At 42.3% G+C, this 133,907-nt stretch overlaps 3 protein-coding genes across 4 annotated transcripts; 1 reads left to right on the forward strand and 2 right to left on the reverse strand.

Moving 5' to 3' along the window:
* The first annotated feature begins 30,329 nt into the window (after positions 1 to 30,329).
* Positions 30,330 to 93,202, forward strand: LOC307259267 (nuclear factor of activated T-cells, cytoplasmic 1-like). 2 transcript variants are annotated; one of them, XM_080039039.1, is made up of 10 exons: positions 30,330 to 30,702; positions 34,009 to 35,119; positions 36,893 to 37,052; positions 45,748 to 45,950; positions 49,559 to 49,731; positions 50,795 to 50,935; positions 60,566 to 60,621; positions 63,206 to 63,338; positions 71,403 to 72,020; positions 91,435 to 93,202. In XM_080039039.1, exons 1-10 carry the CDS (start codon positions 30,582 to 30,584, stop codon positions 91,488 to 91,490), a joined length of 2,772 nt encoding a protein of 923 aa, XP_079895165.1. In that variant the 5' UTR covers positions 30,330 to 30,581; the 3' UTR covers positions 91,491 to 93,202. The 2 variants fall into 2 exon arrangements, with proteins under 2 accessions (XP_079895165.1, XP_079895166.1); XM_080039040.1 differs by lacking the exon at positions 71,403 to 72,020.
* A 7,098-nt stretch (positions 93,203 to 100,300) lies between these two features.
* slc52a3-2b (solute carrier family 52 member 3-2b) lies at positions 100,301 to 106,161 on the reverse strand. Its single transcript, XM_080039281.1, has 4 exons — positions 106,029 to 106,161; positions 102,124 to 103,202; positions 101,794 to 101,917; positions 100,301 to 100,960 (listed from the first exon to the last, which is right to left on the reverse strand). The coding sequence occupies exons 2-4, from the start codon at positions 103,152 to 103,154 to the stop codon at positions 100,748 to 100,750; spliced, it is 1,368 nt and encodes a 455-aa protein (XP_079895407.1). The 5' UTR covers positions 103,155 to 103,202; positions 106,029 to 106,161; the 3' UTR covers positions 100,301 to 100,747.
* Positions 106,162 to 113,537: 7,376 nt separating this feature from the next.
* Positions 113,538 to 124,996, reverse strand: macf1b (microtubule actin crosslinking factor 1b; the record flags this gene model as incomplete). Its single annotated transcript, XM_080038845.1, has 27 exons — positions 113,538 to 113,634; positions 113,769 to 113,884; positions 114,485 to 114,630; positions 115,255 to 115,372; positions 115,606 to 115,680; positions 115,804 to 115,958; positions 116,259 to 116,424; positions 116,525 to 116,697; positions 116,840 to 116,954; positions 117,188 to 117,376; positions 117,634 to 117,777; positions 118,082 to 118,207; positions 118,441 to 118,635; positions 118,962 to 119,121; positions 119,607 to 119,776; positions 119,865 to 119,984; positions 120,475 to 120,681; positions 121,244 to 121,399; positions 121,501 to 121,668; positions 121,787 to 121,915; positions 122,371 to 122,568; positions 123,051 to 123,206; positions 123,427 to 123,591; positions 123,762 to 123,863; positions 124,303 to 124,404; positions 124,493 to 124,615; positions 124,715 to 124,996. The coding sequence occupies 27 exons, from the start codon at positions 124,994 to 124,996 to the stop codon at positions 113,538 to 113,540; spliced, it is 4,053 nt and encodes a 1,350-aa protein (XP_079894971.1).
* Positions 124,997 to 133,907: the final 8,911 nt, after the last annotated feature.

A 133,907-nucleotide genomic window follows, 5' to 3' on the forward strand; every position in this document is an offset into this window, starting at 1 on the left:
AAATATCAGCAATATAAGAGGTCAGCAAAGGTCGATCCGCTAGGAAGATCCCCTGTCATAATTTGTTTAAGGACCTGCATCCAATAGATTTGGGAATTGTCGGTGTGTGTGTGTGTGTGTGTGTGTGTGTGTGTGTGTGTGTGTGTGTGTGTGTGTGTGTATTAGGATGGGGTGGGGGGGTGGGGGTTAAATGCAAACAGTTCGTTATTCGGTGAAGTGAAATGGGCTTTTGTTTAGATCAGTCACAGCCGTAAGAGCTCCCAGTGACACTGCCATATAAACTGGGTTAAAAAATCCTTACTGGAGCAGCGCTTTTGTGATGATTGGTGATGTTTATCTTATTAAATACAGTGGGAATCAATCGTGCAGGCTGAACCACACAGACTGGGTTTTAGTCCAACATTTGAATCACTGCCAGTGGCAAAGGTAAAGAGGTTTTAAATTACGTTTGAAGGCATTATAGTGATGTTGCAGTTCTGTGGTCGTGGACCTTGTGACTAGCAAAGACTGGAGGTCAGAGATTAAAAAATATGATTTTTTTATTTTCCACTTGTTTTCACTCTGTCAGTTCAGTAAATGTGGTGATGTAAACTGAAAACAGAACTGCATCTAAGTGCTTACAGCGCCACAAAATGAAGAATCGTTGTCCAAAGAGAAAGGGTCTAACCTGATAGGCATAGTTTAACAAGCTATAAAAAACAAATACCGAAATTGAAATGAAGATATGTAGATGTACACGCACACACATTGAGTCGGTTATGAGAAACACCAACTACGTATAGATGATGCAGCTTGGACACATCATCAGTGATGAACCCAGGGTCATTGGGTGTTCCGGGGTATCAAGTGAATGAATTCACATATGATTATTAGACAAATGCTTTGCCGCAAAGTTCAGTAAATCAACAGGCATAAAAAAGTGATGTTAATTTGGTTTTAAACATTCCATAATATAGTGTTATATGTCCCTTTTTCACACTATAAAAGAGAATATAGTATAACTGTATCATACGAAAGTGGCACATAGTGTACATTAATAAACACCAAAGAATTATTAACAAGGTGCTACTTTTTCCCTTCGCAATTAGTACACTACCGTGTATCAAACATATATCAGACACATGTTGATGTATATGTTGGAAGGAAGCTTATGTAAATTACAATGCATTTATTTTTTTTAAATAGCTTGATGCTCCTTTGCAAAACTAATTAAAAAAAAGTCTTCTTAAAAGCCTTTTTGTTTATGCCCCTTGTTTCCTGGGAGGACAGCACCAAAGGGCATAAAGAAAACAGCTACTGGGCATAAAGGACAACTCTGAGATGCATATCCCTCAACAGGAGAGCTATAGAAATGTACCTTGCGTTGTTAATTATTTAAAAGGCAGGCGCAGGCTCAGAAGCTTTACCGATAATGCAGATCGGAGATGAGGGCTTGTTGTTTGTTCACTGTTGGGGGGGAAGACACGAGATAAAGATGAACCCACCATGCGTTTCCGAATCACACTATACTGTATTTACTTATACACAGTATACTATTTACTATACTACATACTAAAGCTGGTTTTCATACTGTAAAATGCATTTGGAGGAATTAGGGCATCCGGGTATGTGTGGCATACTTCAATTGACATGCATGTGTTGGGACATCCGTTTCTGGCATAGGCCTACTAAATAGTATGGACGTGTGGGTATTGGAACACAGGGCCAGCCTTGGGATCTGCACTGCCTGTATAGACCTAGTCTCGCGAAGCCAGACCAAACTACAGCAAATAGTATGGTCTGGAAGCACTCTGTTTAGAGCCGTCTATTCGGGTGGGGAAACCGGGGGAAACTGGACTAGCCTGTTTGTATTTGTTTAAACCAATCACAATCATCTAGGGCGGGACTAACCCCGGGAAGCAGCAGCGGTGTCCTGCAAAATAGTGCCGGGGGGGGGACTTATTTTGATGGAACGTCTTCACGTCCAGAGACTGTCAGAGAAATGGCTAAACCCGCAAACGCCACACAAAAACTATTAAAGACAAAAGGAATATACATAGTGTGTTGCTTTCTAACCAGCATGTCAAGACACCATACACTTTAGCCCCCGAGGAGCTCACGGGATAACTTAACCGGAGTTAACTAGCCACGTAGTGTTATCTCTGGTAACATTATCATCGGCGGTTGAGAGGACGGCTACGGCGGTTGAGAAGAATTTTTAGCATTCGAGAACTTATGTCACCACCTCCTATCGCTGTAGTCAGAGCCGTAGTCCGTCTGTTTACAGGCAGAACAGGGTTTTGACGTTGTGAGCGCTACACCAACTGCAGCAAGTAGCCGTAAGAGTTGCTAGGTGATAGTGGAAGCCGTTGGAATCTTTCCCCGTCGCTAAACCACCGCTGCTTAGTCCCTCACCAAAGAAAGGGAACGGCGGATCTTAATCTAGCTGGTTATAAGGTCCGGTGCTCAATTCAAACCCCCACGCTTCATTTTCCAGAGTTTATGAGGGTATTTCTGCCCGGGGGTAGTTGTACAATGAAGTTGGACAGCTAGGCTAGGCTAAGCTAGGCTGAGTCCCGGAGCGCCGCCGCCAATATTATTATCCCGAAGTATAGCCACACTTTATTTCTGTCTACAGTAATGTGACTTCTCACACCCTGTGTGTGTGTGTGTGAGAGCGCTGCACATAAGCACACGGGTTGACTGTGAGCGAATTGTTTCCAAATTTGAGGGGGATCACAATAGGGGAAAGCCAGCAACCGGAAAAGGAGGGGGCTGCGTCAGGGCTGCGTTGCTTTTCGACGCAAGCGAATAGACGCTGGCGGAAGTGGTCATGCCAGACTAGTATAGACCCAAACATCTCCCGTATACAGGGTGTGGTTGATGGATGGGGCCTGCAATTTCCCAAGCTTTCGAATCACCCGCCATAAACACACACACACACACACACACACACACACACACACACACACACACACACACACCCCACCCCTATCGCAGTATACCCAGCTTGGACAGGTGATACAAGTGTATATTTATTTATTTCCTTTAATACTCTTCTTTATCTCCTTCATTGTTAGCTGGGCCCTGTGAGATTGATCAATATTTAATTTTCTTGGTGGAAGGAGTGTGGGTGGGGAGAGGAATCACGGCTAGCACTGACACTCAGGACATCTTCCTCTGTATGCCGGCTACACTCTCACACATCCTCATCCTTCCCCTCATCTTCTAGCCTCATCCCATCTCTCCATCTATTCCCTCTCTTTCACACCTCCTTCCTGTTACTGTGTTAAGCACTGTTTCTCCAATGCCGAACAAAGGTGCCTGTTAGCTTTGATTGCCCCCACTGGTAGAGTAGAGGGAAAACAAAAGGGCTGAGGTTAACCTCTAATGTAATGAATGATCATAAAGGGAGCATGCTGTGTGCCCTCTTGCAGGAAGAAGACCTTGCTATGAACAGGGCCCTTTGCTAACCTTTGACCCCATACGCTCATTTCCCGATGCTCGGATGTGCCCTTTAATGAGCAAGCGAGTCTAATCAATGGATAATTTTTCACTTTGTGGCCCTGGGAGGTCTATAGCCTTATATGAGATGAGTAGGGAAAAAGGCAGTATGTATTTATATATAAAAAAAGATTGTTTAATGTTTGTTATGCGCTGTCCTCATCCACTGTATGTATGGTAGAAATATGAGAAGATGCTTACACGCCAACGTGCTAAAGCCACTTTGCAACTGTCAAAATATAAAGGATGAGCAGCGAGCGACAGAGCAGAAAACGCCGCAGTGCTGTGGTTTTGGAAATGAGAAATGGGAAGGCCCGGGCCCTGCCAATAAAGCCTTGAGACAACTGCTTAGTCAGGTTCAACTAATCATGTCTTTTTCTGTCGATGTATTTGAAACGACGGGAATTGTCGTCATGCGGTGACATAAGCCATTATTGTCTTGACCTCCGATCGAGTCCTGTTTAATTAACCCAGACATTTGATTTAATACCGACTTTTCCCAAATACCCGCTCTTGGTTTTTGGGACATGGGCAGATGTTGCACAGTGGAAAGTATCACTTATCTTCTGTTTGTGTTAAATGGGCTTTAAATGTTTCGATATAAATCAGGGCCGTAGTTCGCTTAAGGCATCAAAGGAGCCAACACGTGTTGAGGAAAGGAAGGGTCGTTTTTTTTTTCCCCCACCAACTTTCAGATGCCATTTTACAGAAGAATGTTAAATGGCCTTCAGTGGATTGAACACATTCTATAGCAGTGACTTAAAAGAAAAAGAAAAAAAGAAAAAAAAACGAAGCATCACCATTTTGCTCGATGCATTATCAGTGCTGCCGTTCGGTAGATGATCATGAAAGGGGAGCTGATAGTTTTGACTGCGGGCCATCCAAGCTCTCTTTCCAGATAGAGGGGGCAGTGCCAACCCCCGGCTCCCATTATACCCCCCACTCCCCACACAAACCTTTTCCCCTTTGCCCCTCTTGGTAATCGCCAACAGAAGGGTTGCAGGAATTTCTCAGCACATGCTGGCGGTTTCTGGCTCGTTTCAAAACCTCTGCTTCCCATTTGAGCCACGAGGAATTTAAATGTTCATACATACAGAAGAGAAAGAAAGTAAAGCACACTCGCCAAAGTTGTTCCCTGTCTCAGAATGTCAGGCTCGCTTTGAAAGTATCCCCCTCTCTTTGAAATCGGGCGATAACATGTTATCAGGAGATACAAAAAATGTGGGGTGTTGGGGCTAGTCTTTTTTTTTGTATTTTTTTATTTTTTACTCTGTGAAGTGGCAGAAGAAGCCAGTTTGAGCTCTGTCTATCTGGTGACACCACAGAGCTGACTAATAGTGTTGTGCAGCATGTGGTCTCCTGGGCTTCAGGGCCAGGTGTTGGTGTTAATGCTGGAGACCTCACAACACCTGTTAGGGGCTAGCTAGCTTCAGCATCCAAACAGACATCTGCGCTGGTTATCCCTGCTTAACCAGCCTGACACACACTCCCACTGACAAAATGTAGTCATGGAGATATTGTTTCAATTGGGAGGCCATACTGTCATTAGAAAACAGTTGTATTCAATCTGGTGGGAAGACCTTGACGTTCTGTCATAATTATTATCACATGGTTTCATTTCCTCTAGCAACGTGACCACTTTATTTCATTTGTGAACGCATGTTCGACCAGACCTCTGTATCTGATCCATATTTTTCTGCTTATTGCCATCGCAGGAACTATTCATATAGGACCATTTGGTAAGCTTTATATAGTTATGTGTCGGTTAACTTTACGCAACTAAAGCTACATACTTGCGGTAGTGAAAAAGCCATGGCCTTGGTTGAGAACGCTATGGGTTAAGTATAAGGGGAAATTGTGGTTGACTATGAGTGGTTGCCTATGATTTGAACAATGTTCTCACATTGTGTCAAAGTCAGTCCCTTTCTGAATGCGCAAATGTGTAGGAATAATGCCAAGATGTAATAATATGCTTCATGTTGTGCCTAATCACATTCAGAGGTTTTGCAATGCTTCTATCGCACCATGATACTTGAGAGATTGTGAGATTCATAGTTTCATTATTTAGGTGACCATGTGAGGATCTTGGTCATTTTAAGTATTTAGTCAAGCCACCCAATGCTGCCAACTTCTAGTTTCACAAGTTGCCTTTTGTCCTATCAATTGGTAGCCATATGTCGAGTGGGCGGGTCTAATATAATATGAACCTGTCAGAGAGCAGACATCAGGGGGAGAAATAAAGGTGGAGAAAAGAGGAAATTGACAGTTGGTAAGTTTTTAAGGTAGCAAGTTTGTTGATACTCTGATTAACAATGAATGAAAAACCCTTTGTCCATCACGTGCGTAGTTTTGTTTAATTTGCATCTGCGTTGCTACGTTAAATACCAAAAGCATTCTTTAACGTAAACGCAATGCAGAGCTATGAGCTCATCAGTGTCTTGATCCAACCATGAACATTCATAGCATAACTTTTATTTTATTTTTTATTTAGTTTTAGTTCATTGACATGCCATTGAGAAAACAATGTAATGACATCGTGGACAGGTGTAATGGAGAACCCCAAAAAAAGCTACTAAAAGCTTTGTGGTGGGTACAGCCAGGCCTGCACACACACACACACACACACACACACACACACACACACACACACACACACACACACACACACACACACACACACACACACACACACACACACACACACACACATTGTCCAAGTTGTCCTCCTCCACACTTCCTCCTGCTTTGAAGTTGCCCTCAATTTGGAGAAACGTACAGAAACAGAGCTAGAGGAAAAACAACGCCACTGGAGACATCATCATCAGAAGATAACAGAGTGACGTTTTGAACTCAGACAGCACTATGCTTTGCCTGACAGACCATGAGAAGAACAGGGGTCGAAAGTGAGAGCAATTTTGAAGGAAAAGAAATCTGACACAGGGGTGAAACACAGTCAACTTACAACCAACCATGCAGAGGTGAGCGGAATTCCCCTGTTGGAGAAAAGGTGTATTAAATCATATTCGGTGCTTGAAAACTTGCCCTTTCCCTGTCTTCCAAGTTGTTCGTATGTGACCCCTCGGCAGCCACACCACAGGCAGCTTTTTACAAGATGTTATGACCTCCTAAACAGTGGCACTTTAAAAGTATATTCCTCCTGTGCTCAGCGGTCCACAGAGGCCAAGTTACATGCCAGGGATTATCAAAGTTAACAGGATTTTAATGGGCCCGGGGAGACTGGTAAAGACCCTACCAGGGCCAGGTAGAGTGCCATTCTCCCCGCTATACACCCCTCGCTCTCGCTCCCTTAATGCAGTCAGGCTGCACATCCAAGCACCGGCTAAATAATAAACAGATGGCCACTACCAAATATAGCCGGCCCCCGGTTCAAACTACAAAGGGACCCTCAAAATGAAATGATAGGGTATTAAAGGGTGAGATACAATTTGCAGGTCAAAATGTAATGGTGACCCCTTTCGCTGTGCAAATTGAAAATTAACCTTTTGTGACACCGAATCATTCACAGCTGATGTTTCGTACATTGCATGGCGGGCGTTTTTTTTTTTTTTTTTTTTTTTTTGCGCCGTGGCAGGAGAAGCTGTAGGGGAGAACTGTCAGAAATAGGCAGGGATGAAGTTGGATTATATTTATGACTGTGAGGTTTTTCTCTTATTTGTCTCCCTTCTTCAAGGGCCATTGCAGCCAAGAAAATCAGGAAAGAGATGGAGCGCTGAGAGCACTGTGCCTTTGAGCTCCGCAGTTGTCCCGGTGTCGCGTTTTATTTCCACCACATATCCATATTTAAATATCTGTTTGGTGGCCAACCAATCATATTTCACCTGTTGTTTTGTGTGCCGTTAGGGTTGTGCAAGATAAATGTCCAGGCGGTGTTGTTTTCGTCACATAATACCACTCATTATTTCATACAATTATGAAATCCTCAAAACAAATGAGTCAAGGTCCAGTGTATTTTTCCTCCAGTGGATTAATACCATTCATACCAATAGAGCGCTGGCCTCTTTAATCCATGGCCCTAAACCAACTCTGCAAGCCCAGGCTTATGATGCTGCTAACCTTGTCATATTCAGCGGCTGTCAGCGAAATGACCACTGCAACCGGGGCCAAAGCGGGTAAAGTGGCCTATTCATTATCCTAATCTCATTAGTTAAGATCTGTTAAGTAGAGAGCGGTTTTAATGCATGCTTTTCCCACCCCCCCCCCCTTTTAATTATTGACCATAAATACATTGGAGTGCATTAGGGTCCTAGGGGCGAAGAGCGGAGCGGCTCCTAATAGATTAGAGGACAAGCACATTATCTAAATGTACATATCTAACTAATCATCCGTATAGGGTCATATGGGTCAAAAGTCATATGAGCGTTTTGACATCAATTGCAGTTTGACATTTGACCCCAGCTGTGGCCCTTACAGAGGGTCCGGTCCCATAAAGGTCTGACACGGTCAACAAAAAAAAAGAAAAAAAAAATACGTCATGATTGCATCAAAGCTCAAGAACACAGCCCCCCCCCCCCAACCTTTCTTTCCCATGATGATTAAGGCTGTAGCATTATTTCTGAATGCTTACAGATTAATTCTAAATTGCTCCATGGTTATTCATGTAACAGATTAAATCATTTGGGGATTAGCTTTCAATAGGTGAATAAGCACTGTGCTGTGCTGTGCTGTACTGTGCTGTACGTCTGTACGTCTTGCCCGTGCGCTGGTGAGCTCATGATGAGGAGATGCAGGGGAGAAAAAGAAGGGAGGAGGAGTTGAAGGTGTATCTCCTCTTTTTCTCCTGCTTCTTTTCTTTTTGTCACTTTCGCTTTCCATCTGTCTCTCGTGCAAGCGTTTTCTCCCTCTCTCTCCCTCTCTTGTTCTGCAGGGCGCGCGCACACACACACACACACACACACACATACTCAGACACACAGTCGCTCTCGGTGATGAGGGAGAGAAGTGCGCAGTTCGCCACACAGAGGGTCTCTTTTACAGTTGTGAGAGGCCATTGTGTAAAACAGGAGCGAAGGGCATGCTCCTTAAAAGTATCATCCCGGCTGAGGCTCATCCTCGCCTTGTCTGCATGCACAAATGTGTGTGTGTGTGTGTGTGTGTGTGTGTGTGTGTGTGTGTGTGTGTGTGTGTGTGTGTGTGTGTGTGTGTGTGTGTGTGTGTGTGTGTGTGTGTGTGTGTGTGTGTGTGTGTGTGTGTGTGTGAGTGATCCTTACACTTTCTGTCTATAAGCACCCACAGGTACATTCAGAATCCTTGGTGTGGATGAAAACATTGAATAAATATCAAATGTTTTCTCATTTTGATATCAAATAGCACAATATAAGCCTGTTTTCCATCTTTAGGTTTTAATAACAATCTTAATTGTATTTAATGAGTTTAGATTTATTTGTTTCAAAATAAGGTCCTTACAACAGATTATCCAGATTGGCCAACTATGCCTGCTTCCGAATGAGGTCATTTATGTTTCTCAGTTTAAATGCTGTCCTGATTCGTTAGTAGTTACTTATGGGAGCCAGTCATGATCAGGTGAAGCTGTGATGCATTCACTGTCTGAAGAAAGATGAGGATAAAAGGATGTACTCAAGGTACAGTGAATGCTAAGATAAAATGATCTGTATTAAATCATACATGCTAAAGAAAAAAACTTTAAAGACAGTAATTCCACAGTGTTTTCTGCAAACACGTCTGAGTCACCACTTGAATGAAACAAAAAATAACATTGTATTTGTCGCTTTTAAGACTTTCCTGCATATAGATTTGTGATAGAGTGTAATTGTAATAATCAATTAAATAAAAATAAAAATAAAAAAAGGACGCCTGTTACCTCAAGCTCTCACCTCTGCCCTTCACGTTACACATTCCTAGGACATAAATGTTGACAAAATATATGTTTTCATTTGGGACATCTTTCTACCTAGACAATGTACTACAAAGGGGAGGGGGGCAATTTTTCTGAAAATGAAACTGATTGGGTCTTAACCCATCACCCGGTCACAGAGCAGCTGTTGAACACAATCGTCCCCTCACCCCATGCCCAGTTAGAGACACACAGAATAACGACCATTGTCTTGTCCAGCAGATATCCGTAACAGCATACAGTGTGTCTGTGTGTAGTAATAAGAGCCTCAGTGTTACTTAGCCTTAATGACTGGCTTTAGCAAAGTCACCACCAGTGTAGTACAGCACATGTATAATGTAATGTAATGTAAGCAATGTGGATTCTGTGCATCTCTGCTCTGGGCTCTTTCACAATAGCACTCCATTTTATGGCCCCATCTGTGGTGTACTTGCATCATGTGTACTGTGGAACAATGCTGTGTAATTTTCACAAATCTTAGTTTAAATAAAAGAAAATCAAAAAAATACAATGATATAACTTTTTCTTTTGCAATGTTTTGACGTGAGGTAAACAGCGGTGTCATACTTCTGCAGTGTTTCCTTATTAACACATTTCCAGTATGTGAGTATTTATAATAGGCCGCTAAAAGGATTATACAATTCCATCATGAATGTGAGTTGGAATCTCTCTCTGGTTGAAATTGCACACTGTGTATGCAGAAATATAACTAGAAAATACAGTAATTACTGTCTTATTTTCTGATCCTAAATACAGTATAGGTGATAGCATTCACAGAGTTTCCCTTTAATCCATTTAATTACTATATATATGACTCCATGTGTGTATATTTAATAACTCCCTTTCAACCTTTGCTTCATAATTACCCGGCTGCTCCATACATTACGGTCTAATTCAACTGAGGCAATCATTGCCTGGCTAACATGTATGGATGGATGTCTGCGAGTGGGCAGGTCATAACAGTCATATTGTATCGGCCATATTAGCGAGTCAATAAGAGCCGAGGGCAGGTTGATTTAATTACACCAGTGGCCTTATTAGACTGCTCTCCCTAAGGGTAAGTACAGACTATATGTCATAATCATAACAATGTTGCAAATTATGAAGCAGTCAAAGTAATATCCGTTTGTGTTTTGTCATCGCTAATCATTCTGGGCGAATTATTGTGTGTTGATGTGTGTTCATGCTGTGCCTGCGGTGTTTGATTGTATTGGGTTTTTGACAAATAATAAAGAAAGGATGAAAAAAAAGACGGGGGTTAACAGGAAAAAAAAACACATTTAAAAAACAAGTATTTTTTTTTTCTTTTCTTCCAATTTCTTTTTTCTCTCTATTAAAAATGAATAGGAAAGCTGTGTTGATTTGTCACGCTGGTATTTTGTGAGAGTAAAATTCAGGCGTGCTTTAAATGACACCCCGGAGCTCAGATATTCATATCTCTTAAAAGCATGCTGGGTAAAAAAAAAATGAAATGAATTTCTCCGCAGTGTTCAAAGACTTAATGAACTATCCCAATCAAAAGCAAACTTGACATTTAGTCATTTTCTTTAAATACATAAATGACAAAAGGTGTGTGTCTGTGTGTTGTCTTTGTATTGAATGAAGGATTACAGCCCCCGCACCTGGCACCTACCACGGAGCAATATAATTAATTTGGAAATGTTATTTGGACATGATTTACATATAAATGTGTTTTTGTATTAAAATAAAGAAATAAGACAAATACACCATTGTGACAAATGACTCCCCTCAAGACTAACATTTAAAATTAAAATGTTAAACATGCTGATTACATTCAAGAACAATTTCTTCTTGACCTTTCGTCAGTCAGAGAGGGTTTGGTCCGCATTTGAAATTGTACACGTTTTCTGTTGTCCTTTTTCCATTATTCACTTTTCATCATATGTAACTACATGACATGAAATGTATGCTTTGTGTGAGTGCTTACAAGGCAATATATGAAGAATACAACACAGTTACACTTCAGTCACAGATGGAAAGTAACAAGAACATTTACACAAGTACTGTACATACTACATACTTACAATTTTGATGTAATGTACTTATGTCCGCCAACTTTATACTTCTACTCCACTGCATGTTGAGGGAAATATTGTCCATTTAAGGCCACTATATTTCTTAAATGTATTAAGTTACTTTTAATTTTGATTTAAATGTAAAAAAAAATAAAATAAAAGACTACACTGGTGCTCTGTGATCTTTGCAAAGCTCTGCTGGGATGAGCTCATCATGCATTAATAAGAATGATACATTCTAAATTGAGATATAATTCAAAGGAGAGCCCTTGAAGTCCTGAAAAAATTCAAATGTCTTGCCGTTGCATACAATAGTATTGTAATGTGCAAATGAATATATTGTGTGTTTAAAGGATTTAAAATGAACATATATTAAGCCTTAAGTATGTTATGTTCTGGTACTTATTGGTCTGATAATGCTCCTTTACTTTTTCACAAGTGGAACTTTTAATGTAAGACTGTAACAGCGTATCGTCACATTTTGGCACTGATCGTAATCCCAGCATGAAACACCAAAGATAATATGCAAAAGTGCAGGGATAACTGAAAACATGTTACAATGTCCTCTGTTCAAACATGATTGTTTTTTTTAATTATAAGTACAAGTAAAGCGATTAGTCTTCGAAGCAATGCCTTGTTATTCTGCAAACACACATATTTTGTTTAAGAAATAAAATCAACAAAGCAGTGATTATGGAAGTGTTTGTCCACATTTTCTATATGGTATTAATCAGTGTTTACATGTAACTCCACCGAGTTAAGTTCCCTGGTTACATGTGTCTGTGAATATTGCCCCTCAACGTCCCACTGTTGCTTATGGAGGCAGATGTGTTGTACGTTATCCACACGGTGGCAGCAGAGTTAAAGACTTGAATGAATGTGCATGTGTTCACATACAATCTGTGTGTGTCCCTATGTGTGTGTGTGCTGGTTGCATTAGGATGTGTACACACCATCACACGTTTGACGGTGCTAATCTGACCCATGCTAATGAATGCTGCCAACGTTGGCTGACACAGAGTGACACCAGGACATGAAAAAGACCCTCTTCTCTCCAAACGCCCTCCATTTCTGGGCCTTTAAATAGCCACACATAGCCTAGCCTGCTGCATGTTTATTATAGTCATGTATCAGACAAGCAGCTGATGGACATGGATGCTCATTACCAGTTAGTGTTGCTTCAGAAGAGACCAATCTGTGCCCCGTTGAGTGTCATCACTCAGAAGCAAGCGGGCCTGACACCGGCATAAGGTGAACTTGAATAGGAAATTGCTGCACATTTTGTTTCACCGAATGAAAAGGCAGCTTTCACAGGCCGAAATGCCCCTGATTAGATCAGTGTGCATGCAGCATAAAAGGTATATTGTGGGGAAGGTGCACTATGTTCCCATGAGGTTTTTTGACTAATAACAATGTCCCTGTCCTTTCTTATTACTCGCCTCCCCAGGTATTTTCTCAGTAGGTTAGGTTACCTTACATCTGCATTAGCACCACACCATCGTTTTATTTTTTCTACATTGAGATACCTGATATTTTGGCAACTGTGCGGTGTGACACACACACACAGGACAGGGCCTGCGAGGCAGACCTTGCTGGCTCTCTCTCTCTCTCTCGCATCCCATGCATGACATCACCACGTCTGCTTTTAATTAAAAGACACCAAAATGGCAGTGCGGGAAATGTGAGCAAAATATTTGAATTTCAATCACTATTACGTTTCAACTTATTTCACACACGCTGCGTCCGTGGAATGTGCCCCAATGCTGCACGTCCAACGGTGGGATCAGTCACTGAGCATTAAGGCCTGAAGGTGGAGCAGAGAGGACAGGGTTGTATGGTTCACCCAGGGAGTGAAAACAATGTAGAACAGTGAGTCTGTACCTGTATATACTTTTATATTAGAGGGCTTATTGTGATGATGATGTGGTCACCTGATGCCTTCTGCAGCCTATACAATGTACCAACAGAGGTATACAAATGTGTTGAGTGCAGAGTGCAGACTAAAACAGAATTGTATCAACATTTGCAGATAAAAATGGTTAACTGGAAAAATATGTTTTCCTATTGACAACACATGTGTGGGGATGCTAATTCCAACTTGATTTACCTTTTAGTGACATTAAAGTGGTGAGATAAAAACCACTGTGCATCCACCAGATGGTGCCAGACTCCATAACGGGCGGCTGTGGTGAAGGGGATAGGGCCGTCGTCAACTGGGTTTCAGGGTCAGTGGTTCAATCCCCCGTATCCCCATCACATGTCCCTGGGCAAGACACTGAACCCTAAATGGCTCCCGTAAGCTTCCACCCTGCGTGGTAGCTGCTGTGTACGCAATATTGTAAAGCGCTTTGGGTCTGTGAAAAAACAGGGAAAAGCGCTATATAAGTGGAGTCCATTTACCATAACTGATTTTCTTTTTTTTACTCCGAATTGATCATCGTGCCCCTTCTACATACAAGATACATATTTAGGCAAACCATGTTGAATTCAACCCTCAAACTTGAAAAAAAAACACATAGTGCTTTAATAATCACATAAGGACTCATAATGAAAATGGGTAGTGCTCATAGTGTAAGCGTGTTCACTACATTGATGGTATGTATTTTTTGTCTTCAGTATTCTAACAGGCCCTTCAAGGCAAGTGAGCCTATATATTCTGTTTTACTTTTAAACTAGTAATTCATGTGAAAAAAAATTATTTTATTTTATGTACATTACATCTAAAAAAGTGTAAACATAGTATTTTTTCTTTTTGCTTTTGTTTGTTTTGCAGATTGTCTCATGTCTATTATGTCTATTATTCCACACAACTTGCAAAGTAAAAGCAACAACAATGCTATACATCATCAAGCCAGCAGGTGGTAGCAACAACCCATGAACTAGCTCGCACCATATGACAGTCCATATTTCAAAGAAAGCAATGCTCTGCAGATACCAGCAACCTGTCACTGATACAGCCTCTGTAATGAAAAGACCAGGGTGCATTAACTCAACGAGCGCTTCATTCCACCCGAAGACTGACAACTTTAATCAGTCATGTTTCGTTTCTGTCAGATATTGGCTCTGTCAGTGATTTATCAGGCCACACAATCGGAATGACAGCTCCTCTAAATTATTAATGTCCCACAATACTCAACGATGGTAAGAATGTTATGGCAGGTAAACTGATGTGTATTAAATAAAATGTACTTATTTCTAAGTATATGTTTTTTAGATATTATATGATTTCCGAAAGATTATGAAGAATAATACAACCATTGAATTGATATACAGATATCTCACATTGGCTAAATCTGTACAAGTTAGAATGGCAAGAGGTGAACAGTTCAAATACAGATACTTTATTTGTAAAGCTACAATAGGTGAACCGGAAAATCACACGGACAACAAGTGTAAAGCGTAAGTCATTTTGTTTTCTTAAATGTACTGAGGTCAAACAGTTGCCATTTGTCAGAGAATGTCTATTACTGATTACTGTATGTATGTATGTTTGTAATTCAATTGTGTGTGTGTGTGTGTGTGTGTGTGTGTGTGTGTGTGTGTGTGTGTGTGCGTGTGTGTGTGTGTGTGTGTGTGTGTGTGTGTGTGTGTGTGTGTGTGTGTGTGTGTGTGTGTGTGTGTGTGTGTGTGTGTGTGTGTGTGAGAGAGAGTGAGGGTGGGTGGGTGGGTGGGTGGGTGACTAAACTAATTTCAATGATGTGTGAAGGATCTAGGACGGGATAAACAAGGTTGTTGAGATGTTGTCCCCTGACACAATTAACCCAATTACTGCAGACTGCATTCGCTATACTGTATGTAGCTCTGTTATGAAGTCTTTCCAGAAGTATTTTTGTCCTAATTTCTAAATACTTTTTTTTTAATTTAGCAAATGAAATATTTTATGATAAACTGACCAAAGTTGATTAAGATCAACTACAAATACGTTTATTACAAACAGGTTCTATATTCAACTCTGACTCCTGCTTGGTCACTCTTGGTGGACTTACAAATCAAAATAGGACCTGCTTATCCAGATGTGAGCACACTAAACCGGGCCAATGAAGGCTTACTTCTTGAAGGCTTTATGTACAGTACGTTTATTTAGAGAGCTTTACATGGACAAAATGCTGCGGTTAAGTTAAAGGAAATGTTTTCCGCTGCCTGGAAGGAATATAATGTACACTTCCAGTCAGCGAGGAAGTGGGCAGCGGTTTTGCCCATTTTGGGAGATTCTAAAGTTTGATCGACATCAACGTCATTGTTAAGTTAAACATATCTCATTTGATCATGGCTTCTCTACCTGTAGATGTTTTCAAAGATTCCTATTTAATTAATTAAAAGTGCATTCAGAAGCTCCACCTAGAATATGTGATGTGTAGGTCTCAGCATATCTACATCTATAGCACATTCTTGTGACGGCACCTGTACCATGACGGTTCTCATCATTCATTAAGTGCTTCTTAGTACAGACAGCTGTATCAAGTGTGACCCAAAATCAAGGATGACTGAAACTGTGCCACATTCGAGAGTACTATTTGGTAAATCCTCTCCCCTTCAATCTTTCTCATTATGATAACATTGACTTATAAAGACTTTGACAGGCAAAATAATACATGCATGGATAAAAGCAAGCAGTGATTGTTGGTCAGTATTACACTTCAGCATTACAGTTCTAAAAAGTGAATGGTTTACGCAGACAAGAAACAAGCTTTTAACGTCGAGTGATCATTTTAAGGTTTGCCAACAGCGGTGGGCCCATGGAGGAGCTCCCCGTTCAAACCACATCATGGAACCATAACCGAGACATAATAACCTATTTGCTCCATGAGTTTCATAACTGTCTGCAAGCCTTTAAAAAAAGAAAAAAGCCACCACCGCAGCTAGTCTGCATTCTGTTCCTAATGCGAAGCTAGGACACAGATCTGGTTCATGTGACGATATGTAAATACTTTCAAGGCTAATTTTCCACCTTAAGGATCTTGGAGATCCGTAAAGCCCACAAGAGAGGACACACACATACACACACACACACACACACACACACACACACACACACACACACACACACACACACACACACACACACACACACGCACACACACACACACACACAAAGTACTAATGTGTTCCAACGGGGGAGCGATCTAGAGCCCCACTGATGCAAAAGTGGGAAATCTCATTCGTCTGGAGGTCTCCTCACTCATGGCCTGGCAACTTTCTGGGAAGTGCGGGAAGCCGAAGCATTGAGTCACACTAGACGATGGGTCAGGGTGGTTTCAGACTGTTGGAATAGAATTATGTCGGAGGGGCCAGTATGGAGTGTGTATTCTCAGCTGGGGTAACAGGGATTCCCTCTGACAAGACCTGTGCTTTATTTTCTTACCGATAGAAAGGGGGGGTCGGGAGGGTGGTTGTGTTAAGGTGACGATGTGTGAAATGATATTGTCCAGATGTATTTATACAAACGGCCACAATTGAAAGAGTGGAGTGAGCCATTATATTTGGCAACAAACCTTTCTTGACATGTGTGCACACATGTGTGACGCCTACATAGCTTGTCTATGTACATACATTCGCCTGTGCACATGTGTGCATTTGTCGGAATGCTTGTGTATTTGTCTTTGGCAACATTGCGGCTCCGGATCTCCTTTTACTGGACGATGATTATGGGCCCAGACGGTTTCCCAGAAGCCATTGGAGTTACGTAGATAGTGGCAAGGTTGTGACACATGGGAGCTGCTGAGTAACACTGCCTCCTGCTGCCAGAGCTGACAAACTAGCAAAGCATGAAGGACTTGAAGTCTTATAGGGGGATTGGGGGGAGGGGGGACTTCATAATCCAGAAAAACCAGCGTGAATGTAGGTTCACTATACAGTCAGAGTCATGCATTACTACAACATATGCCGGTAAATGTGATACCATATGCAGGACTGATTAATCCGCCATAACTCAGGCCAGACTCGGTCAAGCATAGATACCAAACAAATGTGAATAAACTGTACTTCCACACTAATGCTTTGGATAAATTAAACAAGCATCCTACTGTTTAATTAGCCATCACTGTGTACACTCTTAATGACTTCAACTGCAGCCATGCCCTGTTAGAAAACACCAGAGTATGCACAGTGTCACCAGCACTAAGAACGCTCAACTTCTGGCTGTCATTACAATGAAAGACGCCCATCATTGCCAGGCTGGTGGGCACGCAACCCCGCCCTGCCCATTGAACGTCAATGCAGTTGAGGTTAATCATGAATACACTTGCTTGCTTTAACAGGAGATAAGCAGAGTATACAGTGTATTGTCTGGAACGCATGCTGCTGTTCACCTCGGCTCATCCCTGAATGTTTTATTAATTACACAACATCCCCACAAACACGCAAAAATATATATACACACACACACACACACACACACAGCAAGATCCGCATCAGGCTCTTGATTTTCAGACACTGGTCAGTGTTTCACTTTTAGGAAAATAATTAGAGGTACATGATGATTCATCCCATATTGAGTCACTCTGCGAGAAAATATGACAATGTTTTAACTGAAAGTCCTAATTTGTACTGCGGCTAGCAAATATGACTGTAGCATTGGCAGACACCACGAAGAAACAACAAAAAAAGATGAATTCCAGATCCCAACAGTCACTGTAGACAAAATGGCAATTTGTAAATTGAGACTATTACTTATTGAAAATTGTGCTTTCATAATAAACCGTGCAAGTTATCAGCAGGGGTGAGCAGGCCGCCAGTTTTCCTACTTGAGTATGTTTCCTGGAGAGGGGGATCCCTCATTACACGATTATACTATTTGGTTTCAGCGCAGAGGGTCCAAACTGCAGCATCAGGGTATTCTTTCCTGATTGGGATCACTGTCTGAGGTCAGGAACACCGCTGTTGGATTCAAGTGAAAAACACACAGCCAGCTCAGGTTTCCAGAGACTGGGGAGACGCTTAAGGCTGCAGGGTGAAAGGGAATGACTTCAGATGGATCCACAGCGGGGCAACACGCTCTCTCCCCACGGAGCAGCACTTTATTTGGTCTGGTTTCATCTCAAAAGTGTTTTAATGGCATACAATGGACAGAGAGAAGAGGAAAAAAACCATTGGTTTGGTGTGTGTACGAATTTGCTGTAGGAATCCAGCCACTGATGAGTCATTCTGACCTGATGAGTTGTTCATGCAGATGCTCACATTCTAATTTGGACTGCTTTTTCAGTGCATGTGTGGTTGCTGTTAAACCTTGAAAAGGCCTTAAAAAGCAGAACACAGCATATAATGTAAACCGTACCTCCACCAGTGCTCTCAGTGCACAGGTGATGTGAGGGATGTGAAGGTCAAGTCTGGGCCTCAGCAGTGTGTTGTCAAACACTTGAGCACTATGTAGCTTAGTCTTCATGTGACACATTCTCCTAACAGCCGTATCAAAGTCAGATAGGGGTGACTTAAAGGAGTTGGCTTGACTGCTCACACATTGGGATTCATAACATTTTAACAAGGGTTAAACACAGTGTGTGGGCTGTCCCTGTGTGCATGTGTTGAAGGTATGGCACCTGGCATTAGAGGAATCATTAGTTAGAAAGCAGTGTAGCACAATCAAGTCGACTTATAATGAAGGTTACGGTATTGTTATTAAAGGACATGAGTCAATTTGCCAAATAGAAATGCAAAGGCAACAAAGCAATCTGTGAAAACAACATTGACATACTATCACTTAAAGGTGAAGTAAGCAATTTATTTATGTTAATATAAGTGTTAAATCGCTTTTTATTCATACAGTGATCACTTACATAGTGTGCGAGTTTCATAAAGCCGATGTCTCAGTCACCTGCTCTGCATGTAATCGGCAAATAAACTTTTCGGGGATCCCAAAACTGATATCCAATCACAAGAGAGAACGCTACACACCGGCACCCGTCTCACTGCCGGTGCACGCGCAGAACGATAGATGGGTGAATGTTTATGTGCCTACAATGGCGGAGCAGGTAAAAATCCTTCCCAATGTCTGTTTTGATGGTTTGTATCATGTTTTATCACACTTACTTATCTGAGATGATGCTAGATAACTCGCTGCTTGAAGACCGCAATGCATTAATGTGGTGACGTGGGGACGAGGGAGAGGACTGCTAACTGCAGGAAGTTAGCTAATTTGACCATTCCGCTTACTGAACCTTTAATACAGAGATGAGATTGAATGCAGAAGCAAATAGAAAAAGCACATACACAAAAAGAGCACATTCAAAATTAAATTCAGTTCAATATTCACAGTATTTTTTTTAACTCTGTTGGTCTCCACCAACTCTTAAAGGGAAGCAGTGTGTTGTTATTAGGGGTTGTGAATCTGAACAACTGACTGAGCAGATAGGTGTTCCTCAAGGGTCTCCTCTAGGACCACTTATCTTCTCTATTTGTATTAATGATCTGCAACTAGTTTTCTCTGATTGGCCTGTTCAGTTATATGCTGATACTATTATTTATATTTCAAAGCTTCCATCTCACAAATTCAAGTCTTACAATCTGACTGTGACATTTTTCAGTCTTGGTTGTCCACAAACAATTTACTTCTTAATCAATCAAGAACTTTCTCAGATTGGAATAATTTACCCTTAAACCAGTGGCGTGCACAAGGGGGTGCAGAGAGGGAAACTAGCCATTCCATTTTTGTACAATGTGCCCTTGTGCACTTTTTAAAAACTTAATTCAAACCTGTGTATTTAAGTTGTCGACTAATGGAACATCCACACTTGCCTCAAGGTCATACAAGGAGTATTAAGGCGGCTAAAATATGAAGACTTTTTCCCCTTCAATAGGGGTTTTAAGTATGATGGTGCACCCTGATGCACTTCCATGCCCCATTTTTGTAAATACTTTGCTTTCTTATCTCAAATCAGATGTTGTTTGTTTTTTAGTACGACTGCTAACTATCATTTACCATTTACTTTTTTTTAATGTGTCTTTAAAGTTTATTAACTGTCTCACTGTGTTATTGTGTTGCTTTTTGTTGTTTGTCTCTGTTCGGTTGTATCATTGTTTTATCACTAATGTATTTTATTTGTTCAATGTTTCCTATTTGTCCGAGATCCGCCTTGAGAATGAAATGTTGCACATGAAGGGGTCTATCCTCCGATACAATTTTTGAATTAAATTAATTAAAAAAAAGCTGATCTTTAGCTGCATGCTCCACTGTCTTTACTGGCTAGATGCTTACTTTGTATATTTTTAATTTGGTGTTGGGCAGGTAGTGTCTAGTGGGGTTTCCATTGCTTTTTCTTTTAAATTGGTTTTCTGTGATGGGAAACGAGAGCAGAGAGAGTAAACCTAAACATGAAAGTTGAAAGTCTCTGTAACCAAAGCAATAACCTTAAACATGCTAAATGCACCCTTGAGCTAATGAAACCTTAAGAGTTGGGTGATTATTTATGTGGGTAACCATTGATCTATTGTACAATACACATTTCTTTTTCCTTTGGTAATATAAATGTATTGATCGTTGGAGCTTTATGGCAAAGTATGTGCAGTGATGTAAAAGCACATAAAAGCTGGGTATTGGAAAACTGTTGGCAATAATGATGATGATTTTTACAGAATGATGGAAAGCAACTACAACTATCAACAAAATGAATTGTGTTATACAGTTATACATTTTATTTTTTTAAATTCCTTCTTAACCAAACTTGGATCAATTTGATTATGTGTATTACAATGTTATACTGTCGTTTACACATTATCTACATTTGAAAGAGGGGGGCAAGCCAGTGTGCTTTTGCCCATTTCGTTTGCCCATATTTCAAAACACATACATAAAAACTATACAGCATCCCACCCTTAGGCTGACCTCCTAACCTTCCATCCCCCCAGTCACACCAGTAAAAATATTTAAAAAAATCCCTCCCAGCTGGACAGCTGCCAAGGTTTCCTAGCAACTCACACAAACAGGAGGAAACAGCAGAGGGGATCCCACAAGAGGGGCTATGAAAAAGGAAGGCATAGACTGGAGACAGGAAAAGGAGAAATAAAGAGGAAGAAGATGGGGGTTGGTCCTTCAGTTGACCCCCTCCACATACATGTCCAGCAATGTTTATTTGTCCCCAGTCCCCAGTCAGAATGACTATCAGCCAACCTCAGACAACAGTGTGACTTGCCCCAGCACTGTATGCCAGGATCAAGCTATTTTTAAACTTTTTTTTATGACATGTCAATACCACCACCAAGGACGGGTCGCAGAATCCCAGTAACACCGGTGTTAGTGACCTGCTTCAAGCTTCCTATGGGTCTGTACATGAAAGGCCCTGCTGTAAATCTTACCTCTGTAGCAGAATTGAAGGACACATATTGACATCATACTCCACGTCAATCCCTTGTCACACTTTTAGATTCCACAAATGATATCCCTATATTGCTCATGTTAAATTTGAACTCAAGGTGTGAAGAATGCAGCACAATAACTTGATGGATAATGATCCTGTTTCAACTTGTCTCTGCAGAGCTGCTGCTGTATGGGTGCCCTTCTTGTCTGCTATATGACAAAGTGAACCAGGGTGCAAACACACACTGCTCCTCTGACATGTGGAACAACATGTGGAAAGTTCGGAGGAATCCAAAACTACAACTTAATTGGACATCTGTAAGTGTGACAAATTCATTTTAGCATTGCAAAAACCTGTCAAAATTCAAGGAGGAACAGTAGTGAACAGTTTTCAGTAAATGATGGATCCCAACTACGCCGATCCCAATGAAATGCAGGACTTATGCAGAAATGTGTCCAGTAAATCCCACATTAGAATAAAAGGAATTGAGTGATTTACAGTGGTCTTCAAAAAAAAATAAAACATCAATAAAACAAGACAATTCACAATTTGCTGATTACAGCATAAGGATAAACCCAATAAAATGTCACCTCCGCTGTAAGCATTGCTGTGTGTAGATGGCTGGAGTAACTACTTTAGAGAAACCAAAGTTTGGCCTGGACCTGGAGAAAGGTCAACACAATCAATAGGTGTCCTGCTATTGGGATCTGGAAAACACACAGCAAATATTGTAGGTTTTATGAGCAAAGTCTCAGGGTAGAGTCATTTGAAAATTGAAAGGTTGGCTTGATGTGGATCCAGTAAAAGAAAGGTCACAATAGTCATAATAATTGACTGTTATTATTTTTCCATTTTTACTCTTGGGACATGGAGTAAGTTTATGCATCACATGGCATGCCAATCAGGTCAATAATGATGTAGAAATGATGACTTTATTTATTTATATTTTACAGATGTATTTCAACATCTGAACTGAAGTAGGCCTATAGAGGAATGACATGCAGGACATGGCCTGCAGCGATTAATGTAAAAAGTCAAAGTAAAGCCGGCTGCTATCATGCACTATTTTACTGGTTATTAAAGAATACGTCCACCCATATGAGAAGATTGACACTTCCCTTTATCTATGTCTTAGAAAACTCACAAAAGCTATAAAAAGCCTGACAATGTGTGGTTTTATAGGGGGTTTTGCGCCAGTGACTTCCTTCAAGGCAACCAGTGAAGACTCATGGAAGTCACTTCTCTTTTTAACTTTGGTTTATGTGAAGATGACATGATCAAGAGTAACATTATTGTGCTTGTTTTGTATTTGTTTTAACCTTTAGACAGAACCAGACTAGCTGTTTGCCCCTGTTCCCAGTCTTTATGCTAAGCTAACACTCATCCAGCTACATCATCATAATTAATGACCTGAGAGTGGTGCCAGTCTTATATTTTAACTCTCAGCGAGAAAGCAAACAAGTGATCCCTTAACAAATCCCAGATTTATGTCCATGACACAAATTTTGGGAGTTCTTCAGTTTGGTGAATGCTGGACTGATGCACCAAAATAGGCACAAGAAACACTGTAATGCATTATAATGCGGGTTCATCATGTTATTCATTGGTGTATACACTTCCTTCAAGTTAGAAATCCCCTAGCTTAGTCTAATTGTGCAAGCATTTGGAATTCCCTGAGCGGCCTTGTGTTTTTCTTTAAAATGAATACATATTGCTCTGCCGTCATCTTCTAGTTAAATACAATAGCAATGGAAACAATGACTGCCGGTGACAAATCACCTCTCAGCATTTATTCGACAAAATGATTCAAGACGTGGGGATATTGAGCTCTGATTTGTTAGTGACCCTGTCGCATAACCATGGACCCTAGCTGTGCTGGACTATATAAATGTGTCTTAATGTCGAGCAGCCGAGCAGGAGAGCCCTGCAGTAAAAATGGCCTTGGCATATATGCTTGGGATTTAAATCACAGTAATGGACCTGAATGTGACAGTCATAGGCTAGAAAAATGAAACCATCCGCCCTCATAATCCCATAATCGTTATTGGGATTGCAACAAAAACGAAAGGATACACATTTGGGCAGAGGGAAAAATAAACAACAAAGCCTATCATTCTGTTTAGTTTGAAACTGACATTATAGCCCTCTGCAGACGTCTTGCCTGAGTAATTATCTGTCTTAGAGTTGATGTTGGAAAAATTGTCTCATAGGTTGTACGTCTTTGACCTACAGAGACTGTTATTGGCCACAGGTTTTGAATTAGCTACACATGTGGGTAAGATACAGTACCCATGGTGGAGCTCTTATCACATTGCACGCTGTCAGCAAAAGCGGTCGCAGTGAAAACAACACTGACAGGGTGCAGTAATAGTTCATTAGTTAAAAAAACAACATGCAGACATTTCAACCCAGCGGGGCTATATGTAATCTAGACAATAACAAACAGTATTATCCCGCTTTTATGATTTTGTTTTCTCTCATAGTTACTGCTGACTTGTAATCAGTGTTTTTTTAATCTGGATGTATTAATGTTCTACATCGTTTTCATACTGTCTTTTTTGGTGTCTTTTTTCCAATGTTATTGTTTTGTAAAAAGTTACATCGCCTCTTGAATTGATTTGATAATAAAGCACAGTTGAAGGAAATAGGCTCTAAGTGGGTAGCAATAAGATTTAAGTGTTACATTTATCTCACTTATCACACCATACCTCTTAACAATGGCGCCCAGGCACATGTCTAATAAAAGTTATATCTGTAAGTTTAGCATGTAAACAACTATGACAAAGCAGCGGTCTCACACTCATCCTTCCCTATTTTTCTACCAGCACAAAATCTTAGTCAATGGCCGTGTGACGATGACAGCCCGGCTTCAATTGGTTTACAAGCCAGACATGTACGTTTACTTCCCATTCATAAGAGGAATCTCTAAAAAAAAAAAAAGCCCAGTAGCTAAACATACGGCGGTGTCCAGACATGCCTAAGATAGCTCCGAGCAGTTCTCCATTGTGAGCACTTGAAGTATGCAGCGCCACGCGTCTACACACTAACAGAGTATAGAAGGAGAAGTGGTGGGGAAGTGTGCGCTACACTCATGCCAAAAGGATGGATCCAACCGCAACCGCTCACAACTTAACATTAATTAATTGCATACTTCTTCATTTGCTTACAACCACTCATAGTAGACCGTACAATCAAAAGCAATCTCGCCTGCTGTGGCTGCAGTAGCTGCCAGTGATTCTGCAAAGTTAAAACACGGCTGAGTGATAAAATTGTATCAACAGAGTGCACGCAAATGACTGTTTACGGCTATTAAAAGCTGCCTCCTTCAACTGATGGCTCATAGTATAAAAACTAAGAAAATAGATAATGATAGAGTAGGGAACTCAAGATGCCAGTGTGCACATTTCTGCCGGATATGTCAAACATGAATTATACGTTGTAAAAAAGAGAGGATTAAAAGTGCAGTTTTGAGGAAGAGAGTTTTTTTTTTCAACCCTCAGAATGTTATGTATCGCAGAGATGCGCCAAGAGTTAAGGCTATACACATCTCTTGGTTTGCATTGGTTTGCATGCCTTGTTAGTGTCCGTGTCCATATCAATATCTGCCTAGAGCTCTTGTATATGATGGTAGCATTCCTGATGTCTAGGCTAACAAATATGACAAGACTAAGCCCACAGCTTGGAGAGACTTAGATGTGATTATTTATACCTGTCAACTTTTGGTCTGTCTTTTTAAGAGTAAATCTTTTATAGAGAGTTCTAAGAAATGGGTTTTCAGGCCATGCCAAAAAGTAGCCTGACTCCTGGCCCAAACCACTGGTAGTAAACATTATTAAAATCTGGCATTTTAGTATCTGTACTGAAAATCCCACTCTTGTCATTTATTATATCATTACCACTGTTGGCAAAGCGATCCAGTCCATTGGAAGTAATGCAGTGCAGTAAGCAGGAGGAGATATACTGTGTATTGGACACTGCTGATCTCCATATTGGCATATTGTTATGTGCGTGTATAGCTGTGCTTTATGGAATCAGACTTAAGGGGGGGGGGGGAAAAAGAGCAAAACACGAAAGCAACAACTCAATTTGTGTTAATGCGAAAGCAGCATGTGTCTGTTTACAAGACACAGGCAATGATCATTTTCTGTGGACCCACGAGCGCGGAGCAGGCCAATCGTAAATCTGAGCGCGAGGCATAGTGTGGCTCTAATGCTCTTTGCAGACATGTTGTGGCTGCTCAGTACGTGCTATGTAACAGGGCCAAATGTAGTAACACCATAAATTATAATCTTACATTTTCGGGGAGAAATTCTTGCGGATGCTACATGCTTTGCTGAGAAAAAATGTGAAGCCGTTTCTAAGTAATGGACTAAGTCACCAGAAGGCCTAAAGACAAACTTCAAAAGTAGCGCCGTCAAAGAGAATGACATGACATTAAATGATAAGAGACTGGCAATCGTAGCAGGAGAAGCACATCACTGAGTACATTTTATAAAGATGAATCGGAACTGGGAATCTCTTCAACTCTTTTGGGTCCAAATGCAATTTAGAGATAATGTTAAAAGAAAACTTTAATACACAGACATCCCATAAAGAATCTTCTGCAAATTAAAAACATCATGCTTGGATTAGTTGACTTATCCACGCTGACTTTGTAACTAGAAAAATAAAAAGGCATAATACTTTATAGTAAGGGAGTCCAACTTTTTTCTTTTTATTCACTGCTGTTTAGGACACACTTTGGATTTGAGCCTTTTTTAAGTTATGATTTGGCCCTTCCTGCAAGTGCAGAATCGCCAACACTATAAGGTTTACTTTGGCAAGTCCACACATTCTCAATATGGATGTTCTTTACATAAAAATATTACCTCATGTATAGTTAAAAAACGTAGCTAGGATTTGAACCTGAGCCTCAAATCCGACTAAGGGAGACACAGCCAGACTTATTAACTGGGCCTGAGGAAAAGGTAAAGTTACTCTGCATGCGTACAATCATTAAGAGAAGCCTTACACCATCTGGTCTTCGGATTACGCACATCTTTTTTAATGAAGTACAGTCTGTGCTGATGGCAATACTGTCTGTACCATGTGGAGATGGTCTAAAGTGCTCCGACTACTGTTGTTGACAGACACAGTAGCTAATGGTGCTCTACTCAGTAGCACAGAATCCATCAAGATAAGCCTTCAGACTGCCATTGACCCATGCCACACCACAGGAGTTTTTAAAAGTTGTTCAACAGCTAGTGGAAGCCCGTCCCACTGACAGTGCCAATCAGTGGTGCAGCTCCCCATTTTTTTTTTTCCTACCGCCGGTTTGTATCATAATTCATCTCCACAAAGTATGTAATGCTGCTTTTTCATCTTCGGGCTCACACGTGCATATCGGCCAAGCCGCAACTGACGCCAGAGAGCTACTGTAGGCAAAGAAAACACCGCGTACTATTACTTCTCCCCCTGTGCAGTCAGCTTACGCCTGCCCCACAGCCTGCCTGCCTGCCTACCCCCCAAAAAAGGCAGTCTGCTTCTGATTATGTGTGATCATCCCTGAGCTTGCCAGCTACATTTCAAACTCACGGGAGTCATTTTTCTTTTCTCTCCTCCAAATCTGGCCCCCGTTCAAAAGGAATTACATTGTAGCTTGTCTAAGCCATTGTTAATTGCACTCATGGCAGCTACTATAGCACTCAGTGATACCCCTGCTCTACTTGTTATGATATGGAGGTATTTACTCAACGTTGTCAATTTTATAAAAATGTTAACCAACATATTTGCAGTGCTTTAAAATTGCCAAAATGCATACATTAACACAGTAACTCTATTCAGAATCTATTCATTTTAAATATCCCATTAAGTCATCTTAATGTAGCAGATGATTACAAAATTAAAACTTCATTAATCAACCTCACAGTGTCCATTATTCTACCAGATGCTTAAGTGTTTCGTATTAGGAAATCTGTGCAGCCGGCAGCCAAGAATAAGTGGCATTACAGTGCTCAGCAGTGTACATCTGAATGTATACATATGTAATACATGTAAATGATATACCATGTGTTGGCCATATCTAACCATACCTCATGACCCACGACCTTCCCTGTGTTTTCACCTTTCAGTCTCAGTTTATGACAACAAAGCCTATAATGGGAACTATGACTTTGATAGATGGCGATGGGAGTGCAATTAAGGAAACAAGTCGAAAAGTGAACCTCAATATTTTCCCTTAACACAGGCAAAATCATAAAGGCACGGTGCCCACATATCCACTGGGGGCAGACTGGATACCAAACTGTGGAAAAGCGGGGATGAGGAACTCGGTGTGTTTGTGCCGTCAGTGGTTCGGGATACTTATGTTGGGTGAATCTTGTGAAACCGTATTTCCCTCAAACACCAGGAAAACACATTTGCGAATGGAACTTGAGAGCGGTGGAGTTTTGATTCCAATCATGGGGATATGCAGAATGTTTGAAATAATGTTAATGATCATATAATGACAAGATTGCCAGTATCAATGAGGAAGGCCATTATAATCATATCAGGAGGTGTAGCTGCCATCTGATACTTGGTTGTTCATGTAGGGGAACCCCGGCTTCCTCCCCTTCCTCTGTAGGGAAGTCAAGGGTCAGGGAGAGCTGTAGAAAAACACTTGGGGAACATTATATTTATTGCATGTATAGCCTATAATGTGCAGTATTGCAGCCACTGAATTATGGTGAATTTATATAGACAGTATAAGTTAAAAATGATGCTGAAATTATTAATCAGTTTGTTCGTTTTTTAATATATTTTCACGGCTATTTCATCTTGTATGGATATGTTTGATTGATGGATTGATTGATTTTATTCGACCATTTCATATATAAAAACAAGAACAGCACTCTGTTACATTAAAATACATACAAAGCCAGGGATAAAAACACAAAAAAGCCCAAAGGCTTATTTCCATTGTGGTCCCTATACACAAAAACATACACAAAAAGTACACATACATAAAAAAACACACACACAACAATGACCAACACTAAGACAAGCCTAATTATGTCTCAGCCATTTTTTAGGGCCTTTTTTAAATTGCCCAAACTCCCGACCAACTTGAGTGCTCCCGGTAACCTGTTCCAAAGTGCAGCACCAGCATAAAAAAAGGAATCCTTTCCCATGTTAGTCCTCACTCTGGGTGGTACAAAATCAGTGGTGCTACCCCTAGTGGCATGATGCATGTGAACTTCACTTACACGATTAAAATAGTTTCTAAAATATTTGGGAACATCCCCAAACCCTATGTACCATACACAGTTGTATCTGAGCTACACGATCATCTACTTTTAACCAACCCAACCTCTCAAAGTGGGACGATTCAAGATGAGTTCTCATGGGGAGGTCAAAAATAAGCCTAACCAACTCATTGTTGGAAGCTGAAGATAGACAGGAAACATGATGAGTGAGAGGGAATGACATGCACCAAAGGTCACCAGCTGGAATCAGACCGGTGATGTTGCAATTGCCACTCAGCTATACTACAGGTGCTCATCACCACATTTTTTCTTTTTTATCATAGAAAAGTGACAAATAACAATCAACCACATAATTGAATTCATAAAATGTAGCGTCAATACTTTACATTTATATAGTAAACGTGGTAAACTATATTATTCTAATCTGAAGAAGAGATTAGCAGTTTGCCCAACTGACAGCAACAGAATGGCAACTGAGATTCTTCTGGTAAATATATGTTCTTTGTACATACTGTATATAGTCCACACAGGCGGGGGATTTGACATAAAGAATATTGTATAATTCATATTACATCAGGTATAAATATCATATGTGTATGGTTTATTTGAACATTTAGGAACATCTGTGTGACTATCTACTATGAATTATTTTAGAATATAAATGTTATCTTAATCTGACTGAATGTAAGAAGCCTACTAGTTGTAATGAGAAGTTACAGTGACAGTATTGCGCAATTGTGGCACAGGATGATCTAAACGTAATTATGCAAGTAAACTTTGAGGTGGGGTCTCTCTCTCTCTCTCTCTCTCTCTCTCTCTCACACACACACACACAGACACACATACACACACACACACACACACACACACACACACACACACACACACACACACACTTTCTCTCTGTTGCACTCTCTCTTACACAAACACACAGACGGACTAACACACACACCCACACACACTCTCTCTCTCTCGCTCTCTCTCTCTCTCTCTCTCTGTCTCTCTCTCTCTCTCTCTCTCTCTCTCTCTCTCTCTCTCTCTATCTCTCTCTCACAAACACACTCACACACACACACACACACACACACACACACACACACACACACACACACACACACACACACACACACACACACACACACACACACACACACACACACACTCACCTCCCTCACCTCCCTCCACTACCATCGCCGGGATCCCATGGTAGAAGAAGGCATCATCAGGCGGTCCGGGAGGTTGCAGCAGGAGTCGGCCGCGTCATCCCTGGATGGGCGGCGCACACTGACAGGAGGACGGAGGGTGTTTTCCAGCTTTAAAAGCACCGGAGCCGGCCCCTTTGACAAACCGCGCTGCGTCATAGACCTGGGGACACACTCTTGAAAAACCTACATTGGGCTGAAGAGAGCCAAACTCACCTCAGCCACTGCACCCTACAGCAGCCCTACTATACCTGCGCCTCTCGTCTGATACACTAACCCAAGATTACTCCCTGTTCCCTTGGTGCGCTCACTCCACCGCGTTGTGGTTACAAGTTGCACAGTCGTGTTGTTCCACTGCGAAGTATGCGTTTATTTGATGGTGTGTGAAGTGAACTAGCTCTTGCATTATTATCGCCGGAGGTGCTTACTATTACAGTCTCACAGGCGGAGAAAGTTGCGCATCGGCTTGTTGAATGCAGGACACCTTCTGCCTCGGCGTCAATTCCAAGTTCAGCTTCGGAGCAGCAGCCGCAAAGGAGCGAGAACTCCAGTTTCTCACCTCTCTCGCCGCCGAGATGAAGTCTGCAGAAGAAGGTAAACACTGTTTGCTTTAAGTTTGATTTTTAAGTTTGCAACCAGCGTTTACATTTGAACTTGCTGTCAGATCTGTACACATTTTGATTGTAAGATGCTGACACCAGGTGCTTCGGCTCTTACGCATAACTTTAGGTATAGGGAGCGTGTGCACAGCTGTAAAGTTTTGTTCAAACATTTGTTGGGTTGATAGTACAGTATCAGTAAAATACAGTAATCCGATTTTTTTTTAAGATTGACAAAAAATATATAAAAATAAACTTGAAACAAACTTGCCGAGTCTGGCAATTGTTCTTTGATAACAATCATTTGAAAGATGATTACAAATTAAAATAATTTAATTAGGAAAAACATATTTCATAATACATCCTATGGTGTGATAGTGGAAATGTCACCAAATAATTGCCAGACACCTTTTGCATGATCTTTGCTCAGCAAGAGGATCCAATTAGCACTCAATTTAGTATATTGAGTGTCATGCACCCACTTTACATCCACACCATGAGGTGTCTCCAGCTGTCTTTGCAGGTGCTTTTTATTGTGCACAAAGAATGTTGATGGGTTTACCCTGCTGCTGTCACCACCACTTGCTTTGGATAAGAGGTTGAAATAAACTTTAAATAATGTTTTAATCTTGCTTTTTTTCTTTTTTTTAACAAAGTTGTACTAAATAAGGCTATACATTGACAAGATTGTTTATTTTCCAAATGCACAGTTAGGTCATGTGAGGGGTCAACCATAGAACATCAAATTCAGGGGTTTGCCTAAGTATTGTAGAGATAGAGGATGAGTCAGCCTCTGAGAAATATAGATTTTTTTTAGCTCTTTGATTCAGCATATATGGTAGCACAATTTGATTTGCTCCATCATCAGTATTTGATACTCGGTCTTGTTTCAATTCACTTGAGTCTTCCATTGCTGATGTCACTGGCTTCTTGTGATTTTGGGGAACTTAATTTTGTCCTTGAGGTTTCAGATAGACGCGTTGCGGGCTGTATTATTATTCGTTTCAGTCCCTCAGTCCCAAGCCTTATAATTGGTAACAGACGTGTGTGTGTGTGTGTGTGTGTGTGTGTGTGTGTGTGTGTGTGTGTTTGAGTGAGTGAGCGAGAGAGAGAGAGGCAACCGAGATCTGTGCGTTCAGGGATGCCGGGGAAGCTTGCTTGACAAGGAGACGTGCTTAACCACACACAGCTTCAGCAGTACACCGAGGGCTGCCTTATTATCGCATAGACACACTCACACACACACACACACACACACACACACACACACACACACACACACACACACACACACAAACACCCACATACAGTACTCTACTGGTGTTTTGCCATAGCCCACAGTCAGCCATGTGCGATAAGTGGCCCCAGGGTTCTTAGTTCCACAGGCTGCAGATGACTTCTGTGGGCCGATCACCTATCTCTCCCTGAGGTCCCGTCAGTCTGCGCCCCGGCTTGGACCACAATCCCTATGGATAATACCCTTCCGTTCTTTAGTCACGCTGGCTTGGGTTGTGTGTGTTGTGATCGTGATAGCATAATTGAAAAAAGATTGCAGAGGACAGAAAGAGCACGCTATAATCTGGGTGATAGTCAGTGTTTTCTAAATGAACTCTGCGTAGTGCTTACACTCACACAATTGTAAAGGCTGTGCCCCGAGTGCAAGAGTGAGTCATTTATTTTCTTTTTTTTTTTTTGCTTTTGATCACAAATTATGATCTGGTATAATTTTGTTCAGCAGGCGTGACGCATGTGACCCAAGAAAGCCAAGTTTCGAGATCAAGCAGCACACAAGAGTGAAAGTCCCGGTGCGTTTGAGTGGGTGTTACAAGAAGTCAAATAGGTTGCGGCACAGTGCACTGATGGTGCACACATTCAGTAGGAAAAAAAAACAGTTGCGTCTCAAAGCAAAGTCATTCAGGCTTGAAGTAAGGAGGTGTGTCACACCGGGTGGAGTTGGCAGGAGATTATCATCTGTTTGACACTAGAAGAGGGTAAACCAGAGGGAGAAAAGCATCGGGGAAGACTGAGCTCAGGGCATACACGTTTTTTGGGGGGTTTTAACCACTGGTGCAGAGATGAGTTCCCAGCACGAAGAGCAAGAGTTTGATTTCAGTTATCTGTTTGAATACAACCAAGGCATTGAGAACGAGCCACAGAGAGGTAGGTACTCAAGGGCAATGTAGGCCTTATTTTCTCTATTGTGTGTAGTACTGTATGTTGCACTGTGCAAGGGTGTTGCTTTGTACTGTGAAGAAAAATATGGTTTCTAAGTATGTCAAAACTCTGCAAAAGGGTATGCCATTCTTCTGCCAAGTCTTTGTTTTGGATATTTTTTTTCTAAGAAAGAAACATATTTGATTTTTTATTTTTTTTATATGTTTGGATTTTGTGCTAAATGTGGTATATTGAACTTGTCTGATGCACATCACATAATCACCTCTGAAAATAGACTATCATAAACTATTTTTAGACTGCTTCTTGTGCGGTGTGTGACAGATTAATCATTTCATGTGATGCACAGCATTGTGGTGAACACATATAGCGCGCTACATAGGGGAATGCCCTCCACTGGGTTTCAGAATGAACTGTATTCATTCTGTGACCACTTTTACCCTCATTGACTTTATCAATAAAAGGCAGACATGAGTTTTACAACTGTTGACTCAGGAGCCAGCCGCCAGAAGGCTACTGAAGAGGCATACCTTCCAGGCTACATGTGCCTCCATTGAGTTTTTATATCATTGCACTTGTCTGTTCGCTTGTGCCTGCCCTCTTGTATGTGTGTGTGTACCACGGTGCATCTGTGTGTAACGCTGCAGCAAACTCTCTTTGACTTAATCACAAGCTCGGAACCATGCGAGAGTGCTGTCAGTTTTCCACAGGGGAGGGCCTAATTCACTCAGTGAGTGATGCAATCAATCAAATAAAGCATCCATCAGCACTGCTGGAGGAATTCCTGTAGAGTACATATGACAGTAGGGAGTGCCAAATAGATAATAGCGCCTAAGATGAACTGATCAAACAAACAAGAGTGGCTGTGCAACTTGCGACTATAAGGCGCAACCGCACTGTACAGCAACCGCTTTGAAAGGATCGCTAAGCCTCTCCAGATGTTTATAATGACGGGAGGCAGTCATTTGCTGCGAGACATATTGGTAAGATTTGTGTAGAGCTATTGTTCTAAACTGTAATCAGGGTTAATTGCCTCCATAACGTAATGGTTCTGAACCTTTGCCGTGACATTGTGTCATATATCATGCTTCCATATACTTAAAATATACTTCTTCTTTTTTATTCTCAGATGCCTACAGCTACACACCAAATGTCAGCTTGTCCCTTCCACTGGGCATGGGCAACCCCTGCCTGGCCAGCCAGTACCACACCTTACAGGCCAGCCCAATCATCTCAGTTTCCTCTTGCCACCAGACAGGCTACGGCCTTCAAAATGATAACCATGTAGCATCTGGCTATTACCTGCCCCACGGCCTGAGACCAAATGGGGCCCCGGCTCTGGAAAGCCCCCGTATTGAGATCACAGCCTACAGCCACTATCCCGAGGACGAGGTTGAGGAGAGCAACACAGAAGACCACCACATAATCAAACGGGGCGTCAACTCCGTCGTGACCCTGACGCTGCCCAACGCGGACGGCTACCGCGATCCCAGCTGCCTCAGCCCCGCGAGTAGCATTTCCTCACGTAGCTGCAACTCAGACGCTTCCTCTTACGAGTCGGGCTTCTACAACTATGAACACTCCCCACAAAACTCACCGTGGACATCTCCTTGTGTCTCTCCCAGAGGCTCTTCCTTGCTCCTGTCCTGTCCGCATGCCAACGGCCCCGCAACTTCCCCTCACATTTCGCCCTCCACTTCCCCCCAGATAGGAGCCGTTGCTGAGGAAGGCTGGCCGGCTCAACCCCGCGGCTCCAGGCCTAACTCCCCTTCCTGCGGCGGAGGCAGTGTGGGAAACGGGGGTGGAGGTAGCATTGGGAAGAGAAAGTACAGCTTCAATGGCACCACCTACCGGCAGACATCCTGCTCACCCAACCAGTCGCCCACCACCCCGTCCCCACATGGATCCCCCAGAGTGAGCGTCACCGATGAGAGCTGGCTGGCCAACACCAACCAGTACACCAACAATGCCATCGTGGCCGCAATCAATGCTCTCACCACAGATGGAGTGGTGGACATGGGCGAGGGAATCCCGATCAAGACACGGAAGACCATGCTCGACCAATCGCACGCCATGAGTTTGAAGTTGGAGCCGGGTGGAGAGTTGCTGGGTCCCGATGGGGAGCTTCTCCACGAGGACTACCAATCCCGCTTGGGCCTCAAGAAGGAGAGCTACTGCGGGGGCTTCCTGGATGTGCCCCAGCACCCCTACTCCTGGTCCAAACCCAAGCCTTACCTCAGGTGGGTGGAAACTTTACCAAGATACTCAGTGGTACTGTACAAAAGTTAAACACACAATTCCACAAGATGAAACACTTAAGGGTTTAGAATATCATTGAAAAAGTCAATGTAAAACCAACCCAGTAGGATATCCTCTAAATGTCATTGAGAAGACAATGAGGCACAGATAGAATTATGGTTTCATACATTCTGCCTAACGAATACGTAAAATAAATTCAGATTTGAATTGTTTATTTAGTGCATGGACAATATTGTTTAAATTCTGAATCTTCAAAGACCATATCAGAAGGCATAAATCCAAAAGTTGCATGCTCTGCTATTCTAAGAGTTCTCTTTGAAGCTCAAACCCATTCCATAAATCATATCACACTGGAAGAAGTTTCTATAGCAACCCCACATACAAACATAGGAACGCATGTAGACACAACCACATGCACACGCTCACACAATAACACACATGCACTCCACTACACAATACATTTTTGACTTTTGAGAAAGGGAAGCTTTTTAACTTTCAATTGTGTCCCTCGCGTCATTTCTGTTTTGTTCCAAGCCAATAACACACTTTCCTGTCGGAAATCAAGTGTTTGATTAAGATAGTGAGCAACAGGAAGTAATGGTGACAGGCCTGGCTGAAGGGGAAGCAGTCTGTGGGTTAATCAGCCGGCTCGCTGCTCTGGTGTGCTGCGCCATCAGCCCATCTCTTTCTATGGAGCTAGCCCTGATGTCATGCACTGACTGGGCAGATAAAGGCCTTCGGGGGGGAAATCAGTTCGTTTTGGGTCAACAAACAGCCCACAAGTTCCACAGAGATGCCAGAGATTGGTTTCAGTTGAGCCACCCTTTCGGGGTCAGGGGTTTGCGTTTACCAGGCATCCGGCATGGAGAAATATTGTCTTGCACGTGTTTGTTTTGGTTTAGATATCACCACAGTGTTCACATGGGAAGCTCTGACTCTCCGTCTCGAGAACAATGATGTTAAAGGAGACCAGCTGTACACTCTGAGAAAGAGATACCACGGTCCAAGGCAGGGTGTGCTCATGACCTTATTCCATTGTGCGACGATACCGTTTTTAATACTAGTGCTGCCGTGCTTTAGAAGTGCACAGTTATAGAGTTGGAAATGGACAATTATTGCATCAAAGGACAGCCTGATTGCCAGTTAGTGTGATATTTGTTTTTGTGCCCTAGAAACGTCTGTCCTCCCACTGTCAAGTTGCTTAACTCCCTGCGTCTGTTTCCACCTGTCACACTATAACACAAAACACACTGTTCTCTAACCGGGGCACATTTGTCTCTCATTTATTTTTCATAAAAAGGGACGCTAATTATTACCCAGGCCCAAGGAATTACACGTCAATGCATGACCTCAATTGATTAGATTATAGACCATGATGGAATGGAGAAGGATCAAGCCAGTCGGATTACACTAATGAGTCCTAATTTGAGGCAAATTTAGAACTTTTTGATGTAGACTTCCTTGGCATTGATGGAACAGTGAAAATGATGCAACCTTTTAGTTCTTGCATTGGCCAATCAAATAGTAAAAGGTTAAATAATAGAGTTAAATAGAGAGGAAAACCGCCATTCGCCATGTGTTTAATCAATGCAACCTGGAAATGTCAAACACGGCAAAGAGCAATCAGATACAAAGAGTTTAGGACAGAAAGTCGACTGTCGGGAAATAGATGAAAGTTAATTCACTCTAATGTTATATCAATCAGGGGTAGAGTGTGTTCATTTATACTAATACAATATGTTGTGTTATTGCAGCCCATCTATGCCATCTCTTGACTGGCAGCTTCCATCCTGCTCTGGCCCATACAACCTGCAGATCGAGGTGCAGCCAAAGTCCCACCACAGGGCCCACTACGAGACCGAAGGAAGCCGAGGGGCGGTGAAGGCCCTGTCTGGAGGCCACCCTGTAGTACAGGTACGTCACCAGCACTATGAGCCAGCAAATACTTTCTGAATCAGATCTTTTGGATTTACTGTACACATTGCTGTTTACCAGAGACAACGTTAGCTTTGTGTTTTTTTTTTAAACCCTGTAATAATTTGCTGTCATCACAGCACAAGTGGTAACAGGCGGACTAGTGCTTTCTGGTTAACAGTACTTTTGTATAGCAACATCTTACTGCATGGCATTTTCAAATAAACATTTCCTATTAGCGTGTGCAAAACTCTTACTAAAACTAGTTCTGGAGTAAGCATAGTCAGAATGGAGCAGCCTTTAGCCTTTTTCCTGAACTTGTGTTTAAAGTGTTGTAAACATAAATTACAAGTCAATTATTTTACATTCGTAGAATATTGAATGTGTCATTCCATTATCGTTGCAAACTTGTCAAACAACTCAAAATACCCCAAGCCTAACTTTTTCCTCTCTGCAGCCTTTGACGGCAGTGATTCAGTTCAGTGTTAATAACAAACCACTGTCTATGTGTTGCTGTGCTTGTACGCTGTGTTACTAATGTCTCCCGAAGCTGAGAGTCAATATGCTGCAGCGAAAAAGGTCGCCCTGACCAGCAGCAGTGCACGCTGACTCAATTAGTATAGAGCAGGACCATCCCCTCTCTCACTATTGTGCTTGGCCCACACTTAAAGAGCACGTCAGTCTCACCAGCGGCGCAGCACAGAGCTCCTTTCTCTACCACGCTGTCAACACACGGCGCTGACATCTTGGTTTACTCAAGGTGGGGATCAAGCAGTTTGTGAGTGTCCTTAAAGTTTAGGTTCAATGTGCCATGAATGTAGTCTATGAGAAGTAAAAGTGCATTTCAACCTCGCTAATTAAAATGGCATTTGTCGATGATACATTTCGTGACAGACTGTTATCAACAGTTATCAAGTGGTAAATATAGTATATGTGTAAAGCAGCCAAAGCAAACACTTCACCCTTAGAAAAAAAAACATGTTTGGACCAGTACAGTTTCAGGTTGGTGGTCCATCCTCGTCGCATGCAGCACTGTTAGCCTAAAGATGCTGTTAGCGACACAGCTGTTTTGTGAATAGATGTTGTCAGCACATCTTGGTCTGCTCAGTGTCAAGTGCACTTGACAGCTTTTGGCCAACGTGGTGTTATAAACAGGCATGTCAGGCTCCAGGTTTTCTTTGTAAATACAGGTAATTATCATGCCTTCATTACAAACCTCTGTATATCAACATGCGGCTGGTGAATCAACATCTTAACACGAGGCTGACCAGACTCGGCCTGTCATGCGCAGCTGTGGCAGGTGAGACTGCTTTTGATTTAGTTTACCCCGCTCATCTGACTCACTCCTTGGGGCTGGAGTTAAGAGTCACGAGCAAGCCGTTGTGTGTGTGTTGTTGCATACACAGCGTTGTCCAGACTTAGATTAACGACTTGGTTTGTTTATTTCATACCAACTTTGCGCCAACTTCTCCGAGGATGTGTTCAAGTGTCTCTTTGTATGCCGAGCAATTATTAGCGAGCAGTAGTCATGGAGAAAATATGATGACAGCTGCTTTACCGTCATCCCCCCCATCCCCTAACCCCCCCCCCCCCCCCCCCTTCACATAGCTCAAGCTTTAGTCTTACTTTTTTCGGTGAGGAGTGATTTATGCCTCTGATTTGCATGTGCAGCCAATCGGGATATCTTGAGGGTTTCCCGACATGTGCATGGAAACATTGGAAGCATGGCAGACAGAGAAATCTATTAAGGATTACGCAATCCTTAATACATGCTATAATGGAAATATAGAAGAAGAAGAGCATGTTCTGTATCTTCAGGGAGTTGTTTGTTCTTGTTTGGAGTACAGAATCAATCTTTCATAAATCCGTCTCACACTTATCCCTCACTCTATCTTTTTCGTACTGTTGTGTGATACTGTGTTGTTGTAATCTTGGAGGATAGGATCGGATCAGTCCCCATGTGTGCCCCTGTGGAAATGAGTGGCAGGCTCTGGTGGACGGTTGAGGTGCAGTGAAGGAGAATGAGTCGGTAATGACACGGGGACTTGGGTGTAGTGAGCAGGCTAAGGAAGTGTGTGCATTTGTGTGTGTGTGTGTGTGTGTGTGTGTGTGTGTGTCTCAGTGTGTGTGTCTCAGTGTGTGTTTGTGCTAAAGATTGGAGTGAGTCGAGAGAAAAAGAAAAAAAAAGGAGAGAAGGGGCAGAGGGAGTCACCAGGCAGCTGGGGCTCTGCTGCCCCTGGAGATCCTCTGTATCCTGCTGATTAGGGGCCTGGGGTGGCCCTGAGGTTGGATAGCAGTCAGAAACCCAGCACCCATCCGATGCCACTTCCCATTTCCATGCACCGGTGCCTCCCTCACCCTCCCTAGAGGGGCCCGGGGATGTCACTGCTCGTGAACCGTTCATCCCTCAAACATCTCCCCAAACCCCACACCAGTAAAGGGCCTCCCTTAGCTCAAAGCCCATGCAATCATCCATCAGCTATTGTTTTTTTGGATGATCAGACACATGTGCCGTGAGTGATGGTGACATGTGTTGGAAAGACAACGGCGGATTGAAAAACACCGCACAAAGAAAAACACGAAGGGATACAGTGTTCCCAGAGCTGACAGTGTCCCCCCGGAGAGACAGTGACTGACAGATAGTCAAATATGGGATGCTCAACTGCTCATTTACCGATGTTGACTTGTTATTCAATAACAAGCCGAGTTGTTTTTTCTTGACAAATGCCCGGGAACGTTTAGCATCTACAAGGTCTGACATCATTCTAAGCTCAGTGCTATATCCACCACAGAAGCTGGAGATTACGAGGCACGGGTGGGTGGAGAGAAGTGGAGGGGTCTATACACTCTGGTTACACACAGATGAAAACCTTTAGATTATGGGTTACCTCCACTCATTACCCCTCTATTGCTTGGGTCTTAAGGTTTCCTATTGCAATTCTCATTTATTCTGGACTCACACTCAATCTTTTACCTCCCGTGTTCCGCATCAGTAGCCTTTTAACCTCCTTTAGCCCCCGATCGGTCCACTATGTGACCCCCATGAATGCTTTTCCACTTTATTTACTGCAGCAGACCACAGCGCCATTAAGGGGATCTCTACCGGCTCCCCTCTCTCACCACAGCTATGCCAAACGTCTACAGGATGAAAATAAAACCCACAACCTGGTCTACCTTCACTCAGAATACCACTATGACATTGATGGATGGCTTTTTTTTTTCACAGAATAGGAAAAAAAAGGAATTGCGCCGGAAAAGCGTTTTATTTTTTATTTTATTGAGAATGTAGCAACCGACCGAGGACATGACCCGGCTTTGATTTTAAACGTGTGTTCAGTTTGAAGATGTTGCAAAAAGGATTTCAGGTTCAACCTCAGTCAAATAAACACAGACATCCACAAGGCCCCATACAGCAACACCTGTGGCGTATTAAACCTATTGTGCGGCATATGGCTAGATCGTATAGGATAATGACTGGCCTATAGGGCTTTTAACCCTCACTCATATATACACACACACACACACACACACACACACACACACACACACACTCTCGGTCTCTCATTAAGTCTAAAGCAGCAACAGACATGGTGTAATTTCAGCAGGATGTGGCCATCATCCCTATTAACATGTGCGTGACTTAATACCCATCTCCCTTCCTCCGCAACTGTATGTAATGCACATCAAATCTGCCGTATGTTTCCGCCACGACGACATGAAAGACCTTGGCAAGACATGTGCTCGTTTCTTTCGCATGTGCGGTTTCACCTTGAGATCCGGTGCTCGCGGGCTGCGTAATGTCTCGAAGGAGAAAAAGAAAGCCCTGATCCAAAGCACCCTATACTGTATAGCTGCTAATTGCTCATTAAATAGACTGCCGCCTCTTGTTTGATATTCAAAAGGCTCGGTGTACCCTGTAGTGCTGTAAGAACTTAGTCAGGGCTGTTATTCGTTGCCCAAAGGGGTATTTATCCCACTCTTTAAAATTGTGGTTCTCCATTCTGCAGGGCTTCCCTTACACTGGTATTGGGCTACCACTAATTACCGGTTAATAGCAAGTGGAAAAAACAGCGCAAAATGTGTATCATTCTCTCTGGTTTGGGGTGATAACCAGACAGCCCGCAGATTAATGAGGTAAGACACTGGTGGGCAGCCGTGCATATGGCGGACGCAGCAGTTGTCCGTGCATCAGTGTACCCAGACTCACTGTAGTTTTGGATGATATTTCTTATGGCAGCCATGCCTGTGCTGGTAACAAAGTAATTCATTTTTATATGGAATCTGGACCCTCACTGGTCTAGACATGGGCTAGTTGCTTGAAACGATGCCCTCAATGACATACCACTAATGTACTCAGTTCAACAACAAAAAAAACACTTTGAGGGATAGAACTCTGTTTGGTTGCTTGTGAAAAGGAGCGGCTTTTGGAGGCTATATGGGAAACGTAGCAGCACATTAAAGGACTGCGTATGTTGCCTTATGCATTTAATATGAGGCGCTGGAGACATTAGCAGGGCAGGACGGTGGTGGTGGTGGAGTAGAAGTCTGGAAGGAGAGACAACTTGGATGAGTGTACATTTAATTGGGTACAGCAGAGGCTGGCTGTGGGACTGTCAGCACTTGACAGAGAGAGGGAAGCGTGATAATGGGAAAAAGCCTGAATGTGCTGTTGTGTTTTCTCCACCCCTTTCTTCAGCCCCCTCTCCTCTGCTGCTTCCAGACGTATTCTCTCTCCCTCTCTCCTCTCCTCTCCCTAATTCTCTGCGCCACGTGGACTTCTACGAGTCATGACATTTCTCCAGGCGGTGATGAAATCACTGTGGAGGGATAGAAGGCAGCAGCACACTGCAGGGCCTGTAGAGTGTATTTACGCTCCGTTTTCCAGCCAAAACAGACAACTCTAATTTACCGAGTCATTATTAAATATAACATGTTGAAATCCTCTCTTTGAACTTTTGAGGCCAGGTTCAGGCAGCACGGAGAATGCCACTATTGCTCAAGAAATTGAGGGATAAAATGCACTATGAAAAAAATAAGAAGTGTGTGTGTGTGTGTGTTTGTCTGTCTGTCTGTAGAAAACACCCTCTATCATCATTTAATCAACTGAGTGATTGAAGCAGATGAATGTATGAAAAAAAAATAACATATGAGATTGTACCCAAGGGCTTAACTTCCAATTCTAATGATGGATCTGCAATGGTCTACAGGGACTGGGAGATGAATGGTGGAAAGTGGGATGCACACTCCACTCCTCTGCTCTTCTCAGCCCGACACTCCTCCACATCATCACAACCGACCCAGACAATACAGCTGCACACAATTACACAATTAAGCATCAGCTGCCATATCCACAATGTTTTACTTGAGCCTCAGCTATCAGAAAAAAATGGCTCGCGCAACAGTGGTCTGCGGTGGGAGGTGTAAATGGATCTAGCTGACACAGTGGCAGAAGTTGGCACCCTGAAAGAGCTACAAATCAAGCCTCGTTTCAAACTCGGTTTAGATTATCTCAAAATAAATATACAGTACGTGTGCCAGATACAGCTGCAGCTATGGCTAGGGGAAAGCAGCTCATCTGGTCAAAATTAGCCGGTCCAACATCATGGGACTGTATTAGACACAAATACACAGTTGAGTTCACAGGTGTGTGTGTGTGTGTGTGTGTGTGTGTGTGTGTGTGTGTGTGTGTGTGTGTGTGTGTGTGTGTGTGTGTGTGTGTGTGTGTGTGTGTGTGTGTGTGTGTGAAGCCTAAGTCGACGACCCACACTTCAAGTTTATGACCCCCCACCTCCTACACCTCCCCATTTTATTCTCCCTTTGAGAATAAAAAAATAAGAAGTAAGTTGTGCGCTCCGCTTGTGGTGGTGTTGCATTTGAGTGAGCATCGCAGGAGTTTTAGCAGAAGCTAAGAGGAGAGGGTCAGGGAGCACATGTGTTAAAGGGATCTGGGGAGGGCGCCCAGGGGGGACTAGGCTGGCTTCCTTTGCTTCTGGGAAGACCAGCGTCACCACTAGGGCTACCTGACCTCATTAATCACTTCCTCTCCTCCGTGAGGTCACTATACGGCTTGGAGAGTGTGTGTGGACGCCACCGACCGTTGCGCGCCACCGCAGGATGAGTGAAGGGATAAAGACCCCCTCCTCTCTCTCTCTCTTCTTGTGGGCCTCCTCACAGCCACGTGGCGGCTGAGGTAATGGTTGGAGGTCGCCGAGCAATCCAAATGAAAGTCTACTGAGGCAAAAGTGACAGGCGACACGACTTTGTAGTGCGGCTGCCTGCGTTTTATTAAATCATAAGGGGGGGACGTCATGCAATTTAACGCTCCGGTGTTTCAGATTTGTACCTCATGCTCCGACCGTATAGCGCTCTCACACACACAAGTCAATACACAAGTAACTGGTAGCATGTGTGGCTATGGATAATTACCGCTGGTGACACCATAAGTAAAATATAACAAGCAGAGCGGGGTCTGCCGGTGAGATCACCGCAGAGATGAAGTGGTCCCTCGGGACGCCAAGACTTCAAGAAGCTCCTGACCTCGGCCTAACTCACTGATGACTAGCATGTGTGGCTAGCTCACAGGTCAAGACAGCTGCTAGAGACACTACGTGGAGCCCAAGAGAAAAATAGGACGGTTGGAATGGGAGATGAATGACAGCCACTTCGGCTTTACCACTCCCTTACCACCCCCCCTTGATATCTGAATCAAAGAGCGAATGCCAGATTACCACCAGTGCTGAGATTATTGAAACATATGGATACATGCTCTTCTCCAGTGGCTACTCATATTCTATTTTTATTCCACATTATTATAATACTGTAATTGTTAACACATCCTCTGCCTGTCCCAGACCCAAAAGATCAATCAAGTACAGACCAAAGGCATTTAAATGTCATGTTTATTATCAGGCCACCAGTCAACTTTGAATACAATATCCAGACAACTTTATTTTCTTAAATCCAAAAGAGTAGGTGTCCATGACACTGTAGCACTAATTTCCACAGACTTTTGATGGCATGGCTCTTCAGTTGTCCACTAACCCTTCTTCTTCCTCACACCCCCCCATCCCTGACTCCTTTCACAAAAGGTAATTATAAACCCATTAATCAGATTATGTCATAGGTTACATGTGGTCTGCATTTTGTTATATGACTCATTCTGTTAGACAAACAACAAGGCTATTTTATTCCATTTGATGCTACCACTGGAGCTACCATGGAGCTGAAAGGAAATGGGTAGGAAGCGATGCACTAGTGTGTGTTGGGGTAAATTGACCAATTTGTGGGATTTTTCAGATGGCCATGGCTTGGTAGAGCCCTGGTCTTGAGTAAGTGATCTCTCAGAGTAAATGTCACATGTGGTCAAGTCGCCACCTGGGTGGATCCACGGAGGTCCGTTCGATGAAAAGTCAGTCCTCTCTGTTCCAATCGCGAATTTGAACCAGATGCAGTTTTTCTGACTGTTTTTAGATCGGAGAGATTTCGAAGCCCAAACCGACGTATGCCAACGCGACCATATGACCACTTTGCATTGCCAAAAAAGCAGGCATATCCTGGGAGGTCTGAAGTGTAAGACTCAGTTTTCACCAGGAATCCACATTTGGTTAGCAAATTATTCTGGTCAAAAGAAAATCACTCACAAAGTATCATTTGTCTTTCAACACGCTTTTGGAATTTGCAACCCTGCTTGCATTCCCATTTTTCTGAGCCATTACACACTCGGTTAAATCATCAAATAATGTTACTTTAGACACTGTCAGAAAATGATCCAGGGATGCCCAATGTAAACTGACAGTTAATGTTTATGTTTGAAGTGTCGTTGACCCCAAAGTCAACAGTACTTTTCAAACTATGCCTGGCTATGGAGTTTTTCTTCAGTTTTCAAAAAAAATAATTTTATTACTTGAGCAAAAGCAGCTAATGGCGGTCTCCTAGAGGAAGTGCTAGTTGTTTGAAGTGGTGGTTCTGATACAGGAGTCTCTTTCATCACAGCGGGACACAGTCTCCGAGCTTTAATGGAAATCATAATGCATGTTCATAACTGCCCAAAGGCAAAGGGGCTGGATCCCATTTGCATGCCAAGCTCCATGAAGTATTCTTGTTGTCATTAGTCATGAGTAAAACCTTGCAGGATTTGGTAACTATTGACCCATATAGGGACATTTATTGCAATGTCAACGTGCGCTGATATTAAGATAGAAAGACAGATTTCTTGATTTTATTTGGACATTCTGTCAGCTGGTAGTTTGTTGAATGCAAGTGCCTGCAATGGTTTTGATTACATTTAGTACAGTTGTCAAATGTCCAAATTGTTATCTTGGAGATGCAACTTGTATTTATACAGGTACATTAGTATTTGTCCAATCATCAGCTTCATAAACTTCCAGACTCTGTACCCAGGAGGTCCCTGCTCCAGACAGCCTCCCCCCCCACCCCAACACACACTAAAATGTAGAACTAGTTCAATAATGAACAGCTCAGACTACTGTAAAAGTAGTCTCCAAAACAAACAAATCCAACGAGCAGCCCCCTTCTACCACGCTCAAGCTATCATTAAAGGCTCTTTTAACTATCAGTAGCTGATGTGCATTTAATCTCTGTTTCCTAAATGAGGGTCTTGCCTGCCTGGGATGGGAGTCTTAAAAAACATTGTGATGTTTGCCTCTCACCTGGATCCCTTTGTTCTCCCCGCCAGCTTTATGGCTACATGGAAAGCGAGCCGCTCACCCTGCAGCTGTTCATAGGCACCGCAGACGACCGCCTCCTGCGACCACATGCCTTCTACCAGGTCCACCGCATCACTGGCAAGACGGTCTCCACAGCCAGCCATGAAGTCATACAAACCAACACCAAGCTTCTGGAGATCCCTCTGCTGCCCGAAAACAACATGAGAGCCATGTGAGTGCCTTCAGATCCTCAACACGTCCCCTATCCATCTTTTTCTTTCCACATTTTTCTTTTCTTTTCTTTTTTCTCTTAACGGGTAACCCCTACTTTAAAACACCCACAGAAACACACACTGCACTTTCTCTCTCTGCACTTTCCTTTTTGGCTTTGGCTCATACAAACAGAATAGTCGATGAAAGGTACTGTACAGCACCACACTTCTAAGTAGGCCCTGTTAACATTGAGATGTATGCTTTCAGGGCCCAGGAGATGTATGATTTTTCAAGGGCAGGGAAATAAGTACTCAGCGTCGATACGTTTCTGTTCATGTGTGACTTCATTCGGACCAATGCGCGTCGGGACTCTATAAGGCTAGAAGCTTGCGGATATAAAATAAAGGTCCAACCCCCCCTCTCAGGGAAGGCAAATATCATGCACAAATAATATCCTAAAAAAGTAACAACCAATTTAGAGCATTGAAATTGTGAGAGTCCCATTGCACACCAGGTGTTATGTTTCATTATACTTGGCTAATATTTGCCAGCAGGTTTAATGTGTTATAACACCACTTTTCTAACTAAAAGGTCTGCTGGAAGGAATACTGCATCCCAAAATCAGGATTAGAATGTGAGTGTGCTCAATTACTTAGCGCCCTGTAGCCTGCAATGCGCAGGTAAAAACTTTGTACATGCACTCACAAAAAACAAATGGCATTTGTTGTGCAATGTATATAGAAAACCATAATTGACATGTTCAAACTATTTTTATTTGTATTCATATATACACTGATAAACTACACTGATAAATGCATGCCTTTGCCATAACAGACAATATGACTTATCATAGTAGGGAAAACACTGAGAATATTAACAATGGTGCCTTTAAATCAGTTTGACAGTGAGGCAACATGCCCAAAACCAAGATCCTGAAACTCAAGCAAGCTAATTGAAATTCGGCCATCAGTAATATTATAAAAACAAGTCCTTTGTTTTTGCTACTCTGATTTGTCAAATTGTCATTTTTGAGAGGAATATGAACTCCGGTGGTCTGTGAGCTCAATCAGACATTAACAGGCATATTTGACTCTGTGAAAGTCAAAGTGTGGTTAGGACCACATGAAGTACTCCCCCCCTATAGCATAATCTTGGTTTACCTTTTAAAAAAACGTTAGCATCCGTTTGCTAGAGGCTGAGGTAAATCAGCCTTGGCCTCTCTGGTCCTCCCTGCAGACGTTGCAGTAAACCAAGGGGGCTGTGCTCTGCGGTGGATCCAGGCGGGAGCTCCTGTCGTGGGGGCTCCACTCAGACTAGGCAGCAGTGAATGTTTTGGACTGGGGCCCAGAACTTTTGAGTTACAGATAAAAAAAAACACTGTATCTGAAAACAGGTTACATAAGGCTGCTACCTCTCAGCACCGCACCTCAAGTTTATGCCTTCACCGTTTCAAATATTGAAAAATATTGAGTGCATCGCTATTTTATTTGGACTTGAATTAATGTTTGCTCAAACGCAGGAGATTATGGAGATATTTATAGGATTTAAGAGTTTCCTCACTGGGCAGTGTCCTTCTTTTGGTTGGTCACGGATAATTCTAACATTCCTACTACCTTACAATATCATTTCCAACAATACCACAATATCCGTTATATTGTATCATATTCTTGGGCGCCCTTAAGTTGACTTGACTTAATGTGTCCCTTAGGATCAATATGATAGTTTGAGAAATTTTCAAGGGGGAAGTTTTCTCTTCCATACATGCTAGAGGACGAAGAGTGAAGGTATTCCCCTTCTGAGCCGACTGGCTTTTTTTTGAAAGTTCAAAGACAAACCCTTCAACTGTCTCTTTCCACTGAGCTTTTGATAAAGCAGCATCCATCTGCAATTATTTGTGTCCGTGGGTTGCCAACACACTTTCAAAAAGTTTCAATCCGTCTCTCTTTCATAATCTTGGAAAATGCATCTCTTACGCGCAAGGTGGCTTAATTTATGGGAGCAAAAATCCATTCTGCAGAGTATAACATGCCGCACGATCATAAATAACAGCAACTTAATGAGCATGGTAAAGCTTAGAACAGGCTTTTCGACTGTTTTCGCTACAGTTACCATGAAATAGTTGTTTTTTTTAGGTCACATATTGAGCATGCCTTATTGCATTGCTGGCAGGGAAAATTATCGCTTTCATCTAGTCCAAACATATCCTCGCTGAAGATTTTAACTGTCCCACATCTCTGGTTATATAGGCCGTGGAAACTGGCTACCACTCTTCCATGATGTCCATCATCTTGCGGGTTGTTTTCTAAACTTTATGCACATCAGAGCACTCTTGTCATGCAAAGCTGATAAGGAGTGGGTACTCAAATACCGTCAAATATTATTTTTTCGTATTGATTCAAATTGTCCAAACACAAAATCAAGGGGATAAATGGCTCAGCATAAACCCTGACATTTACCATGTTCCAGGATAAGTGCCCAAAAAACCTACCAATGTCAAATAATTGAAATGCCAAACCAAATCCCATTCGTATTCCCTTTACTTTTTTTCATTTCATTTTTTTTTACCAGCCACACTAGTGTTATTTAAATTCATGAAAAAAAAATGAAGGCCTTTTTCCACAAAGAAAAGGGGAAAGAAAGAATCACTCCTTTACCTCCCAAATTGTGAAATTTCATAAATAAAGACGGACAGCTCGGTATAAGGAGCCTAATGCTACACGTGGCAATGATTAACAGAGGTTTTAAAAAAAGCCTAAATGCATGAAGTGTAAGGTTTGAATGGTGTGAAGGAGACTGGACAAGCTCGGTGCACTCAGATAGCAATAAAAATGGCTTTGAGTATACACACACTGCAGCCGATGGGGAGGTTTGGTGCGCTATGCTCGGCCCCGAGGATCCCTCCAGAGGACTGCTAATTCTGCCGTGACCCTTTAAAAGTCTGATGTGAAGTCATTAATGTCCAACTCGGTCTTTGATGACATGCTGGATTAATAACGACACGGTCATGCTCCAGTGAACTTCCAAGTGCATGATCTGCAACACCAATGAGGGACTTCCCTGCTGCGCTTTTTTATTGTGCAAAAACTCTGCTCAATGTCTCAGTTTTTCAAATAGCCGGAGTCAAAGAAATCAGATCCGCTCCCATTCTAGCCTCCATGTCCATTCACTTCTTTGTGTAAACTATTCTGTAGGAAGCATTGCCTGTAATTATACAGTACATTCAATGCAATAACAGGGCAAGCTATAGAGATTCAACTTTTTATGTATATAATGTCATCTACAGACTTACTAAGTCCGATCACTGCTTTGTCACTTGACCCAGTTATTATTTCCTATGAATTTACCATACATTTTATACTATGCGATTTGAGGTTCAAGCCGTGCATCGCTTCTACTCTGTGCCATAGAGAAAATAAATGTAGTTTGGTTCTTTTTGAACTGTCATGACTATATTGTAGCAGAGTGGAGAGGTATGCAATACATAGGCCTATATTTGTAGTGGTGCACATCAATCTAACAATTAATGTGGCACACCCATTTTTTTTTCTCAAGCACACCCAGAGTCTCTCTTCTGGGTCGCTAAGTGCTTTATAACATGGTGTTAAATGGTGTCCCTCTCTCTCTCAGAATTGATTGTGCAGGGATCCTGAAGCTGCGCAACTCGGACATTGAGCTTCGCAAAGGAGAGACGGACATCGGACGTAAAAACACACGTGTGAGACTGGTGTTCCGAGTGCACATCAACCAGCCCAACGGCAGGACAGTGTCCATACAGGCTTCTTCCAACCCCATCGAATGCTGTAAGTTACACACTCCCTAACACACAGAAATATACTCACAAAGATGGAATACCTGTGCTCTCAGCTACTCCACTTAAGCAAACGGTGGCATCTATTGTTGTAATCCAATAAACCACCCTACTGTTTTTATTACCTGCCGGAGCAAATTCACTGCCTCCGTAAACACTAAGCCTTATACTGTATGATCTGAAGCAATTGGCCAAGGCAATAGATGCATTGTACATGATGCCAGTCCCATGTGTTGTCTATCTCAGTACACATTTTATGACTGAATGCACAAGTTATTGTGGTAGGAGTAGGCCATTAGAAAGGGTTCCGCAAAGGTCATTTGCCAGCCACAGTCTTGGCACGGCTGAAGGAGCACATTGAAAGAAATACGCATTTTTTTTTAGTTATTCATGTGTGTGCATAGGTGTGATGTTATTTGCACCGAAGGAAACCAATTAAAGTTAGACGGGGAGAAGGAGTTGGCATCAACGTTTATAGTCAAAAGTGGATGTTAATCCGAATTGGTTCAAGTGTACAGAAAAAGTTTAATTTGTTGTTTGATTTCTGAAGTGTATCTAGTAAGTTTCTATGCTGAAAATTATGTTTCTAAAATTGGATTCTAGATGAAATGCACATGTGATAATAAAGACGTGCCTGGCTACGAATCAGGTCACCCAATCCCATAGGCTAAAGGTGACCAGCGAGACACTTTTATAGAAAGCAGAGACAGGTGGTTGGCCGCAGGCGACTTGATGGAAAATAATGACTAAGAATCTGACTGTGAAAATATTGTTTTTTTATCAGTTGTCTGCCTTTTTTCTTCTTCTCTCAATGTCATTTAAAGAGCAGCAGCTGTGTGCTGGCTCCAAACCCCTCTTAGCTAGGGGTCATGAAATCATCATAATAAAGTTGATAAGCCTGTTTTCCTAACCGAGAACTGCCGTTTTACTGGCGGCGTGCTGGGCTCGTGCTTCCTTGGAGGACGATAGAGATCAGGCAGTAAGAGCTTGACGTGGGCTCAGCTCACACACTATATCTAACTGTTTGTGTGTGTGTATGTGTGTTTTGCTCTCAGCCCAGCGCTCGGCTCAGGAGCTTCCCTTGGTGGAGAAGCAGAGTGTTGATAGTTACCCGGCCTCCGGAGGCAAAATGATGCTCCTGAGTGGCCTCAACTTCCTGCGTGACTCCAAGGTGGTGTTTGTGGAGAAGGCCCAGGGTAAGTCAGTTGTGTTTACTGCCTCTCGATTTCCTCCCTCTTAATACCACAGTCAAACGTCCCTCTCTCTCTCTCTCTCTCTCTCTCTCTCTCTCTCTCTCTCTCTCTCTCTCCCCATCTCTGCCTCCGTCGCGTTTTTTCTCTCTCTCCTCCCCGTCAAAATAGAGCGGCCCGTGCCAGAGAGCCACATGTGGTGCGCATTAGGCCACTATATTTTTAACCGAAGCGTATTTACATTTGCGCAAAAAAGTTTCCATTGCCTGTTTCGCCACAAAGTTAAGGAATGAATCACGTCCAGGGGCATGTGCAAAGTCTCTCTTTTTCTCTCCCCACTTTTCCCCCCCTCTCTCTCTCTCTCTTTCTCGCTGTCCCCTTAACTCCATGACTATCCTTGCCTTTGACATTTAAACATCTAGCTTACTTTTCCGTCCGCTACCGTAGCTCCCTCTCTCTCCAAACCCAGTCTAGCTCTCGCTCACCCAGCCCCTCGGCTCCATGTCACTAAAGCGCGGTTGGTTAAGAGGGTTTTCCTTTTCTCTCGTCCAGATTCTTCAGTGGTGCGTTTCCTCCCTGCGTGGGAGGGAGCCATGGTTAGAAAAAAAAATCACTGCTGATCAAGTTTGCAAAGTGAATGATCATTTCCTTGATTGCACCCACTAAATCTAAGCAAAGGTCAAGCAGACAGAGATACAGTTATACCTCTGACGTCTGTTGAGGAGGATGAGCAACGTGTAAGGGAGGATGGCAGTAATGGTTGTTTCATAGCTCTGATAGTATTATGCAATTGCTGATGGTTTTGGTTTAGAAACCCCTTAATTCTCACAAATAATTCCACATCATCAAAAAGTTGCCTTCCTAGAACAAGGTCACACAGAGGTTAATGCATCAATTGATGAATTAATTAATTAAGTTCTAACTATTCTGGCTTGCATGGGCTTACAACACACAATAATGAAAGTTCAAAATACAGAAAAAAACTAACTCAAAACATGTTCACAATCAGATCCTCAGTCATTGTCCACACCGTTTGAGTATGTTTTATGTATAGAATACATGACCAACAAAAAAAGGACAGCTACTTGCTGGATTCATAGGATTCATATTCTGTAAAAAAAAAATACTTGAACCCATCATCACTGCATCAACAAAGCTCACTAAAACTCGAGTCTCGACATTGGTTGCAAAAAAGACAGACTCCAACCATTGCTCATTCCCCCCTCACTAAAAACAATGTTCTTAAAAAGGACAAAATAACACAAGCTAATTCTCTTCTCTACACTTATGTCACACTACCCCGCCTCACCCTGTGAGAGTAAACTATTTACCTTAGGGGTAAAGGGCTAAAGGCAGAGATGGGGTGAGGGAGGGGAGGCGGGTGAACTTGGTAATATGGGGTCTCCCTGCTTCCTGGCTTGACTTAGTCATGGAGGGGGATCCCCCAGGAGAGGAAAGCCCATACATACACATCCCCTTCACCTCCCAACCCCCCATCCATGCTATTCAACACTCATGACCCCTAATGGGGTAGTATTTCCCCTTTTCTCTCTCTCTTCTCTCTTCTCGCTCCCTCATCCTCCATTCTTCTTACCCTTATCCTGGATACCCGTTAAAGACATTAGCCGGCGTGGTGCTCTGAGCTAGCGGGATCCCCACACTCGCGCCTGCCATCATCATTTCAGCGGTTTGTTTTCCGTCTCTCTGGTGTCGAGAGGGAGGGAGAGAGGGAGAGAGGGAGAGAGGGATGGAAGGAGAGGTTGTCTGTCTAGTACTTAGTCTGCTTTTATGTAAACTTTAATGACCCACCACTTCCAGGGTCTCCTATAAGTCAAAGAGCCCATTACAGACGGACCTACACACACACACACACACACTATGCATATACTGGAAAACACACACACACACACACACACACACACCACCAATGGCAACTATCTGTGAGCAAAAGTACGAGCGTGAAAAAGTACTTATGTCGCAAATATGCTGCAAACTGTCGTCCTTTGACGTTTTAATCAGAGGAATCATGCTGTTTCACGGAGGTTATAGGACGTCAGAATTTCTCGGCTTGTTGATTTAGAAGGAACCGAAGAAAATAAACTGGAGCAAGGAGAAAAAAGAGAGCAATAAAATTCTAATTATATTACAGATTTATTTTATAACTTTGGCTTTTTTATTTTTCCTCTGGAAAAGTTCATGACTAAATACACCCGTGAAATACGCAGCGTTGCACCGCAATAATTACTACTCGCAGACATTCGCAGCCTGCATGCACACACAAGGGGCGCACATACAGCCCGGCTCTTTGTACGGTACCAATCACTGCCTTTTTCTGCCACAGTGGTGACAGCCATTGCTGCCGCTGCCATCAGAGGTCGGGGACGGCTGCTCACTTTTCCAATATTGACTCCAATAAACACCTTCCAGAAAGAAATTCCCCCCGAACCGTAAAGAGCAACAGACGATCTTTGAGTGTCCCAGTCCAAACTTGTGTTAGTAATTATCAGAGTCAGACACACATCACAGAGGCCTATTAGGACAAAAGAGACAGCAATAAATCAAAACTACATGTAATTCTTTAACTGTTTCCATTTGCTCTTAGCACAAACATACACGGTTGTCTGTTTTTAAATTGCCTGCAGACATAAACCCATTACTGAGCTCTTTACTAATGGATGACATCAACATTTGAGATACAGTATAATACCATTGACAGATTTTTCGTTTTAAAAAACATATGCTAGTCGTTGTGAAGTCACTGACACTGATGCTCTGCTGGCACTTTAGTTTACACTCGTTTTAGGGGCCGAGGCCACTTGCATCATCTTAAAAATTACAAGTTTCTAGTAATTTGGGATTCATGAAAAAGCTACAACAGATACATTTGGAAGTACAAGTTATGACAATAGTAAAATAATACAATAAGTCAAAGCTAAACTTATACAACAAATGATTAAGGTTAATAGGAACATCTTCAAAAACCCTATGTATACATGTATGTTTTTCTCAACCGTAATCTGTCTTTGCTCCTCTCTGTGTTGTTTTGATTGTCTCCCTGTGTGTCCCCCCTTGAGACGTCTCCGGTATCAAATGAGCAGAGCCCTTTGCTTTTGGCACTGCGGGAGACCTTAATGTGCCTTGAAAAATAATTACTTCTACTTTTCAAATGCCACGTCCATCCCCACTGCTCCACGTAGTCACCCACAGGATGACTGATGCAAACCCTGTGCGTCCACTGCAGCATGCGCATCATGTGTGTTTGTTGTTGTGTATGCACTGGTGTGTGTGTGTGTGTGTGTGTGTGTGTGTGTGTGTGTGTGTGTGTGTGTGTGTGTGTGTGTGTGTGTGTGTGTGTGTGTGTGTGTGTGTGTGTGTGTGTGTGTGTGTGTGTGTGTGTGTGTGTGTGTGTGTGCACCATCGCTGCTAGCCCGTGGGCCTGTTTGCGTTGTTCTAGGAAGTGTTTTCAGTGAGTCATCCGTGAGGGATTCCCTGTAGAGTGGATGAAACGGAAAAGACAAGACCCTCAGAGGGTTAGCTTAGAGAGAGGAGAGGAAGAGGAGAGGATGAGGGGATTCAGAAAAAGACAGAGCTTCCTTAGAAATCAGAGCGTAAAAGTGTTCATATCCTGCCCCAAAGTTGACTCGTGTTTAGTAATGAATGCCATGTTGGGAGGCCAATTTCTACCGGCTTTCTGCTTTCATGTGTCTTTCATGAATACACTTTATTTATTCCATTAACGGATGAATCAATGCAATGCAACTGCTTTTCCTTCAGTTTTCGCCAGAAATCCGCGCATAGCAGGGAGGGCAAATTAATCAGACTGTAGCTCGATAATGATAGACTGGAGAACCTCAAGTCCAAATAGTTGCTTCTGCTGCAATGTAAACATTCTTCTCGACGGTAATTGTTGTTGACATGTATTTTTAATAGGCCTTGTCATATTATTCTCTCTCTCTCTCTCTCTGTTTTCTCTCTCTCCGCAGTGGAGAGTCATATCCTTCACTCACATAGCAGGGAGGGCAAATTGTGGGCATTGACGGAACTTTCCATCGTCTCCTGCATTGTTGCGCTCGGTTCAAATTTTGACTGTTATTTTATGATGTGTATGTGTTGAGGTGGTGTCAGTATTTTGGTTCGCCCCAAACCGCTGCGCTCTTTTTTTTTTGGCACCGCAGTCGGAGGACATACCTGGCGCACCTATTGCAGTGTGTGTTCTGGCTTGCCCCCGCTTTCCGTGGATGGAACGAGTGCTAGAGGCAGGGAAAATAGACTGAGAGAGAGAGGGAGAGGGAGAGAGAGGGAGAGAGAGAGAGAGAGAGAGAGAGAGGGCCGGGGAAAGCCTACACTCTGACTCAGAGGGGAGGTAAGGGAATTCCCTGGTGAGCTGCGGGATAGTTTTTACATCTGGTGCGATTGGAGCTTTGCCCTGGAGCTTGGCACACACACCACACACCCTGAGCTGCAACGTCTGGTCTCCTCCACCTCTGCTTCAGGCTGGTCCACACTCACAGCCAAGAGCATTTTTAAAACCAGAGCATAGAACCTGTGATATCAGGACGCAACAAGAACCCCCCAGGCTCTTACTCTCGTCATGTGGAAAAACGCCTCAGCGACGGCTGGGCTGAAATATTTCGGATTGCCGTACCTATTGCAATTCGAGGAATGCTAGGTCTAACACACTGCCATCCATTCAAAGGCCTGTTTATAGTTCGTCGAGCACTTCTAGCGTGGGCAAGTCTAAACAGCAGACAGGTCGGTCCATGTATTGTACTTCTAGCGGTGTGTCTAGACTGCCCCTTTGGCTGCAGGCTAGGATAACCTGCATAATTCTTGGCTCAAAGTTATTGGCACCGTGGCAGCGTCAGGTCAACCCTCCACCCTGGCTTCGGGCGGGAGATTAGAGACCTTATGAGTATATCCTGTGTAATTAGGATGATGTTGCGCACCAAAATCAAGCATTACTTATCATAATTGGAGCCCTATCAAAGAGCTGAAGCTTCTTTGCCATCCTCCATAAAACGAAGAATGCAATACTGTAACTAGTGCATGCAGATATTGCGTCAATAGCTAAGAAATGAGAACCATACCATATGGTATTCGAGCAGGAGACGTCACTTGGCTAGCTTAACCTTTATTATACAGATTCTAACGTATAACTGACTCCAACTTATAATAATGCATTTCATCAGATGTGTAGGGATTCATCAGCAACAGGCCAGTGAGACATTTTGGAATGCCTCTGCTTTGGGCGTGTCCATGCATCAAAAGAAACCAGTTGAATCATATCAAAAATCATAACAAAAGGATGTCTAGACTCTCCTGTGGCCTCCACCCTTTATCATAGGGGAGCCAGATGAGTGATTCAAATCTGATAGTCGCATGTATTGATGAAACTTTTTCTTCAGCCTATGTGTCCATTTGTCTGCAGACCATTAAAGGAGGTCCAGTCATCCTGGAGAATGTTTGTTGTCAAAATCACTTTCTGTCAAAATCAATGAATATGTCTTCACAGTCCGCTACCTGTTCGTACTGTGTGAGCACCATAAAAAAATATCCAGTGTTAATACAGCCCATAGGCTCTGTAAACGGGCATGTTGCTAGCTACAGTGGGACCACTCTGTTTACATACCATTTGTTTAAATACCAGTTTACAGTTTACAGAGCCTAGGCTGTATATTAACACCAAAAAAAATTCTCAGCACATACAGGTAGCGTATCGTGAGGAGATATTCACTGATTATGACAAACAGTGATTTTGACATCAAGCGTTTTCCAGAATGGCTGACTCCACTTTTCAAGAAGACCCTGTGCAAATATCAAACACAGCATGGACCTGCCCTCCTCTACACCATGGATTCAGTTTAAGGGTTTACGACGCTCCCTCGGCTGCGATATAATGTGCAACACACCATGGAGAGCATCCAACCCTTTCCATGGGAACACTAATACTACATGCATGTTAAAGTCTGTATGCTGTTTCAGCCATCCCTCCCGCTCTGCAGATCATTTCGGTCTCAATGCCACTCAGCTGGAGTCTTGATAAAAGAGTAAAATCTCACTGCGCCGGCCCGCCACTGTCTTAGGGCCTGCACGCACACTCTCACAGGTCAAGTCGGCTCACGCTTTCCCTGTTATAACACCAATAATAACTCACTTCCTGACTATAAAGCCATCGCACATCTACTGTCAGGTCATAATTTATACGGAAGCCTCACAATCTGAAGCAGATCCACCAGTTCTCCGGTTTCACAAGTCCCGAAACCCCGAGGTCAGGTGCTTCTGAGGGGGAAAGCAGCTGCCCTTCTGGGATCAGTCATGGGTGTGTGTGTGTGTGTGGGAGGGGGTGGTGGTGGGGGGGGGGGGTCATCTTGGGGTTCATATTGGCCTTTTGGCTTTGCTACCTCATTGAACAACAAGGTAATAGCCCTTGAAAATGTGTGTAAAATTGTTGAAGCCTTCCCAATCCAAGAAGAAGCAGCAGCAGCAGTAGCAGCAGAGCAGTATACCAAAAAACGGAAAAATAAAGATTGACATAAGCAAACAGGAAAGAGAAAGAAAAAAAAGAAAAAATCCTGAAATCTCATCTCTGGAAAATAGACATAGTTGCAAACTATGTCTGGGTTGTTTCACAAGACAAACCTCCGCAATTAAGCATGTATGAATCATATTTTCCACACTTAAAAAATACTAACGTGAACTCTCAACGGCCACTGGAAGTTGTTGTGCACTACATAACACTCTATTTTAAGGAGGAAAAATCATATCTGGTTGTAAAAAATAAAAGGGAACGCCACGACCTGTGAGGTTATTGTGAGGACAAAGATGTCATTACTCAGCTATTTGGGGCTTAGTGAAAATTTAAAAAAAAAAAGTTCAGTATTCTTACTTGGATGCAGTATACATAAGGAGGAATATTATTTGCTCAGATCTATAGGTAGGGTCTGCAGCGTATGTTTGTTTTGTGCTGTTTACACAAAGTCTAGTCTCTACCTGTGTGACATTTACTCCATTTTCATTTACCTACACGTGGTATAATTGACTGATGAATGAGTGTGTTGCCCTGGTTGTGTGTGTTGGTGTTGGTCTTTGTGGATCCCATTTGCACCAGTGAGTCATGGATAGAGTAATAGAAAGGTGGTTGCTTTCCCCTTTGAGAGCAAATCCTTGGGAATAAGTGTGCGTTTATATACGTGCATGTGCTTGCATGTGTCTATTATCTGGTTAAATTGGGCTGGATTATAGCAATACTTCTCCAGATGCAGCTCCCTTACCCGCTATTGTTCTCTGCTTCCTCCCTCTTATCATTCAAGTTGAAGGCCAGCACAAAGGTAGAGGATACTGCGGCTGCGTGTGTGTGCAAGTGCATGAGTCTGCATGTGTGTGTGTGTGTGTGTGTGTGTTTTGCGCGTGGGTGGAGGCAGCGAGAAGGAGGAGGTGTTGTCAGGAACAGAAGCATTTTGCAGATGTTGCAGGGAAGGAGGAGTGAATGGAAACTTCTGCGGTTATCAGTCGTACGGCGCTCTCCAAACTCGCGAAAGGTATGCCACATGTGGCCCCAACCCAGCTCACTGTCTCTTATTTAAGATTTGCTAAGTCTGACGGAGTTAATCGCTGACAGGTTCGAAAGGAAACACAGTGACAGAGAGATATAAAAGGTGACAGAGAGGAGAGAGAGAGAGAGAGAAGGAGAGCGATAAATAGAGGAAGAAAAAGTTTTGAAAAACATGTTTACTGGTGGAGGCTTGGGGTTGACGTCTTAGTCTAAGGTTTCCCCTCTTGGAGTGTCTCCCAGAGCGGAGGCGGGCGAGATTCCCTCTTGGTTCCCCTAGACGTAACATGAGCACACGAGCGCTCATCCTCTGTTTGTCTTTGTCTCTCTCTCTCACTTTCTCTGACCTTCTCCCCTTGTCTGTGCTCACTCTTAATTGCCCCGCCGTTTACACGTCACAGCCACTTCACAGCATTGCGTGTGTCTCGTTCTTTTTTGAGCATCTCAATTGGCCTGCCGTATGCACGAGTATCCATGCCTGCCCCATACTATGACACTCCTGCAGACTTCAGCATGCTCCTATTCCCCCGGTCCTCCACATCATCTCCGTTATACAGCACAGCGAAGCACATTTCTCCATATGCAACTCTTATTTCCCCCCTAAAGTTAAAAAAAAAAAAAAAAAAAAAAAAAAAACCTTATCTGATCTGTTCACCGTCTGTTTTTTTCTCTCCTGCCCCGGGTTTTTAATATGGCCATTTTGGAAAAGAGATATCTACTGATGTACACTCCCTGAATAATAAAGCTGACCACCCGCCCCCGCTTTACCACAGCTCACCAATAATTGGCCAACCGTGACTGGGATCCTGCATGATGTGAAAAACATAATGCTTTGGGGTAAAGAATTGAAAAAAAACAAGGCTTTTACATCTTCCAGAGCCGCTAGACTGAATCTGCTATCAGTTATTTGGAAACTGAGTCTGATTATCTTATCTGATGGCTTCCTGTCCCAGAGGCAAAAAGCACTGCAGCGCTCCAGCTGCGACTGTATCGCTGCATCCGTAAAGGCACAGAGGCCGCCTATCCCGCCGCTAACATACAGTAGCAGTGACACGGCTACTAGCCCATGCTATTGCCTCACATGGTGTGCCACCGACACGAAGGCTGTTCTGTGTCACTTCTATTCCTGACAGACCCCTTAATGAGTCATTGGTTCTGTGAAGAAAAAAAAACAATCCTGGGTCGGTGGTGATTGCCCTAGCAGAGCCCAGAGCGTCTGTTTCACTAAGGTGTGGCATGAAATCACAGAGAAAAAAACCCAAAAGAATGTGAGCTGAGCTTCTGCAGGCTCCCCAACAGCTGCGGCAGCTCACATGCTTTTTTTATTGCGTGGCAGCAAAAGGGAAACCTCCTCACTGACCACAACAAGATGGAGATGAGAAGAAAAGGGAGAACAAACAAAAGCAGCTGCTACATTTTAAGAGCAAGGTTAAGAATAGAAGTATCGGAGAAAAAAGTAATCTAATACAGGATAGTGAAATAGTGATAACTTAATCTAGATACTTAATAAGGGAATGGGCCGCCCCTAGTTAGGTATCAAAGGTTAAACTCATTTGTTTTAACATCTATACATTTTCTATAAATTGCATAAAAAGTCTTTGAAGTGAAAAACACTTTTCCATAACCTACATTTTGGCATCTTGATCTAGCATCTTCTCTTTGTTTTGTTTTGCTTTTTTTTTTGGATGAAAAACCTCAACGTTTCACTTTTCAAAGACTTTGAGAAGCAGCAAATGCTCACATCAGTGATGTTGAAAGCAGCAAATGATTGGCATTTTTGATTAATAAATGACAATCAATCAATTATCAATTCATTATAAAATTGTTTAACAGAGAAATAACTAGAATACTAAACAAAATGCTAAAACCCCTCATACCTTCAAACTAAGCACACATCTCTTTTTCTTCATCAGCAAAAGTATCATCTCCAGAGTTCCATTGTGTTTGTTTGATGATGCAGTTCGTAACAAGCCACACAAAAGATAGATATATACATACATACATACATACTCTATTGATCCCGAAGGAAATTCTGAATTTAATATTCTGTCTAAATAGTGTATCTTTATCTTTTTCTTTTTCACTAGATGGGCATCATCTGTGGGAGACAGAAGCCAAAGTTGACAAGGACTCCGTCAAATGTGTAAGTGCACCTTGCCTCGACATCACTCCGTCTTCAGTCTCACCTTCCCTTGACACTTTCTCCTTTCCTCCCTCTGTCTCCTGCTCGTCTGTCCCCATTAATGATGTAATTTTTGCTAATGCATTGCGAGGTGCAACATGATGATTAGCACATGCAATCCTGAATGGAATTTTCACTAAATCTCTGTATACGCTCATGGAGTAAACAGGGGCGTCATAACGCAGTCACACACACACACACACAGACACACACACACACACACACACACACACACACACACACACACAAACATACAGATAACCGGGCGACTGTTGCTCAGTTGGTAGAGTGGGTCGGCCGATGATCAAAGGGTTGGAGGTTCGATCCCCGCCCTGCCACCTGTGTCATAGTTGTTGTGTCCTTGGGCAAGACACTTCACCCACCTTGCCTTGTGTGAATGTCGATAGTTAGCCTGCTATCGGTGTATGAATGTGTGTGTGAATGGTAACGTGGGAAAGGAAAACAGGTCTCCCTTGCAAAAGAGTCTTCGGTCTCAATGGGATTTACCTGTATAAATAATGGTTAAAAAAAATAAAAAAAAATAAGTAATAATGGAAATATAGACACTTACACACAACACAGACACTTACGCCACAGCCCTCCCAGCATAGCCAGACGTTTAGTTCACAGCAAAGTGTTGTGGCGGGGGGAATTGGACTTTAAACACCTCGTCTGTGCCGGGCTCAAGCAGCCAAAGAGTATAATACGACCTGGCTTTCTACCTGCTGCTTTAAATTTCACGAGAGCCTTGATGAGAAAACAAACCGCCTGTTGCACTAATTTTGGCAACGCTCAGTCACACATTGAAATTGTGTTAATATAAAGCAGAGCGGAGAGGGGAATCGCCAGGGGGAGGGTGGGGGGGTAACAGAGTAAATGTTGTTACGTGTCACAGAAAGCATGGTCGTTCTCTGGAGTTCGTTAAAATTTCACTTGAGATTTGTTGGATCTGCTTTCAGTGTACATAGTCAGATACCGGATTTGAGAACAAAACCTGTTATGCTTTATGATAGTATGTTTTCAATCGCAGATGCCTTTCATCAGCGGCGTCTCATCGCCCCCCCCCCTCCCCCCTCCTTCCCCCCTTTATGTTCTAGGCAAAGGTTTAAAATTAACCACGGGCAATCTAAACGCTGCTATACTTGAGGCTGTTTTTCTCCTTGTTGTTGCTGTTATTTCGCTCAGGTAAACGACTTGGGGTTGCATCAGCAGGGTAAATATGGACTCTTGGTGTCTTAATTGGCCTGCAGGGCTGGCTGATGTGCTATGGCTGGAGTCCCAGATGCTGGAAAATTAGCGGCGTGCTAAGGCACAGCCCGGGGGCGGCGAGGTCGATGAAAGACAAATACAGCAGTGTGTTTATTTGTAGCTCCAACAAACAAGTACAGGGAGGGACGGGCCAGCCAGAGAGAGAGAGAGCACTGGCCTTACTCTTGTGTCAGTTGCCTCCAGACTACCTTAAAATTGCACTGGCCTGTACGCCTGACTGTGTTTTTATTGCCATCCGGAGCATGCTAACTTTCATTGGCTAGGAAGGAGAGGGAAAGCCATGTGCACACAAACACAAACACACACACACAAACACACACACACACACACATGCACACACACACACACACACACACACACACTGAACACACTCATTCAGCCACCTGCATGTTTTCTTTATAGACATCTAAAGGGCCAGACCAGGGCTGAGGATGCAGAACTCTCTTATTCAAACACACAAACACACACACACACACACACACACACACCAAGTGAGTGCTTTTCCAGCCTTGTTTCATGGGGACTGGCCAAAATGTCCTCGCAAAGATAATTGTCCTCACAGCGTTGGTCGCCCGCCAAGGTCTCCACAAGTACATAAAGACAAACACTCACCATGACACACACACACACACACACACACACACACACACACACACACACACACACACACACACACACCCCTCAGCTCCATCTATCCACAGTGATTTCAAACAACAACCTGTTTCCTGTAAAAGTGGCCCATTTGCACCCTTTGTGAGAGACAGCCATCACAGGAATTAGACAGAAACGCTCAAAACAAATTATCTCCATGTTTCCTTGTCAGAAAGAAAGCAAGGCATCAAAAGGTCACATCTGACTAGATTTGCAGAGGTTTGGCCTTGGGTAGGGAGGGAGGTGTCGGGCACAGGCGAGCTGCTCCACAGGGAGGCATGGCAGTGCAAACAAATAAGCCGGGCACTTCTCGCCTCTAGTGCTATACGGGGACATAGCTAAAGCCCTGGGGTTTCCTTTCAGACACAAACACGGGCACTGGACCAACCTCATGGGCTCCGCTGCTGCTGCATATACACAGTCCAGCTGAGCTCATTTAGAGCAGCTCCCATAAGCCTCTTGGAACCAGTAACCTCAATTCAGGCCGGACGTTGTAACAAAGATGTACAATTGGACACTGACAAAATCGGAAGCTAAATTATGTCAGTTTTTGGGGGGTATCAGCTACTAACTCAACTCCATATTGTTTTAATATATTGTTGTATGTTTTTTTTTTGTATCTTAGAGTACCATGGTTGTGGAAATCCCGCCGTACAGGAACCACAGAATATCGAGCCCGGTGCACGTGAACTTCTACGTCTGCAACGGCAAGAGGAAGAGGAGCCAGTGCCAGCGCTTCACCTACCTGCCTCCTAACGGTAATCATCACCACTATCTCCCACCTATGTATTAAACGGTCACACTGAGTGACGTGTGTGCTTTGGGCAAGACCCACACTCATCATGCATTCATCACATTGAGTATTTCTGCAGGTCTTGACATCTGTCCACTGTAGTTTACTGCAGCCGTCAACGAGCCATGTGAAATTTGCGGACAGTTTTTTGGGGGTCTGTGTTTTCTTGACGTTACGCCAAACCTGCAGCCTGTGTGTGAGGTGTGTTTATTCTGTAGTGAGAGTGCGTTCTCTAGCGATGAGGTGTACTTGTTGAGTGACAGAGCCTCCGAGCGCTGTTGATGTAGAGAAGTCATTCCCCCCAGCGACCTGACTTTCACACCCCCATCTCACACACACTCACACACTGGCCCTCCCTGGTACACTAACACACTTATGGACTAACAAATACACATCCATGCACATACATAAACGCACACGAATACAAGCACACATGCATCTACCAGGCAGTGTGTTGCCCTGTCATTCATGTTGCAACCTGAACACCTCAGGAATACCTTTCTCTCTCTCTCTCTGTGTGTTCATCGTTTGTCCTTGGCCTCAGTGTTTATAGATGGCTTTCACATTGGAATTTGAGGAATGCATTGCTGAGAGTTTAGAGAAGAGTTCAGTCCTCAATATGACGTTATGTGCTTTTGACTTTCAACAATGGACGCAGGTGAAATAGAAGCTTTTGTTATCACTTTAAACCATGCAGCTAAGAATAATGGTGCATTTGGATAACGTTGACTAAGCATGTTTGTCCTTCTCTCAGACAAACAATGCTTCTCATTTACAGTGCCTGAGTCCATTTGCTGTCGGCTGTTTAGCAGCTTAACTGAAGAAGTCACAAGTTCAGTGCCTTTCTCCAGGCACCTAAACAAAAGTTGCTGAAGGCGGGATTAGTGATGCTCCAACTCCCACGGATATCCCTTCGCACACACTCAGTACGTTGACATGCACAGTTAAGTCAAGCTTCTGTTGTAGCTGGACTATAGGCCATTTAATTGGACTACTGTCCTTGTCCCAGAATACAAACCTGGGAGGAAAATCGATTTATTGACCAAAATATGTCCAACTCTGTTATGGTAGCCCTTTCGTTTAGCTTTCTTGTATTGGACCACCTTTGGTTGACGGCCCAAACAATCAAAACAAACAAGTAAGCCAACGAACAATGATTAGCTAGCTGCAAACTGGTAGCCTACCATGTCCAAAACGCACACATCTGGATGTGGATTTCACCATGCTATTACCGGCTTCTCCATTGGCTTTGCTCCTCTTCTGTTCATCTTGTTCTTCTGTTAGCATTGCATGCTATTCAGCATCCAGGTAAACATGGACTCTTGGTGTCTTAATTGGGCGGGAAACTGTGGAGCTTGTGCAGAGCGCCTATAGGCCAGCCATGGTCCAATTCACTGTATACATGCAGCAGTAGCTCGACTCCCAATCGCATTATCTGTGATGTGTTACCTCGAGTTTGAGTAATTCGAGTAACTCGACTACGATTTCAGTTCGACCAATGTGTTAACTTTTATTTTAAAAGTCCAGTTTCAGTCGGATTAACAACATACAAGTATTTGTTCTAATATCATATACACATAGGCTACTGACTGTCCCAGCTGGTGTAGGGAATTCCAACCAGCAACCTTCCTTTGACAAGACCTGCCTCACCCTTGTGATAACCCGTGCAATGAAAACAAGAGTATCTTGTTTACATTGATCAGCGTATAATGCTTCTAATGCTTCTGGGATAGCATGCTTTGTGTTTTGAGTCCACAGCTGTTAATACGATGTGACATTTAGATTATCAGCAGATGTATTTACAGCCACAGGAGATAAATGATTGGGATTTTTGGACGAGGCTCTGAGAGAAAAGTAGACCATGGCCCTATTTGGAGATGCCTGATTGTGTGATGAATGAGTGCATTATGGGTAACTGGACCAGTGTGGTGATGACAAACTGTGGCCATATATAGCATATCCATTTCATATACTGTACTTCCACAGAGAAGAGGGCGAGAGAAAGAGAAAGAGACATAGAGGCCTATCAGGCAGCGCCGTGCATCTCTTAGTCATTTCACTTAGCATAAACACGGCCCTAATTAAAAGATGACTTGTTGTGTTCTCTCTTTCACTGCCAAGTCAACCACAAGTACAGCGTGGACCACACAAGCAGAGCCAATGTCTTTTCAAAGGAGCATAATTAACTCACAAGTGCCAGAGCCAAAGAGACCTTGATTCACAAGCTATTGTGTTCTACGGTATTTGGAGATTAAGCACACTTTTGCAGACACTCATTAAAACATACACTATAGCATCTTTTTTTTAAACAAAAAAGTGTTGATTTTGCATTCTTTAACCATTTTGTTCTCTTCCTATTCCTTTATTTTCTAAAATCTGTTAATTGTTGTTTTATGTTATTTTGATAATTTGTTTATTACAATAAAAAACTTATTCACAAAACAAACACGCCAAAAAACAGACTTTATACGGGGAAGCAACTTCACAGACAACAAGGTTCCAGCTTGTTATGCATTATGAATGAGATGTGAATGCTGTATTAAAGTATCACATTACGGAGTTTGAGTACCGTAGTTGTTATAATAAAAGTATAAAACATACTGTATATTTGGCAAATATGATTTTTTTTTTCACATTTCTTATTCATGATGCTTACTGGCTAAGTGGCTAATCGGTGCTTACTGACAAATGCTACATAAATAATGCAGTATAAAGAATATAATTATTGTAAACAGACCCTCTGGTGATGATGACTGTAATACATAAATGGTTTCAATACAGCAACAGAGAATGAGGAAATCCTAGAGAAGCTGTTTGCTTTTGAGGGTTTCAGTGTGTGTGTGTGTGTGTGTGTGTGTGTCAACACTGACAGAAGCAGCTAACACTGTGGCCAGGTACTCGGGGTGGGCTGGGGAGGAGGACACCCACACACACACACAAACACACACACATACACACATACACACACACACACACACACTTTCACACAGACTGTTGTCAACACTTTTTTTGAAAGGGGCTCTTCCGGCCCGCTCTCCCACTTCAAGCGCAGTTGTGGTCTCTGACGTTGTTTAGAGAGAACATTTCTTTCACACTCGGGTGTCTGCTCGTCTATAAAAGGGTAAACCCAACCCTTAAAATAGCCCCACTTGTTTGAAACAGCGGAAGGATGAAGCAAACACTCTCCGGGACACAGATGCTCATGAAAACCACCTTTATTTTCCATTCAGGTCATGTGATCACCTTATTATTCTTTGTAAGTGATGCAAATGCAGTTGGCACCTACTGTGGCTGAACACCGATAACTTAATTTAAGCATCTAGTCCCCACCCCATCCCATTTAAAGGCTTTTTATCTTTTGCCAGGCCGTCTCTTTAAATAAGAATTTGTTCTAAATTAACTGCATGGTTAAAAAAAGCTAAAATGAAATAAATACAATTTAAAAATCCCCAAAAATCTGAGAAATTATAAAGTATCAGTTTACTGTTTGTTTCCCTAAGATCAATTCAGACATATTTCAATACAGACTATATTGTTTCTGACATGTAAGCAGATTTTTCTATTTCCTCTCAGCCTGGTGCTGAATCCAACATCAAATTAATGCAAATTATTATCAGATGCAGTCTGTAGTGGAATCAAAGTCATGCTGACAAGCTGACAGACTGAGATAAACTTTTGTGGTTTGAGTAGAGGGATGTTGTAGAGCCGATGAAACATTGGCATAGTAATGCACAGAAGATAGAACAAACCCGAACCATACTTGTGTGTCAGAGGGCACATAGGTCAAGTGTCTTTAGGAGAATAGCAATCTTTCAGTTGGACTTCAGTTAACAAAATAACATGTCTTTAAGATTTCCAGAAACATAAAGGTTTAATCGAAATAACTGATTTTAACAAAGTTATTAAAGTTGGACACATCAAAACCATTTGAGCCTATGAAGTCAATCTTTTTGATGCTGCTCGTGACTTATTGAATATGAGGTAAAGCTGCTTTTGGGCATTGGATCAAGAAGATATTTGTTGTCATGCAAATGGAAGGTTGATACCATCAGCATTTGTGGTTGGCTTGTCATGCCTAAGTTCTCGTCTGTGATGTCAAGATGAACATACTGTACAAACATCTTTGTCTGGCTCCCGGGATGAGCCTCACTTTTCCAAAGTCGACTTCCAATCTTTTTTTTGCGTGAGTAGGGATGTGAAATGTTGCTCTTCAAACGAGAAAGAGTTTTCGGCAACCACATTAAACAACAAACGCCAACAAAAAAGTGCTGGCAATGACCTAAGCTGGAGCTGAAGAACTTCTCGGAACCCCTTTATTTTTACAGGCCGTTTGGAGATTCCTATGAAAGATCAAGTTCTATTCTTAACGCAAATGGGTGCCGGCCTCCGCCCGCCGCATCGGTTTGTGGTTAGGAGTTGGAGGGAGGAAAGTCATGTTCAGTGACACACATAGGAAAAGTTTGACGAACCACACATTGTTCTTTTTTTTTTTTATAAATATTTGCACAGTCATGTTTTTCCCCGAAATTGGACAAAGAGCAGTGTTTCTGTCATGTCTAGAGCTTTGGGCTTTGTCAGACGCACCCACGGTACATTGAGTTTCACAGTACACTGGGTGACCAGATTGCCTACACAGTGGGATGTGGTGCACCAGGTAGCTTTGAACTACCACCTGCTCCTATAAAAATGTCACTGCAGATTCAGGCCATTAGAGAAAGACGAGTCCAGCATTTCTGCAACAAGACAAAGCTTTAGATTGTTTTTCACAGTGGCATGAACATATCATATGCCAGAAAAAAAAAACATTACATTCCATGACATTTAGCAGACACATTTATCCAAAGCGACTTACAAATTGAGGTTCGGGAGCTTTTTTTTTTCCAAGACCCTAAAATGTAGGGTCTTGCCGAAGGAGCCTCACTGGACTTGCCCTACCTTGACTTGGAATCATACCCTGCTTTCCCATACCAACATCAGTGTTTCTTTACCTAATGAGTTATCTTGCTGATTTCAAGCATTCAAAATTAATATCAGAACCTCTTATATCCCTAAATATACCTTGCCTGATGGAAAATTTCAAAATAAAAGTTTGCCTGTCCTTTAAATCAAATACACTTGACATAGGTACACCTCTATTTCCCGATTCCCTTTAGAGGAAACGAGCGCCTAATAAAATACCCCGATCAAACCTGATCACTTTAATACGCGCGGACGGACGGGAAACTGCCAGGGATGGGAGAGAAAAGCATGTGCAGAACATCATCTGTCTGCGGGCCATAACCCACAGGTTTGGGAGGAAATAAAAGCCAGCTGAAGTTGGGACCCGCCTGGTGAATCTGTTTTCTCAGCTCTGGAAAAGGAGACACACAGATGGGTCGGGCTGGAGGGAGACAACTGTTTATATCTGTAGCAGAGGAAGGAGACTTTTGGAAAACTTTAAAGAAAGGCCAGTAGTCCAACGTGATTCGATTTCCCATTTTGCCAGTCTCGCTCATAGTTAAAAAGGCCTACAGGAAAATAATGTTGATAAACGACTTAACTGAGAAGGAAAACCTTAAGCTGCAATAAGCCAGACCACTCATTTTAAAATACACCTGTTTTTTTTTTCCAACCAATGCAGATACAAAGTTTGCCTGCAAAGGGCAACAGCATCCCATCCCTTCTGGATTCACCCTATTTGCCTAAATTGAATTCTCATGTTGGTTATGGTAAAGGCCGGAAATCTTGTGACTTTTTGCATTAGATGTGTTTAATCTTTGAAAGGTCATCCAGAGAAAGAAACAGTCACAAACATTAGACAAGTAGCTCTTTTACCCACATGATCTCCGTTGGTAGAGCATGAGTATACTTTGCTAAGTTCAAACTTAACTTAAACCTCCTACAAGGAACTTTAAACTTTATGAAACAGTAGTATTTTTACTCTGATGATTATAAATGACCTGTAACAGCAAACGAGACCATCAGCGAAAACGCTACTTGTATATAGTTACTATTAATGCCTTTGCAAGGGTCCGATCTCCCGGGAACTGACTATGGATTTATGGCAGTCAAACCGGAACACCCTTTGTTCCCCAAACAGTACTTAATCAAAGTTTAGTTTGCATCGTCATATTACCATTATTAATCTTACAAAGTCACATAATACATTACCTCATGGCAATGCATCTCGTTCACTCGCTTCCTTAACAAATTAATGTGCCTAGGCATTGGTGTTGTAAAACACTACCTCTTTTGTCCAAGGGTGGCGCTAGAGTAAACAAAATCTGAAAGATTTGTGTAGCTACTTTAAGTACGACGTTACAACCATGACATACTTACATTTTTTTTTTTATAATAACATAAACATACATGTTCAGTATGCAATTTTTCATTTACGTTGAAACAGATGTCCTAAGGAAAAAGGCCAAAATGTGTTTCAACAGATAACTTTTAGAACCTTCTCATCACACACTTGGCTCCGTAGCACTATGCCATCCATTGACACCAAACAGAAGGCAGGGAAGTGACTATGGATGTGTTGCACGCCATGTGACTTGCTTGTTACTCCCCAGGCTGTGGTGAAGAGGACCAATGCATCATGGGACCTGACTTACGAGGCTCCCACAGACACCAGGCCCGGTCCCTGGGCTTTGAAAGCAGACAGGGCTGACGTAAATGTGCTCCCTGCTCTGGGTTATCACCGCATCACAGCTCAGCACCCCAGAGGCAGCAGGCGCGATTAATGACTTTTCAAATCCAACTCCCACAATATAATAATAACACATTGGAAGCTGCCTTTTATTCATTTCACATGACACACTTACACACAGTACATTTTATTGACACCCTTTGCTTTTACTCTCACTCATAGGTTTTTTATTGTAAAATAAAGCAAACACACAATTTAGACAGACATCTTATTCATATTGACATCTGTGGGCCTTTGAATAAATGTCACTCGGAGCGAGTTTAGCCAGAAAGTCTTAATGGCTGGCATCAAAAGCTCACCACACCCATTAACACATTTTAACAATGTGTAGAAATAGAAACAGTGTGTCCATTGTGACTCGGAAGGTTTTGCTATGCATCTGGGTATCTTAACACGGCCCTATTAGTTTTGTCCTGGCACAGTCTGTGCATATGGACTTTCATAATAACTCACCAGTGAGCTTTTTGTACATGTGGATCCCTCTCCATCTCCTGATCCAGTGCCATGTAGCTCTGTTTTGAAATATTCAGTAAATAGGCAGTTGTTTTCAATAACTACTCTTGACATGGAACGAATGGCCCGTGAAACCTGTCATTCAGAACCCATCAGGAAACACTGCAGTTGGTCTGCTCTGGATTAGAAATTAGAATGGATGAGGCAGGATGATCAAGTGGGGTCACTGCACTCTCCGGCATTAGCAGAGGCCCGTAGCCCCCGAAACCACAGACACAGCTCTACAACCTCTTAAGGGGCTCGGACGGCCTAATCAAAATCAAATCATCTCCTTTTTTTCACTCTCTCCCTCTATCTGTTCGGTCCTGGGAGAGACAATTACTTCTACAGTGTGGAGGAAACCTAGGTATCCCAGGCTCCTTGAGCAGCAGCAGCAGAAGCAACAGCAGCAGCAGCCCAGTGCTTTTAAAGTAGTCTTTTATTGGATATCAGAGCTGGAGGAGCGTCCAAAGAAAATAGGCCTTATTCATTATTAGAGCCAGCTGTGGCTTTCCACACTGATGACTCATCCACTTTTTCTCCCCCCCCCCCCCCCCCCCCCCCCCTATTCTTTTTGCTTTTTTTCTCGGTGTGGTAGAAGCGGGTGGGAGGCGTGAGGGGTTTTTCTGTTAGAAGGCCTCGGCCAAGTTGACACTGAGCCCATATCCACTGGTAGTTGTTTGTTTGGATTATGGAGGCTATTGCGGCCACATTTGTGCCTTGCTCACTGCTTTGCTCAGCCTGAAAACTTGTGCGCTGGTTTGCGCCACGTGGATTCCCTTGCACGTTTTTTATTTTATTTTATAATATCTTCACCTTTCTTACTACTTTTTTTTTCTTTCTCCCCAGTGCCGATAATAAAGACAGAACCCAATGATGAATACGATTCTCTGGGGACTGCTGCGAGACTGCCCGTGCATTCAAAGCCCTATTACGGCCAGCCCCGGCTCACTTCCGTCATGCCTGTGGCCGATCCTGATGCCTGCCTGGTTGGTGGTAGCTACCCTCCATGCCCACCTCGCCACACTGCCATGCCACCGTCGTCATCCCCCATCAACAGCCCCACCCTGCATGACCTGTCCCCCGTGGCCTACAGCAAGTGCCTGCCCAACAGCCCCACTCATGTGGCACCGCCGGGCATAGCGGTGCCCCCCATCCACCCAGCATCGCCACAAGACCACAGCTCTTCCCCAGGGATGCTCCATTCTCAGGGCAGCCCCAACCACCTCAACAGCCCAGGGCACCACCACGGTTACCACCCTATCTATGCCAACAGCAGCCCCTCATCATCCCCCGTATCCCTACCCTCCACTCCTGGTGCGACAGCCGAGAGCCCTTACGTTCAGGCCTACAGCCCCAGTCAGGCCAGCCCACCCAGTCTCTTACCCGACGATGCCAGCCCCCCTTCGGCGGCCATCACCGTCAAACAGGAGCCCCAGCAACTGGACCAGATGTACCTAGATGATGGTGAGTTACGAGAAACAAGGTTGCACACACGCTGTCTCCAAGTTTCCATTTGATAATCATTTGAATGATGATGAGCTCTCTGCCCATGCCAAAAATGGCTGTTTACGTGGCGCATCACATTTATTTAACACCTTTTAGCTTATCTGCAAGCCCCCACACATGGCCGCACCCGGCCGCACCTCTCAGCATTTCCTGGAGAAATTCATGGCTCCAGATTTGCGTCAGATTTGTTTAATTTTAGACCCGGCAGATTTATTTGCTTTCGGTGTCCGGCTTATGTTGTCCAAGTGGCTGCTTAACTTTCAAACAGTAAATTGCCTTGATGGGATTTTGAAACAATCTGTCAAAACATCAGAGCACTGAGGTCGGCCGGGGTGCAGCAGAACAAAAACAGTGGCACACGCGTGTTCAGCCAAACTGTTGACACAAGGACTAATGAAGGAAGCAAAACAATGGGTAGGGGTTTCCTGAACCGAGCCAATTTTTCCCTCCATCTTTATTGGAGGGATGCCGAGAGGCGGGAGGCTGAGGCTTTTGTTTTCCCTACTTTTCCCCATGGAGTCTGCGCCATGCAGCTGTCGTCATCAGGGGTCACTGGTCTCCCTCTGGCAATGAAACCACTCACACCCAGGGGACCATATGGTCAAGTTCATAGCCTCCTGTGCACATCACACCTTATGTCTCAGGTCACCAACCTGTTATCTGTGTTAGCAGAGGCTCCACTTGTTGTTATGGTATATATTCATAGAACACATGAATGGCATTGTGCCAGTTTGAAACGTTAAAATCCCTCTGTATCCTATTGGAGGTGGGAGAAGAGAAGTCTACATTGAACTCAGGAATTGTGCACCTTCTGTTCAGTAAACTGATGTATCGTGTGTGTGTGTGTGTGTGTGTGTGTGTGTGTGTGTGTGTGTGTGTGTGTGTGTGTGTGTGTGTGTGTGTGTGTGTGTGTGAGAGAGAGAATGTACTGTATGTGTGTGAAGGCGTGAGTGCTTAACTTCATGTGAGAGTGTGTGTGTGCACACTTCACTCAACAGCTCTGGGAGTAGAGGGGGTGATAGGCATGAGGGGACCAGGGGAGTTTTGCCATGGAACTGTAATTGAGTTGAAATGCAGTTGTCAGCATATCTGTCAGTCCTGATGAGTCCCATTAGTCCTCACCTCATAAACAGACAATACAGAGACCGGGGAGATGTCTGTCTGTTATCAGCTCCATAAACTGATTTCCAACTTTTTCGTTTCCTTATTATTTTATCTTCGCACTGCCGGATGATCTGGAAATCTAATTTGAAACAAAGCTGCTCATTTGATATGCATTCTAGCTTTTATTTCAGCTTAAATTAAATAAAGTGAAACTGTAGCTTCATTTATACATTTTGTAATAAGATTGGCACGGGCTCCTTTTACACCAACAGTACGAAGATATCCCAAATGTACACAGCGGTGCGAAGGTGAAATCTTGTAACCTCGTTTCTCCTCCCCACTACTCCATCCACTGTCACTTTAGCAGGCTCAATATTTCTCCAACCGATGGCCAAATGTATTCATCCAGTGATTACAGTTGCATTAGGGACGCACAGGAATGTGTATCGATTGACCAAGGACAGTGAGGCAGCCCCTCTGAAAACCTCAGTGTGCTGCCGTTTTGCATCGCCTAACGTCTGCACCAAGCATCTGTGGTGAGATCCTGGAGTCCTTGTAAGTGTGTGGTGGTAACAGCATACTCCAAAGGCCCCGGCCCTATCCCAAAACCCCTCCGATGAGCCCTAAGCTAAAATAAATAAGATCGGAAGGCGGCTCACAGGGCGCCCTGCTCTCCGTCCACACGCATTACCCACCGTATGTTAGCGAGCTGTATGCGCTCCATTAAAGAGGGAAGACAAGCGGATGACCTCACCACGGCAGCGGTGATTTAACGCCAGCCATGTAGAGTAGCGTTCCTCCCCAGCAATTTGGGTGGTGTGTGTGGGGGGGTGGGGGGGGGTGATTTGAAGTCTGCAGGAGCATAGACTTGATCTTCCCCAAGAGTGGAGCGCCTCCCACGCTCGCACGCTGAGGCCTCCGGCTCTCATCAGGCAGAGGAAATGTGTCTCTCAGGCAGGCCCAGGCCCACGTTTTAACGCAGCTCCTGAGAAATCACTCAACTTATCAGTGGTGAGCTACCGTACCACAAGGAGCTTGGTTAGCATGGAGGGAGACTGAGATGTTAACCCCCCTCTTGCCGGCCATACACAGTCTCCATTGTAATCTGCTAAACCTTTCCCTATGCTGTGATGGAAGCTTACTAACTACAGTCAGGTGAAGTTGTCGGTTTCTGCGATGAGGTTTTACGTGAGGAATCCATATGGAAGTCAGCTCCATGTCGGGGCAGCCATTTTCACTCAATGGCATGTTTGCTGTCACCAACTTCAGTCCCACTTTATGTACCTGGAACAAAAAAAGCAGCAGATCGGCACAGTTTAAAAATTGCAGAATAGGATGAAATAGATGGTTGACTCACTGTCGTGAACAACGCATAGTATACTCAGGCTCATATAAAACCAAAGCGTTCAGACATCTCATTCTTACTCACAGGCCGCTATATGTACTTTACAAGACACATGTTTCTGAGGAAAACGTCAGTGAAATGACATCAGTGTGTATAACAATGTATTTTATCAAAAGCACAGCATGCAGCGTTTACGTTTGCCTTGTTAGCCGGACCAATGAAAGACGTGCTTAAATGACGGCATCACATGTCTGAAGGAACAATTTGTTTTAAGTGTCTCAAGCAAAACCTGAACAATTGTCAATACACACATTACAAAAAACACTTGATTTTTATGCAGCCAGAATTACTCATTGGTAACCCTTCACCTGCACTGCTATTGGTATTTTTGTTGTAGAAATGTGCCTGTGTGTGTGTGTAAAGCAGAAATAATCCTGGCTAGGCGTTTGCCTGTGTGAGGCTGCTGCCGTGTGTCCTCTCTCATTAGCCTCCGCCGTGATGGGTGATATCATGAAATGCAGCCAAACGCGGCAGCACACATTACGCAAATGAACGTGTGCTAATCAGAGGGGCAAGATTTCTACCAGCTGCCTCTCAGGGTAAAACAGAGGGCCCTTATTCCCCCGAAATAAGAAAAACACAGTGGGCAACGCGGCCTCTGACGATTTCTGACATTTGACATATGTGCTCTGATTGCCTCGTGTTTGCAGGGGTAGTTTTTCCTTGTGATTGTTTCCTCCCCAATTCAGTGCTTTCTCCTGCATCTGAAACTACTGGGCTTGTTTTTTCTCAAAACTCAAAACAGAATTGTTCCTCTTTTCCTCCCTTCCCTCCCTCCCTCCCTCCCTCCCTCCCTGCCTCCGGCAAACAAAATAGAGGCATTCTAACCTTCCCGAGGATCTCCGTCCACCGCCGGATTCTTCTGAAGGCAAAACTCGAGGCTTTCCTCATGGAAACTTTTACACATCCTGGCGAGTTGCCCAGACCCCAGGACTCCGCAAAAACCCCTAATGATGATTGAGAGCGCGTCCGCAGCGAGCCGAAAACATGCTGAGTCGCTAACATTGGAGTGTGCGCCGCAAGGCTGGCTTTGGGATTGGAGAGGGGCAGAGAAGAGAGAGAGAGAGAGAGAGAGAGAGAGAGAGAGAGAGAGAGAGAGAGAGAGAGAGAGAGAGAGAGAGATGATTTAAAGGGGGGTAGGGCATTCATTAAAGTGGAGGTTGAAGTGTCTAATGGGACTCGCTAAAGCAGAGCTGCTCCTGTGTGTTTAGACAGTATGTATGTGTGTGTGTGTGTGTGTGTGTGTGTGTGTGTGTGTGTGTGTGTGTGTGTGTGTGTGTGTGTGTGTGTGTGTGTGTGTGTGTGTGTGTGTGTGTGTGTGTGTGTGTGTGTGTGTGTGTCTGTGTGCGTGTGTGCGTGTGTGTGTGTGTGTGTGTGTGCGCATGTGTCTCTTTCAGTCAGTAGACTCAGCGAGATGCGGAAGCACTGTAAGAGCCAGTGACAGCCTATGCTTTCACAACACTCACACCTCTGACCCGCTGGCCTTTTGGGAGCAGGTCAAGCCCCAGCTAATAGCGCACAGAGAGAAAGGCTGTCTTGTGGTTAAGTGCAATGCCAAGAACATAGTCTCCTTCTGGATGTAGCGGTATTGACGGCTGAAAGAAAAAAAGAGTGATGGCTTTTTTATTATTTATGACTGCAGAGAGGATGTGGACTTTAAAACTCTTGTTGTCGTATCTGCGATTTCACATTAGGAATCGTATTTTCGTGGCAGCTCTTGACAAGGTAGGGCACGAGTAAAAGTTTAGGGTCGCTGGATAGGTTTTTACAGTCACAGGAAGGATTTATAGGTGGCTACACTTTACGATTGGCCTTTTTAGAGTTTTTCGACCTCTTAAGCTACGGATCAACAGCTACACTTTTGGGATCAGCGATAGATTGGATTCCATTTCTTCTCATTAGGATCAAAAAAACAGTTTTTACTGTGCAAACTGAGCAGCTGTTCTTATAAGCCATTGCCAGGTATTACATATCTCACCAGAACAGGGAATGTAGGGCTCAGGTGCAAATGTGTAGATCTACTGTGTGTTGATGTAGTTGCGGTAGAGTAGTGTTGTATTATAGCGATCAATCAATTAGCTTAGAAAACTTTACTTAAAGTTATAATGCGTACCTTTTTCATATAAATGAATGGCTGTTACATTCAAGCCCTTGCCAAATGAGTTGACCCAAAGTTGATTAAGATTATAATTTCCACAAAACTCTCCCTGTATTTCTCAGTATCGCGGCATTTCAAAGCAATATAGTGCTTTAAAGACACAAAGAGGAGATACGCCGAAACAGTTTACGCCAATTGTTTGAAACCAGTCATGAAAAGCAGATAACAGTCTGCTTCAACACGACGCTAGTCTGTGAACTGAAGTGCGGGTGAGACAATGAAAGTAAAGTTATGTAAGCCAGAGAATACCATGGCATCATCGCAGGAGAAGAGCAATACCTTTGCACTTGAGTGGAAGTCCTCTGGTTTACCTTATCACCCTCTGTTTCCTCTTACATCCCTTTTATCTCTGTCCCATTGGCGGAACATTAGAGCCTTACGATTCCTGGTTGCGATCAGATTTTTCCCCCTCTTTTTTTTTTGCAACACATATGAAACCCACTCAATTACGGAGGCCATTGTCAAGATTGCTTGCAGTATAGCAAATAATTGGATCTAAGTGCTCACATATGACAGTGGCAATTTGGGTCACAGTGTTGGCGCTTGGATTCTTAGCTCTCCGTAAAACCATCAGAGGATATTATTAGTTTTGATAAGCGCAGCGTAGATGAATCTGTGAGAGTTCAATCCATTCCCTAACACATCGCGCCGGCTTTTATGCATGTGTGTGTGTGTGTGTGTGTGTGTGTGTGTCTGTGTGTGTGTGTGTCTGTGTCTGTGTCTGTGTCTGTGTCTGTGTCTGTGTGTGCGATCCAGACGATCTGGTCTGGCTTCAGTCGCTCCGTCATAATATCCACAGTCACTGAGAAAGAATGTGTCTGCTGAAAAAAACTGCAGTTAAATTATCTAAACAAATTGGGTTTTCTCTTGTGTCTGGGAACTTATAAACACACACACGCATTTAGATTGGAGACTTTGATTCTAATTCTGAATGGATTTACTGTTTATTTTCCCCAAGTGTCAGACATGTGTGCGCAGATATGCTACTGAAGATTTTTTGACTTACTTTCCTTTTCTCTTTCCGAGCTGTGAACAACGTGATCTCTCTATATGGAGTTTGCATGGAATTCAACTATCTGGCATCAATAGCTAAATATACATCAGTGAGTACTCAAGCAGACTCAAGCCATAACGTACATGCTTCCTTCTCCTCTCCCCACACACGTTAGAGTCTATTCATTAAAGCTGTATCCCTTCAGTTGATCAGACGTCATGTACTTCTTATAGTTTCTGCTGACACAGAGGTTTCAGAGAGCGGCTCGGTTTATGTGGCGGCGCATTCCGAGGTTTTAGGAAACACGCGTTGAAAAGCCACCGAGCCACACGGATCACAGCGGGTCAGGACTCAGACAGGGCCTGTGGCTTGGCTCAAATCTTCCCAGTGTACATCTGTGATCCTGGAGCTATACCACCTCACGCCAGACACACTCTCATTACTGTATCATGATATGAGAAATGTCAGTGTGGTTTGACTTACTCTGACAGCATGATCACTGAGAGAGAGAGTCACTTTTCCCCCCTCCACAAGACCTCGAGGTTGTTATCTGTGCCTTGGTGAATGTTGTTTTAAAGCTGTGATTCAAGTTCTCAATTGCCTACTCCCTCGGATAAGTTTTCTAAATTGATAGGTCCACTTACACTATTCTCGGTGTTAGGTTTTCACAAGGCAGGTCTGTGTGAAGGTCCTTGTGGCCAATGCATAACTGGAGTACCTTTTATTGTTCCAGAGGTCACGGCTGGATGGCTGTAACCATGTTGGTTTGTTGGTGATTAAAAGAACATCTCTGCAAACATTACACCACAACTGTAATTTACCATAAAACTCCTGTTTCCTCCGTGGAGATAAGTGATATTGCTGCCGAAAAACACCGCAAAAACGCTGCACATTCACAGAAACCATAACATTTTCATCGAATCTAGGATATTTCCTGCTGGCTTTGAAAAATATGAGCACATGGAAAACTCATCCAGGCCCAGGCCCCATATACTTAACACCAAACACGCACACGTCCATTTCACAGAAAAACACACTTGTCTCTCTATGGGGATGTCAGGGGTCAGGACTTCTGGACTATTGACCCCTGGGGCTTGTGGGGTGTCGTGGTCAAAGACACTTAAAACAGTGAGCTTGAGACGGATGGTTCAAAGATAACATCTTCTAAACCGCACACTATACTTGCCCCTATAGCAGTAGCAGCGTTTCTGGTTGGTATTTAGGAGATGTAAATACCTGCGGCATCAGTAAACAGGAGCAGGTCTCTACTCCAGACCACTTAATAACAGCTCCCCATCTGAAATTTGTTAGCTCAGTGAAATAGAATCCTGTAGCGACGGATGTCAACAGAGAACTCTGATCCAGCCGGGTGGGATGGGGAAAGCCGTTGGGTTATTTTGCAAATCTTGGCAGAGTCGGCCCATTCTTCCATGTGTGGATACCTCAGGAAGAAAAGGGGGAGATATGGGGATGTGGAGAGAGAGAGAGAGAGGAGGGGCATGAACAATGATATGAGAATAAAATAAAAATGCAGATGCGAAGTTTGAAAGAGTGGGCTCTCTTTTTTTAAGTATTAGAAACAGTAGTATTACAGTCCATTGAAACATGGATTTAAACTGCAACTGTCAAAACAATAAGTTAATCTGATATGATTATATCCATGTTGTTCTTAACCCATCTCTTTCCCAAGATGTGCATGTAAAGTTTGCATATTAGGCTTATTTTCAGGTTTAAAATCGGGTTTCTACCAGAAACTGAATTCATGGTGTAATGTCCACCATGACATTTTTTTTTCTCACAGTACCATTGCTGTAGCTCCTCTTTTCAGTCTGAAACCCTCAGGTTAAGAGCTCTTTAAGCCCCGCCTTCCAAAAAGCCCAGTCTGCTCTGATTGGCCCTGAATCCAACTGCTTGGTTTGTATCTGGGGGTGTGCTTATCCCAGGTGGAGGTAGTGCTAAGTTAGGTTGGAAATAGAGTGTGTGGCTTCTTTCTTGATGAAATCTGACTGGGGTTTTTGAACGCAGGTTCTCAGAAAGGTGGAAGTGGACACAAAGAGAGATGGTTGTTTTTATTCATACTCTGGAGTATCTAGAAATATCTGGGGCCCATATTATTGTTGAAGGACTATGAAAGAGTGACTTTGCATTACATGTTACCTCATAGGTCAGAATGTGTATTCTTTCCTAATGTGATATCACTATGTCCTATGGTTATGGGCCTACAATGGAGGGACAGCCATAGGTCATGCCGTTTTATATTTCAGTGTTTCGAAATGTTGGGGTCAGGAGATTCTCATCATGTCCACAAATCCAGGAATATTCAGTGAGCATGGTGAGAAAGCAGGTCAACCGTAGAAATAAAGGAGACGCAGACAGAGACACAGACTGAGGGAAAATCTGAGGTGGAATAAAGTAGCATGCAATCTTGGTGATTTTCCCTGGCAGCCTTTCACACTGCCCCTTTTCTCCACACACACACACACACACACACACACACACACACACAGACGGGCTACTTGCTCCTTTCACAGCTAAAACTATTAAAACCAAAACACTAAAAGTCAAAGAAAGATAAATACTGCCGAAGTTAAAGATCGCATTTTATTCCTCTCCCACCAGTGGCCACTCGCAGTGCAGAGACTTACCAAGCAGTGTGGGTGAATGGGTTTACTTCAGTGGAGGGAATGATCATAACCACTGAACTGTAAGTGTCCTACTGTTGACATGCGACCCATGGCAGTTGTAAACCTCAATGGTTCCCCCGGCACTCCTGATTGTACTCAGCAGAGCTCAATTCCTCTAAAAACAATGTGCTAACAAATAGGGAAATCCTTTCACGCTCAGTAAGCCATTTTTGTATAGTGGGAGGCATTGAGTGATTAAATGGTGGAAGGCTACACAAACCACAAAATGAAGCTCTTTGGCTCAATAAAGGAGCAAGGTGCTGTTGTGCAGTGTTTTGCAAATGTTTATCCATTACGACCTTTCAAATGAACTCAAGGTAATGGTAACCACCCGAAAAATCCACCCACACCCACATCCCTTAAAGCAATATTTGAACATGTAATGCATTGTTTATAAAATACTCTAATGACGTAGAGACACATATACATTGGTATTTATTTATATGAATAATTGCTCACTTTTCAAAAGAGTTTAAAAACCAATTCTTACATGAGCTTAAAAGGTTGGGCAATATTTTGAAACATTGGAAGGATTTGCTAATGTCAATAATCATACATCATTAAATATGATAACAGCCACACTATAGCATGTTATCAAGCAGTCACTGTAACCCCAGTTACCATGCTGAAGTTATGTCATTCTTAGTCAATAATTACAACTCATAAACCCTTTAGTTGAAGCTGGTCCCATTGTTATTATACATTTTAGCATGTCAAGAAAAGACAGTTGGTTCTCCTCATATTGTAAATCAGCCATGTCAAACAGGCATGCAGTTTTAGTTGGAGAGCTCTGCTCCTGAACGCCATGTAAATGAAAACGTCACAAGCGTTTTAATTTAAAATCAGTTAAATTTACAACATTTAACAGTCAAATAGTCGGCTCCCGTTTCTGTTCAGGTATTTCAGTGGCAGGCTCATTCCCAACGCCTCGGCGACTGTTAAACGTGTACGATATGTAACAGCCATGAACAGAACCAGGTGTAAAATGTGCTTCTATGATTTACAGGTGACAGCAAATGTTTCACCTCCTATGCCCTGAAGAGTTAGTCTTCACCTGTGACTGGGACACAGCCTGGGTTTCATCAAATACTATACATCCAAGACCTCCAGATGGATGAAATAGTGTCTGTCTGTGAAAATCAAAGCAAAGTTGAGGGTGTTGGAAAGGACATAAATGGAACACTTTGCCAAAATGGCCTCAGTCTTACCTCCAGACCGGTCTACCTGAATAAGTCCACGATGTGCCCTTAGGCCTCCTCCTGTGTGTCTTTGGATCTCTGTAGGTGTGGAGGACTCTGGGTCAGCAGACAGAGTGTTAATCACACCACACTGTGCTTCAGTACAGAGTCAGAACGCTGGAGCTCAGCGGGGATGTAGAAGTACAGGGAGGCCATTTTCTAGTGCACAGAAGGAGCTTTTGAAGATTTAGTTACCTTTAGCATAACATGCACTGCCTTCCCTTTGACTTTAGCGATAAAACCATGGATAGTATATAAAACCTGAGAACAATCTGTTGTCCAGCTCACCTAGATGCTGCATCAGTGGAAAGCTCTGAAACAATGTAACAAACTAGCCTGTGTTCCAAATTGGATACTTTTTCTTTTTACAATACTACATACTGCAGCTGCCCTTAAGAAGTATGTAGTTTGCATGCAGCATGGATACAATTTGGACATATTTCGTTATTACATTGTGCCCCAAACTTGACCCTTATGTATCAGTCGCGTCGCTTGTTGTCTTCTCTCTACGGCTAAGTTGATGTGATGCAATTTTCCGCTGCACAGAGGATTGTCGGCCATACCAGCCAAAAAAGCATGCTGGTCTGCATACTACAAAATGCGACCTGATTTAGTTGGACATCTGGTTATTTTTGCCATAATGCATTTGAAGTGCATGTAATGGGACATTATAAATCTGTTTCCCCGCATGCTAAATGTATTAGCCGCTGGCTACAATCTTGTGTATTTACATGTTTATGTTCATTAATATGCCTTTGTTCCTGAAATAGAGAAATTGAAATTGAATTGAAATTAAAATATAATGGAAAGATACAGTAGGTATTGGTACATGCATGGTAGGAATGCGATATGCTGTAGTTCTTCTATTTATATTTCAAAAAGGGAGTAAGAAGTGTGTTCCTGGCTGCTCCTCACACCAAAGGGACCAGTTTGGTTACACAAAACTAACCAGACCAGTGACCAACACACCAGTTTTTGGCATCCTTACTGAACAAAGCTGTTGCTAGAGGATGACGACAAAGCAGAAGGGTTAACCAAAGGCCATGATGTGCAGGGAGACAAGCAGACATGCACATTAAAAAACAGGAAGGAGCCTCTCTGAGCCATCTATCCGTGATTGATAGCGAACAATAAAGCTCGCACTGAGGTAAGCCTTTCTGGACACCGAGAATATAAATATAAATAAGAGAAAACAACTCCAAAATTCTGTGCAACGACCGACAAGAAACAGGTGATTTAAAGAAGCGCAATACAAATAGCACAGTCATAAATCGTGTTATATGCAGGTGCACGGCCAAATTCTCACTCAGACGGTTGCGGCCTACTGAAGTATGATTGTTTCAATATGCTCCGATTTTTTTAACTGTGTGCAATTTTCAAAAACCCAGTGAAATCTGGAGCCGTCTGCAATGGGCCTCGGCGGGAGCATACGTTTCTAATTCTAAATCAATCACGTGGAGTTTATCAGATGGCTGAGTTATTTTACCATAAAACCCATTGCTAATGAGCCGATACAAAGAGTTTTAATCTGTCTCCTTTCATATCTCAGTCACAAAGATGTGCGTGTTTGACTCAGTTTGCTGTATTTTAAGCCTTTTGGTGTTTGCTTTATGTGGTTATGCTTCACTAGCTGTGTGAGACGGGGCTTTTGATTTCTCACAGTCTCGAGTCATCCATACACACTTTATGTCAGAAGCTGTTTAGCGTCTCACTTTTATGTTTGCGTTTGATAAACACTGTGATTGTGGAGTACTGATGTAGCACTCTTTTACTGCGGCGAAATAAATACTTTAAACTCAACGCAATCAAACTGAAGCATGTAATCAAAATAACTAAAAGCACCATGTTGCTGCTTTGCTTGCGAGCATCTGCACCGCACTTGTTGACATCGCCCGTCAGTTGCACTGTGTGGGCGGCTTCTGACATCCTTCTCTTTTTCTCTTGAAAAAAGCACACACACTATATGTTAGTGTGCAGGTGCACTCACAGCACTGAAGTGTGATCTTGTAAAATACTTGATCCTTTCACTTCTTTGGGCCAATACAAATCATTCAAATCAAACAATCGGCAGAGGGAACCAAATATGGTCAAACCCACTCATCAATCATGACGCGTAGCCTAAGAAATACATACAGTATATACACAAACATGTATAAACATAGTTTTAAATTTCACTCAATTGTAGAGTTTCACTCGCCAAAAGGTTTGGCAGCCCCTGCATGAGATTTTAACACATTTTCCCAGTTTGACAATTGATAGCATGAAATCAGTCTTAACTAATCAATCACATCACATGCATTTTGTGAAGTAAAAAAAAAGAAATAATATTGACAGTACAGTATGCTGCATGCTGCGTATTCAAAACATTGTCACTAGAGATATTATTTTATTTTGTTGTTGTTTGTAAGGCAGTAGTCTGAAGCGATCAGAGAAGCATGTGATGAGGGCACAGGAGAGCAACTCCAACCATGTAAACACCTCCCCCCTCATCCTCCCCCGGGGAAGGACCTGCAGTGAGCACACACACACACACACACACACACACACACACACACACACACACACACACACACACACACACACACACGCAAACACACGCAAACACACACACACACACACACACACCCACACACACACACACACACACACACACACTCACACCCGCCTGTGGCCTCCTGGGCCCGGGAGGAAATGAGGGTAGGAGGAGGAGAGGGAGGAGAGGGAGGTGGAGAGGGAAGTGGCCGTCTAGCAAAGAGAGACAGAGTGAGGTGAGATAGGGAGAGAGGGCACAGCACACCATGCAAGATCAAAGACAGAGGTTAAACACCGCTGCAGCCAAAATAAGCACATCATCAGTGGTGGTGGTGGTGGTGGTGGGGGCTTTCAGGGAAAAAAAAATGTCCTCTTTTGATTCCCAATTTGGAACTCTGCTGTTTTATTGTTCCTGAGCCCTGGATTACGGCATGTTTCTAACTAGTTTGGCAATCGCGAAGGGGTTTTAAATCTGGACGGACACCTGAATTGTCCTGGGTCAAGTCATTTTACTTTGGCAACTGATGCAGATTCAGCTGACTACAGAGAGCCATAAAGCATGTCCTCTGTAAAAGAAAAAAAAAACTGAGGCTCATCACAGACTCACAGGTGGAGATCAGAAGCCTATAGCTCCACTCTGTCTCTCAACATGAGATCCACAGAGAGAATATGTCATGGTTATGTTTCTCAAGCTCCCTCTCTCTCTCTCTCTCTCTCTCTCTCTCTCTCTCTCTTATCCGACTGAGCCAGGAGCCCTGGTCTAAAAACAGCAGCAGACGTATTGATTCTGTGACATCGGAGTGCTTACTATTTACACCCCATACTTTATTTTGCTCTTTTCTCTTCTGGCTCTCAGAAACACACAATGCCAGACCAGTTTGTTTCGGGCATTTTTTGTAATTGTGTTGATGCTTTCCCCAGTCTTATTGTCCCTTGTGTGTCTCCTAAGTCCCACCTCTCGTCTTCTGATTCTAACCTCCTGTCATGTTCTCTCTAAAGTCAGCTATTTCACTAGACACTGCCTAACCCTACTTAATATTTTTCATCACTCTAATACTTATTCGGGTCCCTTTACAGGTATTAGCATTGACCTTTGCTGTTTACTTATGATTGACTTAGATTCTGTTTTATACTCTTTTCAGGACTATACCAATCTCAAATTTAGATACAGATATAATGATTTTTTTAAACTTGATAAATGTAGTTTGCGGGCACATTTATCCAACCCTGAATAGTAGCTGAAGGCATTCAGTTCATTTTAGCACCAACAACCTTCATCAAATAAGACAGGAGGCCGGGCATGTGTGATGCCAGACAGCCTCCCAGCCAGACTGCGAGCTGATTGGCCGCGTCCCAAGGCACATGCAGTGTTTTCACAGAACCACACAGCTGCTGCGGGACAAAAAATAAAAAATAAAAACTCAGCTCGTGGGGTAAACTCAGCTTTTGTTTGAAAACAAACCCACGCTCTGCGGCCCCTATCTCTTTCACTCCTTTTTTTCTTCTCTCTCTCTCTCTCTCTCTCCACCACCTCCTCTGTCAGTGGTCTGAGGGAGACTGAGTGGTTCCACATGGGAAAGCCCTGGGCTTCACACATCAGGCCGAGCTGCGGGGATGAAGTATGCTGTCTGCACATATCATCACATCATTAGGCCCCAAAGGGATCCCTGCGATGGATTAGGAGCTGTCTACCTGTGAGGCTTTTGGGATGAATTTATGAAGCACTTTATCACGATGAAGCATTAGTGGAACACTTTGTCTCTTTCCATTTGTGTTTATCCGTGGGAAATAATGAGTGTGTCTCCCTCCGTTTGGCTCACTGTCTTTCAGGCTCTCCATCTTCACTTTCTCTTTTACTTTGTCATTGAAGTGTGTGTTCTGACCTCTGACCCCCTCCCCCATTTGAGAAGCTGCTGGTTATCAACGCAAGACAAGTGGCGCTGTCCGAACCTCTCCAATCCAGCCTGCTCTCGTGTGTGTGTGTGTGTGTGTGTGTGTGTGTGTGTGTGTGTGTGTGTGTGTGTGCGTGTGTGTGTGCGTGTGTGTGTGTGTGTGTGTGTGTGTGGGAGGCAGCAAATTGTCCATTAAGTGTTATACTGCTGGGGCCCGAGAGAAGATTTGATAGAGTGGGGGAAACAAAAGTAATATGTAGCAGGAAATTCAATTGTCTCTCTCCAGCAAGTTTGAAGCTTTAGTTCGGCTTCCCCAACCAAATCAATTTCACATGAACGCGGTTCAGATGAGGTTTAGCGCGGAGTGTGTCTCGTATAGCCAGTAGTCTTGCTTTCTTCCCCTCTGTGTGCACTGATTTGATGCCAGTGTTGATATGTGTTTATACGATAGAGCTCCCATGACTCAGACAAGCTTCCTTTTAAATGCTGCCGAGAGTCCGCGCAGTGCCACAATAGAAGGAAGCGACCTCATTTTCTTTTCTCACAAACCTGATGTGCCACTACAAGAGGTACATGTAAGCAAAGGAAACTTCCCCCCCTCTTCATAGCGAGGGTCCTTGACCCGTAGCACATGCTGCAGTGTATTCAAGTAGTGAAAGTGTGAGAAGTTCAGGAAAGGTGGCATCAAGAGACTCCATAGTGAGAACAGAAGTCTGTGGCAGGAAGCCTCCGATACAACCCGGAGTTCAGAGGTGGTGTTTTGGACAGAGTCAGCTGAGGGAAGCCATGGGAAGGTGAAGTCACTCTCTTTGCCCGGTCATTGCCAGTCAAGCCTGCGTTCGGGTCTGAGGCAGATTGAGTTACGACAGCAGTGGACCTCAGGCCTGGAGGCTCTGCGTCTCACCACACCATAGGGCATCCTCTGTTCTCTGAGGAAGCCCGGCTGTTATCCAACCCCACCATGCACAGCCCTCGCTCTCCTCTAACCATTGCTAACTCAATCCCCAGTGCAGGTCAGGTTCTCCCTGAACTCGTACACTCAGAGTGGCCAAATGAAGTCATAACGCCCAAGCTTGGATTACTGAATAAATAGAATGCCAGGATCGTCTTGTTTCTTATGACCTGCTATAGCTTTGTCTAGCATGCAAGTTTTTCCTCTGTGATTATAAGTAGTAATGTACCTTTGCCTGTTTGTGTAAATTGGTGTGTTTCTGTTATATACTGGATATTAAATGACGGCCCACATGTCCAATTGTTGCAGCAAATCATAGAGGTCTGGTGTTGTGCTCACTGATTGGTTTATTGAAACACTTTTGGGCATATTGTCTTTGTGTGCCACAAAATAAGCCAGAAGGAAACAGCAACTCCTAAATAGACATGTTTCTTCGAACAACATAAAAAAACATTGCTGCTTCGAGCTAGCTACCACCTAGCTATAGTGTGTGTGTTTAGACTATAACATGAAGTATTGTAGCCCTACTGGTTACACCTTGCTCGGCTTTTGCTTTTGCAACTACTGTTTTGCCTTGTAATCGTTAAGGTGGAGGGCAAAATTACAGTCACCATGGTTACTTTTCACAGTACAATTCTAGCTCATTGTTGTATACACTTCTGCAGACTGCACCTCATACACTGTGCAGAGTTTTCTCTGTTAAGCCTTTAAAATTGTGCATATGTTTCTCATTCTGGACATCCTGGCTTAGACTGTACCTGCTCAGCAGTACCTGTGACAACATGCCCACACCTACGCAGCCCCCCGTGTTATTTTAAATCTGTGCTATTTTTGGTCTAAAAAGCCTGCTGGGCCTCCTGCTATGGTTGGTCTCAGACAAGCTGTCACAATTGAGCAAATTGTTGCCCACCTGTGCGGTTTGCACAGTTACGTTGATAACTAAAATGGTGCAGTCTTAAAACATGACCTGTACTGTATTGTTTATGCATGCACTACACAGGTGTTAGCTACTCTCTTTCCACCCCTTATAGCAGGTAGAAGCACAGTCGAGAGAGAGGGATTATTTTATCGAGTTAAACATTCATTCAGCCAGCAGTCACATCTGATGATGACTGGGTTTAGCTACAAGCCACTGCCAAGAAACACTGGTAGGCCTTCACAAAGGAGCAGAATTGTTCATTGAACACATTCAACCCAGCTGGCATCACAGTAAAGCACACAGCCATATTCATGTGTCACTCTCACACCAGCCCGAAATAGATCTCCGAGCTGCCCAGCCCATAGTATGAGTCCTGACAGGTCGGCACTGTGGTTTACTGATTGCACTGGCACAAGGGCTAATAAAGGATGTCACTCTGTTTAACTAAGACTAGCAGGGCACGTTTTTCTTTTCTTTTTTTTAGCGGGGTAATATTTGGAGTTCAGTTTTTCCGCTGTTTTTGTTTATTCATGAGGGGGTATCCTCCCAGTTACAGCGTTCCATTATTAACCTGGGCTTCTGAAAAAAGAAAAAATATAATACGTTTCCAATGCTGTTGAGAGGGACGCCTGGCCATGGAGAGTGTGTTCATGAACACATCTGACAATAAAAATTATCGTTAATGTCATTATAATTTTGTGAAATATAACATATATCATGCTTTTTACAATAGATATTAAAGTGCAAGTGTTTTTAAAACACTACAGCTTTAAAAGGCTTACTTTACAGCAGAGATCTTATTATACACCCCTATCTGTCAATATTATACAAAGGGGTTGAATTTGTATAGCCAAATTCCACTCTGAATAAATTGTTCCCCATGCAGCTCGAAATAGATCTTGACTGAAAGAGACCAACCTGATCTTAGTTATTGTATCACGATTAAGGATGTTTTTGTCATAGTCCATCAGAATTGAATTGAATAATATAATTTAAATAAACACAAAACTAAATGCATTTGTAGAACTGTTCAAATATTGCATGTGCACTTTTTAATTCATTCACAGTCATTACCTGTGCATTTGTTACTGTGTGTCATATAGGTTTCCTCAACTCTTCTTTTGAAATTTTCTTCATTTCCCAGAAGTTGTCGCAACTAAAAAGTGACACAAGCCACCCCATTAAACAGGTATAAATAGCAGCTTGGTGTTGTCTTGTGGTGTAACAGTTGGCCACATCCTGTTTCTGAGATTCTCACATCGCAGATAGAGTACATCACCCTAGATGAAAAAACAGGGACCGGTCTTTTACCTTTTTTTTTCTTCTGTGTTCATCACTTGTTTCTGCAGAATGGAACAATATCGGGCATGCCAGTGGAACATATTAGTTGATAAAGAGCAGCAAAATAATACTGCAGTTAAAATGTGGGCGGAGGAGACGTCACTTGTTTTTATACAGTGACTGAAAAGAAGAGAAGAAGCCACTGTTTTGACTCTTCAGTAAAAGAAAGGGTGCATTTGTGGCTTTCTGCCCCAGAGCTGATGGGTTTTCCCTTTCCTACTTTAGAATTCTACCTGGAGCTGTTGTTTTTCTCACCTCGCCTAACAGATAAGAGCAGCGACATTAAAGTTTGATCGTGTAATTGTTACATGTGCTTGCACTTCCTTCATGCCCTGCGATGGCACAGCTAAAAATACCCCCCTGTGCATGTAAATGCTTGTTTAGCTCAGAGTGGAAAAGGGGTTGAAAACAGCCAACAGTGTTGGCACAGGTTGTATTTTTCCAATGGGAGTTCCTCCCGTTTAGGGAGGTGAGTCCCAACCAAACCTGTTATTGTGTGTATTTGTATGTGTGTGTGTGTGTGTGTGTGTGTGTGTGTGTGTGTGTGTGTGTGTGTGTGTGTGTGTGTGTGTGTGTGTGTGTGTGTGTGTGTGGATATGTGGGTCTTTGACTGCATATGGAAAGCAGGGCATGCTATTTTAGGTGTGTGGCCTATATACTTATTTATAAAGTCCAATCTCTGAGATATATTTTGTTTCTTCTGTTTACATATTTATTTATTTTTTGATCCTTTGTAATAAGTGAACATATTGCTGTGGTGTTTCTACACTTTATTTCAGTTCTGCTAGCATCAGTACCATAGTCGCAAAGGATAAAGTAAAACGTGATTTTTTAAATATTTTACCAGCACCATGGACGTTCAATATGGCTTTGTACTGAAGAAAAGTCACATTATTGAAACGGTTTGGGAGTTAAAGGACTTGTTTTTGTCACTGCGTTGTTTTCGTCTTGATCGGTGCCGATGCTGCACCATTCACCCAAATGGTATCTAGTGATAACAACCTGCAGGCCTAAGAGTGGGTGGACTTCCTGTCTTGGCTCCTTGATGGTTTCATCAGACTCTCTTTCTCTCTCTCTCTCTCTCTCTCTCTCTCTCTCTTTCTCTGTGTGTCCACATAAGCCCGCTTTATCACAGCGAGCTCTATAACTGAGGAGCTTCTTGTTTGCGTCCAGCCACAGGGCTCGGGGTCCTCGCCATCTTCACAGTCACTTCCCTCTGTTTTGCCAAAGAACACAGAGCAGATAAAGGCCGGGGACTGATCCAGTGTCTGCCCGACTGTGGGAAAGGCGCGGGCACAGGAACTAGAGGCAGGAAAGACAAGACCATGACTTAAAAAACAGAGATGTGTGTACGGGGCCGATATGGGTTTTACAAGGCTGGCAACAACAGTGATATGTTTGGATTGCAGCTACTGACCTGAAGAATGTTTCAGCGAGTATGCAGTTTATTATTGCCTAATGTGACACTGTATGTCACAGGCTGCGATCACAAGAGTTACATCATACAAGTTAAACTTTCAAGGAAATCTAACACAAAAATGTATCATGTTAGAAAACATGCAAAATATATGTACACAATTTTTAACATATTACTTTGTTTCACCTGTATTCCCAGGGATCATCCCAGATTTCCCATTTAGTTATTTGATTTGTGACATTCATTTAAGAATATCCAGCACACATTCATTGATTGTTATTTTGTAGCGCATATTCCTAAAAAAATAAGAAAAGAAAACATTAAGATGAACCAAATTGATTTAGTGTTGCCTACACTTCCCATAATGCAACTTGATATATTTAATTAGACCCTCCCTGACTGGCAAACTACAACTTATTTCTCTTTTAAGGTCTATTAAAGTCAAGTAGCTTTAGAAAGCATCCATCACATAAGCCATTATACAACTGTTTTCACTTGTGTGTCTTGACCCTTTAGACTGAGTCTAGACCTATCTAGGACCCTGGAGTTGTGGGGTCCAAGGGCAAATCTAGCTTTGGCAGACATTTAAACTGATAGCCTTCCTTTCACAAGTCTTGCTTCTGCAACGCGTGGCCCACCTTTCTTCATTCAACGTAACAGTGTTTTAATCGTCTGAATTGTTATTTGATGCAACAACGTAATAATGATCTTCAACCTCTCTTTTTTCTTCCCACAGTTAACGAGATCATCAGGAACGACCTGTCCAGCATTTCGGTGCACACTCACGCATAGATAGCCCAGCGGTCTTCTGCAACAGCACAGACACTCACTCAAAAGACACCAACAAACAGAGGATGACAAAAACCCCCAAGAGATCTTAAGAGATCCAGATGATGAAGAATACAGTTTTGACCATGGATCCTCAAAGACCCGCTGCAGATTAACATTGACAATCAATAGCAAGCTCCATTTGAGTAAGCAGGAGACACTTGCCTTAAAAGATCTTTAATGGACCAAACAGCTCAATGTGACTGAATTACTTTGTTGACGGACGACAATCTCCTTTTCCAGTGTGATCTGTATGTCAATGCATGGACAAACTAACGGGGCTAATAAGTGTCATGCTTCATCACTTTGGTCCATTTGTTTGTGCAGTCAGTCCGCGACAACCGAATCGGTGCCTTACAGCAGTGATATTGACAGCAAACGGCAGCAGCAGCAGTCACCCAAATGCAAACGGTTCACTTGTAAACCCAAAGTGGAAGTTTTTTATATGACATTTTTGTATCATTTCAATTCTTTGTTTACAGGGAAACAGAATAAAAGGCTGGAATAAAAACAAACTAGGGAGTATGTGAATAGATTAGAATTGTATTTTTTAATTGTATTATTCTTGCTTCCTCGTTATTATTATCTCATTGTTCCTTTATACTGAATGTTATTGTATGATATTATTTTGTATAAACATGTATTTGAAACTGTACTTATGTATGCCTTATACTAAAATCATGTAGTTTGCTATTTAGCTTCTCCATTCTTCTCCCATGATATGATTCATACCATTTCTACTACCCTTCATTATGCTTTTCACCTTAGTGCCTATTTTATTTTTTGAATCATCCTGCCCAAGTCTTCCAGCTTTACCACAAAATCCATTATATAATGATGCACAGACAATCAGAGGAATATATAGTACATATTTTATGACAAGAGTTCCTGGTTGTGGGGCTAATAAAGGCAGGTATCGGAGTTTTTCTTCTCCTCCCAGCTATAAATTAGTATAACAATGGTATGCTTACCTGCTGAATTTAAATGAGAATACTCCTGGGCAATATATATACATATATCTATTTGTCTCTTAACTTCTTGCACTGCAGGTTGGCATGTACATATGCACAGGGATAATCTAAGTATGCCATAGGCTCAATTTTACTGGTAGTCTGGGTGATTCCACTGAGGACTGTTACATACTGCTGGCAATAATTGATCTTGAGTAAACCAAAGGATTTTATCTTTGGTGAAATTATTGTCCAAGTTTCCTCTTTTTCTGTCGGAGTTTTTATAGAAGTGTGGCTCCCTGTACAAAAAAAATCAAAAAACATTATGCACTTTACCATTGAAACAGAGCAGTTTTTCTTGCTTCCAGACCAAATATTGTAGACTAATTTCCATTGTTGTGTCATAAACTACATTGTCTCTACTGCCACACAGCTGTAGTCTCTTCCAAGTCAGCTTTCCTTCGGAAGCATGCACATCATACCAATGTTGGAGATCATTTAGCTGACAGTAGCTTACCATTTAGCTTCCTTATACATTTTTGGACATATAGTATAATAGCATGACTAAACTGTATAAATAAGTTTTCTGTTTTGTGCCTTAGTATCTTCCTTGGCTACAAGATCTTTGCAAATCTATTATGCTTTCCTGTGTAGGCACAAGGTGAAACATATTTTCTCTTTAATATGAAATATTTATGAAAAATAAAATGTGTTTAATTGCATTTAATGTGTTCTCAACAATGAATTAATAAATGGCATAATGGAGACCATATATATCTGAAGTTTTATTTTTTTCTGGTGTCATATTCACATTTTGTGAGACGTTTCATATTGTTTTCAAAGTAAGATTTTGCATCTTTAAAAAATATATATTTTAACTGTTCTGAATTTGATATCAAGCATTTTCAAGCAGCTGAGCAGCTTGAACTTGCTTTGGTAGCCGTACTGTTTGTTGGTCCTCTGCATGATGTGTGTTCTAGTTTTAACTCAACAAACAAACAACCTTATAGTTCTCCTACTTAGAATTTGAAATTTGTGCATCACTTTCTTCCACATGCGTCTGATCAATTAGTGTATTACTGACTTTGTTTTGCCTTCTCAAGTAAAACTAAAGATTAATCATTTTAAAGTATTTTAATAGTTTCAGAAACACAACTAGTTCTATTTATCGGAGATAATATATTTTGTATAACAAAAATATATTGAATCACTTTGTGTTCTTTGACTATTGCCCATATGGCTGTGCTTTAGTTTAACTGAGTTGAATGATTTTTTTCTTGTGTTACAGCTTAACCTTAGTAAACCTTAGACTCTTCAAACCTGTACGTATATAACTAATAAAACTTATTATGGAGACTGTTTGACATTGACAAGCGAATGACAAGAGAAGGGACGTTTTTTCCCCCATTTTCCTTGTTTCTTCTCGGGGAGAATCCAAAATAAATGTCTATCACATTGCTTTAGAAATACATTTTTATATAAATGTATTTTAGTAGAGGTTTTTTTCATTATTCTGTTATAGTTCTAGCTGTTAACAAATAGATGTACAGTAGGTGCTAGGTGTTTAACATTGTATGATGTTCCCTAAGCAACTGCCAACAAAGAGGACACTTAAAATCAATCCAGGTGGTATGAGGTCTCGTCTCCCACCTTTTCTCTCCTATTGAAATACAAACAAACCTTCACTGTGCTTTAGCGGGATTAAACGCAACAAGCTGCTGATGTGCCAAGTACAAGCAGAGGCCTGTGTGTGTTCCGGTGATCATTGTTAATGGTGGTTAGTTATGACTGAAACAGCTCCTCACCATGGGAGCTGTGCCACGCTCCTGTGTACCACCTGCCAGTCCCCCAGACTGTTTCCATCCAGCAAAAAGTTATGAGGCGCCCTATCCCCATAGTGACAGAAGGCAGGCCTAGGCGGTGCTCCCCTGCATGACCGTGGTAGGCCTAAAATAGCCCCACTATTTACAGATGCAGTCACGCCCCTTGTTCCTGGCACCCTGTCCTTCTTACCTTAGTCTTCCTCTGACGGCGCGGTAGCCTACCCTTTGACACAGTGGAGAGATGACTCCCGGCCATAGTTTCCACCGAAGCAGCAGTCAACTATGGGGTCAAACAAAAGCTATGGAATATCCCATGATACGAATACAAATGGAGCTTCCAGACCTATTGACATTGGTTGAAAGACCTGCATCTATTTTTAAATGAATTACATTTTCAAATGAATTAAATGAAGTGTGCGCTGCTAAGCTACGACAGTGTGTAAACGTACCTCAATATGTTGCTTTGCTTCAGGATGCTGGAGTGGTCAATACGCTTCAATAGCACCAAAACCCCACTGTCTTCGCTCAATTCATGTCCATCCAAAGCTAACTGTTTCCCAAAGTTTCTTATATGCTAAGCATAGTTAACTATCGTCTCTCTGTAGCTTCATATTGAACGGACAGTTAAGCGGGTGGTGTAACATTACAACTGTCCCCGGCGTACAAAAAGTGTGACTGAATGCATATTAAGGTTCCACTGATTGATTTACCAAATGATCAAATGCTTAGACTGACAGGCTGTCTTACTGACAGTCATACTGAACCAATGTGAGGCCCAGACTCTGAGCTTGGCATCCCCACAGTAGAGAGGGAACAGCTCAGGCAAGCAAAAGGCAATCTTTGATCGTAATGATTGCAGCGCGTGCCATATTCTCCTCGGGGTCGACATGCACACGGCACCTGGCAGAGGGCACGACTTAGAAGTTTCATTGTTCGGATTTATGGTGTCTTTACGGCCCTGCTTCCTCCCCCCTTTGTATCCCCGCCGAGCCCCTTAATTCGGCCTTTTATACAGTGAGTGCATAGGCACGGTGCTGGAGCTCCTGCCCGCGTCTCTCATCGGCCATCTGTAGGCAGTAAATCCTCAATATACCTCTGTTATGAAGGGCATGTTGAGAGAACCATGGGGGTGGCTTTAAGAGATGCTTTAAGAGATAATTGCTTGACCATACTGGGGGACCTTTGATAGTCTTGTCCCTTAAGCAAGTTTTACATTTGATCTTCTTTGGTCTCTAGGCTCTCTCTCTCTCTCTCTCTCTCTCTCTCTCTCTCTCTCTCTCTCTCTCTCTCTCTCTCTCTCTCCAGAGGCATGCAGTACGCCAGATGACTATAAACAGACCGTCTTATCAATTACCTTTAGGATGATAAAGAAAGAAGACGAGGACCATCTGTGGGAGGATTTTTAGCATTATGTTTACATGTGTTTTTTTAATCTAGGGTGGGGTTTTTCGGGGCACCACAGGTGTGCGCGGACCCCCCTTTTCACGGGACCGTTTCACGTGTGACAGGGCCAGGAAGATGACCCTCTGACATGCTGACACGGTCACATGGTTGCAGAGCTATGCACAGACAAATCACCTTTTTAAAAGACACTTTAAGAGACGCTCCGAAAGACAACCAGATGGGGCCTGGAAAATCTTGTGCCGTCTTTTTTATTCCCCCATCTGCATCCATTCAGCTTGATTCGCTCTCGCTTTTGTGATGCGTGAAATGTTGTGCAAGGATTTTCTTTGCTTTTATTTAAACCGAAGTGGCGGGACAGATGTTTGAGCTCAAGAATATGTGAAAAGTGCGAATTATCTTTTAAGAGTCTGTTTATATGATCGCACCGCGCGAGTACTCAATTCTCCACATCAAAGTCGACGCATCCAACATCCCTTTCTACTTCACTCTGAGAGCTCTATCTCTTCAATGCGAAAAAAAAACACATCCGAAAGACATCCCGAGCTATTGCCCCTCTATTGTTTGCTGTAAATGTTTCGATACATACTGTATGCAAGAATGTTTATGTTAAAGTACATTGTAGCGCACATTAGGGATGTTCTTAATGGGCTACAGTTAAAAGCCCTTTGCTAGTCAAGAGTTCAGGCAGGTGCAGACTCTTACAGTAGATAAAGGAGCCTGGCACTGGAGATGAGTTCACGACAATCACTGTGAGGCTTTTAGACGCCTTCTCCGAGCTCAATCTTCATTTCCCCTGACACTGATTTTGCAATAAGGATCCGGAGAAAAGGGGAATGTCCATCTATTCATTTTAATGATCTCTTATTATTGACTGCTGGCAGGGAGGGGGCGGGCAAAAGGTAATGATTCTTAGTCTTTGCTGGCCAATCACTCCTCTTAAAGGAATAAGACTCTAAATAAGGCCACTAATGGATGCCCAGTGTGACCTTAAGTTGACCCATGTGCGAAACCCATGAGAACTGACTTCCCGACATATTGCTGCTTTAGTTATTTTTTTCTTTCTTTCCTTTTTTACTGAGTTGGTTATGATATTTTCCAAGTGGAAGGTGTAATTGTTAACAAAAGTGTCAAAGGGCAAATTCAATGTGGTCTAAGTATACTACCAAATACCAGTTGTTGTTGTTTACCGTAGCTCACATGCTCTGATGTATATAAATGATCTTATTTTGTGTGCATAGTAAAAGGATAGAAAATTATTTAGCCTTTACTTCAGTATGCAAGTGTGTGTGTATGTGTATGTGTATGTGTGTGTATGTGTGCACCCATCTCAGCCAGTCTTAGCTGTCATCAGACTGTCAAGGTAATGAACGCTACTTTACTGCAGCCTCCAACAGCTCTTTAAGGCCTACTTCACACCGCTGGAGAAATACACTCCGGTATCAGTTGTTTTGCCCGGATGGTCCGCTTGGATGATGGGTGGGCGGGGAAGTTATTAGGCGCATTCATCTCCAAAGCTCCCCAAGCCGTACTATCCTGAAACTGACCACAAGACAACCCATATCATCCTCAAAGATTACCTGTCTCCTGCACTGTATATGAATGTTTTATCATAAAAGCTTTTTCTTTTTTGCTAAGTGCCTCCTTGAGTGTTCGCTCTCAACTTTTGATTACTTTATGTCTTGTTGTGAAGAAGAGAAAAAAAGGCTCCAGCCCATTTGAATATAATGGACTTAACGGGAAAGGTATAGACTCTTTTGCTTCATTGAAAGGATATACTGTATATCGCAGTGGTGTAATCCAACACAGCGGCGGCCTGGTGTGAAAAAAGTTTTCACAAAGTGGTCATTTCAGTGCCGGGGAGTGAGCAGAGTTTGTATCTTGACGTTGTTTTAAAGTGGGCCAAGCAGGTGGAGCGAGTCAAGGGATAAAACAGACATGACACAATCATATAAATATAACCGTATGGCAGGCCTTTGTATAGGATCCATATGTTTCCGTCTGCGAGGAAATATAGGATGTCATGCGTTACTGTGTAAAAAGACTCATTTACAACCCTTAAACGCGGCCCAATTCAACATCTCTATATGTTTGATGTGGCGGATCAGATCTCATTTGGCTCTTTTTATGTATGATATCTGAGTTTCTCTTTTATATAGTCGTGAGTCATTTAGAAGAAAAAATATTTTTTCTCTCGTTTGGTCTAGACTTTGAGGTTTCCAGCCCCCTTAGTCCCCCTCCCCCCTCCCTAGGCTTTACCAGACGTCGCGTTGTGAGAGGGGAATGGTCGATTGCATAACGGAAGGCGAGACTTGATCGTTCCTGGCCTTCTCACAAAATTCAATCATTCTCTGCATACTCCAACCCCACGACGGCCCATTAAAGAGCAGCACGGGCTAGGATTTCCCCTCATGTGTTTTAAATTGAAATTACGGTCACAAAAGGCTGCCATATGCATGAATCGAGGAAGACAAGGAGCTTTGGGGAAAGGGAGATATCAAAATAGTTGGACAGAAGGAGAGACAGGGGAATGCAGGCAGAAAGATAAGGAAGATACCAGTCCGTCTCCTTTCTATCATGATGTGTATGTATATTATACTTGTGTCATACTGCCACCCACATTCAAATTAGGCAGACTGCTCCCCTGACCTAATCGCAGTGCATTTGGATCATTTCATAAGGCTTAAAGGGACCCCATCAATTGTTTTTCCCGACAAAACATATTAAAAACTGACCTAAATCTCAAATGCTCCCCCATACTGAGATATAAAGCTAATGCTCTCAAACTGGTCTGCAGCTTTTAAACTCAGCACACCATAAGTCATAGAAACAGTGGAAAGAGATAAGGAGAATAGGTGAAGTATGAGACACCAGGAGATGATGACCCCAGATGTTCTCTGAGGAACCAACTGGGATCTGAATCAGACTCTGACTGGCCATGAGTTCCTCATTCCTATGTGTCCCCATGGACTGGAGGAAGAATAAATATGCATGCACACGTGCACAGACAGACACGCACACACACACACACACACACACACACACACACACACACACACACACACACACACACACACACACACACACACACAAACACACAAACACACACCTACATGGCTAAGTTACTATGTGATTTAGTGTAAGGAGGATGTGGTACAGACGTACAAACACCCCAGAGACATGCATCACTCGAATAACAAAACTGAGTCCTCTGTTATTTTGTACAAACACAATATGAAGAGAGGTTTCTGTGTATGCTCAGTTTTTCAACCCAGTTAACAAAGTTCTGTATAGTTTGATGATACGCTAAGATCCATTTTCAGAATGACACATTGAGACCAACATATGTTCGTATTGATCTATTTAGAAGATGGGACTTGAACAACAAATGTGAAGTTATGTTGTTTAAGTTAGTCCTTCAGAACACATTTGCAGCACTACTTGAAGCCTGACTGAAGCTAAGAAGTGACAGCCTCAGTTCTTCGTAAGGATATTTTAATCATGCAGTGACATCTAGTGTTGGTATTTAAGATGTGCAGGCTGCCAAAACAAAGTGTTCAGAGGCACATCATGCAAAAAGAGAAAGTGCATTGTCCAAAATAAATGAATTGCTTGTTAATTTTTTCTGTAGTATAAACCAGTTAAAATACTTTGCTAATGAGTGGTAAATTAGCATAGCAATAACACAATGTTGTTTTATGATAAATGGCTATTTAAAAAAAAATAAAGCCCTCCATTTTTTTTACAATGGCAAACCAGAGGAACACCTTTCAGATGAATGTCTCATCATTTATATTTTAAGCCCAATTGCACACTTTCGTATTCACCCATGGACTGAAGGACCCAATGTAAACACATGGCCCAAGTTATTCTTTAGAATGAAACAGATATTGTGTAGGTAAATGGAGTCTGTTCAGCATATTTATTCATTTAAGTATGGACAGAAAATTGACTAGAACAATTACAGTAAAATATTTCCCTGGCTTTGTTAATCAACTAACACAATCAATCAACTCGGACATGCAGTTTGGGGTGAAGTCCAATGTGCTCATTTTGTAATCATAAATCAACCTCATTATGCCTATGCTTTGTTTCTCGACATCATTGTAAATGGTAAATGAGGGTCACCCCTCAATGAAATATCGAGTATAAATAAAGGTTAAATACATAAATAAATAAATAAAAATGCCATGCCTTCATAGCCTCCAGATGTCACTATTTTGTCATGTGACATATGTGTGACGTATTATTGGGACTCACATTTAATCTATGTTTCAAACAAATAGGACGTTAATAGGAGGATATTTGTCTGAACATCTAAAGCTGCTCTTTGGGTAGGTTAGGCTGTGACTTTATTTCTCTGTCCTTGTTTTATTTTATTATTCCATCTTATCCGGCAAATAATTGTCTGTAAAAATTTAAAAAATACCAGTTGTATGCATATGGGTGGGTGGAAGTAAGATCAAGGGAAAGTATTTGGTGATTTGCTGTATAATGCACTCATTTAGACAGAAATATAACAATAAACAAGAGCTTTATTTGGTATTATTTATCAGTGTATCCACTCAAGTAACACATACAAAGCAAACGAACACTTAAACAGCAATGTAGACATAACAAAGCTCACATATTTTAGTGTCTCAAATTAAGGCACATTTTAAAGCCAAAAGTACTTATATAAAAGCAATATCTATCAAGTATACTCTCACATTGTGTTAACAGTTCAAGTAAACTGGCTTTGACCTCTGAATTGAGATCAAAGTGTAATAATAACATTGATAATAAGGGGGCCATTTCAGCCTTGTGTAATGCTCACTCCATAATTCAATAAATATATAAAAACATACATCTAACATCAGACTCAGATAACAGTAAATCTCTCAAACAACACCAGGAGCGATACTGTTACATATTGTATATGAACAGTTCTGACCTCTCAGCTGTTGAAGTAGGAATATGTAAAGCTCACGACTTCAATGACTTCAGTGCTACTAAAAATAAGCGCAAATTATTTTTCAGCTCTGTATGACTTAAACATATGTATTGACTACATTGGACACTTGGTGTTGCAGGCATCACCCGATTTGAAAAGTCCATAGACACTGACCAATGGGAACATGGATAAAGCACCAACCATTGAGCCCAACTGCACTACTGCTCCACACCACACAAGGGCACTGTGGCCCTCATCCCTCAAAATCACCCCAATGATGACCTTCACATAGGACAAGGACAAGACAAACAGGACCCAGGCCAGCACCTGCAACACAGAGGAAGTAAATATGATTCATAAACATGATTCTCAGTTTTACAGACAACAGTAACATCTTTCAAGTGTCCTGGTCTGATCTCAACATGTTAGCTAGCTCAGTGGCTTTCAATGGTTTGCAATAATCTGTATAGCTCCTGTTCATACAATTCAAACAATAGTTCACCATTTAGTCACTCTCTGGTGAAAGTGCTAAGGTATGAAGTCATTGGGAAATACTTACTGAGCTGCAAATCAAAAGTTTTGTCCTTAACATATCTTACTGCATTTGTTTGAACTATGCTTTTAACCGTTTGATACTTATTTTTTCTCATTGTTACTCATTTTAAAATGTTCAAGAAGTCTCATGTAATAATTTTAAATTCTAAACTTTTTTTTTCCGGCATTTCAAAACTATATAAGTAATTACTATTAACCCATCTACGTAATGTGTTAGAAAGTTGCACACACCCTTAGTGTTAGCGGGTCAAATTTGATCCGTGATTTAACATAGCCCAACATACTCCAAAAACAATGATTCTATATTCTAAATATGTAAGTGTCCATAATTATGGCACAAACTTGATTTGAGAGTATTGTCCTAAACAAGTCAGAGACAATTGAGTTGACGCGACTGAATCTTAAAACATGCTAATCACTCTACACTCCCAAATCATAAGAGATCTGAACTTTCGTGGGACTGTGAGAGGCGGGTGGTAACTTCATTATTTTATACGATGTGGCATACTGTATACACCATAAAGAAGACAGAACATGTAGTCCAAAATTTGAGGTCTAGAGATACCATCTTTATGTCCCAATTCATTAAAAGAAAAGAGTCTTACCATGACGACGGTTCCAGAGGGACTGTGGACTAGCAGCGGGCACGGACTAAAAGCAGCCATGGTCATGATGTAGGCTCCAAATCCACTACCAATCATGGTCAAAAAACCCATAAAGATGAGAGACCTGGAAACAAAAATGAATTGATATCAGTATGTCCACTTTGCTTCATTAAACATGATAGTTTAAACAATTACCAGTGACTTGTAAGAGTTGCAATTATCATTGAACCTACCCTACTGGAGTAGATATAAACAATATTGCAGTCTTTATACAAAATTATGATTTGTTTGAATATTTGAAGATTGTTTGGATTCAGCAAGTGTTCTAACCTTATTGGCACAAACATGGCAATGAAGCAGGCCACTGGATTAGCAACAGCCGCCATGGTGGCAGCTAGATGGTAGGCCTTGTTCCCATAGGGCAGACAGGAGTAGGACTGGACCGAGGGCAGAACTGCATTGGTAAGAGCGTTGACCCAGGCCAGAACAAGAAAGATGAACAACACTTCCAAATTGCTATAGGTCCCTCTCCCAAAAGAGCCCCTTTGGCAGGCAGCTTCCATGGGGCTGATCATAGGCTTCTGCTCTGGTGTCTGGGCGTGCAGAGACAGACCTGGTTCTCTCTTCCCAGGGGCCAGATCCCCACTGAAATACAGGTCATTCTTTCTTTCCCTGGCCACAGCGGGGTGATGGTTGAGTAGGATGAAGGCTACCAAACACACAACCATCATGGCACTGAGGAACACAAAGAAAACCTGGGCCGAGAATTTAGCTGGCTGGTAGATAGCTTTTAGCTCTCCACCGCCAATCATGGAGGCATTATCAGCTACTATGTTGGGTTCATCAGTCAATGTGGCATTCTGACAATGGACTACCCCAACACCTTGAATCAGTGCCACCAGTGCAGGCACCAGTCCGCTAAGGCCTTCTCCTACGAAATACGTGGTGAGGTACTGTGGCCGAAGCCGCATCATGAAAGGCAGAAAGGTTACAGAGGAGGTACAGTCCACCACAGACAGCAGAAAGCTTAGCACCAGCAGGGGCACACTGTGCAAAGAGCCCGCTATTGTCACTGTGTGTCTCCAGAAGAAAGCCAGCAGGAATGTAGCAATGATCCCCAACCCTACAATGCAGTAGATGACCGGCCTTTCATCTAGCGCCCCTGGACGGAAGCGGTGCATCAGAGTGATGACAAGGGGCCCTATGTTGGCCATCTGGATGAGGACTGTGAGGTAAGATGGCAGAACCCAGCCCTCTGGGATCTCCGGGACGACCAGGGGGAGCTCCACCCACATCCCGTTGATTGCCACCCAGGAGCCCATGCCGAACAGGCACACCAGCACATGAGTCAGCAGTGACATGATGGAGTGATGATGATGGAATGAGGTAAATCAGGAAATTCACACAATCTGAAAAACAAACAAAACACAAGTGGTATTACTGAAATGTTAAACTATGACAATATATACCACAATCTAAAAGTTTTACCATTAATGTAAAAAAATGGGAGCCCAACTCTTTGATTTATATGTTACAACATGTATCATTTAGTAATATATCATTTAATAGCCTAATACGTATTAGTATTGTTGAACTTAAGTTGTGTAAATTATGTCCCTGAGATTGTATACCACATAGAGAGGAAAACGTATGGCATACACACTTCATCATATCCTTTAAAGCTCCCATATTATGCAAAATGCACTTTTTCGATGTTTTTGAACATAAACATGGGTCCACGGTGTGCCTAGAGACTACCAAAGTATTAAAAAAAATAAAACTCTCTCCTTTTCTCACTCTCCCCCTTTCTGAAACCCTCCACCCCTTCCCCCAATCTACTCCAGTCAGAAATCTCCCCGTTTCTGACGTCAAAAACGAGAAAGCCACCTCCCCCCACATTCGTAACCAGACACTTCCACCGTGCAGTAGTCTATGATAACCCCACCCCCTATTTCTTATTGGTCCACGGCCCCGAGATCCTCTGGAAAAATATTCCTTCACCTCCATCTTGTTTTCCCCACTAAGAGACATGATGCCTGTAGTACAGCAAAGCATGCTGAATGTTGCATAAACCAACACAGAATTCTTTTGCTCATAATCTAATTTATCTTAACCACAGCAGTCTATTAATGCCTCGTTTTTAATAACACAACAGATAGGACTTGTGCTTTTTGTCAAACGGTGAAACTAAAATAAATGTTTTTAATGGTATTTTTGCCTGACTGGTGTATAGCTATTAGCTTTGGGACAAGCATCCAGCTTTTGCTCATAATAACCCATTTAGATTCCCCACAGCAGTCTGGCAATGCCTCATTTTTAGCAAGGCAAAGCATTGGAAGGTAATAGTGTAGAAGTCAAACTATGAAGCTAATTTGTTCACTGATTTTAGTGTTATTTTTAACCGTTAGCCCCTGAGTAGCTTCGCAGTAGCCTCCATCTTTTGCTGCATTTTTATTGTGAACATGCCGTTTCCATTAGCTTGTGGCTGTCAGTGCATCTGTATGAACATAGTCTTTCATGTAGACAAGGATCAGTCATGTCAAACTGTTCAAAGTACGGCTGAGCTCCTGCGTTACTAGCAATAGACATGGTTCTTCTCATAGGTAAACCTAACCATGGTAACAGGCACGGCAAGCTATGGACCTATGGACAGAGGCCAATGGCTTCGCTTCCGGACAGGGGCGGGGGGAGCTCATAGATTGTATATAAAACGAGGGGAGCTGCAGCTCGGTTTCAAAAATAGGCCATTGTGAGATCAGCTGAAAATCAGGGTATAGAGGCATACTACAATAAATGATCTGAACGTTTTTTTCAGCAAACAACTAAATAAAAACGTATTAGGGACCTCTAAGACCATATAATATTGACAGAAAAGTGTATAACATGAGACCTTTAAGTATGGTCCCATTTGAAGAAATGACCCAGCATCTTCAACCCAGAAATGTAACTAGAGACTGTGGATACTAGAACCTACAGCTAAGTTAGCTGTTCTCTTAGGCTTTAGGCCTAGGAACAACTGAACTTTTAGCTAAATGCTGATGAATGCTAACATGCCTAGCATGACTATGCCAAAATGCTAATGTTTATTTGTTTAGGAATGTTCACAATGTTCGCCATGTTAATGTTTAGCATGTTATCATGTTAACATTTGCTTATCAGCACAAAACGTAAAGGTCAACCGAGGCCGATGAGAATGTTTTATAACTTTGCAGGTATTTAGTCATAAATCAATGTATTTGACACATTTCAATTCTGACACAGAAATGGAACATATTAAGGGGTCACCCAAGTTGTACAATTTATCCAAAGGAACTTGAAATGACCCACAATCCATCCAATGGTTTTTGAGACATTTCATTCTGGACCAATACTTACATTCTACCATGGCTACAAAGAAGAAAATAGTGTCTTGGGGTTGATGTTTGCTAACTTCATTAGCATAGCTGAATGTTACATATTTGTTACTGAGTAGCTTACAAAAGTGTGTGCCCATATGGCCAGGAATGACCTTCCCTGTCTCCCTTTACCCTGCATCTATCCCTTTCCAGTGCCTCTCTCATGTGATGTCTGGCAAGGCATCCCTGACCTTTCACATACTAACACAGTGCTCCCATAAAAAGCACCATGTGGTAGTGGTATAAACAAACACATTACAGAGAAATTATTTGGATTCTATGTAATACATCTACATTACAACTGCCAGTGTTAAGGCTTCCTCGATATAAAAACATCCACAAATAGTAAGCATTCATATATACTCAATACTCATATATACCAACTTGTTAGCAAAAGTGTATTAAATTGTATTATGGCATTGTCAAAGGAGTACTTCAATATCCTAAAGATCCCAAAGGTTTAATGGAAATTGTTAGGTGCAGAAGTTTTTCTCAATTTAGAATAACCTGAGATAATAATAAAGATTGAAAATAGGTATATCATACTAAGCTTGTATCTGCCCTGTGTTTGATAAACATTCAGAAACAAGAACACATTGCTGACTGTGCTTACAGCGAGAGGTCAACACAATAAAACTTCCTGTTCCTGTTTCTAAATTTAAAATCTATAACTGTACTATTAACCAGGTTCCTTTGCATCCCTTCACATTATAAGGGATTGAAGCAAACAGATGACTGAAGCCTTATGGATCTATGATAACCAGGAAGTCATTTAACCCTGAAGTCCTTCGTACATTCATCCTCTGCAGTTCTACAAGGTGTCAGAATACACCACCTTACCTTGTTTAGACCATAGCCAAGAAGAGGCTGCTTTCCTTCTCCCTCCTTCCTTTCAAAACCCGTCACTCCATTGTGATTACAGTTTTTTTCAGTTACAACAGCCGCAATGTGTGTGAATGAAAATCCCTCCCCCCTTTCTCCTGAACACACACACACAGATCCAGATCCCACAGGCTTACATTTGGCTTCCGTGTCTCTGGTGCACTTGATGTGGGAGGGACTGCACAGGCGCACATGTCCTGCACCACCATGACACTTTGAGCACTCCCTCTATTGGAGGACAGTTTCACAACCAGACAGCCATGTGCTCTCTTTTTTCCTGTGAGCAGGGGATCTCAGTAATAGTAGGATAGAAGAGTGTGAAGGGGGAGGGTCTCATTGAGGTTAGCTCCTCCTTTTCCCTTTCCCTCCCCCAACCAGCATTCAACCTTGTGGCCTGCCCTCCTTAAAACACACAGGCACTTTTAGAGTGAGACGAGTGAACCTGCCTTCGGTTTCACACTCAGTGAAGTTACGTAGGCATAGATATTGGAAATACAACACTGACACTGTCCTCTGTGCCTGCCTCAGTTTATTTATTATGCCCTGCTGAGCATCTACTGGCTTCTCGCTGTGCCTGCAGTTCTTTGGCATGTTGGTTTGCAACTCCAGTTTCAACATCAACTTTGCTCTGAATGACTGAACTGGACTGCACTGAAATCCAGTCTTTCCAGTCCAACTTATACAGTGCAAGCATGACATTGCAATTTATTTTTCTGAATCAGCTATAGGGAAAACACTCACAACATATATGCCAGCACTCCTCATTTTCACTCACTAATTTATGACACACAGTTACTAAAGTACAGTGGCTGTAATGACACAGTAGTATTCTTAATTTATTGCTGAAAGGATTTTAACCTTCAGGTTTCCTAAAACCATCAGCAATGCTCAAAAGTACCCCATACACCCAATAGAACAGAGGGAACCCAAAAGGGGTGGAGACGGAGATTATTCCAAACGTTCTATAGGGCTTCTGTTTGCCTCCTCCAAACATGCACTCAATACACCTTCCCAGGAGTTCATAGAAATGGGTGTTGGGTAATGAAGTCTCGGCTATGTTACTGCCTTTGATCAACCTTTAGCCAATGAAGCCTGGATGAGGATCCGCAACCCACCACCTCAGAATATGACCATGTTGTTCCAGCTTTATTCGGAAATATGACCACACGCTAAACCTCCATCAATATCTCAAAACTAGTTGATGGTTGCCATAGGATTTGGTAAAGGCATTCATGGTCCCTAGAAGATGAATCCAGTGGTCTTTGGTGATCCCCAGACTTCTACAACTGTAAGGTTGACAACATTAGATTATGTGTGAAAAGTCACCACAATTTATAATACATTGTCACACAATCTGGTGCAGTATCATCCAGCACCATCAATATCTCATAACATTTTAAATACAGACTGATAGCGGTAATCTACAACGTTCTCAAACAAATGCAACCAGACTGCTCTCGGCCCAGCTCAGTCCGAACCTAAGATAAAACTCTTCACAGACAGTCAAAGCAGTACTACATTTCCCAAGGTTAACATAATGTACGAATAGGAGGATCCAGGGCGGCCAGGACAAGGTTGAGATTGTAGGAGGATCCATGTTATATAGCAAACAAGCTTAAACTATTCTCTTAAACATAATACACAGGCATATTCACACATATTATTTTTTTTAAACATAATGACTGTTGTTCATCGACATTGAGATTATATTTCCCAAATCTTTTATTGCAGTTTCACTCATTCAAATGGAAGTGTTATAAAACTGCTGTGGAATGTCAACGTTGTCCCTAAATCCCAGAATATTTTATTTAGGTGGCATAAAAGATACATATTGCTAAGGCAAGGCTAAACTGTGCAGACAAATGATAGACCTTACTTTGTAGATGTGACACATTTTCTGATTTAGATTCCACTATTTAACCTTACATAATTACTTTATATTTTACTATTTTAAATTACCTCTATTTATCATTATAAGACAAGATACCACCTACCTGTCTGTGGGAATGTTAGTCAGTTCTGGTGAAAGGTTCAACAAGTGCAGAAGAAAGTAGACTGAGGGTTTCTCTGTTCAGATGAATAACAGTAAAGTTCCTTCTGATGTTCGGTTCCTTTCCTTAGAGTATGCATGCACATTGAGTTGAGGGCTTTGTACTTTACTACTCTGGATGTCTGAATCTCTATCATGTGACTGTAGGGGGCTGAGCCAGGGGTCCAGTGTGGGAGACAAAGTCCTCAGCAGCAGCGGTAGGGGTGGGTGGAGGGAGGGAATGAGGAGAGAGGGATGAAATAAAGGATAGAGGATGGATGGAGGAGAGGGAGCTTGAACAAATAAGAAAGTAGTAAAAAGAAACAGAGTGAATCTGATGAGTCTACTAGATATACATGAAGGCTTTCCCACTTTGTAGAAGGCGAGTGCGTACGGTTTAGCCGACCAGAAGATGACTTTGGACAGCTTGCTGTGCTTTCTGAGTGGGTGCCTGGTCGGGGTCGCTCAGGCTTTTGTTCAGCCCGAATTCCTGCCCAAATGAATGACCCCTGTTGAGCACTAACTTCATGGCATTTCATGTGAGTGCCCCTTGCTTGCCACCCACCTACCTCTGCACTGACTGGTACTACATGTTCCCTTCCTGAATAATAGCATTTCTTTTTTAGGCGTGTGACAGTGAAGAAAATTACTTTTGATACAGTAAATAAAAAGCTTTCCTGGATGTGGGATTAAGGCGGCTGTTGCGGTACGAACAAATTAAAAATGCGGACTGTTTGTCTTTTCCAAAAGATTACAGCTCTTCTCATAGTTTTTTAAATGTTTGAGAGGTTTTTGGTCTGCAAACTAACAGACCTATAATTGCATTAAAACAGCCTTGGCTGGACAGTGTTGTGCTATATTTTCCCAAATTATTTATAACTTGTGATGTAATCAATACTTATAGAAACAATGGCTTTCAGAGGAAATAGTATTTCCTCTGAAAGCCTTTGTTTCTATTATTATGGACTATAATATCATAGTATATGGGTGGATGACATATACGCCCCAAAAAAAGGTTACAAATAAATATTCATATTTGACATGAGAATAATTGAGTTTAGTTTTACTGATTCTTAAATTTCTCAAAATGTATGTGGTCTTTTAGATTTTTAATTGAAATATTTATTTATTCACCAATTTGTTTGAGTCATATTGTAATATGGTGTGACATGAACATTTTTGTATTTAAATTATACTTTTCTTAGGTATACTGGTTTTATCACAATTATTCATCTTATCTTTATTGAGATTCAGCATTGCCTTGTACAAAAACATTACATTTTGCATAATCATCGCCCAATGTAAGACATGTGTCATCAATGTTTTGGTATATTTTAGATTAATTCCAATATATCCGGTAATAAATCTAAAAAACTACTTGTCAGTATAGCTTATAGTATTTCCCATGTGTTCCAGTGAGATTTTATAATTAATCACTGAATAAATAAATTATAAAGCCTTTTTATCTTCATAATTTCGCAACGTCACACCAAATTATAAAGTCCCATCTTTGGATGAGCCACACCACATTTCAATAGATTTTCTATTAATTATTTGATATTTTGACACCACTCAAGTAGGTAGGTAACCCCAACCTCAGTGATTTTTACCAGCATCCAATAAGGAAGTGACCACAACTGTAGTAACCCGGAAGTGCCACTGGGGGGTGGTACCAAGACCGAGCAGTTTTTCTTTGACTCACTTGTTAGACAGGCCGTTTTCAAAGTCTTATTAAACCTATTTACAGCCTGGTCTGAGTGAGTATCCAGTACTCAGAAGAGCAAAAGTAGTAATGTACAAGTAGTCACCTTTTTTCATGTGATTATGGACCAAAAAAGTTTAAAAAAATAAATAACATAGCCTACATTTAAATGAGTTGTAAGCTATAAAAAACAAGAATACAGTGTTAACTCAGGTGAATAATCATGTTATGTGTAAGAAAATACACTTCATATCATATAGTGTGACAAATGGATCATATAGTGTGACAGGTAAAGCCTGTCACACTATATGATTTAGCGTCACACCATATGATTTAGCGTCACACCATATGAGGTTTCATGCATTTTCAGACCATTGTTTGCTATGTCATTTTATGATAGCATGCTAACAGCATACCAACTGTAATCTGACAACTTAGATATAAATGTAGTAATGACAAAAAAGGTATTTATCTTTGTCAGTTATATGTAAAAAGTGTCACAATAAAATACACTGAGAATTGGTACGGAATTGGGATTGCAGAAAATATTTGATGTATGCAAAAAAATACAACAGCGAGCATGCCTTGGGACCCTTCCTTGGTCCTTCTGAGATGCTTTATGTACTTCCTGATCAAACAGGGAACTATCCACCACAAAGGTGTCCAGGCAATTACACATTTAAATATCAGAATTTGGTGTCACACCATATGACATTGATTTCTCTGACAAAATCTATTTATTCATAGCTAATTAAAGATTATGTACCTAGACTTTAAAAAGAACTAACTCCCAAATAAACATCTGTACGATCATTCTGTACTTTTTTGAGAAGATTTGCATTTTTTTTCTTAGTTTTGTATGTTTTATAAGTTTAAAATGTGTGAAATGTGGTTGGGACAGTCACACCATATGAGCTTCTTCAAGTTTGGTTGAAAACTGTGAACATGTGAGTGATTTATAACATTAATGTTCAGTGTGTCTAGGGAAAGCAACATCGTCTGAACCAAATAAGATTATTTTTTTGACACATATTTTTTTTTTTAAATATGTGTTTGACACTTGGACACAAAAAAGCCACGTCATTCCCACTAACTTGATCAATCAATGCCAAATAGTTTTGAGAATGTTCTGGCTTGTTGATTTGGCCCAAATTTAAATTTCTTGAGTTGTTTTGATGGAACCTCGGGACTGTTCAGGCCCCCCCTGTGACCTATTTGTGTAGAAGTACAATACTCTGCTTTCTTTCCCAAAACTGCTGGGCTCTGTGCTAAGAAAAAAACATGTGTCTGTTGTTGGCACTGCATGTGCAGTGGGAGTGAGAATGGGAGAGGACAGCAGGAGGGCAACCTGAACTAGGGATTCGCAGATGGAATTTCGGCTGATTCAATGTGACCTTCATCCTCATTCTGCAGGGTTTTTTTATTTTGCTGCTCATTTGTCAGAATTTGTACTATAATGCCTAACAGGTGTCAGATGTCACAGTCTTATTCATTTTTCAAACCCATCTTTTAGCAGTATCCTTAAAACAGAATGTAACACACTTGTGTGCAAAGGAGCCTCAATTAAATCTTATAGAAGACATGTAATGAGACCATTTAGAAAGATTAACGAACAAGTGGATGAAGTCGTTATTATGAATGTTATATTTGTTCTATAATAAAAAGTGTGCATGTGTAGTGTAAAAAGGGTATTTCAAAGTGATGAAACCCACAGAGAAGCATCAGCGGACTCCACAGCTCCCCTAATCCCTAAACATCGTTATAGTGTTTTTTTCTACTCTTTGTTTTGGTTTTGCAGCTACAACTTCACTGTGTTGGCTCATTCTTATCGATCTCATAGCATCATTTCCAGCAACACAAGGGTGCGACTATTTTCAGTGAAAGAGCCCCTATAAACCTATCACCTGCCTTTCACCAAAATGCTGCAGATATTTGCAAACAAATTCAAGAGGCATTTGCTTTAAAAGGTGATATGTCAACAAACATATTGTGCTTTAAATAAACTTGTTTTTTTGCTTTTTCAATCTCCAGGAAGACTGTATTAGTGTGGTAATGTGTCTTCCGTCTTTGATTTCAGAACAAAGCACATGAATGCAGTGCTGTATAAAACCTTGTGCTAATGATCATGGCAAATATGTTTTACTTTTATTACAAAAAGGTTTATTTTCTTACACAAGTGGACGTAAAATCGTTAGTGACATTCATCTACAGTTCCCCTACGTTAGACATCAGAATGAGTGCTGGGTATAGAAACATTTACAGTACAGAAAGATTAGGGTGCATAGCAGTAGAAGTGAAATTTGACTATTGTATTTTGTATAGTACAGTAACATTTCAACCTCCTCCAACATCAACATAGTGTAAGCCAAGAGGAAAAAAAATATTTCATCATGTAAAAACATTTTGACTTTTGAAAAAAATTGTTTTGTCAACTGCATAGACCAACTGCAATTAGGGTACACAGAGGCTACTGTCTTCTAGTACAAACGTAAACATACAAATACAGTGACTTTACACTGCTGATAACATATTGTGCAGTACACTTATGGTGAAGCTGTAGTTGCTTCTCGCTCCGGATAAATGTATTTCAGTATAGTTTTGCTGAAACTACTTAGAGGAAATAGATGTAGAAACACCTTAATGGATTGGAGGGCTGATAAAAAACATTAAGGGAGACGATCTTTTGGTAGAAGAGGCTGAAAAGAGCAAACAAGGAAACTAAAAGGTAGATTTTACAGAGAAAAACGACACTGTTCAACCAGACATAACACCTCCAGTGCATTCTTATTAAAGGTAATTATCTTTTGCTCATGACAACTGCCAAATTTCTCACATGGCAAAACAATAGTTGGACACAGAAAAGTGCATATTTATGAAAAGAATGTGCTAAAAAAGAACTTTACCATGAAGTACAGTGTTATAAAGAAACCAAAACATCTACATTTTCACAGTAATGTTCCATAGAAATACATACACACCCAAAGGCAAAACCGATCCTGAGAAAATAATCTCTACAAATCAACAATGACACAATGCATTGTCCATTACAGTCTTCTGCATTTAAAACATTCTTACAATAAAGAACAATACAAAATACACAATTACTTTTAAAAACATGGTGTCAAAAAGTAAAAAGACAAAAACAGTGTGGCCCTGCCAACAATATCATCTTCATGGCATGAAATAAAACACAAATCTCACACAGCTGAAGGACAGTATACTGTACCCTTCACATACTTATGGTTTTGGTATAAGTGTTTTTTTTGGACGCTCGTTGCAGAAGTCAGACCATACAACTAATTAACATACCATGTACAAATTCATTTTTGCTGTATGCAACTCTTAAATCAGTAACACCATATTACTGCTCGTGACAGAGCATAGTTTTTAGGGTTCTGGTACCATCTGACTTTATATTTACAACCAAAAAGGAAATAGCAAGCTGGAAAAAAAAACTAAATCTGATTGAAGCAAGGCTCTTGCTATCATGCATCCATGCAGAACTTTTCAATCCCTACTCTCTACTCAGATACTATCGGTGAAATGCAACGGGGGACAAAACAACATTTGTGTCGCGGGGACAGACATCCTCATTGTCCAGACAGAGCAGACATGGCTCTTAACTCAGACCCTTTAGCATTGCCTCTGGTGTCATTAGATGTACTTTTCTGTCAGTTTCCGCTTTTCAGATGTGGACTGATGTATTGTTTTTGCATGACTTCTGCTTATCACTCTTTTACAAGGGCCCCAAGGCTGTGTTTGGGTTCAACTCTGCAGCGAACACATGGTTCTCAGGGTCAGAGGTAATCATGTGGGCAACCTCTGTGCTTCGTCTAGAGGGTGCACAAGAATGAAAACAGAACACAGAGAAGTTAACACTCAATCTCAAGTCCAGGGAAAATGTTGTGATTCTGTATGTAGCAAGAGTTATAAAGCAAAAATAAGCGATGCGATTCACTCACCTGACGGCGAGGGCGAATTGTCCTCCCCTGTCGTCACAAAATGTAGATCAGACCCCAGAGCAGCAATGGAGCTCCTGGGTCGGATGCAACGGTCACCTGAGAAACTTCTGCGCAGTAGAGCCTAAAGCGAGACATGTTAGACAAATTAGTAAGAGTAAGAAGTCTAACTGCATAAACATTACATTTTTACATTTTAAAATGTATAATCCTTAAAAGCACATTCAAGAAATGTCAGTTTAAATTATGTTACTGTCCTAGTATCAATATTTTCATCTGATTTCGTATAAGATTTCATATTTTGACTAGCTAAGCTAACATAAGGTTAATGGCGATTGATTTTGGAGAACGCTTGTTGTCAAAATCAGTGAATATCTCCACCCGAGCCCATAACCGTCGGTACTGTGTGTGCGCTGAAAATAAAATCTGGTGTTAATACACAGCCTAGGCTCTGTAAACAGGCATGTTGCTAGCTACAGTAGCCCCCTTAGTTTACATAGCCTTTGTTTACAGTTAGAAAGATTAGAAGGTGAATTCCTTGTAAATTAAAGGACGTTTACATATTTAAATATATGCATACCTAGTAAAGGGTTTGTCTACTTCTAACAATGTCTCAAACTAGTGTGATCATAAGTGTTTGATATTATAACACTAGATGTAGATACAGCCTCGCTACATTGATTTTCATTCAAGAAAAAAATAAAACATATTTTGTCCTGCTTGCCTTGCGTGTCATTGGGCTGGTGGGGGCGGAGGCACTGCTGTACAGGCTGAGGGTAGAGTTAGACCTGCTGACAGTCAAACCCTTGGACGAGCTTCCAGCGGGAGACAAGTACTTCTCCTTGATCTTCAGGTTGGTCCTGCCTTTTACTGTCGGTGACACAGCAGGGGGATTTAACAGACCACTGTAAACATGTGTAATTCAAAGCAGCCCCACCTCCAGTAATAGTCAACAGACACTGTTTGCATAAATAATTTAAGCAACATCACCAATATAAGTCAGTATAAAAAATCAAATGAAAGTGTTCAATATACTGAAGATTATAGATAAATGTACAGATATTTATGGAACACACTATCAAGTTTGATTGTTTTTTATGGAAGCATGTTTCCATTTTAACCTGTACTTTTTATTCTATTTAAATGTTTTACTTCTTTTCATTCGCTTTTAAATGTCTTCTAATGTGTTTTATGTGTTTTAAAATTGCCCCTGTAAAGCACTTTGAATGGCCTTGTGTTGGAATTGTGCTATATAAATAAACTTGCCTTGCCTTAATCTTTTCAGAAATGCAATATGTACACATTGGTTATACTGTAAGACCAAAGAAAAACATAACCAATAATTCAAGTTGGATTGTTTGTTTTATATGTAGTGTTTACCTGACAACAATAATGTGCTTAGGTTGTCATCAGTTGAACGTATGGCAAAGGTGTGCTTTGTTTGGTTAAGAAAACATTGTTTGCAGCAGCAGTAGAACAGGATGGTGTACTGACCTCTGCATGGGTCATTCTTGACCAAGAACTCATCTAGAGCAGTCCAGCCTCCCCCCACCCTGACCATCAACGTGCTACGCAGGATACGAACCATCCGCAACTGGTGGGAATCTCCAAACTGTAGCAAACAGAGAAAGTTATAGCTTTTGAAGAACTCGTTACTGTGTCATCTTCAACGAATTCCAAAATGTCACTGATGTTTACATAGTGTACGTTATTTCCAAACACCCAGATATCATATGTTGATTCCAAACAAACCCCAAATAAACCATAGTACAGTATATGCTGCGTGACCATTGGAAATTAGAAGATGGAATGTTATAGGTGCTTAAATATTTTTTAATGACTCACTCTGTATCGATTGGCACTTATTTGCTCCACTTCGAACCTCTTGGGACAGTTACACTGTGATACCTGTCGGCTCACCTGAAGTAGGGAAAAACATAGGAGATAATGTGTAAGTACAGTATATTTCATGATACAGAAGTGTCATGTTAAATCTAATAATAAATCAGATTGCAGATTTTCTTATGCGCAAACTGTCCATACCTCTTCGTTAATTTGATCGGCATCCAGTGTCTTCCTGTAGGGATCCCTGCTAGGGTGAAGCGCACTCACAAACTCATAGTAGTCGATGAAGCCATCGCTGTTCAGGTCAAAGATGTTTGCCACTGCGTGCATCTCCAGGGCGTTGGTTGGAAATTCTACAGGAAAGAGGCATACAGTCAGTAGGGAATTACAACTGTGCAACCTTAATTACACAGTTATGACATAGCATACTCTGTTTGAAAAATGTAATTATGGGAAACAGTGGACATATTGTCATGAACACCAATAGTATAATACATGCATGTGTAACAGAATCATTGATAATTTAAAATGATTTAATTTGAATAATATTAATAGGGTGGAAGCATACTAAATGGTCATCTCAGGTGCCGTATTTTGAATGCATACTCGAAATGAGAGTCACATGGGGGCACACACTAAAAATCTGTTCTTACTGGAGGCAAGGACATAATCAACAAACTCCTTCCGGCTGATGCGTCCGTCCTCATCCCGGTCGATGTTGCGAAACACGTCTAAGATCCGCGACTTCATCAGGTGAGTAATCCACTGCATGTAACGCTTCCGCCAAAGATTGAAGTCAAAGTTGGCAAATTCTTCCATCTGTGCAGAAATGCAAAATATGAGTTTTAATAACATTGACTTCAAATGGGTTTTTCTACTCTATTGGCTAGCTGTGATGGCACTATAACTTGTGTAGTACAATAACCTCTTTGAGCATTTGCTGTTGTTGCTCCAGATGGTTTTGTCTGGCCACAGCCAGGAGCCAGAGTTTCTGCCACTGGCTGACCAGCTGACTGAGCTCTGGGGTCTGGGGGTCGAGGTGCTCCAGGGGAATCTGTATGACAGGCTGCAGCTTCAGAGTGCTCCTCCTCTCTGGATGATAATAATGGAAATAATGGGATCAGCCTTGGCAACTTATCTCTGCTTTACACATGTTTAGCACTGAGAAGGTAATTGTGACTTTAAATAAACGGGTTGATAGAATGTGAACCGTACTGGTTTCACGGTGGCTTACTTGTGAGTGGCCGTTTGCTGGGAGAAACTTGCTGTTTAGAAATGCTCTTGTGTTTGCAGGACTTGGTGGCATGTTCGACCTCGGGGAACTTTTTATTGAGCTCCTCCATGAATACCTGCAGAGAGAATTCATAAGTGAAAACTTAGTAGAGCAATGTTCAGATTCAGGTTCAATTTAAGGGTCCACAAACCATACAGACATTTACAATATATACAAAAGTCAGACACAACACAGGAGGGCCGGGCATGTAGCCTATATTCCTTAGTACATAACACCTGTTGCTGCCAGCATTTTAATATAGCAACAAGCTGTATCTGCACTCAACATAGAACAGAGAAGAATACGTACTGTGTGCTGCTGGATGAGTTCTTGGTTCTGCTCTGTGCTCTCTGGTGGAGGCTCCTGGTCTCTGAGGTTGAGGGCTTCCTCTGCTGAAGAGATCCAGTCCAGTAGTCTCTGAACCTCCTCTCTCTCTGCCTCCAGTGCCGCCAAGCTGGCCTGGATCTTCTGGCCCTGCTGCTGAGCCCAGGTCTGAACCTGGTTAAGAAAAACAAGGAGGGAGATGGGTAAAATGACATTAGTTCCATTCAAATGTTCTCAAACTGTGGCCCTGTTTTACAGTTTATAAATGGCTAAAGGTATTGAAACAGTTACCCTCTAACTACAAACTATGTTTAGGTTCAAGAACTGGTAGCACCTGATGGATACTTACAAATGATTAGTCTAACATGTATTTACAGTAATCCTTAAGCTTATTCATCTTTAATCGTATACTGCAGGCAGGAAGCACTCACCTCCTCAAAGCGGGTCTTGGTGACACTGATCCAAGATTTGAGGGTGATTATGGAGTCTGGGTGACAGCAGGCCAGGATCTCCTCACCCAGACACTGGATGTTCTGTAACTCCACTGCCTGAGTCTGCAAGGCACTCATTGATTCCTTTAAAGGGGCAGAGATAGGATTTATTCAGCGTTTTAGCCAGAAAAAAAGTTTGGCATTGAAATTTAAAAACATTTAATTTTGTTTGAACAACAATTAACTCATATCAGTCTGAGTATCTGTCCTTTAACAGGTTGAATGGGTTCAAGCATGAGCGCAACAATCCACCCTGCTTAACTAGCCTTCATTTTACTCCTTATCAGCATGACTCTTTGTTTTGTTGCAGACCATGACCTTTGACCAACCCAGAGGAACAAACATATATTTCCCTATAGGGAGTCATAAGGTATCATGCTATACTGACCTCGTGTTGTTTGAGGAAGGCAAGCAATCCCTCCTCGTCCTCTGGTATCACCCCGTACTTCAGTATCCTCTCTGCCTCAGAGAGGCGTTCCATGAAGGAGTGAACAAGGCCGTCAAACTTTTCAGCCTATTGTGTGCAAAGACAAAGAAGATAAGCTCTTCAGTTAAGATAAGAATATGTTTTGGCCCTGGCCCCTACTTATGAACTTTTAATAACGTCAGCCAATCATGTGCCATTGCTTCCTGAAATTATTATAGAAAGATTCCAGCCTGACAGAATTTTGTGTCAAACACATTCAACGCCACTGAGTTGAAAGTTTCAGTTTCAGTCCATCGATGCCAACATAATGGATACGCTACCTGCTGGACTGCAGCCTCCAGTCTGTCCTGCTTGCTGACTGACAGTTTGCACACCGCCTCCCAGCGTCCCTCCAGCTCATCCATCTGCTCCTGCAGCCAATGAGCATCAGCCGTGCTGCTCCTGGTCAGATCCCTCACCGAGCGCTTCAGGGTCCTAATGCAGCCGGCGCGCTTCCCTAGCTCCTTTTGGAAAGACTGAGAGAAAATAAACATTTGCTGAGAATGCTGCAATTTTGCTACAAGACAGCATTGTAAAGAAAGCAGCACAAACAATTTATTGACTTAATATTTAGAAATGATGACCAGATTAAATTATAATCACTGTAAACAAATCATGGGTGAGTCATTCAAAAGCTTCATTGTGAGCATACGTTAACCTATCAGTTGGGCTTATTTGTTTACAGCAGTTATAAGAAGGTATTTACATGTACAGATACATTAAAATATAGAGTATACACAAATTATGTTGAATATCGTGAATTATTGAAGGCACGCATACAAATTTGTGATATATGTTGTACCTTGTGCTTGTCTATCAGGTTGTGCACCATGTCTTTGTCTCCGCCGACAGAAACATCCTCTGCCAGTTGGGGCTCCGCTCTATACAGCCAGTCATTCAGTGCCAGGAGAGCATCAGTGAATCTGCCTGAGAACAGCAGGCCTTCCTCCAGCTTGTGTTGTCTGAGAAAAGCAAACAAAAATATTGGATTTACTCTCAATGAACAGGATTTTGTTTTATTAAAGTTCACTTATTAAGCAAAATGCACTTTTTCATGTTTTTTAACACAAGGTTACATAAATATGGGTGCCTGACTAGAGACTCCCAAAGTATAAAAAAAACACCTCTCTGTTTTTCTCTTGACACCCCTGAATCTTAATGGCATTTAGATTCAAACCGGTCGTAAGATTCAGGGCTAATCAGAGCAGACTGGGCTTTTTTGGAAGGCGGGGCTTAAAGAGACAGGTTCTAAAACAGAGCGTTTCAGACAAAGGCTGAGAAGAGGACATTCAGCAATGGCACTGTGAGAAATATAAAGTTTTTTTTTGGACACTACACCATGAAAACAGTTTCTCCAAAACAAAATTCCAATTTTGAAAATTAGCATGATGTGTGACCTTTAATACTTGGTAGAAATGTCTCTATCGGCTGTGATACAGTGCCGTACCTCTCCATGGACTTGCCACTGATGGTGTCCCATGTGTCTTTGAGTTCAGCCATTAGATTCTCCAGATGCTGTCTATCCCGGCCCGTTTGAGCTCTTTCATGAAGGCTGCGTCCATTCTTGGCCGTAGCGTCGTACATGGGCCTCTTTGACCTCAGCAGTTTCTGGAACTCCTAGTTTTGATGTAAGAGATCAGCGAAGGCATTCATAAACCTGTGGCATACGTCCAAGTGGTGTTCATTGTGATGCCTATTACCGTACCTTCTGCTCAGTCAGTTGTTGTTTAATCTCCTCGTGGGTCACAGCGATCTCTCTGTGTGTGTCTAACGTCTGTTCTACCTCCGTCATCCAGTCCACTAGCAGGCGCCAAGACTCATTGAACTGAAATATTACAGAAAAGACAGTTAGTATTGAAAAGTTCCTCTGAGTTACACCTAAAGTACATGTTTAGTTTGAGACATATCTTTCTCAAACTAAACTACTTAATCAGGAAGTCACATTGAGATCAAGATCAAGTGAGACATGATTACAGAATGAAATATCAAACCGGAAAACAGAAAAATTCAAATAAGAAAATATTTTAATATCGAAACAAGTAGTCAGAAGTATGACAGGATGCATTCTTAATATTATTTGTACAGGCAATGGCAAAAAATGGAAAAATGCATGCAATTAGTCTATACAAATATATGAAAATTAAAAAAATTAAAAACCCTATATAGCTATAAACAACAGAACTGTGCATTCTAAAATGACCTTGATGCAAATACAAAAACATAGGACTATGTTACAATTGTCCAAGTTCAAAAATAACGATTTTTAAATTGACCTTTTGGTGTCAGAGCATCCAGTTTTGACTGATAGGGTCTACCTGTTTGGCGTTCTTTTTGACCTCCTCCAGCTTCTTGCCTCTCTCTGACGCGCGCTGCTGTAGCTTTTTGTAGCGATCCTGGACGGTCATGATCAGGTTGTGGATGACGTCACAGTCCTCCTTCCTGCTCAGCTCTGTTAGTCTGCAGGCTGTGTTCTCCACCAAGCTCTTCTTCTCACCATAACCATTCACCTCATTGACCAGTGTCTGTGCAAAGTAAAAGCATGTAATGAACCACAAATGAATACTTCCTGTGCAGTGTTGAGGATGCTACTTTGAAACAATAGCTTTGCAAACTACCAATGACTTCAGCTCAACTACAGCAAAGGTACCATAGAGAGAAATCTAGTTTGTTTAAAAAAAAAATCTTCTTAGAAAAAGTAGTTTGAACTAATATTAAAGTAATAGTAAAAATTACAATCAAATTGACTAGTACATGGGTACAAAATATAATACAAAAAAGTAACATGCCAGCAAACCTTGCCAATTTGTTCGTCACAAAATAAAAATAAAAATGTTTTCCTTTCCTTGTATGGCCCAAAATGTTTATAGTTTGTAGATTCAGTAGTAAAATACACAAACATGGTACAAAAAATAAGTTATTTAACTACCTGCAACTATGAATGTAGTTGAACTATTAGCAAGCTACTGCAAAATGTAGTTAAACTAACATTAGTTTGATGCCACGTAGCTCCCGAACACTTCAAATGTGTATATAACGTGATGATCTGAAGTAGACAGACGACAGCAGGTATAAAAAGGGACCTACTCTGTGATCCTGCAGTTGAGTAGACACTGTGTCCAGAACAAAGCTGGGTGCAGGAAGAAGCCCGATGGACTCCTCACACTTGCTCATCTTAGTGAGAAGTTCCTGGACGTTACTGTGGAACTCCTTGGCCAGACTCAATCCTTGAGTGAGCTTTGCCTGTGGGAACAGCACAACTTTTAGATATGTGTATATGCCATATTTAGTAGGTGAATGATGAATCAAAATGGAGGGCACATGACAATGAATAGTTAAATAACCTTTCGCTCCTGGACTTTGCTGTAAACCGACGCCCATTTCTGTTCAAGAATAGACAGGCTGTGTTCAGTGCCCGATCCCCGCACAACATCCCTCTCCAGCATCCTGTGGATGGCATTCCTCACATCTGTGTAGGCGTGGAGCTTTGACTCCATCTCATTGCACAATTCCTTCAATGGGGAGCAAGACAATGGTTTTTACTTTAGGAAGATATTTCTTACTGGGTTAGATTGTTTTTATTTTCTTCTTAGTCTCTTAATCTAAAAAAATAAATAAAGTCTGTTATACCAAATGAGCGGCGAGCCTTTCACTGGCAGAGTCCGGCATACTCCAAATGGTTTTAGAGGAAGTCAGTCTCAGGTCTGTGTTCTCCAGCCACTGCAGAAGGTCCTGCATCTCCATGGTTACATCTTGTACCTGCGGTGAAAGCAACAGAATTGAAATGTAAAAAGTCTCCCACAGTGATCATGATGTCGGTTCAACACCAACTATCAACCATTTTATTATATTTATATGATGTTATGTTTATGTTCTTCACGATTTCTTCATTAATGCAATTGTATTTGTAGGTATGGTTTATAGTTTAAATGTTTTTTAATATTGTTTCGACTTGACTTTTTCTTTCATGACAATAAAAGCCACCAGTTTGAATTTTGAAATTGAGACACTTGTATGTTTACATTCACAGTCACCACAAGAGGGCGCCCTGATGTACTGGTAATGAAGCTGAAACGCAGTATAGCTGAGGAAAGGCTGCGTACTAATACATTGCGTTACAATGCACTATTTACACTGTTAACAGTTGTGTTACCCTTCTTTGTGACTTGTGTTGCAACCACAACCTAATACTGGATGTGTTTGTCTCTGTTCACCTGACTGAGTCTGTTCTCTAACTCCAGTTGCCGGCGTTCGGTCTCACAGCGGACAGACTCCCAGCTTTCATTGAGTTGCTCCAGATGAGACTGCAGACCGTGTGGACTGTCCCCGGACCCAACCTCCAGCAGCGCCCTGCCCGCCTGGTTCAGGGACGCCATCGTACGAACATGTGACATGACATCATTACGCAAGACCTTAGAGAAGGAAGAAACATTTAAGGTTACTTCAACAAGGTGTCAGGGTTTGCATATTAAAATGCATTGTTTGAAAGAGTAATGAGACAAGGGTTCCAGTGGTCTTAGTTGTGTCCTGCAGTTCAGACAATGACATGTATTGTTGTCAGACAATTCCAGCAGTGTGTATAGTTAAGCTAAAATGAATAACATAACTATTGAATAAGATACAGACACTGGTAGACACAATGTTGAAGACTTTCAGGAGACAGAAGTATGTTGTTCCAGTGTTTACTGTTATCTAGCAGATACACCCACAGCTCTATGAGAGAGTCGCGAGATGCATAGTTTATTGTGTTCTGGGACCTTCAAAGTTTGACAGTTACTAAAAGAAAGACAATTAAACTAGGGACCATCTGTGGCAGTGTAGCCGTGGAAGGAAGGGCTTATCCTGAATTGTAAGTCACTTTACTGTATTTTATTGGAGTGAGGCCACCACCAACCTTATGTTTGGCCAGCTCTATCTCACAGGCCTGCAGGTCGATGCTGATTGGCTGGCTGCCCTGCAGTTGTTCAGCTGTCCTGGAAAGCCATGTGTGCAGCTCATCCAGTGTGTTTTGGAACTGACCCAGACCCAGCAGAGCACACTCCAGCTGATGCTGTTGGCAGAACAGAAAAGATAACATGTTATATATACATTTCTCTTTTACAGTTTGCTTGTTTATCTGGCTGAATGTAGTTTCTACTTGGCTGTTGTTAGAGTAACATCAAATTTTATTAAAATCATAAAATAATAATTGTGACTTTGTGCATAAAATGGGTTATAGTGACAGGCTAATATTAGTAGTACACCAATGATGTCTGCTTGCATCTTCTCACCTGTCTGCCAACAGTGTCTGACTCCAAGCGGTCCCAGCGCTGTCTGAAGTCGCACAGCGGTGAGACGGAGCCCGGACGCTCTGAGCCCGGAGACAGCCGGCACACAAAGCGATGGTTCAGGCTTTCTATCTCAATTTTCTTCTGGTACAGTTCTCGCTTAAATTCCTAATGGAGAGAATACAGACCAAAAAGTTGTGAGGATTCACATTACATTAGCTTTTGTCATGACTTGTATGTTAAAGGTTCTATTAAAATACAATATGAGACAAACATACTTATTGTATAAAGCTTTGATTCATTGCTGGTTGTGGGTGAACTACTGTCTATGAACTCACCTTGAGATCACATAGCTGCTCTTTGACTGACTCCAGGTCAGGGCCAACCATGAACTCTTCAGTAGACCTTAGCTCTGCTGACTTCAGCCACTCAAAAAGGCCCTGTAAGTAAAACAATAACAATGTGGGAATTAAAGTAGTATAAAATACATACATGACATTTTTTAACATCAAATACATTTTGTCATAAAAATCTGAACATGCGACCCTGTTGGTATAATACAGTTGGATCATATTCACAGTTTCCTTTTAATCCTTTCTCTGCACAGTTTGCACCATTACAACTCACCCTCTTTGGCAGAGAAAATATGTCAGCAACTCATGAGAAAAGCTACAGGGAGTGAGAGTCTAAACTTTTGCTACTAAAACAAAATAAAATACTAGCTTTGTCTTTGGCTGGCTTCCATAGCATTGCTTGAGTCAGGCAGTAGTGACCTGTTTTGATAGGGCTATGTTACTGTGCATGGAATATGTGTTAGTACATGGGTTAGTATGTGCATGTAATGATACTGCAAGTGTATACTGTTACATAGGCACACACCTGCAAAGTGTCTTGATAATGTAGTGCCATCTGCAAGGACTCCTCCAGCTTTTTGTGACACTCGCTCCACATTTTGCTCAAGCTGTTCCACGTGCAATAGAGCTGTAAGGCAGCAGAAAGACAAGGTTTAATGCCATCCAACAAAACATCACAAGTTAAAAAGGACTTAATTTAAAATTCAATGTCTCACTTCATCCAGGCTCTTTGTGACATCTGGCTTGTCTGTATCCCCGCAGGCTGACATCAGATCCATTCCCAAAACACCAAGGGTGTCCAGATCTCCCTGTAAACTGTCAATATCCTCCCTGAGAGTCTATAAGTTAAAAAAGGAAGGGAAAATGTTGTAGTGTCTTATATGTAACATTTTGGGATTCCTCTGCATGATACTTTTTTGAAGAGCTTCCAGACAAACCTGCATGGTTTCAAGGCTCTGGCGGATTGTTTCAGAGTCTGTCTGACTAGCGTTCAGATCCAACACGGCCTGCTGAGCATCACTCAGAGCCGCCGTGACATCGCTGACATCGCTCCAGAACTTCAGGGCCAGATCCAAGAGTTTGAGCAGCCAGCTTTCCCTCTCCTGGGCCTGTGTGTGTGTCTCATCCCACAGCTGGGCCAGGCTGGAGACACGCTCTTGGATTGCTACGGAGATTAGGGAGATATTGTCTAGAATCTGCTCTTTTGCCTCGTTTTCCATTGAGCAGCACAGTGTGGTCCGGTACGGCCCCGGTTCGGCATGGTACGGTAACCCTAGATCTGATTTGCATTTCCACTGCAGACAGTATCATTGCAGGACGGCGATAGCAGCGGTCAGCGTATATACAGTCAATGGGTTAGGGCTGTTGAACGGCTTGGTACCCCAACGGAAATATCTTGAAAATAGGTGCTGCCCGGCTCGCTTATTTTGGTACTATTTCCAACATTTGACGGTGGAATTGCAAATAAATGCGTGCCGAGCCGCACTGAACCGAAGCGCACCACTCAGTGGAAACAAGGACTTTTTTCCCATTGTAAAATGAATAACCAATGTGCACCAGGAGAGTTTCATATGTGTTTACATGCAAGATTGCATTACCTGTACCGACGGAGCCATCGCCAGCTGCTTGTGTGTTAGCCAGCAGCTCGTCCGCCTGTGTCTTGACAGTGCCCAGGCCCAGCTCCAGCTTGGACAGCTCAGACCGGGTGTGCTTGTTGTCCTGCAGCTGTTCCTGGATCCTCGGGGTGAGGCCTTGAAGAGAGCTGGGTGTCTGCATGCGACTGCGCAGACGGTCAAGGCTTTCTCTGATGAGGGTCATCCTCTCGTTAAGCTTATCGGTAAAGGAATAGATCTGAAGTTAAGTGCTTGTACGTACTGTATGGGTGATACATTACCAAGTGTTTAGCTATTTGTAACACTTTCTGCACTAGCCAACTGTTCTTACTTGCGTCAAACGAGGCAAGGACTCCTCGAGCAGATTAGCAGTCTCTCTGACACGCTCTCTAATGGCTCTGTGCTGCTCCTCGGCCTCCGCAGCTTTTCGACAGAACTCATCCCCCTGAACAGGATTCAGCTCTGACAGGCGTTTTGCCAGAGAGCATAGGCGTGCAATCAAGGGTCTGTGTTCTGCTATAGACTCCCTGAGACCCTGCGCAGAAGAGAGATACAAAGAAAGATTTACAAATAAAAATGGAAGCAGACTTTTGTTTCAGAAACAACCTGGTTTGTGAGTTTAATCTCAAAAGTGGACAAGGAAGTTTGAAAAAGAAAAAATCGTTGTCTCACTTTTCACGGCATACCGGATAAAACTGATATGCCATAATGTAAACTGGTGGAACAAAAACCCTCTCAGGAAGCAGATTACATTAACTAACTGTACTTGGACAAAACAGCTCATTTACCCGGGGGGCAAAATGGTGGCAACATTGTGAAGAATAAAAGGACTTCTTTGTTGAACCAGACAAAAAAATGGGATGATTAAAAAAAAAGAGAAAAGCTGGCACTCTAAAGTGGAGAGGCAGGTTTCCTATACCTGTAAGAGGTCCTGTTGTTCCCGAAATGCTTCGTAGCTAATTGTGCTCAGGGAGAGCTTGCCAGTAAGGGTTTGAGTTTCCTCGAGCCAGGGTGAAACCTCGGAGAAGCCCTCTGAGAACTGGAGGAGAAGCGACTGAGCATGCTCCAGCTGCAGGACCACGTGGGAACTGGTGGCTGAGGTGGTGTTGCACTGCTCCTGTAAGGCATCCATTGGGGTCTGCATGGGGGGGGGGGGGGTGATAGTAAAATATTTCATTAAAAAACACAAATTTACTATAAACTCCTTAAAAGTTTGTCTGTTTACATTATCAGTCACATTTTCGCAATGAAATGAAGCAGAAAGAATACCAGCAAATCGCCGGTTTCCCCTTCGTCACTGTACGTCAACAAGATTTCAGCGACCTTCACCATCTTCTCAATGTTGAACCTGTGTTGGAGAATCTCTACAGCCAAAATCTATAGGGGAGATAATAGATAACATTTAAAACTAACCAAACACAACTTTAAATCAATTTCTTCAACCATTCATCTTCACACATTATAAATGAATTATAACGAGAACACATGATTTTATTTAGAAAAATCTTAATCTGGTTGATTAGTCACTCAGTGGTATGTGTAAGATGTCCTGACCTTCTGCTCGTACAGTTGTTCTGCTATGAGCTTGGGATCCAGATGAATAGTTTTCAGCTTCTCAAGGCTCAGCGCTGTGTGTCTGAACCAAGCCATCTCCTTCACCACTGCCTGTTCCAGCTGATGATAATACACTGTATGTCAGCACAGCCGTACAGCAGCATAAGTGTGTGTATTCCTATTATATATTTAGATTAATATAAAACAGCTTTATAACTAATTAATTAATATGTTCAATTACACTTTGCTTGATAATGACATTTTCCTTTTGTTACTTTGATAGCACAATCATGCAGTTGTATTAGTGACATAATCTATCAACATCTAAACACGACATTTTGAGCAATCTTTAGCAACGTTCCTCTGAAAAAACAGAACTCTGCCATAACATCTGAAATGGTTCATTGTAGGACCGTGTGGGAGAAATGTACCCTCTGTCTTTCAGCTGCACATAGAACAGCATCTCCAGCGTGTGTCTGCGCTCCAGCGGCCCCTAGGAGCTCCCTCTCGATGCGGCCCAGCCACAGGTGAAGATCCTCCTGGCTGGAGGTACAACGACTAGAGGCCTCCAGGGCCTGCTCAAGCCTCTGCAGCACGTCCAGGCTGCTTAGACTCAGCACAGAGCAACGGATACGCAGAGAATCCATCTTCTCCTCTACCTGCTGGGCTTCCTCCTCTAAAATAGGAGACAAATCAGAAACAGTGGTCATATTAGCAGTTATGTGGTAGGACATCACACATCCAAGATAGATTAATTGACACATATTTCTATATTGAATCAATTATATTGATCAAGGGAACCCTTTATCTGGACTCATTATACTGTTTTGACATTGCAATCAGATTCCACACCATCTAATTCAAAATCAATACGTCAGACCAAATAGAACATTTTACAGGGAACAGGTCTGCTATTACTACTGGCAGTTTTAAGACAGCAAAATAGTAGTATTGTTATAGATCATCTAAAACTTATATTCATCGCACCTCAATGTTCATTCTCACCTCAACACTATGCCCATTCATTTACCCTCATGTAGTAAACATACCTGAAATTGCTGCCATTAGATCATGTCCCGACTTTTGTATCTTTGCGAGCTCAGAAATTTTGACTTGAATCTCTTCAACAACAGCCTAAAAGAAAATGAAAAAGGTCAAAGATTATTTTCCTTAGAATTAGAATGATATTCCTCTATATAAACTGCACAATGCATATTTACTGTTCTGTACATGCAGTTGAACCAGACATTAGTATCCATCCAACCTTGGCCTTATCTGTGGTGTCCGCGAGATGCAGCATCACTCTCTCTGCATTTCGTAGTTCAGCTATGGTCTGTTCTACAGATATGAGCCATTGCTGCAAACTGTCCACTCCTTCCTGGAAGAGCTTGGCCCTGGGCAGAATGAGGTCCAGACATGTTCTCCTACCAACAACAGAACATGCACTGATTGTTACCATCGGTGACAAACTCTTTGCATCATGCAGTAATCCTTGCCAACTGAGAGTGTGGCATTGCCAATACAAGTAGCTGACCTTTGGTCGGCCTCCAGTTGTAAGGCTTTCCACTTCTGTTCGAGAGCAGAGAGCTTGACCTTTGCCTGCTCCCCATCCTCTCCTGGGTGGGCCTCTACCAGCCGCGGACCCTCCAGCATCATGGAGTCCATACTGCGCCTTCGGTCTGTTAGGAGGCGCTGCAGGAGCTGTACAAAATGAATCAAAAGGTTTATCAAAGATGGATGGGTCTATTCTATATAAACCCTTGTTTGTAGGGAGACTGCAGCTTCAATAAAAAGGAGAGGTTATACATATATCAAAGCCCTCCAAGGTTATATGCTTTATTAAAGGTGCTCCGAGGAACTTTGGACAAATGCGGTAGTGTTTTTACTACTAAGAAAAGCTATATGAAAATAACATTCTTTGCAGTGATGGTCTCGTTTGCTGTGACATGTAATTTATGATCATCAGAGGAACAATTTGACTGTTTCAGAAACATTTAAAAGTTCCTCGTAGCACCTTTAAATCAAAACAGTTATCAATAGTACTACAGAAAATGTGTCTCTAATGCTTGAGATATAATTTAAGAGGAATACCTCATAGTAAGAATCTAAATGTATCAAAGCCCTATTCTTCTTCCTCTCCCTTTCCATCAATGTGGAGAAAGCCTTGTCTCATGTGTCAAGCTTACATTGTTAAGAGCCAGGCAGGTTTCACCTCATCCAAACTGCTTTCAATGGGTGTGATAACAGGAAATGTTCACAAAGACTTACTGAAGCTCATTGTGGCTATGAACACCACCCATTCACCGCTGAATATACCTGAATTCATATTATAAAGGAAGCAGTTGAGCAGTTCCTATGCCCCCGGGACACATTTATATAGGTAAATCGTTCAGGTATATTCCCTCTAGTTAAGTAATACTAAGATAGTTTTCCTGGTCAAGAAATTAGGTGAAGTGTTGTTGGTGATAACCAACCTTTTGTTCCTGGAGCTGTGCTTTCACCACTTTGACCTCTGAGGATGGGGGCTTCTGATTGGCTGTGAGCTCCTCTATCTCACAGACCCATGTTAGCAAAGCTTCCAGGCTTTGGAGAAATGTCTCAGAATCTGTAGACGCATCTGTAAGTGCCAAGGCAGATCTTGTTCCCTTAAGAAGGAACATAGTGTAATGTGACATATGAATCAAAGGGAATACTTTGTTCCAGTTTAAACATAATGAGTTTTACTGTTGCTACAGAAGGCAAAAAGAGTTAAGGGGTAAAAACATACCCTCCACCTATCCAGGCTCGAATCCTGGTCTGAACTTGAGGTTCCATCGTTTTGGAGCTGCAAAATAAAGATGGTCCCCATGTTGTTTCAATTCATAAAACCAGTGTTTTACAACCCACCACAATGTCATTGATATAAAACATATGAAAGAGTGAGAATGTAAGTACAGATGAGAGGAGTTGAGTATGAAATGGACTACAAATAAGATTTGTTGAGTTGGAAAGTTGGTGTTTTTATCAACCTCAGCGAGTTCCTCTGCGACACCATTCAGGACTCTAACAGTTCTGGTGACTATGGGGTCTCCTCCCTTATCTCCAGACGGATACTCCGTCACTTCCACAATTTCGGTCACGATTGTCTCTGTCACCTCCGTCACCTCTGTAACCTCTCGTGATGCTAAAGTCTTCCAGGACCAGGGGCTTCCTTCTCTAGAGTCTCTCCTCTGGAAGCTGGCCCTCCGCTCTGAAGCACTCTTGTCCGAGTGAGCCAGAGGTGATCTGGCATATTCCGGAGGCACTGTTCTCCTGGTAAGTGTCCCATTCCTGGATGTTTTTATGGGAGAGGGGCTGTTATGCCAAGCATTATCCAGGGTACTTGTACTCCTAATTGTGGAGGTAGGTGAACTGCGAAGGGGTTTGTCCGAAATGGGAGTGTGAGCCCCCTCCTCCCTCCTAAAAGGACTTTCCTGTGACTCCTTGTCACTCTCCAACTCAATTTCATTGATTGCATCCTCTGTTGCAATGTGTTTGACAGCAACTTCTGATTTGGCCTCTTCTTGTTGCTCTGGGGGCTGCCACTCTCTTCGTCGTTGGTAGCACTCCTTAAGAAAGTCCTGGTCTGACCTCACATGCTTGGACTTCTGGCCCAGGCAGCTGGGTCGGCTGACGAGGTTACCCATAATCCTTCAGCCCACAGGCTATTGAGGTAATAGGTGGGATAAGGCCCCTCTGCCATGCATGCGGAAGATCCTTCAGCTACCTAAAATAAGACAAGGGGTCTCTGGGTCATCATGCATGCATGTCATCATGTAAATCAACAACACATATACCACTGCTTTTCTTTCTTCAAATGCACAACTTTCCTGCTTAACAATCATAAATGCTACATCTTAGATATTCAGAAATATTCTATGAGACTAAATGAAACCACCCTCACACATTGTTTATTTGAAAAATGTCTGTGCCAGCATTGCCCTTTTCTTGGCACAGAAAGACCAGTGGGAACTACAGCAGAGATACTTGGCCTGTTTATTCCCTGTCTCTTTGTCTTCGTTTGGACCACATACACACATGCTCCCCATCTATCTCCCATCACCAACTAAAATATTCCGTGCTTAGAAATCAATGTGACAGGCCTGTCGAGGACCCCACTGTTGAGTCTGGTACTGAGAGGCGGTGGCAAACGGCCAGCTCTTTCTCTAACGCGGCCTGGAACAGTCCTGGGAAACCCGTTCAGGATCTGATCAAATATGACAACCATAAAAACGCAGACATCACCTCATTTCTCTGGGATGACAATAAGAGAGGGGGGTATAAACACACAGCTCATGGGAGCAGTGGGGAGGTATTCAACAGTATATGTTAATGTATAGTATAAAAAGGGTTGGCGGCAAGAATAAACGCTTTCCCATAATTAATACCAAATGGAGCTTGTAGACTATTGGGCTGTTTTATTACCAATATCATTTTGGAAGAAACAGTCATCTTGTTTGAACAAAATGTCTAGAAAACTGAAAAGGTTCCTATTGTCAGTGACACATTTCAAACTGTGTCAGCTCTTCTGCTTCCGCCTCAGCTCAGTGCCTTCATTGTTTTGACAGAGGGGTTAGAGGTGAACGTAATTATCTTGGTCTAGAGGAGCTGAGGTGAGCCCATCGGGAGATCACACAGAGGGTTCCTGTTGATGCTGGGTCCTCCTACTGAGGCGAGGTTGGACAGAATTATAAAGGTCACCTCAGGACAAGCTTAGTGACTAAATGTTGGTTTGGTGGGGGCAATATGGGTCAACAAAGGGGTCATTTGGATATTTGCTCTTCATGCTACAGAGAAAGTTTTTATCTGGTTTGGAAGGAAGTGGGTTAATAGTGCTGTAAGCTATCTATGGATACAGAATTATGCTGAATATGCAGCTCTTATCTTTGCCAGAGGTTAGACACAAAGAAAGTCCACATACAAGGAGAACTTCTGAGAAAACATTGTGCTACTGTCAATATCGCCTCCATATTTGTATCAAATCGAATTGCCGTGTCTCCCAAATATGAATCTAATTATTTTGAAAATACAATGTCCTTTAATTACAAACATCCTCTAAAACATATCTAGTTTGATATGATGCCTGCATGTGCATTAGGCTAGCAATTACCTACATCATGTATGTGTCTGCAGAGCAGATGATGCAGTCAAGGGATCCACAGGGGAGCACACTGTCGGATCAGAGTGGTGCCCAGACAAAGCCCCAGTCTCAAGATCAATGATTACCTAGTTAGCTCAGATCACTGCCCAGCGGTCTCTCCTGAGGAGGGCAGAGAGAGTGCCTGTGGCTGTGTTCACATGGGTTAACAATTCAAGTGGAAAGGGTGTGCCGTGTCTGGTTACTGCACCGCATGTGTGGTTGTTTGCTAAATTACACGCTTGCTCCTACAGTGATCTGCCAGCAATGTATGCAAGGATATGGTGAGTAGTCCAATTAGAGTGCACATGGAACACCACCAGGCAGAAATTATTCAGATAAGTATGCAAATATGTAGTATTAGATTATGTCTACTGGACTAGGCTACGGTTACAGCTAGTATTCCACATACTTTTGAAAAAAGGGAATTTTATCATTGGCAGAGTATACCAATGCCATGACCTACAAATCCACAATCAAAGCAAACCAGGAAAACCCTCTAAAAAGCCTCAAGCCTGTACCTGATATACACCTCCCTTTTTCTAGTATTATAATAACAGAAGAAGAACTAGGGAAGAGAACCACTCAACAATGTTACTCCTATTGCCGATGACCTAACCACCCCATCACTTAACCTATTTTGAAATGGCCCTTAATTCAGCCCAGCCCTTTCTCTGCTCTCAACAGTGATTTATGATACATGAGCGCAGTCCATTTCCTGATTAACTTGATTACAACCAAAATAATAGGGGAGTTTCTGTACCAAAGGGATATGAAATAATACATTTGTGTGTGAAAGTACTTAGTACTTAGTTTTGACATGTAATGTCTAATTATTATCCACATCTCAATATGGGAGACATACTGGTATATTCAAGCCATTTGGGCGACACCTCTCATATCAACAATACTGTACAATAGAGAAGAGGTCCATTGTGCATACTGCATGTTGCATCACTTGACCTAGTTATACCATTCGGGAAACACTGTATGGCTGAGTTTGTAATTAAGGTGCAGAACTATAATAATCAATCACAACAGTAGAGTCCCATAATGTTGTGTCACCGCTGTGTGTCTGCCACTGTTGAGGGAGGTCCTGAAGTAGTAATCATGGTAGTGGTCCCTAATCAACGATGGCAGCTGTGCATTCACCCGAGAGACTCATAACATTTCAGGCTGGATATTGTACAAAGCCACCCAATTATCTCGAAGACTGTCTTCTGAACCTGCAGCACAAAGCTACTGCATACAACCAAATGTCAGCATGGCTGTGTTGAAATGATAAATAGTTACTGAAATGGCCATGCTCACTGTGACATGTTAAAACTTCTTCATATTTCTGTATCCTTCTATGAAATCCAAAGAGCTGGGAGACCTAGAAGTAACAGCTGAATTAAAATATACTTACATCCGAATGTTGTCTCTACTGGGATATTCCATTGCCTGATTCACTTGTAAAATAAATGAAGAAATCCCACCAGTCAGTACTAATTTACTGTCACATGGCTACCTCAATGGAAGTCCAAAACCCAAACTCTCCCTGAGCCAATCCTGAGTTGATGGCAGTTTTTGGCGGTTTGAAGCTTAAACGTGAAAGCACACTTACCCTGGAGCGCCGTTGAGCCAAACAGCATGAGTAAAGGAATCCAGCCAGTCCTCAATCACCATTCAAATAGGAGAGAAAGGGGGGTAAAAAAAAAGAAAATCCAGCTTTGTTTGAGCATCCTTTGAACGGCCTCCCAGCCCCTGCACACACACACACAACATACACATGCTTACTCCCTCCAACGCACACTCAATCAAGTCCAC

The sequence above is a fragment of the Ammodytes marinus genome, assembly GCF_949987685.1.
Source record: "Ammodytes marinus genome assembly, chromosome: 13".
NCBI classification, from domain to species: Eukaryota; Metazoa; Chordata; class Actinopteri; order Uranoscopiformes; family Ammodytidae; genus Ammodytes; species Ammodytes marinus.

Bases quoted from the DNA above. Each gene is read 5' to 3' on its own strand.
- LOC307259267 (XM_080039039.1), top strand. From the start codon at position 30,582: ATGCAGGACACCTTCTGCCTCGGCGTCAATTCCAAGTTCAGCTTCGGA. The intron at 30,703-34,008 runs GTAAACACTGTT...TTTTATTCTCAG, and splicing joins GATGAAGTCTGCAGAAGAAG to ATGCCTACAGCTACACACCA. The intron at 72,021-91,434 runs GTGAGTTACGAG...TTCTTCCCACAG, and splicing joins CCAGATGTACCTAGATGATG to TTAACGAGATCATCAGGAAC.
- slc52a3-2b (XM_080039281.1), bottom strand. From the start codon at position 103,154: ATGTCACTGCTGACTCATGTGCTGGTGTGCCTGTTCGGCATGGGCTCC. The intron at 101,918-102,123 runs GTTAGAACACTT...TTTTGTTTCCAG, and splicing joins GCCATGTTTGTGCCAATAAG to GTCTCTCATCTTTATGGGTT. The intron at 100,961-101,793 runs GTAAGACTCTTT...TCTGTGTTGCAG, and splicing joins CCTCTGGAACCGTCGTCATG to GTGCTGGCCTGGGTCCTGTT.